At 40.4% G+C, this 144,179-nt stretch overlaps 2 protein-coding genes across 3 annotated transcripts; both read right to left on the minus strand.

Annotated features, from left to right (window-relative positions):
* Positions 1–19,521: 19,521 nt before the first annotated feature.
* On the minus strand, positions 19,522–73,540 carry LOC124267718 (serine/threonine-protein phosphatase 6 regulatory ankyrin repeat subunit B-like). 2 transcript variants are annotated; one of them, XM_046702703.1, is made up of 7 exons: positions 73,480–73,540; positions 72,726–73,118; positions 71,635–71,979; positions 23,100–23,132; positions 21,623–21,679; positions 21,240–21,299; positions 19,522–20,694 (listed from the first exon to the last, which is right to left on the minus strand). In XM_046702703.1, the coding sequence occupies exons 1-7, from the start codon at positions 73,517–73,519 to the stop codon at positions 19,676–19,678; spliced, it is 1,947 nt and encodes a 648-aa protein (XP_046558659.1). In that variant the 5' UTR covers positions 73,520–73,540; the 3' UTR covers positions 19,522–19,675. The 2 variants fall into 2 exon arrangements, with proteins under 2 accessions (XP_046558659.1, XP_046558660.1); XM_046702704.1 differs by lacking the exon at positions 21,240–21,299.
* Positions 73,541–76,943: 3,403 nt separating this feature from the next.
* On the minus strand, positions 76,944–84,088 carry LOC124267720 (ankyrin repeat domain-containing protein 50-like). The gene is made up of 8 exons (XM_046702705.1): positions 83,962–84,088; positions 82,627–82,690; positions 81,928–82,210; positions 81,452–81,472; positions 81,132–81,279; positions 80,024–80,052; positions 79,559–79,597; positions 76,944–78,933 (listed from the first exon to the last, which is right to left on the minus strand). Exons 3-8 carry the CDS (start codon positions 82,196–82,198, stop codon positions 77,624–77,626), a joined length of 1,818 nt encoding a protein of 605 aa, XP_046558661.1. The 5' UTR covers positions 82,199–82,210; positions 82,627–82,690; positions 83,962–84,088; the 3' UTR covers positions 76,944–77,623.
* Positions 84,089–144,179: the final 60,091 nt, after the last annotated feature.

Consider the following 144,179-nt stretch of genomic DNA (forward strand, 5'->3'; position numbering starts at 1 on the left):
TCTTGACAGTGTCGTACAAGGCAGTATTTACATAGGGTATGCAGTATGTACATGCAGTACAAGGAACACGTAAACGAAGTTCCATAGATAATCACGCAAAGTAAATCAGTTCAATATTCAGATTAATCAGTTCAATATTAATCACAATACAATATCCCAAGAGATTATACAAACACTGAGTATGTTACAGAATAAAATGCATTTATGATCACAAACAGCTATTCCAATTATAAAATATATTCCAACTATGAAACTAAAATCACATTTACATTTCTATTTAACTGTCATCAAACAAGCATTGTAACCAGGGCACATGTAACTTCCCCCAATAATTGTCCTACTTGAAACGCTGTCTACGAAGGGAGATACAGGATTGCCGTAATTTCTACAATTTCCTCGGATTTCCCAAGGAAAGATGACGTCACGCATTCCCACAATTCTACTGTATTAACTTGAATCAAAGGTTGTTGTATGTTCAGTATCGGCTGAATGAGAGACGTTGACGAGTAGCGAGGAAGGTCGAAGCTGCAGTTTTATTGATTGGTTAAAGTACAAGAATTATTCCAATATAAACTGTCACTTGGTTGCTTTTATCTCCTACTGCTCGCACCGGCACTTATGTTGCACATCTCAATTCTGTCCCAAACGGGTTTCCATACACTGTACTGTCGTGGCGCCATTGACAAGCACAGACAATGGGGACCATAAACATTCACAACCCGTTTGTTTGACTATGTACAGCACACATAACAACATCACCTTTTACAGTAGACTATGTTGCACATATATACATATAGGTTTCTTTTCACCAGTCAATTTAATATCAGGACTCATTTTTTATTAACGGATCGTTACCATATACAAAATGTAAAAATTCCCCTTTCAACTAAGTCCTTTTGGAAAGATACACTTTTAGAATGGTCAAACTTTTATCCGTGTGTAAAAGAGAAATTGTAAATGAAAAAGAGATAGAATGCCAATCCTTATGGAATAACGACAATATTAGCATTGATAGCCATCCCTTTCTGTATCTTGAGTGATTTGCTAAACGAAGAAGGTAGACTGTTCACATATGAAGAATTTTCCAATACGTATTCAATAAAACTATTTTTTAACGTATGAATCGGTGAAAAGAGCCATTATAACATATGCTGGGACACTGTGTATAAAGAAATTTAAAAACAAATTATGAGAACCAATCTATCCTTTTAATGTTTCAAAAATTGACACCATAATTGAGAATAAAAAACTATACGCCTCCCTCTTGAATTCCAAATTTGTTCGGTTGCCAACCTTTATAAAATGGGAAAGAGTTCTTCAGAGTGATCTTACTGAAAATGACTGGAAAATATTTAACATTATTGCAATAAATGCTCGCGAAGTTTATATTTGAAATGGTTGCATTATAGAATTATTCACAATATTCTCCCAATAAGGCAATTACTTTATAAAATTGGACACACATCTTCGCCAATATGTCCATTTTGTGAAACAGAAAGAGAAACTATCGACCATATGTTATGGGAATGTGAATCTGTGTATAAATTATGGAAATATATAGAGTCATGGTTGAACTCAGTACAGGTACAACTGGAAAGAACAATAATACTATTAATGAAATTGTCTGTCACTATGATATGACAAGATATGTTTACCTGTCAATGGGAACTGAGCAATTGTTTTTTTCAATATTGGTCAACTTTACATTTATTACTTGGAACATAATCCTGCCAATTGTATATTTTCAGTCAATTGTACATTTTTATACTTGTATACATACACCATTGTATTATTATGAAACGTATCAGTGCATGTTTGCCAGTACCATTAAATATGGAAAAAAAAACAAGCAAAAAAATCCCAAATAAATATTAAACGTCAACCCGTTTGTTTGACATGTACAGCACACATAACAACATCCCTTTTTATAGTAGATATTTTTGCACATATATACATATATTGGAAGAATGATATATGGATCATGATATCAGTTCGTTGTTACGTCAGTTATTTGTAAGGAACAATGCCCGGAAAACTACCACTTCAACAGGGTACAATTATATCAAAATATCACCCTATTGAAAGGAATAACATCTCAATTTTGTCACTTCGTTGTGAGGAATAGTACGTGAAAACTGTCACTTCGTTGTGGGGAATAGTATGTGAAACCTATCACTTCGTTGTGGGGAATAGTATGTGAAACCTATCACTTCGTTGTGGGGAATAGTATGTGAAAACTATCACTTCGTTGTGGGGAATAGTATGTGAAAACTGTCACTTCGTTGTGAGGAATAGTATGTGAAAACTGTCACTTCGTTGTGGGGAATAGTATGTGAAACCTATCGCTTCGTTGTGGGGAATAGTGAGTGAAAGCTATCACTTCGTTGTGAGGAATAGTATGTGTAAACTAACACTTCTTTGTGAGGAATAGTACATAAGAACTATCACTTCATTGTGAGGAATAGTATGTGAAACCTATCACTTCGTTGTGAGAAATAATATGTGTAAACTAACACTTCGTTGTGGGGAATAGTACATGAAAACTATCACTTCGTTGTGGGGAATAGTGAGTGAAAGCTATCACTTCGTTGTGAGGAACAATATGTGTAAACTAACACTTCGTTGTGAGGAATAGTACATTAAAACTGTCGCTTCGTTGTGAGGAATACTATGTGAAAACTATCACTTCGTTGAGGGGAATAGTACATAAAAACTATAACTTCGTTGTGGGGAATAGTATATGAAAACTGTCACTTCATTGTGGGGAATAGTGAGTGAAAGCTATCACTTCGTTGTGAGGAATAATATGTGTAAACTAACACTTCTTTGTGAGGAATAGTATGTGAAAACTATCACTTCGTTGTGAGGAATAGTATGTGAAAACTATCACTTCGGTGTGAGGAATAGTACATAAAAACTATAACTTCGTTGTGAGGAATAATATGTGAAAACTATCACTTCGTTGAGGGGAATAGTACATAAAAACTATAACTTCGTTGTGGGGAATAGTATGTGAAACCTATCACTTCGTTGTGGGGAATAGTATGTGAAAACTATCACTTCGTTGTGGGGAATAGTATGTGAAAACTGTCACTTCGTTGTGAGGAATAGTAAGTGAAAACTGTCACTTCGTTGTGGGGAATAGTATGTGAAACCTATCGCTTCGTTGTGGGAAATAGTGAGTGAAAGCTATCACTTCGTTGTGAGGAATAGTATGTGTAAACTAACACTTCTTTGTGAGGAATAGTACATAAGAACTATCACTTCATTGTGAGGAATAGTATGTGAAACCTATCACTTCGTTGTGAGAAATAATATGTGAAAACTGTCACTTCGTTGTGGGGAATAGTATGTGAAACCTATCGCTCCGTTGTGGGGAATAGTGAGTGAAAGCTATCACTTCGTTGTGAGGAATAGTATGTGTAAACTAACACTTCTTTGTGAGGAAAAGTACATAAGAACTATCACTTCATTGTGAGGAATAGTATGTGAAACCTATCACTTCGTTGTGAGAAATAATATGTGTAAACTAACACTTCGTTGTGGGGAATAGTACATGAAAACTATCACTTCGTTGTGGGGAATAGTGAGTGAAAGCTATCACTTCGTTGTGAGGAACAATATGTGTAAACTAACACTTCGTTGTGAGGAATAGTACATTAAAACTGTCGCTTCGTTGTGAGGAATACTATGTGAAAACTATCACTTCGTTGAGGGGAATAGTACATAAAAACTATAACTTCGTTGTGGGGAATAGTATATGAAAACTGTCACTTCATTGTGGGGAATAGTGAGTGAAAGCTATCACTTCGTTGTGAGGAATAATATGTGTAAACTAACACTTCTTTGTGAGGAATAGTATGTGAAAACTATCACTTCGTTGTGAGGAATAGTATGTGAAAACTATCACTTCGGTGTGAGGAATAGTACATAAAAACTATAACTTCGTTGTGAGGAATAATATGTGAAAACTATCACTTCGTTGAGGGAATAGTACATAAAACTATAACTTCGTTGTGGGGAATAGTATGTGAAACCTATCACTTCGTTGTGGGGAATAGTATGTGAAAACTATCACTTCGTTGTGGGGAATAGTATGTGAAAACTGTCACTTCGTTGTGAGGAATAGTAAGTGAAAACTGTCACTTCGTTGTGGGGAATAGTATGTGAAACCTATCGCTTCGTTGTGGGGAATAGTGAGTGAAAGCTATCACTTCGTTGTGAGGAATAGTATGTGTAAACTAACACTTCTTTGTGAGGAATAGTACATAAGAACTATCACTTCATTGTGAGGAATAGTATGTGAAACCTATCACTTCGTTGTGAGAAATAATATGTGTAAACTAACACTTCGTTGTGGGGAATAGTACATGAAAACTATCACTTCGTTGAGGGGAATAGTGAGTGAAAGCTATCACTTCGTTGTGAGGAACAATATGTGTAAACTAACACTTCGTTGTGAGGAATAGTACATTAAAACTGTCGCTTCGTTGTGAGGAATACTATGTGAAAACTATCACTTCGTTGAGGGGAATAGTACATAAAAACTATAACTTCGTTGTGGGGAATAGTATATGAAAACTGTCACTTCATTGTGGGGAATAGTGAGTGAAAGCTATCACTTCGTTGTGAGGAATAATATGTGTAAACTAACACTTCTTTGTGAGGAATAGTATGTGAAAACTATCACTTCGTTGTGAGGAATAGTATGTGAAAACTATCACTTCGGTGTGAGGAATAGTACATAAAAACTATAACTTCGTTGTGAGGAATAATATGTGAAAACTATCACTTCGTTGAGGGGAATAGTACATAAAAACTATAACTTCGTTGTGGGGAATAGTATGTGAAACCTATCACTTCGTTGTTGTGGGGAATAGTATGTGAAAACTATCACTTCGTTGTGGGGAATAGTATGTGAAAACTGTCACTTCGTTGTGAGGAATAGTAAGTGAAAACTGTCACTTCGTTGTGGGGAATAGTATGTGAAACCTATCGCTTCGTTGTGGGGAATAGTGAGTGAAAGCTATCACTTCGTTGTGAGGAATAGTATGTGTAAACTAACACTTCTTTGTGAGGAATAGTACATAAGAACTATCACTTCATTGTGAGGAATAGTATGTGAAACCTATCACTTCGTTGTGAGAAATAATATGTGTAAACTAACACTTCGTTGTGGGGAATAGTACATGAAAACTATCACTTCGTTGTGGGGAATAGTGAGTGAAAGCTATCACTTCGTTGTGAGGAATAATATGTGTAAACTAACACTTCTTTGTGAGGAATAGTATGTGAAAACTATCACTTCGTTGTGAGGAATAGTATGTGAAAACTATCACTTCGTTGTGAGGAATAGTACATAAAAACTATAACTTCGTTGTGAGGAATAATATGTGAAAACTATCACTTCGTTGAGGGGAATAGTACATAAAAACTATAACTTCGTTGTGGGGAACAGTATATGAAAACTATCACTTCGTTGTGAGGAATAGTATGTGAAAACTATCACTTCGTTGTAAGGAATGATATGTGTAAACTAACTCTTCGTTGTGAGGAATAGTATATGAAAACTTACACTTCGTTGTGAGGAATAGTATGTGAAAACTGTTACTTCGTTGTGAGGAATAGTATGTGAAAATTATCACTTCGTTGTGAGGAATAGTATGTGAAAACTATCACTTCGTTGTGAGGAATAGTATGTGAAAATTGTCACTTCGTTGTACGTGAAAAGTGACTGAAGAATAATATATATATATATACAAAAGCTCAACTATGGAGGTGTAGCTCATTGTATTTTTATCCGAGCATGTAGCATATCTTCAGTAGAGGAGTCTTAAGTGTGTATGGATGTTCAGGCTGATACAGCCACGTGTTTCCTGGTGTCTACTGCAGTCCTGGAGTGAAGGCATCTAATGACGAGCACAGATCGTTGTCCTACCTGGTAGAACCTTCCAGTGCTCTGTGCAATCACAGAGCGTTGTCCTATCCTGTAGTACCTTCCAGTGCTGTGTGCCATCACAGAGCGTTGTCCTACCCTGCAGTACCTTCCAGTGTTGTGTGCCATCACAGAGCGTTGTCCTAACCTGTAGTACCTTCCAGTGCTCTGTGCCATTACAGAGTGTTGTCCTACCCTGTAGTACCTTCCAGTGGTGTGTGCCATCACAGGGCGTTGTCCTACCCTGTAGTACCTTCCAGTGCTGTGTGCCATCACAGAGCGTTGTCCTACCCTGTAGTACCTTCCACTGCTCTGTGCCATCACAGAGTGTTGTCCTACCTTGTAGTACCTTCCAGTGCTGTGTGCCATCACAGAGCGTTGTCCTACCTTGTAGTACCTTCCAGTGCTCTGTGGCATCACTGAGCGTTGTCCTATCCTGTGGTACCTTCCAGTGATCTGTGCTATCAGCGAGAGTGCATCGTAGTGGGCACTAAAGTGTAGTGTAGTGTAGTGTAGTGTAGTGTAGTGTGGTGTGGTGTGGCGTGGCGTGGCGTGGCGTGGCGTGGCGTGGCGTGGCGTGGCGTGGCGTAGCGTGGCGTAGCGTAGCGTAGTGTAGTGTAGCGTAGTGTAGTGTAGTGTAGTGTAGTGTAGAGTAGTGTTAATTCCATGATGATACTAGAAGTTAACTGGGAATCAGTCCAGCAAGCCGTTTTCACTGATATCGTACTGATATTTCGAATTGAGATAATTCATTGAGTAATTACCGATATCGTAACTAATCTAAACGTATCTTGAATGAAAATATATTGATTTGAATTGGAGTAATCTGGAAATGAATTCCTGTTCCTTGTATTACATATATCAATAACTGATACAAATATATCTTTAATGTTATAAATAATATATCAAACTTTGATTTAGATATCCGTAATGACATTTTCTAATTGAATTGAAGATATCTCTGATTAAGTAACGATATTTATAATGTGTCTGTGGATATGTATGAATCATTTTAAGATATCTTGAACTGAAATTGAGATATCTTAAATATATTTCTGATATAAGTATGTACAATGTGGTGGTAATTGTTTTACTGTTATCCAAAACACATTAAGCGCTTTCACGAAATATTTTCGCGATATGTCAGCAACATTTACTATGTCAGTAAATCTATTTGGATATTAGAAATTAAGAAAAGATATGTTCAAATAATTGTGTTTCTCACATACAGTGTTGATATCGTGAAATATAATACGTATATCTTTTAAACAATTGAGGATATCAGTAATTTCAATAATCCAATTACACATTCATAATTGTATAATAGACTATTAGCAGAGATTTCTTGTGGAGGTGGAAAGGTTGTTGTCGCCTATATTTAATAAAAATAAATACGCTTGCAATGAGCCTGTAACAGAACACGATGTGAAACCAATAAGCAACACAGCAATATGATATAATTAAAAATTGTATTCGAAACTTCTCCAAGTTGACAAATTGATTCAAGTTACAGCTCAGGTAGCATGGTGACAATACCTGACAGACCGGCAGTACATATTCAAGGTCATTATCATACAAAAGCCTTGACAATACAAACAGTGATGGAGATTCTAGAAGATTATCTAGTGGAAAGGGCCTTAGTGTTGTCCAACCCTGTAGTACCTTCCAGAGCTATGGACTCTCACTAAGAGCGTATCGTAGTACCATCCATATATGTATCGTAGCGCTATCCTAGGGTGTGCATTCGTAGTGCAATGCTATCCTACAGTGTATTGTAACTGTCCTAATGTCAATCGTGGTGCTATCCTAGTGTAACTTGTCCTGCGGTGGGATCTAAAGAAAGTATACACCTTGTTTGACTGTGGCTAGAAATGAAAGGACAGGACATGTTTAGAATATGGGTGATATTAGATGTATGAGTATATTACAATGCATGACGTGCACAAGGCGACGTAGGAATGGACCCAGCATGGTTTGAAGGACGTCATCCCTGTAGGTCTGGTCGCTGTGGTTTCCACTAATAAAGAAGAGGTCCCATCCATTGCCATAATATTCTCTCTGATCTATGCTACTACAAATGCGACAGAGTTTAGTCAAATGATTTTTGTGTATTTCAGGGTATTGTTTTTCATCTAGAAATCACTTTCTCTTAACCAACTAAAGTGGCATAGAAACTATCTCACTTGCTCACAAATAACGGCAACAGGTGACTTGTGGCGCGGTCTTGAAGATTTTACGACTCCACATCAGTCCAAAGCGGCGAACCATACACGATTTATCTCCCTTGACTTATCCTATCGCATGATGTTTCAGTAACTCTCTTATATAACGCGGCACTCAGCAATATTGTAAATAATCGATTCTTGTCCAGACAATCCAGTGATTGACATCAGGAGCCTCGATCTACGCGATAGGGATAAGATGACCGATTCCGTTTGTAGGCTTTTACGACAAGCATGGTTTGCTGAAGACAAATTTTAACCCTGATCTCCACGGGTTGTTTCAGTTACGGAATAGGTGCTTTTATATGCTGCCTTTATTCTTCTTTCGTCTTAAGTAGACTGATTCTTCTGGGGTTATATTGTTGGGTTGCGGGGGTAACTGTATCAAAACGTAAACTGAAAATCTTAGAGTATTTAACAATTAAGTTAATATCATGTTATTTACTTTTGAATAAGAATCCTGCTTATTGGTAGATGTGGTGAGTAAACAAGACCGCGAGTCTCTTACCCGATGTGTGGTCAAAGGATGAAAGTGGTAGTATACACAATAGCGGTACTAGACATCAGAACAATGTCTAACACGCCTCCATAGAAGCTATAGTGTTGTTTGTCTCCTTGAGGTGTGGTCAAAGGATGAAAGTGGTAGTATACACAATAGCGGTACTAGACATCAGAACAATGTCTAACACGCCTCCATAGAAGCTATGGTGTTGTTTGTCTCCTTGAGGTGTGGTCAAAGGATGAAAGTGGTAGTATACACAATAGCGGTACTAGACATCAGGACAATGTCTAACACGCCTCCATAGAAGCTATGATGTTGTTTGTCTCCTTGAGGTGTGGTCAAAGGATGAAAGTGGACTCACTTAATTGCTGTTTCACTGTTTCTTATCATCTCACCTTGGTCGAATTCTGAGAGGAGTGTGTTCATGTTGGAAACTGTTGGAAATAGATACACTGTTTAAAATAGATGACGCTCATTGAAATCTTGGTAAAAGGAGTGAGTGAGTGAGTTTAGTTTTACGCCGCTTTTAGCAATATTCCAGCAATATCACGGCGGGGACACCAGAAATGGGCTTCACACATTGTACCCATATGGGGAATCGAACCCGGGTCTTCGGCGTGACGAGCGAACGCTTTAACCACTAGGCTACCCCACCGCCCTCTTGGTAAAAGGAGCAATGCTCGATTGTACCTCAAATGTTGTGAAATGTAAACACCAAAGGCTGGAGCTGTTGGAATATTGTTCGACATGAACTTAAAGTTGACTATTGAGAAGCTGAAATCATCCCTTTAGGAGAATTTATTGTCACTCTAATGTTTATTCATAGATCTAAACATGAAACAGTTGAGGCGGTCTCACGTGGCTCCTTCATTTCAAATCAAGGTGGGTAATTCAGTGGAAGTCAGTTGGCTATTTGATGGCTATTGAACGATATCAAATCATCGATATACCAGCTGAAGCTTAAGTTAAACTTCTAGACCAGGTTACCATGTTTGATTTTGCCAACTCATGCAGACATTCTGATTCCTATGCATAAAGGAACAGATCCACAAGGAGGGGACACAATTAGTGCCCACGGTTATGCCTACTTCTTGTCGAAATGGGTTAGAATTCCACATATTGTATTCTCGGCAAAGTTCAAATGACATCTCTTTTAGTAGGATTTAATGAAGCTGGAAAAAATATTCTATCCATGTACATTATATTATTCAGAAAGATACCTTTGGAAATAAAGGGTAAACCTCCTATAAGAATTACTTAAGAAAGTGTGTTTAACAAGTATTAATCTCTCCTCTTCTTAGTTGTATCAAAGAGGTGTAGTTCTTTAAAACATATTATGCCCCCCCCCCTAATGTAAACAAACAGTTTGTTGTCTGTTTCATATTTAATTATTAACTTATGACACTTAATTAAACAGAGATATACATCCGTATATCATCAATATTTACACTCAGTGAAATATAATGTCACCTGATTATGAGAAGGTAAAAACACGACAAACGACAAAATGTTTAAAAATGTTTGAGGACATTGTATTTCTCCTAAACAAATATTCTCACCTTGACACTGAAGTTTAAATAATGCGACGACGAGAACGCCACACGCCACGTCAGTGTCAGTAACGACATGTCCTCCATCACTGTATACATCAACGTTAACACTACATTGGTGTTGTATCAATAGCGCTCAATAAATAACGTTAAACAAGAAGAATACATGTATTGACTTACCAAAACTTGTTAATATTTTGTAAAATAATCCTTCTGGATTATGACACTTCGGATTCTTTTAGGGACTGATTGGTATAAACTTCGAATATAGACTTGTGGGAGAGTGGTCCAGATCCGCTGTACCGCAGCTATCAAATCATCGCTGGAGTTGATGTTTTCATAGGCTTCCTGGAGTTTAATTTTAACACATCTCCACATATTTTCTATGATGTTAATGACTAGGGATTGTGCAGGCCAGTCCATTCATGGGATATTATTATTGGTTTCTCCCGAGACCGGTGTACAGGCGCATTGTCGTCCTGAAATATCCAGGGGTTGTCCGCAAATTTCATGGCTACAACAGGCCACAAATTGGTATCAAGTACATCATTGTACTTTGCAGAGTTGGTATTTCATTCACCTGGCACTAGTACACCTATACCATTGTAGCTAACACATCCCTAAAACATTCCACTTGCCGTGACAGGAGGTTTCAGTACATTCAGACATTCCACTCGCCGTGACAGGAGGTTTCAATACATTCAGACATTCCACTCGCCGTGACAGGAGGTTTCAGTACATTCAGACATTCCACTCGCCGTGACAGGAGGTTTCAGTACATTCAGACATTCCACTCGCCGTGACAGGAGGTTTCAGTACATACAGACATTCCACTTGCCGTGACAGGAGGTTTCAGTTCATTCAGACATTCCACTCGCCGTGACAGGAGGTTTCAGTACATTCAGACAGTCCACTCACCGTGACAGGAGGTTTCAGTACATACAGACATTCTACTCGCCGTGACAGGAGGTTTCAGTTCATTCAGACATTCCACTTGCCGTGACAGGAGGTTTCAGTACATACAGACATTCCACTCGCCGTGACAGGAGGTTTCAGTTCATTCAGACATTCCACTCGCCGTGACAGGAGGTTTCAGTACATACAGACATTCCACTTGCCGTGACAGGAGGTTTCAGTACATTCAGACAGTCCACTCGCCGTGACAGGAGGTTTCAGTACATTCAGACATTCCACTCGCCGTGACAGGAGGTTTCAGTACATTCAGACATTCCACTCGCCGTGACAGGAGGTTTCAGTACATTCAGACATTCCACTCGCCGTGACAGGCGGTTTCAGTTCATTCAGACATTCCACTCGCCGTGACAGGAGGTTTCAGTTCATTCAGACATTCCACTCGCCGTGACAGGAGGTTTCAGTACATTCAGACAGTCCACTCGCCGTGACAGGAGGTTTCAGTACATTCAGACAGTCCACTCGCCGTGACAGGAGGTTTCAGTTCATTCAGACATTCCACTCGCCGTGACAGGCGGTTTCAGTACATTCAGACATTCCACTCGCCGTGACAGGAGGTTTCAGTACATTCAGACATTCCACTCGCCGTGACAGGAGGTTTCAGTATATTCAGACATTCCACTCGCTGTGACAGGAGGTTTGAGTACATTCAGACATTCCACTCGCCGTGACAGGAGGTTTCAGTACATGCAGACATTCCACTATCCGTGACGGGAAGTTTCAGTACATTCAGACATTCCACTTGCCGTGACAGGAGGTTTCAGTACATTGAGACATTCCACTCGCCGTGACAGGAGGTTTCAGTACATCCGGTCTCCACTTTTATTTTTTCCTAACACAACCTGAGTTTCATCAGTAAACAACACTTTCTTCCACCTAACACGCTTCTGACGGTGATACCCTGTCTTATCGTTCGGTTTTCTATGCCATCCCGATGTAAATGTCGCTGAATTGTCTTGCTAGAAACTTGAAAATGATGTTGAGAAATAAATTGTTGGTTATGTCAGTAAGGAAACGTCGCCTGTTTTGGCGAACACGGAAAAGTCGCCTATCCCCACTCAAACCAATCACACGAGGCCGACAACTTCGATGTCTGTTTTCTGTGCTTTCACCGTCACCAAACTTCTTCAAAATTCTCCCAAAAGTAGATATGTGAACTGGTAACAATTACTGTTCAAACCTATTTGATGCAATTCAATAATCAATTCTTTTTGCTTTTCTGTCAGCTCCTTCGTATTTCGAGCCATGTCGTCTACTAGGCACGCGACAGATGTAAACACAAGCAATGACGTCATAAACGGTGTCACATGAAAAAGCAGACTCTACAATATGATCATACCAAATTTCAATAGCAAATTTCGGTTTTCGAAAGAGATACTTTTGTTTGCAGTAAATGCTTCCGGGAGATATAGAGCAAACAAGCTTGTTGCAATACCTTTAGCACGGCACTGTACATTGTTCACATCTCACACCGATGACATAACACACTTGATACATCATCTATACTGTGTGACAAAGGCAAAACAACATGTTCATCAGCTGTTTATCACATTGTCTACACAATCAGACTTATTGGCCTCGTTGGCATATGTTCATGTTTGACCTCTTAATACTAAGACAGCTTTGTTTGCGCCAATTAAGACGACATTTAGCGTTATGTGTGCTAACGGTGCTGTCAGGCCTCGATTTGGGGAAGTAGCTGTGGGGAGCGAGCCTTGAAACAAGATAGGTGAGAACTGTGAGTTCCTTGGGTTTATTCAAGCAAGTCTCTCTTACATGACATTCAAAATATATCAATTCATACATAATAAAGACATACAATAATAGAAATAATAATCAATGTCATCCTAATACAGTTTATGTCTAAGTCAGGTGATACAAGCAATGTGTGGTACGACAGAGTATATACGGTAGCAGAATCATAATACAAATATCACAACATTTCCTAGAGTAACTACGGTACTGATAAATAAATAAGATAATCTCACTGATAAATTAACCATCAACAAATCAACAACTGCAGTGGACAAGTTCGGAGTGGAGCGCCTAACAATTTAATTACGGCATGTAGTGCCAAGTTTGTTTAACACTATTATGGTATGTTGCGCTTAATGCATTAACTACGGTAAGGATTTACGACTCGTGTAAGTAAATTTCAGTCGTCAGATACATGCATTGAGCAAATACGGTAAACGGCGTGAAGTGTTCAGATTGGACATTTACCATTTAACTCCGGGTGGCATTCTGGCTGTAATGTTAGCATTTATTTACTCAATACAATAATTTTTTTGAGTGACTACGCAAATTAGTTTCGACGGTGATGTTGCTATTGGCAACGTGCACTTTCGCTATATAACCTAGAATAGGGACGATGCGGCAATGCTACACTTAAACAAAACATGTCGGAATGTACATTGTTGTGCTTTATAAAACGAGACAATAACTGTAAATGACTTAGTAATAATGTACTAAGACGGCGCTACGCGGATTTCTTAAAATTACGGAGCTAAACAGGAATGGAATGAAGGCGTGTTTGAATGTATATTTTCGGGTAATATGAAGAGAAGACAATACCATTTTGTAATGATTACGGTAATGTGATTTACGTATATAGTGTTCCGTACGGTATACTACTGCACGGGGGACGGAACGTTTAATATCATTAGTCAAATACTTATTCATGTTGGTGAAATATCACAATACAAATGTTGGCTGTTGTAACCTATTCTGTGAGCGCGAATCTCAGGTAAATCTACTCGAATATTAATTGATCCGCGGACTATCGTAGCATACGGAATAACTCACCCATATATAAATTCATATTGCTGGAAATAATTTTATAAACTCTCGGAACTGATTTTGTGACTAAGCTACTAGAGTCTATGCTACTGAACGAGAATCTAACCTGCAGATCTAACACGAAAAATGAATAAAACTAAGCAAAGACGGGGGATTAACACACGTGTCGAGACATAGAACAGAAATATTCAATGTACATGAAAAGACATAAAACGTAAGGAGCCCACGACGCAATGCGCATAGACATCACTGGCTAGTGTCTAAGAATTAATCGGCTATCTGGAACTAACATTTACGATGGTAAGGATTTCGAAAAGTGCTTCAATATGGTAGGAATGTTTCAAACTAAACTCTAACATTTTCTAGACGATAATCCAAAGAAATAACAAGTTAGACATAAACAAAAATAAAGTTTAAATGTTTCTTATCTTTAAACAAGAAAGGGGAGAGCTGTGAGTTCCTTGGGTTTATGTAAGCAAGTGTGCCTGAGATGGTAGAACCCAAGATTAACTCCCATGCTCTACTCGTTTATCATTATCGAATATCTCTAAAGTTGCATTGTCTACCCTATGCTGACATAGTTTACTACAGGAGTAGGTGGTAAGAATATACATGTAATTACCTAACAAGACTTTATTTTCTTATGTGGTGTAGCCACGGTCAACTGGAGCCAGCTGGTAACAATATATCTGTGAGCGCTTGACCATGGCATTACGACAGGAAAAAGGGAATGGTGAGATAATAATCTTGTTCAACAAAAGTTGACTTTTGATTACGTCTTAGTTGGTGGTAAAACATTCAGCTGCCGGGATGGGAATACTTATCTGCACTTGACCAAGGGATTATGATTATGATTATGATTATGTACCATTGCTGATTATGAAAAAAAACATACACAAAATTATTAAGTGTACCATTGCAAATCAAAAGTGCAATATTTTGTACTTGGGTTCACCTCCCTCGAAACGAAGCACCCGGGATACCGAACCCAGTCAGAGCGGGTGGGTGTGCACTCAAATGTAACGAAGGCCTTTCATTGGCTGGTTCATTTGCCGTTGCCCTCACGGCTCAAATCTGTGTGGGTATATAGAGATGTTGGGTTTTGTAAATACATGCTCATTTTTTGTGTATAACAAGTCATGTGTACAAGTATCACATCTGCCTGGGGTTATAGATAAAACTGCACCACAGCTGAACGGCACCAAATTTGTTTGGCGAAAACGGCACCATATTGGTGAAAACGGCTACTGATTTCTGGGCTAAAACGGCACCATATATAAAACAAAGTATGACGTTGACTTATGTTTTATTTCATATCATTATATTATAAAGCAAGATTATATCAACATATGAGTCGTTCTCAAAATCCGTGCATATTTATGTCAGATGTTTGTATCCGACAAACTTAAGCCTTAAACTTATCCCAGTATCTTCTACACTTTACAGTAACACAATTAGGCAAAATATAGTTTTATATTTACTTAACACCACCCAATTTTACTCAATGTTCATGTGTCACAACTCCAGTGGCTGATGTCACAGATGTGGTATTTGAATTTGATTTCAGTTGAGTAAATGTACTTAAAACATCAAAGGTTGCGATGTTTTCACGCTAAATTGGGATGCCCTTTCCAATCACTGTCGGCACAGTAGATGTATTTACTATCTAAACATTCTGCAATCCGATTATCAGCTATGGGATGCCCATTTGCAATCACTGTCGGCACAGTAGATATATTTGGTTTAAACACATTTTTATTTCGTCAAAGAAACCTGGATAGGCGAACAAGCGTAGTTGCTTATATAGACGCAACTCCAGTACATTGTTCCAATAGCTGGATACATAATTGAAATAATTTGACAACCAAAAAAAAATACTGTGACAAAATAACAGATATATGACTGAATAATAAAATGGTGTTGGTTATGCCCAGCAACGAAATGAGCAGCCGCAGAAAATAAAGTTATATAAAACTTGCCATACATTGAATATATACGTAGAGTTGATAATTACTGGAAGCGGTTACTTTTAGAAATGCGCCGTTACTGTCTAAAGTAGTTTTCACATCGTATCCTTGAACATATAAATACATCCTTGTTCTTAAATTTTGATAGTTCCGACATAATAGTAGATGTATTTACTATCTGCAATCCCGATTATCTTTCAACAAACTAGTTTTCCCCATAAGATTTTAGTTGGTGCCGTTTTCGACATAAGATTTGTAGCCGTATTCGTCAAGTCGAGGTTCCGTTATGTCCAGTTGGTGCCGTTTTCTCCAGGTGCCGTTTTGCTGTGGTCGGGTGACGTTTTAGCCTGAGCCCTCTGCCTGTCTGTGTACATAATACCAGAGCTACAGATAACTTTTTGGGTCATTGAGTTATATACTCGCTTGTGTTCATCTCAATTGGGTATCCTAATTTTCCTTTGAGTAACCAAATACATTGTACTCATCTCACTCAAACTCAATTGGGTATTTTGCCATTTTCCAATAATTTAAAAATATAATAAAGTTTAAATTTGAGTGTTTTTTATTTATATTTGATCTGTAATATGACAAGCGATAAGAAAAACTGCAAGTTGTCAAGTTCATACATAACCTGAAATAGAACCTCTCAGTACACTTCAGTTACAGTATCTATCCACCGGTACGCATATTAAGATTTGACATTTTTGTGTGTACGCGTGTAAGATCACATTTATTGAGTATTTACAAAAAATTCAAGCGTACTTGTACGCAATAGACTTAATAGGAATTGAGTTTTCACATAAATATTTGCGTAATTTACGCAGATATGCAGCTTATCTGTACCTCTGTAATACATAATGTGACAGAGACCGAACTCGGGTGCACGAGCCATAAGTCAATGCGTTTTGTTTATGGCGTATAGCCTGATAGGTGTTAAGCTCTAATTGCATGTGGTCAGTAATCGAAGTTGCATACTGTCATTAGCAGACACATAGGTGTCAATAAAACAGACATTGAGTTTTGTCTGTGACAGAGGCATATCTATATCACAGTTAGACATTCTGTTATTGCAAAATAATGACATTGATTTTAAGTATCGAACTGAGAAAGTGTCTCGGTAAGAAGAACGTGTTGTGAAATAGACAAATGAAATTATATAAACAGCTGAATCGGTAATCTACTGTCATAACATATAAAAAGCTCGCGCCTGTGAAATATCAACAAAACATTAGTAAAATAGCTCACACCACCAAAGGGCAAAGCCTTCATCGAGTATTCACCGCCAGCGAAGTTTTTCCGTGGAAATGTCGAACGCCTCAATGGTTGACACATAGCTGAGTAGATCTAGAGCCTACCAAGGTTCTTTTATGTAACGAGTAGATTTTATACTATTTGTTTTGATTAGACTACTCCTGTTCACGGCCTTATCATTCGGACATCCCGCTTCCAAGCTGCGCGAACCTATTCACTGCGCATGCGCAATGAGCGCAGTCCAGCACAGCTGTTGAAAGAACTTTTCACCTGAAGCTGGGGTGAAATTAGCGAATCGTTTAAACTTCGATTTCGCGGGGTTTTGTTTCATCGCGTTATGTTTCAACTTTATAAGTTGAATTTGCATTTTTGATGATTTTGTATCTGAAAGTCTATACCGACACATGTCATCATGTCTCAACTGCCTAGAGCGATGCTCATATCAGTCACTGGATTGTCTGGTCCAGCCCGCCATCATATACCCGGAATATTGCTGAGTGCGGCGTTAAACAATAAACAAGCAAAACAACGCCCCTCAAACACAATTCTCCCACAAAGTTTCAGACCTTATCAAAATGTGCGTCAGAGAAAGAAAATATCTAGGGTTAGTTTATTTATGTACAGTGAAACCGCCTAAGTAAAGACCGCTTAACTAAACAGACCTGATAAGTAAACACTTTTCTTTGGTCCCGGCAAATGTCTTAATTAATTATCACTATTAGAGTCTGGTTAACTATATGACCGAAAAACTAAAGGTCACATGCAACCAAAAAATCAAACATAATTAAAACACAATTATCACTTCTTCATGACATATAATATGCATTGCTGATTATGAAAAAACAAATAAACAAAATTATAAGCGTATAATCGCAAATCAAAAGTGCAATATTTTGTACTTGGGTTTACCTCCCTCGAAACGCAGCAGCCGGGATACCGAACCCAGTCAGAGCGGGTGGGTGTGCACTCAAGTGTAACGGCTGGTTCATTAGCAGATGCCGCCTTCACGGCTCATTGTGTGTGTATATATAGAAAGTTGGGTTTTGTAAATACATGCTCATTTTTTGTGTATAACATTTTGCAATTAACATACATCATAACATGTCATGTGTTCAAGTATCACACCTGCCTGTTTGTGTAATTACATAATGTGACAGACACCGAACTCGGGCCATAAATCAATGCGTTTTGTTTATGGTGTATAGCCTGATTGGTGTTAAGTTCAAATTGCATGTGGTCAGTGATCACAGTTGTGTATTGAATATTGTCATTAGCAGACAGGCAGGCAGACACACATGGTGTCAATAAAACAAGACATTGAGTTTTGTCTGTGACAGGGACATATCTATATCACAGTTAGAAATTGTGTCAACTCTAAATAATGACATTGCTTTTAAGTATCGAACTGAGAAAGTGACTCGGTAAGCCTTCAACGAGTATTCACCAGACAGCCCGCTTCCAAGTTTTCGCGAACCTATTTCACTGCGCACGTGCTATGAGCGCAGCCCAGCTGTTGAAACCCGTATTCCCCAGAAAAGTCTAGGAGAAATTAGTGAAACGTTTGAACTCCGATTTCGCGAGTTTGTTTTCATCGCGTTATTTTTCAACTTTATAAGTTGAATTTGCATTTTTGACGCTTTATTTCGGTAAGTCAATACCGAAAGGTATCAGAATCTGCAAAGTTGTGTTTTACGTTGCATGTGACCTTTAAGTCGAAAAAAAACCGAAGAAAACTATTTTCATATAACCGACTGAAACGTTAATCCATGAAGATTGAGTGTGTGAGTGAGCTTAGTTTTAGCCGCTTTGATCAACATTCCAGCAATATCACTGTGGGGGACACCAGAAATGGGCTTCATTGTACCCGTGTGGGAATCGAGCCCGGGTCTTTGGCGTCATTTAACCACTAGGATACCCTACCGCCCCCTTGAACACTGAACAATGAACAGCGGATGACTGTGTTGTTACAGTAACCCTGTGATCTAGCCAGCAGTGTGCGGCAGTGTAACACTTGGCACAGAAAACAGCTGGTCACGACCACAACACCGTGACGTCATCAACAATGTGACGTCACTGTACATTTGGCGCGACGCCAGCTGGCGAACCTCTGCCCAGTCTGAGGTCACAGAGTGCAGCGAGATGTAAACAAACAGTTTGTTGTTGTCTGCCTCACGATTACTGATAAAATTATGACACATAATTAAAACAGAACTACTTTACGAGATGCGGGGTTCATGTACCGACGACATATCATCAATATTTACAGTCAACAATATCCTTACCTGATTCTGTAAAGTTCCATAAACAACAAAATGTCTGAAAATGTTCTCAACAAGTTTTATTTCTCGTCAAACACAACAAATATTCTCACCTTCATACTGAATCATAAACAACGCGACGACGTGAACGGCATGCACAACGTCAGTGTCAGTAACGACATGTCCTCCATCACTGTCTACATCAACACTACATTCACTTCACTGTGTACCACGTGACACCAGGAGATCCGACAGTTGACGATGTCCCACGCCTCTCGCCACGTCGGCCGCTGTCTGCCCGTTGTTGTTCCTGACGTTGACGTCCACCCCGTCCCGAGACAGGACAAACTCCACTGTCTTCCTGTCTCCTCCCGCACAGGCGAAGTGAAGGGTGTTGTCACCGACATCGTCCACCAGTGACACATCAGCACCTCGACTCACAAGGAGCTCCACCATATCCCTGTGTCTCCACCGTGCTGCCCACATCACCGGTGTCCAGCTCCCCCCTCCTCTACTGTTGATGTCCACCCGGTCCAGAGACAGGACAAACTCCACTGTCTTCCTGTCTCCTCTCCAACAGGCCCAGTGAAGGGTGTTGTTACCGTCATCGTCCACCAGTGACACATCAGCACCTCGACTCACAAGGAGCTCCACCATATCCCTGTGTCTCCACCGTGCTGCCCACATCACCGGTGTCCAGCTCCCCCCTCCTCTACTGTTGATGTCCACCCGGTCCAGAGACAGGACAAACTCCACTGTCTTCCTGTCTCCTCTCCAACAGGCCCAGTGAAGGGTGTTGTTACCGTCATCGTCCACCAGTGACACATCAGCACCTCGACTCACAAGGAGCTCCACCACATCCCCGTGTCCCCGCCGTGCTGCCACCATCACCGGTGTGCTGCTCCTCCCTCCTCTACTGTTGACGTCCACCCCGTCCAGAGACAGCACAAACTCCACTGTCTTCCTGTCTCCTCCCAGACAGGCGCAGTGAAGGATGTTCTCACCGCCATCGTCCACCAGTGACACATCAGCACCTCGACTCACAAGGAGCTCCACCACATCCCCGTGTCCCCGCCATGCTGCCTCCATCACCGGTGTCCTCCCGACCCCACCTCTACAGTTGACGTCAGCCCGACCTGTGTCCAGGATCCGCTTCACCTCCGCCAGGTTCCCCTCCCTGCAGGCGTCACGGAGGTCGGCGTCTGCCCGGGCGTCTCTCCGTGCGGGAGTCGGTGTCGCTGTAACACAAAGTAAACTCTGTACACAGGTCGGACATCTTCATCTTACAGCTACATTGTTCACATCTTACACTGATGATACAAAACACTCGATACATCATCTACACATGCAGTATGGCTGACAGCAACATGGCGGGTGTACAGGGAATCACAAGAACTGACAGCAACATGGCGGGTGTACAGGGAATCACAAGAACTGACAGCAACATGGCGGGTGTACAGGGAATCACAAGAACTGACAGCAACATGGCGGGTGTACAGGGAATCACAAGAACTGACAGCAACATGGCGGGTGTAGAGGGAATCACAAGAACTGACAACAACATGGCGGATGTACAGGGAATCACAAGAACTGACAGCAACATGGCGGGTGTACAGGGAATCACAAGAACTGACAGCAACATGGCGGGTGTACAGTGAATCACAAGAACTGGTATTGGTTATTTACATGAATAGAATGTTATCTAACAGTTCTAACACAGTTTTTTGTGTGTGTGTGGAGAGTGGTCTGACCACTACAACACACGTGACATGTCTCCACCCACCTCGTGTGGCAGGTCTGGAGGGGGTTCCATACTTCCGTGTGTCCCTCTCTCTGATCGTGGCTGTGGAGACAAACAGAAGGGTTAAATAAACACCTGATTCATTACATTACATTACATTACATTCTCAGAGTTGTTATCTTGTTTACATTTATCACCGAAGATGTCACACTACAGATATATAAGATAAACATCAATAAGCTGAATGCATGGAGTTAATTTCTATAAAGGGATAGCTTTTACAAGCCACACAACTTTCCGGCAGATCACACCGGGATTGTTTTTAGAAAGGACAAAGCTCTCTGGCAGATCTGATAACCTGATACCATGTATACACAGTGCGACGTGCGACTTTCACATCTGGTACACAATATCCTCCCACCTACCGGGTACATCAGACTTCGGTGTAGGTCCAGGTCTCCGTGCTTCCATCTGGCTCCAGGCTGCAACACACAATATGTCATGTAGAACACTTCAACACAGAATATATGCCATGTAGAACACTTCAACACAGAATATGTCATGTAGAACACTTCAACACAGAATAGGTCATGTAGAACACTTCAACACAGAATATATGCCATGTAGAACACTTCAACACAGAATATATGCCATGTAGAACACTTCAACACAGAATATATGTCATGTAGAAAACTTCAATACAGAATATGTCATGTAGAACATTTCAACACAGAATATATGCCATGTAGAACACTTCAACACAGAATATATGTCATGTAGAAAACTTCAATACAGAATATGTCATGTAGAACACTTCAACACAGGTTCGGCATCTGACTTGGAAATAACTACAACAATACCGGGAGAAATAACTACAACAATACACGTTTGACGTAGAGTGGTATTATTGTGCATAGTAGTATTGTTGAGTATGGTGGTATTATTGTGTATGGTGGTATTGTTGTGTATGGTGGTATTATTGTGTATGGTGGTATTGTTGTGTTTGGTGGCATTATTGTGTATGGTGGTATTGTAGTGTATGGTGGTATTATTGTGTATGATGGTATAGTTGGGTATGGTGGTATTAGATGGTCATGAGGGATGGTTCTTAATTCTTAATTATTGTGTATGGTGGTATTACTGTGTATGGTGGTATTATTGTGTATGGTGGTATTGTTGTGTATGGTGGTATTATTGTGTATGGTGGTATTGTTGTGTATGGTGGTATTGTTGTGTATAGTGGTATTATTGTGTAAGGTGGTACAGTTGTGTATGGTGGTATTGTTGTGTAAGGTAATATAGTTGTGTATGGTGGTATTGTTGTGTATGGTGGTATTATTGTGTAAGGTGATACAGTTGTGTATGGTGGTATTATTGCGTAAGGTGGTATAGTTGTGTATAGTGGCATTATTGTGTATGGTGGTATTGTTGTGTATAGTGGTATTATTGTGTAAGGTGGTACAGTTGTGTATGGTGGTATTTTTGTGTAAGGTGGTACAGTTGTGTATGGTGGTATTGTTGTGTATAGTGGTATTTTTGTGTAAGGTGGTATAGTTGTGTATGGTGGCATTATTGTGTAAGGTGGTATAGTTGGGTATGGTGGTATTATTGTGTAAGGTGGTATAGTTGGGTATGGTGGTATTATTGTGTATGGTGGTATTAGATGGTCATGAGGGATGGTTCTTAATTCTTTGTGCCTCAAGGCTGCAACATTTTTGTTGTTTCATAACCTGTGATTCTCATCGATTCAGATTGTTAAGTTAAAAACATATTGTAAGGGTATTTGTTAAGAAAGACCTATAAAAAGAAAATATGTATGTTCCGGAGTCATTTCTTTCTAACAAATTCTCCTGAAATGACATCATACATCAACTTATATACATGTATTATGTTGTACGCTACCTTGGCTATCTGCCTTCTTCCCCGTGACAGGACCTGGAAATAAAACAAAACAAACATCCAATCAGCTGTCAATTATGTTTATTATGTGTATGACATATCGTTCCCATCTCCTGTCAATCTCCCCTGACAACGACGCTTACATCTGGGAGTGAGTGGGTTCGATTCTGGTAGAATGGTGTTGGTGAACTCAGAGGTTTAGTACTTATGTACTTGTCAGAATATTGTCGTTTTGTTTTACATACAGCGGGTAAATGAACATGGTTCACGTGCATTTTCCAGGACGTTCATTGACTGTTTGTTAGGAACAGTGTTATTATTTACAAATAGAGCGACGAAGATCCAACTGACTCGACTATGGTTTCATGTGACTTAACCTGAATATCAAAAAAATTCATACACACAAAAACAGGGACAACCATGTAGGAAAATTACTCGGGACTTGGATTTATTCTATGACATACCTCGAGACCACATTTCAAACAAGTGGTTGTTGAAAAACATTCAGCAAAACCATTTTAATACTAAACAGAAGATTACTCTAAAATTATCCTAATTTTTAGCCTTCTCAATTTGGCCGATAAAAGTTGAACGCCAAGTTGAAATTTGCCTTTATCGTAAATATTATAATAGTATATGTTCACAAACACAAACAAAACCCTGGACATCAATATTGAGTAGTAACCTCATCTGTGACATACACACAGACCAGTTATATACGGACTCGTGACGTAATTTCCATAGACTTACATGTTATTTTAGTGTAGCATAAATAATTTTCATGAAGTGAGTTTAGGATAGATCTTTGTAAAATGTGACAGGCAAATTTGAAATTATCTCTGCTCTGCGCACATAATTTATCAACTTACGTATGGTTCCACAATGCACAATCCCATAGGCCGCCATGTTAAAGGAGTTAACGGCATTAATATGTTGATTAAATTGTTGTCATTCGATAAATAAGCAACGGAAAATTAAACCGAAATTATGTGATTGTAAGTAAGACGATTCCTCACAAATGTGCAAAAGCTAACTTGGATCTTATGAAAATTATATTCATGAAAATTAATTATGCTACACTAAATTAACATGTAAGTGTAAAGGAATTACATCAAGTCGCTGAATATAACTGCCACGGATCTGTACCTCGAGACCACATTGCAAACATGTGGTTGTTTTCGTTGTCGTAATTTATGGACTTGTCAGTTGATACATATCTGGCCGATAAACAACACCAAGATGAAATTTGCTGTTATCGTAAATATTACAAGATTCAGTGTTTGCTACATTGAGCTGTGGTGGTGTGAACTTCCATATGTCTACATTTGCATGAATCAAGGTTTTAAAACTGTAAATATCATTGGCTTGCCAACCAGACCAGCTAATACATCTATTTACAAGTTGTATGTCGTGTCCTGTAAATCAGATATTGCTACGTTCAACAAAGTAACGACATTCACTCTCGGCTGCTACAACAGTTACCAGTCAGTGTACAAAACATGCACACGTTAATTATTTTTGCCCTGTTTGTACAATGTAAATGCAGCATTCTAAGCATATTTTATTTCTGAAGTTTATGAACAGAGCACCTTGTAGGAAGGTAATGGTGGCGGCTGTACACTGGTGTCAGTAGTTTCTCAGATCATGAAATCTTTTGTATGGTCTTCACAGTAGCATTATTATAGAACCAAGTCAGATGACAATGTCACATCATAGGTGTACATTGATCATCATAGATCTGCATGTCCATGTGATTCCTATCAGGAAGATCTTGTAACTTCTGTACATTAAGTTATGGAGAGTATCTAGGATACGGAGAACGGAAACTACATCTAGAGGCTGTCGTTATTGTTCACCCAGGCACACAACGATAGCATACTTGTACACATACAAGTACATACATAACGTCTACATACAAATATAGGAACGACATACATTTGCCACGAACTATCTCCTCGACACAAACTTTCTACAGTATTTTGTACTGTACACATTAACCCACCATGCACAAAGACTGAAAGAGCTTTGTATCTATTCACATTTTAACAAAGCAAGTACCTGCTGCCTAATCCCTACAGTAGTCGTTGTCCATCGTGCTCTGTTCACAACCTTATCTACTGGTTCTAACAATACAAAATATAGAGATAAACAAACTTACCCCGCTACCGTCCTCACACAACACACGCATCTCACTGTCAACCTGGAAATGTCCTGACTAGCGACACTGGTCGCGCTAAGCTGCGAGTTATGACGTCATTGTGACGTGTCATGTGAGGAGCAACACCGAGTTTGGCGCTGGATTGCTTGTGGTATGTTCAACCGGGCAACCCGCCACACTAATAAAGAGACACCCCCACCCCTTCCCCATCCAGCCACGCCTCCCTATTTCATGCACGGTGGGGTGAAACCTGCCCGACTTACAACAACAGTCAACATTAACTATGGTCCGTCATCATGTACTACACGGTGGGGTGAAACCTACCCGACTTACAACAACAGTCAACATTAACTATGGTCCGTCATCATGTACTACACGGTGGGGTGAAACCTGCCCGACATACAACAATAGTCAACATTAACTATGGTCCGTCATCATGTACTACACGGTAGGGTGAAACCTGCCCGACTTACAACAACAGTCAACATTAACTATGGTCCGTCATCATGTACTACACGGTGGGGTGAAACCTGCCCGACTTACAACAACAGTCAACATTAACTATGGTCCGTCATCATGTACTACACGGTGGGGTGAAACCTGCCCGACATACAACAATAGTCAACATTAACTATGGTCCGTCATCATGTACTACACGGTAGGGTGAAACCTGCCCGACTTACAACAACAGTCAACATTAACTATGGTCCGTCATCATGTACTACACGGTGGGGTGAAACCTGCCCGACTTACAACAACAGTCAACATTAACTATGGTCCGTCATCATGTACTACACGGTGGGGTGAAACCTGCCCGACTTACAACAACAGTCAACATTAACTATGGTCCGTCATCATGTACTACACGGTGGGGTGAAACCTGCCCGACATACAACAATAGTCAACATTAACTATGGTCCGTCATCATGTACTACACGGTAGGGTGAAACCTGCCCGACTTACAACAACAGTCAACATTAACTATGGTCCGTCATCATGTACTACACGGTGGGGTGAAACCTGCCCGACTTACAACAACAGTCAACATTAACTATGGTCCGTCATCATGTACTACACGGTGGGGTGAAACCTACCCGACTTACAACAACAGTCAACATTAACTATGGTCCGTCATCATGTACTACACGGTGGGGTGAAACCTACCCGACTTACAACAACAGTCAACATTAACTATGGTCCGTCATCATGTACTACACGGTGCTGGAGATATAAATAAGTAGCGAGATCAAAGGAACCGCCGGCCTCGATGTTCCACATTCACACGACAACAGATGCACTGTAGATAATCAGTGTATGAACTAAGGCCCGTCCGACCGCCCGAGACGTTCCAGATTTCTGCCGGACGGTCTAATTTTACAGCTAGCCAGCCCGATGGACGGGTGAAAAAATATATATTGGTAACGTGTCCACAGGCACTGTCTATTTAGTATATAAGTACTGGTTAAATCTCTTCTGGGCTGGTAAGTTTTTGAATTTACCAGCCCAGATGTCTGGCAGGGGTTTTGGCTTATTTCATACACTGCGTATATGCACTGAATTATAGTAATGCGGCTTCACGTGGTGTCTATTTAACTACTGAGGTCTCAGGGTTATTCGAGATGCCTAGATACATCTATATAACAATTATCACCAAAACTTACAGTGATTACTATTTGTAATTTTAACACAGAATCATATAACTTTGACGTCAGAACAGTTTCATCCCTGTACAATACGAGTTTTAGAAAAAATCTCTTCGATGAAAATCAGTTAAGCTGTGCCTTCAATATAATGTGGACATTATTACCTGAATCACATGGAGTGAGTGAGTGAGTTTAGTTTTACGCCGCACTCAGCAGTATCCCAGCTATATGGGAATCACATGGAGCAAAGGTTATGGTAAAACTGTTCTCTGTTATCAAAAGTCGTATTGATTTATCACCAAATGTACGTCCTCTTACATTCAACACACACTGACTCGTGGTGCTCACGATGTACAAAACCTACCAACAATCATTATGTAACAACACAGATGTATTTGATGCTCTCGATAATGCTCCTGATATCAATCACAGGATTGTCTGTTCAAGACTCCATCATTAGCGCGACGTACACATTCAAAAACATTACCTGAAGATCCTGTTTAGAACTGGTCTTAAGTAACCAATGCTTGTCGTAAGAGGCGACTAACGGGATCGGGTGGTCAGGCTTGCTGGCTTAGTTGACACATGTCATCGTATCCCAATTGGGTAGATGGATGCTCATGCTGTTGATCACTGGGTTGTATGGTCCAGACTCCAATATTTACAGACCGAAGCCACATAGCTGGAATATTGTGGCTGAGTGCGGCGTTAAACATCATCCAAACCCAAACTAATTTTGCAACACTGATTCTTTCCCCAACTGAACAGCAACACATGAGAGTTGACACATAACATTCTGAAACGTTAATGACTGGAGCCCAAATTCAAATGTGTATTCGACACCTTGTTTCTTTTAATTTGATTCCTTTGTATACACATACGTCCGTGCATAAAATAAGCACCACCCTGTAATTTTACCAATTAATTTTGCCTGAAATGAAATTGTAAAATCTTTACAAACAATAACCTTTATCATTTGATAGAGCAGGCATTTAACATTTCAAAAACGAAAACATCATTGAAATTACCATGTACTTTAATTAGGATAATTGCCTTTATTTAAAACAGGTGTTTTTCTGTCCTAAAACAAGTTACCTTATTTTGAAAAGTGAAAGTAATAATTGATTGTTGTGTGGCCTATAAATTCGTTATTTATTTTGAATGGATGAAAGTTTGTAAACTAAGATTGAGGAGAAGTTACAGTCAAACTAAAAAGTAGAATTTCAAAATGCAGTAAAAGTTGTTTTACAAACATTTTAGCTGTAAGTATCAGTATCCGACAAGGGAAGGTGTTTATTCAATACAATAAACTCAAAATCATAAAAGATGTATTCCAAAATCTTATTAATGTGACCTTTTTTAGTTTTTGCTATTAACAATCTGAATCGTTGGAAAAAGGTCTGAATCTTTGACATTCGGGTTCTTCCTGATTATGTATAATTTAAGCTTACTTGATGTGTAAATGTCATCTTGGTATATAACAGGATTCTTATTTGTAGTCAAAACTTAATTTAATTGTTATTTTGGGTAAAAATTCAGTCCCATCACATTTTCATCAACATTTTTCTATAAAGAATAGAAAAGGTTATGATATTTGTAAAACTGTCAATGGATAAAGTATGGAATCCGAGAAGGGACATTGTCGCGTTGTCGCATTGTTGCCCTCTCAAAAACAAGGTAAATGAGGCAAAATAAACCAAAACGCGACACGCGACATTTCGCTCATTTGTCGCAGTGTCGCGTTTTGAATAATACTTTTCTATACCTCCAAAGGGCGACACGCGATATAGCGACAATTTTCAAGGTCAAAATATGTCGCGTTGTCGCGTGTCGCCCTATCTAAGATGTGTAAAAAGAAGCCTAAAAATTAACTAAAAATCGCCCTTTTCAATTACCGGTGCGCATGCGTAGAAAGTCAATTAGTCTACGCATGCGCAGGAAAAGTTATACTATATTTCACACTTCAGTGGTCTTTTGTTACCTCCAATGGTTTTTACAATGAAGTAGTACGCGTAATGATAATGGGGGCTGCTTTTCTGGAACTTAATGCAAATCTTTCATTGTTGCTTTGAAAATTATTGTATATATTGTAAATGTATTTGGCCACTCAAGTGTGTTTTAGAGTTGTGTATCTTATTCACACCAGAAAACTACGATCATAGGTTCGAATCCCAGTACCATACACTTATCACTTTGGACATTTCACCGATATCAAGCTGACAGGTTGTGAAAAACCTGAAATATTGTTAAAATCCAGGCCACATCAGCAGAAACATCAAGTGATGTCCACGAATGGGTCACTATATTCCACAGTTTGGCTCCTGACAGAATTTCTTGGTACAGTCCTGTCCGACGGTGATGAATTCGTCCGACATCTGCCTCTGTTCAGCCAGCAGCGGATGGATACCAGGTAGAATGAGATGGTAATATCACTTAACCATCCAGCACCTCAAAGGCAGTTTAGGTCGGCTTTGAACATGATATTCTTCTTGGGAAAACGCCATACACATGGACTGTTATTATGATATTAAAACCGGTGAAATCGCTTGGCAGAGTTGCGTACCCTTGGAGTGCCAGAAATCAACCCTCGCTCCCTCCCTCACTCCACTCCATTCCCTGCTCAACTCACTCACTCACTCCACTCCACTCTACTCCACTCCGCTCCACTCCCCACTCCACTCCACTCACTCACTCACTCCACTCCACTCCTCTCCTCTCTACTCCGCTCCATTCCACTCCGCCCCGCTCCGCTCCACTCCCCGCTCCGCTCACTCACTCACTCCGCTCCGCTCCAAACATCGAAAATTAATCATGCTTGTGATAGTTTATAAAATCCGCAGACATGCGACAATGCGACATTTTGATGAATGTCGCGTTGTCGCATTGTCGCGCGTCGCGCTTTGTTAAAATATTGATTATAGTATGCATTATAACCACAGGAGTTCGAATCACTGTTTGGACAATAATTTGTACAAATAAAAATCTAGACTTTTGCAATCGTATATTGTTTTTGTTATGTTATGATTAACCTATCTTTCAAATTTGAACAAGATCGGTGCAAAAATGAATTTTTAAGGAAATTCTACCGCTACACTCATTACATAAAATACTCAAAGGGTGACATTGGCGATGCTCCAAACCTTATCGAAAACCGGACAGCCCGGCTGTTTTAACGTGCGGTTCAATCAAAATTTACGTTTTTCACAAAACATTGTTTTGAGCTTGTAGGTTAATCTTTTACCCTTCTGCTCATTGTATTCAATTTATCTACCTGCTTTTGATATTTGAACACTGACCCTCGCATTAGCACTACCCTCTGCTTTGAACAAACGTCTGGCCTCTCTTCGGTAAACATCGACAATTTCCGTAAATCTTTCCGTGTACGAAAACGTTATTTATGCAGGTTCGAGACACGAAAAGCGTTATAATAACAAAGACCCCATTTTCAACACCGACATGTGCGTTGATATTTCGTGTCAGCTCGCTATTGTGTCAAAATTGTACACATAAAACATGGATCTGAACGACCACATTGATTGAATATAGTTAGCATCTTTATTTTAACATAGTTGATGACGTATTATTCGATGATTTGGTCCCATTTTCTCCTGTTGTATGCTGGAAATAAACTGAACACCCAGTAATAGTAACTAGAAAATTGTTGTTTACCACATAATGTAATCAATAATAAATAGATCTAATACATGTGTAAGACATAACTGATTAATTCAACCATTTCTTTTTGACAATGTGCATGCTTTCAAAAAGTGAATAATAATAATAAAGAAGAATATATTTATTATTGTTACTCATTTTGCATATATCATTTCAAAATAACATAAATTTCTATTCTTCCATTTTGCATGAGGTTGATCATGGTGATGGAATAGACATAATGATCTTCAGTGATCATGGCATTACAATATCTGCGTGATGCCTGTTATATAAAATCACATGACTATGATAAAAATAAAACTGAATGTACCCCATTACCCATCCCACTCCAGATACAGCTGCAATTTTTTTATGTAATCGGAAAACGGACACATTATGGAATATAAATAGAAGGAATCACATAAACTGTTGATAGAACAACACCATGATAGTTGTAGGTTGTTAAATAATCATGGTTTAAACAGGAGAATAAATATCTTCACATTTCCCACATCTTGTGTTAACCATACATATTCAAATCCAAGTCTAAACAGAATATCTTTAATATGAGTACCCCATGTGGTACAGCCAGAGTCATCCATTAGGTAGCATTGGCAGTCTGCGTTCATACAAATACAGTAGCCTGCACCAATACTGCCCTTGTGGTGTTGACATGTTGGAGAGGGGCTGTGCCACATTTATCCCAAACCATACCATTGTTTTCAGAAACCATTTGTACATTTTATACTGAACATCTTCAATAGTTCAATGATAATGAGGTACCATATACCTCTGCACCATAACACACCATGGTAACAATCATAGCATCAAATATAGTTGCAAGCAACGATAGGGGCTCCTTTAGTTCTATCTAGACTATTGTGTATGTCACTTAACTCATGAAAGTAGTAATAGTTTGAGTCAATATGAATCATATCACTGCCAGTCGAATGCTCTTCGACTGGAAGTACTGGAAGGTCTTTGAGTTTCGATAAATTCATCACAAAACCTTTTTTCTTAGATAAGAAAATATCACTTTGGTATCATGAATCTCAAAACAGAAGAACCCTTTGTTCAAACAGATAATTAATTAACTCTAACAATCATGAAGAAGATATGTACCAAACGGTGATACTATTCATACGCACCGAAGAACAGAAACTGATCAGCTAACGTCTTAGATACATAAAGCTAACTTTCATTGTGTTCTCTAGAGAACCGATGAAGATAGCAACTAAAATGTAGAAAGTATAATTTCACTTGTCCCTCTGTTGTCTTTGGAGATACATTACTGCAATTGGTAGTTATAATCGACACTAATACACTTGTACACGCACATTTTGGTCGAAATCGGACGGTTGGTTTCAGAGTTACTGGTGTTTAAATTGTATTTGAGGGTTAGAAATCGCCCCAAACGCAACCAGAACACGTTTTTGACACGGGAGCGAATCGTTGAAATTCAGCCGGGGTCGCGGGGGCCATGCTCCTTTTAAGAAGTTCTTGAGAAGAAATAGTTCCCTCTTTAAAAGGCGGTATCCCTGTTGTCCTTAAGTCGACGGTCAAAACAATTAGTGTTCTGGAATCACCAAGACTTCGTCTATCATCCTGGCACTTTTTGTGCAGAATTTGCACAATGGTTACTGGAGATCGGTTAAACAAAAATAACTGCAAAACGGTACATTTTAGCGACTTGAACCGCCCAGGCACAATTGTAGGCATTTTGATTGCGCATCTTCTCAAGAACTTTGGCACTTATTAGATCTGTAGTTTGCCACATACTTGCTTTTGAAATTGAAATTTTAAAATTATTTTAAGTTATCTGCCTTTGCTATTGGGTCTAGAGCATTGAGATTTTAATGGGGAATATCTACACCTCGATGGACATCTAGGTGACCTTTCTCAAGCGATTCTGTCCACTGGTGCTCTTTGTAGGGCTGGTACAAAATACGGCGGAATAATAAATAGTAATAATAATAAAAAAACCCATTAACGATTACACTAGGCCTCCTGCTTTGCAGCCGGGGGTTTCCTGCCTAGAGGCAAGGAGCCCTAACTATCTTAAATAAATCTGGACATGGTATATTTCCAACTTTCTTTTAATATCTGTACAATGTCATAATAGCCTTTTCAATCTCTACACCAAGAGTAGTTAGTGCTTTAGTCCAAATAAGTCTAGGTGTTAACACAATACCCAGATTTCTATAAAAAGACACAATTTCTAGTTACAAACCATACAATTTCAATTAAAAAAAAATATCAATAGTGAACTGGCTAACAAATTCAGAGCACTGTCATTCTCCAAAATTCAAAGTAAAATCACTGATTATGTGTTGAACTATGTTTGTATGCACAGCCCTAAAGTATAATAAAGTAATGCAAAAAGAGTCCATCGCAGCATTTAATCAAACGTGTTAACTGCTGAATAATTGCTGATATCAAATTATATGATTATTAACATGTATCAGATCTATTCTAATATCACCAGGGTTATCATGCTCAAAATGATCAATATACATGTATAGCAAATGTATACACTGATACTGGCTTCAAGTCATAAAAACTAAAGTACTTAGGTCAAGTTTCATTGGTAAAAATCACAAATAGCCGAATGTACATCTGTCTTAAAAGTTAATCTACAAATATATGTACTTTTAAGGTAATGTAAGTATTTTTATGGTAGTGTATTAGCATACTGATCACACTGTGTAGTTTCATATATTCATTTTAGCAAAATAGTGTGTAAAATTCATTGTATTCAGCAGTATAATTGTGTGTGTTTTTTATGTACAGATCATTTGATTTCCCATGTATATTTTAATCATAAACATTTCTGAATAATATTGGTGAAATCTTTTCATGTTGTTTTGCAAACCGATTCAGACAACATTCTTCGAAAAAAAGTGTGTACATGGATGGATCTGTTTAATTTTATTACAAATTATATGTACCAAAGTAACTCAAGATAAGGAATATATACTCTCCCAAAAAAAGAACCGCATATAGGGATTTCAACTGTATTTTTATGCTTGTTTTGAAACATCTTGTAGGCTTTATGAGTCAATGAAATATAGCGAAATTACACACCGGGAAGGCAGACTTATCCGTCTTTGGAACCTCGACGAAAGTCAGTTTGAGTGTCACATTGAGACGTGAGGTGGCGCTGAAGTCAATACCTCGTGTGACCACCGTGGGCATCTAGAACTGCACGGCGTCGCCTCGGCATCGAACGAATAAGTCTCAGAATCACATGTTGCCCAATCGCAGAACACTCTGCCTGTAGTGCCTGTGCGAGTTGCTGAAGTGTCTGGGGCTGACGGTTACGGCGTCGCACCCGTCTGTCCAGGGCATCCCACAGATGTTCGATCGGGTTTAAGTCCGGTGATCTTGAGGGCCAGGAGAGCACATTGATGTTGTGGTTCTGGAGGCAGTCTCTAGTGTGACGTGCTGTGTGGGGCCTGGCATTGTCCTGTTGAAACAACTCCCTCTGGTGATCAATGTTTAGAAGGAGGTGTGGGCGTAGGATTTTGTCACAGTACCGTTGAGCTGTCAGGTTGCCCTGGATCATCATCAAATCACTTCTCCTACGGCAGGTGATCGCTCCCCACATAATATCACTTCCCCGGCGGAATCTGTCCACCTGGGGAACGCAAGCGTCGGCGAAACGTTCACGTCGACGTCTGCACACCCGCATTCTTCCGTCCCGTCGTTCCAATAGAAATCGTGATTCATCACTGAACCAGATTCTACTCCAATTCGGTAGGTTCCAGGCCTGAACGTTGGTGCACCACTGAACTCGATGTCGACGATGTTGTTGGCGAATCACAGGGCCAAAATAAGGTCTTCTGGCACGTAAACCAGCCTGTCTCAACCTGTTCCTGACGGTCTGTGCAGAAAGCCTCCTCAATCCGGGTATTTGTCGAGCGGTACTGGTCGCCGTAGCTGTTCGATGACGCAGGGGATGTACCCGGATGTAGCAATCCTGCGCCGCAGTGGTCGCTCGAGGTCGCCCACTGCGAGGGGCATCTGCTACCGCATTCTGCAGGCGATATCTCTCCCAGAGCCGAGAAATGGTGCTTTGGTGAACATTCATGCGTCGGGCAACTGCTCGTTGAGACTGGCCAGCTTCGAGCAAACCAATGGCGATATGACGGTTGGCTTCACAGACAGCGATCAACCTTTTATACCCATCATTGAGACTATCGCAATTGCATGTGAATTGTATATCCTGTGACACTACACGCCGAAATTGACATCATGCTGTTAAATACGGGTATTTTACGGATGGTGCGTTTTGTTGTGATGTTTCAAAACATAAACACCATAGGACTCATAAACACAGCAAAACCTTTTGTAAAATGAATCACGTTTTAATTCATTGCTACATGAAATTGCTATTTTCATGATGCGTTTCTATTTTGGGAGAGTATATTTTTCTGTATTATGTTACTGAGAACCGACAACTGTACAAGCACACGCGCAGTTAAAAAATAATGGTTTGAACTTTATCAATTTTTTCCTCATAATACATTAGAAAAGAATGAGATAAAAAATGACTTTTTCAGTGTCGAAACGTTAGGGCAACAGACCCTGGGAACCAGGCTGAGCCGTTTTCTGTTTCCGAGTCATTAAAAAATCCACGTAAACTGTCGATGTTTATCGAAGAGAGGCCAAACAGTGATTCGAACCGCTGTGGTTATAGTACATACTATAGTCAATATTGTAACAAAGCGCGATGCGCGACAATGCGACAACGCGACATTTCATCAAAATGTCGCGTTGTCGCATTGTCGCGTGTCGCGTTTTAGTAAATGTTTAGGCTGTTTTTACACATCTTACATAGAGCGACAATGCGTTTTAGTCAATACGTTATAGTACATACCATACTCAATATTTTAACAAAGCGCGACGCGCGACAATGCGACATTTCATCAAAATGTCGCGTTGTCGCATTGTCGCGTGTCGCGTATTAGTCAAATACGTTTTAATACATACTATACTCAATAATTTAACAAAGCGCGACACGCGACAACGCGACATTTTGATGAAATGACGCGTTATCGCATTGTCGCGTGTCGCGTTTTAGTATATTTTTAGGCTGTTTTTACACATCTTATATAGAGCGACAATCCGTTTTAGTCAATGCGTTATAATACATACAATACTCAATATTTTAACAAAGCACGACCCGCGACAATGCGACATTTCATCAAAATGTCGCGTTGTCGCATTGTCACGTTTTAATCAAATAAGTTTTAATACATACTATACTCAATATTTTAACAAAGCGCGACAATGCGACAACGCGACATTTTGATGAAATGACGCGTTATCGCATTGTCGCGTGTCGCGTTTTATAAGTTACCGCGGAATTTCAAAACTATTACAAGGATGATTATGTTTAGATGTTTTTAAAGGGCTAAGATACCCAGGGATCGAACTCAGAGTAATAATATATGTGGCCGTGAAGTGTGTAGGTTAAGATTTCTTGGTTAATGGAATGAATGTATTGAAACTGACCATTTTGCTGAAAATTATTATGACTGAGTAGGTGTATGTTTGAAACCATACAAGTACATGTGTATCGCTGGGTATAGTATCGTATGAGAAAATTATCGATATATTGTGAATCATGACATGTGCAGGATTAATAATACAGGATTCAAATAGAATTGAAAAACAGACATCACAACACATTATTGTAATGAAATACCTTGCTAATTTACCAAGTTACCTAAACCTTGAGTGAGTGAGTGAGTGAGTGAGTGAGGAGCGGAGTGGAGTGGAGCGGGGTGGGGTGGAGAAGAGCGGAGTGGGGCGTAGCGGAGCGGAGGGAGGGTTGGTTTCTGGCACTCCATGGGTACGCAACTCTGCCAAGCGATTTCATCGTTTCTAATATCAAAATTATAACAGTCCATTTGTATGGCGTTTTCCCAAGAAGAATATCACGTTCAAAGCCGACGTAGGCTTTGAGGTGCTGGATGGTTAAGTGATATTACCATCTCATTCTACCTGGTATCCATCCACATCTGGCTGAACAGAGGCAGATGTCGGACAAATTCATGAGCGTCGGACAGGACTGTACCAAGAAACTCTGTCAGGAGCCACACTGTGGAACATAGTGACCCATTCGAGGACTTCACCTGATGTTTCTGCCGATGTGGCCTGAATTTTAATAACAATATTTCAGTTTTTTCACAACCTGTCAGCTTGATATCGGTGAAATGTCCAAGGTGATGAGTGTGTATGGTGCTGGGATTAGAACCTATGATCATAGTTATCTAGTGTGACTAAGAGACACAACCCTGCATAGCAAATTGCCTCGCTTTGAATGACAGGGCCACCGTGTGCCGTCATTACAATGAAAAGTAGCGCTAATAATTTGTCTGGCTGCTAAAACACACTTGATTTGCTAAACAGATTTACAATATATAAAATAATAAAGCAACAATGAAAGATTTCCATTAGGTTCAAGAAAAGCAGCCCCCATTGCCATTACGAGCACTACTTCATTGTAAAAACCATTTGAGGTAACAAAAGACCAGTGAAGTCTGAAATAGAGTATAACATTTTCTGTTCGCTAATAGAAAAGGGTGACAACGCGACAATACGACAACGCGACATATATTTTGTCGCGTTGTCGCGTGTCGCGTTTTGGTTAATTTTGCTTCATTTTGCTTGTATTTGAGAGGGCGACAACGCGACAATGCGACAACGCGACAATGCCCCTTCCAGGATCCCATAATAACGCTTCTTTAACTATAGGTTGATTAAGTTGATGGCTATACCTTAAATTTTCTGTAGGATCACATTTTATTTTCAAAATAGGGTGGTGCTGAATTAATGCACGGGTGTAATGAAGGACAAAAGATGTTTCTGGGTGTTGGAAGTGCGAGGGATCATACACCTTCTCTACTCACCTACCTTGACGTTTTTTTAAAGACCTAACCAGACCAGTGCTATACGTTGACAGAGGCGGTGGGGTAGCCTAGTGATTAAAGCGTTCGCTCGTCACGCCGAAGACCCGGGTTCGATTCCCACATTGTGTGAAGCCCATTTCTGGTGTCCCTCGCCGTGATATTGCTAAAAGCGGTGTAAAACCCAACTCACTCACTCACTATGTCTTGACAGAGCTAAGTAAATAATCATGTGAATTTCCACATTGGTAGGCCTCTCAAACAAATATAATTCGTCGCAAATTTTCAATGAGTATATATTTTGATATAAATATAGACGTCAACTATTGTGCTTAACAATGACATGAATTACCTGACATGTAGCTACTAAACACAGGCACTTATGTATCTGTACTTGCCACACTGGTAGGCCTCGATATTACGATTGATGTAAAAAGGTAACCAACTTAGAATACCGGCACTTTCACACCTGTTGTATTGGATGTTGGAAAGAAAATAAACCCAAGTTGATCTTTATACCATTCAGTGTCACTTGGTTGAGAAGCAGGAACGTTGTAACACTTTTTATACACTGTATACCTTGAAACCACGACGTCAGAGCGTCACAGAGCGGTACACAAAGCCAGCTGACGGCCAGCCACCACGACGGTAACTTAGTGTGATGAGACCCTGTTTGATGATTCAACTAATGGTGGTCTCTGCCTGCCGGGAAGTATCGTTTAAAAGACAGCTATGATTCTATCGTTAGGTTGTCAGCATTACTTAACTTCTATAAAACTGACTGAGTTTAGTTTTACGCCGCTTGTAGCAATATTCCAGCAATATCACGGCGGGGACACCAGAAATGGGCTTAACACATTGTGCCCATGTGGGGAATGGAACCCGGGCCTTCGGCGTGACGAGTCAACGCTTTAACCACTAGGCTACCCCACCGCCCCACTTCTATAAAAGCAGTAGGTAAATAATGCTACCAGACAAACCAGTGATCTATATTGGGAGTAACGTCCCGTGCCCAGGACCACGCGATACACACACCGCCTCTCATTGAGTTTTACACAAATTATAAACCAGTCTAAACCTGAAACGTCACGAGGATGTATAAATGCCATGCCTATTGTTTAAATAAATTTATTCTACTCCCAACCACGTGGTAAGGTGGACCACCTTATTGTTCGTATACTAACATCTTCTAAACAACTCTCAAGCTGTTCTGTGTGCACATGATGTTTCAATAGGTTGGTGACGTGAAACCTGGTTCAACGCTGCTAATAGCGACAAGCATGTACGTAGTAGCTGGCTGTTCTAGTCCTGACTTGGGTCGGTGTTACAGTACAGCGCTAGTCCCGCAGTTTAACGTGTGTACTCCAGTCACACGACACAGACAGCTTCACAACTGTATACGTCACTCAGACGACACAGACGGCTTCACAACTGTATACCCCACCCAGACGACACAGAGAGCTTCACAACCGCATAACTCGCTCAGACGACAGAGACGGCTTCACATACCCCACCCAGACGACACAGACACCTTCACAACTACACACCCCACTCAGACGACACCGACAGCTTAACATACCCCACCCAGACGACCGCATAACTCGCTCAGACGACAGAGACGGCTTCACATACCCCACCCAGACGACACAGACGGCTTCACAACTACATACCCCTATCAGACGACACAGACACCTTCACAACTACACACCCCACTCAGACGACACCGACAGCTTCACATACCCCACCCAGACGACCGCATAACTCGCTCAAACGACAGAGACGGCTTCACATACCCCACCCAGACGACACAGACACCTTCACAACTACACACCCCACTCAGACGACACCGACAGCTTAACATACCCCACCCAGACGACCGCATAACTCGCTCAGACGACAGAAACGGCTTCACACACCCCACCCAGACGACACAGACGGCTTCACAACTACATACCCCTATCAGACAACTTCACACCCAACTAACCCGAAAAAGACAGCTTCATAACTGCACATCGAACTAACACGATACAGACGGCATCACAACTACACACCCAGCTCAGATGACACTGGCGGCTTGACAACTGCACATCCCGTTCACACGACACAGACGGCTTCATAACTGCATAACTAACTCACATCACACAGACAGCTTCACAACTACACACCCAACTCACACGACACAGACGACTTCACAACTGCTCATCTAACTCACACGACATAGACAGCTTCACAACTGCATACCCAACTCAGACGACACAGACGGCTTCACACCCAACTACACCCCCAACTCACATGACACAGACGGCTTCACAACTGTATTCCCAATTCAGACGACACAGACGGCTTCACAACTACACCCCCAACTCACATGACACAGACGGCTTCACAACTGTATACCCCACTCAGACGACACAGATGGCTTCACAACTACATACCCAACTCACATGACACAGACGGCTTCACAACTGTATTCCCAATTCAGACGACACAGATGGCTTCACAACTGCACACCCAACTTATGTCGTACTTATATCGTTTATGGCATTATTTGACTGAAAACTATACATCGTCATTTTGGCATGATAAGGAACGTAGCTTAGAAATTGTATTGCCTAATGTGTGTTTTTAATAAGGATAGGGCCATGGACGGTGACAGATTAAAATACACACACCCATGTTTGTATTTGTGCGTTTATTTACAGAACGGTTCTCACGTTGAGCGTTGTCTACGACCATCTTGCGGGTTTGCTGTGGAAATGTTACGCTCGCTTTCCTACAATTTATGGTACTCCAATTTGAATAACTACAAGTTTCAAAACAATGCATTTCTATAAAACTAATCCACTTTAATCTTAAATACTGTGGTTACATTTCACTTCACTCGGAATTTTTCATCCTTACGTTTCTGGGATCCTATTGTTAAAAACAGATAAAATCTGTTTAAAGCAGATATTTTCTAGCGTATTAGCAATGCTTATCACTGATGGAATTAAACAGAAATAGAGTTGTCGTTCTTGTTTGAAGTAGTTCTCATGTTCATACGCCGATATGAAATCTTTCCTGAGGGGCACGGTGTTCGGCTTGTCACGGAGTAACACGAGTTGGTCACGAATGGAAGTGGTCCTCTCTTATTCTAGCTATGAATATATTGAATATGGTCGAGATAGGGTTGCCTTGTATCCGTTATTGTAGATTACAATGCTAGGAAACAGGTTGTAGGTCTTGTTAGGGATGCTGCTGTGTATATTTGTTGTATTATTGCGAAACAGAAACCTTGTGGTGAGCGTCATTGACGGATTGCCTTTCACAGGAACACGGACTCTCATAGCTGTTTGTTGAACATCCTCGTACGGGAAGAGTGTTGATGGTAGTCATGTAGAAAGAGGATGGTTGCGTTGCTCTTTTATTATGATATATCTGCGCAAGAGACATTCGTGACCAACTCGTGTTATTCCGGGACAAGCCGAATTGCGACTCGTGCCCCTCTGGAAGGAGTTCATATTGGCGTAGGAACATTAGAACTACTTCAAACAGGAACGATAACTCTATTCCTGTTTCATTCCAGTGATAATTATTATCACCGAAGTACAACTAAAAGAAAGAGAAAAACATATTTGTTATAGGCATATTCTGACGTAATTATTACCAGATGTTCACCTTATATTTCCAATTATATTTCTGAAAAAGGTTTGATAATCACAAATGGGATTTGTTTTATTGAATATCAGATAAAATGTATAAAAAAAACGCTACATTAAATTCCAAAGCAGAAACTCAAAAATGACTTTTATGATATAAAATGATATTAAAATACTGTAAAGGTTATGGTTCAGAAGTTTTTCTACAGAGATCAAGGTTATTACTTCCCTAGGCTTACCATTATCTGATCAAGGCCAGTCAAGATTAAGCGGCCCCTACACTTTGTCCATCTGGCTTCATAACAATTAGCTATTATCACAACAACTATTGGTAATGTCATCATACTGTACATCAACCTCGTTAACTGTATAATCTCAAATAGCATCCATGTATATATTCTCCTTGTCCATAATGTTGTGTATCACTAGCTTGATAACGGTGTTAGCATCTATACTGACACGTTGCATCAGTTGCAACATAGAAGTTGTCCACACATACAAGTATCGTGCATGTTCCACTTTACCTGTGGCATCCTGAAACTCCTTGTCACCAACATCTGTCATTGTGTGTGTTGTTGTAACTGAAACAGGAAGGTTTGAAGCTATAGGATTTACAGATTTACTAGAGCCATTTAAGTAAGAATTTATCATGAACTAGACACAACTTCCGATATTCTATTGATTGAAGTGAAAAATGTCTTCTGCGTTCCAATCGTTCAAGATTTATAGCTGTGGATGTATTTAATGAGATAACAAATTGGAAGGTCTTTGCCATCCCATCTACCTATTACATTTCCACAGTTAATAGACGCTTGGAAGCTTCATATAGTTTTTCTGTGTGCTATGCCTCGTGCTGCTGCCCTATCTGCTTCTGCAAACTCACAGCTACAGAATTGAGTGAGAGGGTGAGTTTGGTTTTACACCGCGTTTAGTAATATTCCAGCATTATCACGCCCAGGGACAGCAGGACCCAGCTACAAGACGGGGCTTGTCATGTAATGTGTTACAGTTACGTACATATCTTCTTGATTAATTGTTCCTGGTGACAGTTTGTACTCACAGAATCCACTGCTTTCTGAGGGCTGAGGAGATCCTGGCCTCGTACTCCACATTGACAGCCGAAAGTCTGAAGCAAACCGAGGAACATGTGAGAATCAATGCATAATAGCAATCAAACAGCATTTATCTGCTAACCTCGTTAACTATACTTTATTTCATGACTAACTGTATTTCTGGCTAACTTCCATTAACTCATAACTTCAGAACACGCCACACCATGGAATTAGTCACTTGCACTAGTTTGAACCTTTACGATTGGTTAGAGTTTCAAAAATATTTAATCTTTCAAACACACGGTGTACAACATGTACCTGCCAGTTGTGCTTGTTCCTTCTCCCTCATCTGCTGTAATTGTAGCGTCAAGGTTGCCACTTGTTCTGTCAGGTCCTTTACCACATTGTCATGTTCCTACAAAACACGGACACGCTTCATTAATTATATATTTTGTGTATGTTAACGTAATGTTTCGTTAATATTCATCAGATATACGGAGCAATCAATTATGCGGGTTTTCTGCGTCAGAAAGGTTCACAGATATCTATTGCTTGCTAGCATGATGCCATAAACAAGATGAGTGACAGGCGTGTTGATTACAGATACCTGTTTGTCCACATATCTCTGATTCTGGTCGCCATGTTCAGGCAGTGAAGGTGGATCTGAAATAAAGTTCTTAGTTAACAGTTTGTTTGAACTTTTTACCCTTTTATAGATGTTTAAAGGTCACATGCAACCAAAAAGTCAAACATAATTAAAACACAATTATCACTTATTCATGACAAATAATATACATTACTGATTATGAAAAAAACATATAGACGAAATTATAAGCATACAATCGCAAATCAAAAGTGCAATATTTTGTACTTGGGTTTACTTCCCTCGAAACGAAGCAGCCGCGATACCGAACCCAGTCAGAGCGGGTGGGTGTGTACTTAAGTGTAACGGCTGGTTCATTTGCAGATGCCCCCACGGCTCATTGTGTGTGTATATTTAGAGATGTTGGGTTTTGTAAATACATGCTCATTTTTTTGTGTATAACATTTTGCAATCAACAGACATCATAACATGTCATGTGTACAAGTATCACACCTGCCTGCCTGTGTAATTACATAATGTGACAGAGACCGAACTCGGGCCAAAAATCAATGCGTTTTGTTTAGGGTGTATAGCCTGATAAGTGTTAAGTTCAAATTGCATGTGGTCAGTGATCGAAGTTGTGTATTGAATATTGTCATTAGCAGACAGGCAGGTAGACACATAGGTGTCAATAAAACAGACATTGAGTTTTGTCTATGACAACGACATATCCATATCACAGTTAGAAATTCTGTCAACGCTAAATAATGACATTGCTTTTAAGTATCGAACTGAAAAAGTGACTCGGTAAGAAGAACGAAGTAGACACATCTACTGTAATAACATATAAAAAGCTCGCGCCTGTGAAATATCAGCAAAACATTAGAAAAATAGCTCACATCAAAGCCTTCACTGAGTATTCCCCGGACAACCCGCTTCCAAGCTGCGCGAACTTATTTCACTGCGCATGTACTATTAGCGTAGCCCAGCTGGGGGAAAATTAGTGAATCGTTTGAACTCCGATTTCGCGCGGTTTTTTTCATCCCGTTATTTTTCAACTTTATAAGTTGAATTTGCATTTTTGATGATTTGTATCTGAAAGTCTATACCGAAAGGTATCAGAATCTGCAAAGTTGTGTTTTACGTTGCATGTGACCTTTAACTATTCGTTAAAAGCACATACAATGAGCATTACAGTGGACCTAAAGTCGGATCGATTCCGTTTTTAACGTCACCTGTACTGATGATGAAAGAGGCCTGCAAAATATATTTAAGAAAAGGCAGGTAAATTGTGTCCACAAGATACCCATGTTTGCCAATAGCACAGGTATTATGAGACTTGAAGCCGGAAGGTGTACACGCAATATGACAAGAGCTTCTCTGTGGAGATGGAGAATCCTCCGTTTTCCAGGACTTACAGGACATGACCAGGGCCATAACCATGGCTAATAAAAATGAGGCAAGCCATTGTGACGTTTTGTATTCAGTAGTTATTATTCTATAATTATGTTTTACAGATTACGATAAAAATGCAGAAGAGAGGGTTCAGTTGATCATGGCACAGTCAGGCTGGTAAGGCCTCAGCTCAGGGCCCTTGCCCCACCAAGACCATTCCGGAGAATATGAAGGCTCCGCGAACAATGGGGAGCCTGACGACAGTGTACTTCTGATGCAAGCGAGACGTTTCCGCATATTTTAGCATGCTTTTCCTGACTCTTGCCAATATCGTTGCTGTCTAAAAGGACAGAAAATTCAATGATATGAATAAATTCAGTGGCTTTATCAAAAAAGGACAAGATCAGGTTTGTTGGCTGGAATTCTTCTGAGGATGTATTTGGGACTACTCTAAAGAAGTTTCAAAGCATGAGTTTCCATGACGCCCTGGACATGGTCATACCATGGATGGACCTCGGATTCAAAGCCACATACAGTCCGTTTGAGTCAGAAACGGACCGATGAATTGCAAATTTTATCATTGTACAAAATTGCCACAGAAATATAAATAGTACACATGTTTATCATTTACAAGTACCCAACAGCTTTCTTATATTTGAAAATTTTGCGGACTCCACCAAAAACGTTGTTTAAGACACTATCATCATTGAAAACGCAAAAGTTGTTATCTGTCGCGGCGGGGTGAAACCGCAGAAACGGAACAGCCACTATCTCGTTGTGCACGGGATACACATGCCTGATGAAAAAATGAAGTTGAATGCTGATGTGAAACAGCTGATGATTAAAGTGTACGATTTTTCCGTGCTGAAGCCGAAAGGGGCAAACCATTTTATGCCATTTATAAATTCCATAAGCTGGCAGCAAACGCTTTAGGAGTATCAGCAAGGGTACTGACAAATGTTCTGGAACACAAACATTGTGAGGGTGATGTGAAGTAGGTAGGGGTCATGTCAAAATCACACAAATTAAAACATTTGGACAACTTTCAGAAGAACCTTGTAAGGCAGTCTATCAACAAGCTCTGAAAATAAATACATGTCGCTAAATTTTTTATAAAAGCATTTGAAGCAAGAACACAACCTCAGAGTATCAAAGTACATACTCTTGCGACTCTTATGCTCTTTCGGGTATCGTTATAAGAAAATTTCGAGGGAGAATAGGTCAGTACTCTGTGAACGCCCTGATATTGTTCGCTTGAAAAATTATTTTCTCAGGGTTATAAAGAAAAAGCGCGAGGAAGGGTTCGAGCCAGTGTACTTGGACGAGACCTGGGTCAATGCCTCTCACACTGCCAGCAGTCAGTAGAAAGCTGCCTCTAGGGAAAGGAGAGAGACTAATCATTCTCCATGCTGGTTGTTCCCGCAAAGGCTTTCTCCCAGGCTGCGACTTGGTATTCAGGGCAAAGTCCACAGATAACAGAGACTACCATTCCGAGATGAATGGTGCGGTTTTCCTTGATTGGGTTAAAAAGTTGGTACCAGCTCTACCAGAGAAGTCTTTAATCGTAATGGACAATGCCCCATACCACAGTGCGCAGGACCCCGACAGTAAAGCCCCGACATCGAACAGTTGAAAAGGTGAAATGATATCATGGCTCGACAAATTTGAGATTTCATATTTCTAAATAGGGTTTAATGATTACAAATCGAAATTGTTTTATTGAATATGTAAATAAAATTTATAAAAGCTACAAAAATCGCCAGACAGAGACTAAAACTTTACATTTTTTCTCAAACTGAACAATCATGTAACCTAGTAGTATACACAACGGGGCTAAGGGACCAGGTCCCCTCAAGGGCTCAATTTTAAATTGAGTCCTTGAAGAGTCCCTAATGCAGTAGCCCCATTGCGTATACTACTACTGGGTTGCATGCAAAATTTGATGAAAATCGGTCGAACAGTTTCTGAAATATTTGACCTTTAAGTGAGCATGGGGTCGGTCGGAAAAAAGGCTCGGTGTACTGGTGGCTGGCTGGCTGGCTACATTAAGCAGCAAAATAGGCATGCAAGACTGATACAAAATCATGATGAGAAACTATCATCACACGCTGGGTGATGTGTAAGGGACTGTGTCATGAGGTACGATCATCAACTCCTCTCGGACAAATGCTCTCGGTGGTCATGAACTCGCGTCCGGGATCAAATTGCAAAATGGTAGGCCAGCAGCAGCACGTCCGTTTTCAAGTACAGGTCGTGGTAATCACCCAAATTCTTGCTGCCCAGTTTGTCCCACACGTTGAGGGCATGCTCGTTATTGTCCTGTAAGATAGTCTAGTCGGACAAGTTGCTGTAAAAGCGGTATATGGCAGGCAATCGCGTCTCGTCGAACTTGGACCAGTCATCAATGTACTCGTAGTGGTAAACGCCCTTCCTCCGCAGCAGAGTTCGAGTCTGAGCGTTGGTGTAACGATTGGTGATGTTGAAGTCGTTCAGGTCGTTGGTGTTCACCAAACAGGAGGAACTGAACGCTGTCGATAAATCTCAGACCATCTAAGGAGAACAAGATGTATTTTTCCATGTTGTTGGGACGCACGTTATTTTGCCGTCGACTTTTGAGATGGCCTGCATGATCAAGTGGGAATCGTGATTTTGATAGGGTTGGGATCGATTCTAAGCTTCAGGTTGCAGGCGTTGTGAGCGGCACCTCTGTACTTGCCGGTGACGTGGTAGTGATCTCTCACGACATCCCCGTTCAGGGTTCGTCACACACGTGGTAATTCTTAGCCTTCTTGTGAGTTCGCAAGTCGTCCTTCGTCATGTGAATGGAGACGACGGTGTACAACTCTTTCCTGATTTTTCTCTCTTCATGTTGTAAAACCGTGAGAACTGTTTCGATCACGTCGGGACCTCGGTAGACCACGGGAGCGTTCGCTCGTCCATCGCATCAAACGACCACTTAACCGAACCCGCAGGTTTCTTCTCTTGCGTATTGTGCGTGAAACTTTTTTAAGGGGACGACAGAGCGACGATGTCGACGTTTTTGATGAGGCTTCGAAGTTGGCGTAGATGACATAAGGCACGGACATTTGATGCTTGTGGTTGACGAATTTCAAGACGTTGTCGTTTTCATTGGGCATGTTGATTCGGACGGCCGTGTGTCCCACGCCTCGGCAATCCTCCCGGTGCAATTCCAGCAGGTCGGCTCACGTGAAGCCATGCACGCACCTCTCGCAGAAGTGTTTCTTTTCCTTATGCTACGATTAATCGTACAACAGTACGACCAGAAACGACCCTCCTTTGAATGGCACGTATTTTGCTATGTCCAGGTAGACTGTGTCGATCGTGTCCACGACCCAGCCCGAGCCCATGTGCGTGAAGCATTCCAGGGATTCTCGTATTTTTGCAAACGGGGTGTTGATGGATGCATCGAGGGATTCGGGTTGAGTTGCGACTTCTTACTTGACTCTGAAGTATTGCTGGATGTGATCGATGGTGCCGTCCGTCTGCTGTTTATCCAGCAACATTCTCACCGTGAGTTGAAATTTGAGGCTTCCCAGATTGATCAGGGGTTTGATGTCGTCGACGTCCATGTTTTTGTACATGTCCATCCTCCAGCCTCTCAGATACTTACCTACGTCAGCACGAATTCCAGTTCCAATGGTTTGTGTTCCTCCAGCAGTTCGAGTAGCTTGGTTTTCCTCGCGCGTGTATAACCTCTGAGCCCATGCTCTCTGCTAGGAGCTTGAGTTGTTTTACCGTGGGTTGAGGAGGTTCATCGACGATGCCAAGCAATTTCAACAGCTGAGATTTCCTCAAACGGAGTATCCGATATACCCCGCGTTTTTTGGCAATCCTATTCGGTTCTTGAACGGTAATCATCGTTGCTATATAAATTTGTGAAAAACTTTTTCTAAATGAAAAAATAATTATATTCAGATGCGAAATCAAATCTCTAATAGGATTTTCATCGAGTCAAAATCTATAGTAGTTTGTTGGTGTGCAAAGTACGTCTTGCTGTTAAGTGTTAGAAACCCCGTTAATAGTTACACTTTCATCATGCACGTTAGGTTATATTCTCAGCAGTCGGTTCCATTCGTTGAGATAGTCTCTTTTCACCAAGTAGATGAGATGGCCTCGTACCACGTCCGCTCCGTGGGCTTTGCAACGATGATAATGGCATTTCACGCCCACACCGCACATTTCGCACATGTAATTCACGAAACCCTTTCGTATGGACATCATGTGTATGCTGCAATATATTTGGTGGTGCATTTCCTGCAGCAGGTTTTGTTTTGTTCTAGCAGCACGTACTTGCAGTTATAAGGTGCATGCCTTCCCATCTTTATGCACAAAAATACGTTTTAGTCTAATTGTTTGGCGATCAACACGGTTGCCGCTAGACCCAGCACCATGAAAATCAGTTCCCGGTCTTTCTGTTCCTGGGAAGGTGTGTAAAACTGCGAGAGGGTGGGTTCATCGCCGAGAGGTTCGAGTCGTTTGCTGGTGAGCAGGTTGTATTCTCGCATGGCATCGTCGACATTCTTGAACGTTTAAACGGCGTGGTTTTCGTGCAAGAGTTTGTCGTCGATGAACTGTATTCCCTGCACGCGTTTTTGGGTGTACTCGGCTTCTCCAAGGCCAAATTGTGACGTTTACGTTCCGCTTCCACTTCGGCCGCGTTCGACGTTTGTAATTTGGAGAAAAGATAATTGCTGCTAGAAAATGCGAGGGCATTGACTAATGCACCACCTACCATCATGGCGAGCCATTTCTTTTTTAAAATATTATAATATTACTTCAAAATTGTTTCCGGTAGAATTCCTTGTTTCACAAGAATGACCAAGTCCATGACGAGCATGCCCATGTCCTGCAAGTTGAATTCGAGTTTAATCGTAGGCTGTTTGAGAACCATTTTCGTTAAGTGAGCTTAACCTATGGTTAGTCCGGTAACCACGGCAGTGTGATATGCATCGCTGACGAATGTTTTTCTTTCGGACGACATCGTGTGTATATAAAAATATATGTATATTTTTTTTAATAACTTAACATGCAAATTTATTTCGAATTGCGTTGTCTGCTGTTGCGGTGGTGGTTGTTGCTTGTTATTATATAGTAGCATAACGACGATGACCACACTTAATCCCGTTGCTGCCACAGCGGCAACAATCCACAGACTATTACTATTTTTGTGGTGTTTGGCTAAACCACCTGTTCTACGGGCGGCGCCTTTTTTAGGATTCTTGTTGGCCTTGGTGGTGGTTACTAGTCATATCGGTGTCATCGTCATTGCTTCCTCCTCAGTTGGCGTTGTCATTTCCTCCGGGTGCCCATCTATGTTGTATATTATTATCATTATTATTTTCTTCATCTTTAAATTGACAATGCTTTGCCGTGATGATCGCCGCAGTCACCGGAGCTAAAAAAATGCCGTATCTGTGGTAAAGCACGCAGCTCACAGCACTCAAAACGTGGTTGATGAACAGATCTTTCTCGAGATCTTCCGACAGGTAAAGTCGACGTACCAGTGGAATGGGAAGGAAGTATGACGCTACGCTGGCGTAGATCCGCGTTATGGCAGACCCTATGGTTTTCGTCATTACGTATCTCGCGTACAGCTTGTCAGTTTGTTCTGCTGGCATTTTGTGAATTTTACCATGAGTGTGGTTGCCTCCACCCAAATATTGTTTGGCTTTGCTGCAGACTGCGAGCACCACCAGTCTCTCTCGCTTGTTGTTGTTATTATTATTATCATCATTATCCAACGTTTGTTTGAGCAGTTCGTCGCACTCCATCTTATAATGTAACAAGCGATTTTATGTCTAATAAAATCAAATCTGATGCACACGAAACACAGCAAGATGAAAGTTAAGTTGCACACTATCATTTCGAACTTTGGGTTTTGCTTGAGTTATGCTTGAATTTGCTAGAGTTTTGCTTAAAAAGAGAGCAGACTTTATACACCGGGGGGTTAGTCAGTTTTCAACAGGAGTTTAGCGTGTTTCGTTTCAGTGAGCTGTTTCTTCAATCGTTCTCGGTCTTCTTTGGTCGGGATCACATCGTTTCCTCGCAAGCAGTCCTCGAATGAATCCCTGTCATTGCAGTGAAACATGGCGACCCATGTTTGAGCCCGAGTTGAATTTCTGAGTCAAATCCCAAACGCTCTGGTTCGTGTGTCGGCCAGAGAAGGGCAGGTACGACAGCACGTCTCGTTTTTTAACTATGTCCTTGTTGGCACTGCAGTCGTCCAGGATGAACAGCGTCAATTCTCCTTTCAGTTTGTCGTGGTAAGTGCGCAACCAGTCCTGCAGACGAGTTCCAGGATCGATTTTGTGCACGTCCGGGCCCGTCATCACCCACAGTTTCTCCGTGTACGTCTTGTTCACCCGTAAAGTCGAGCAGATGATGACGATGCTGTCAAACACGTCGCGATAGTATCCTTCCAGTATGTCCAGCACGAATGTTGTCTTGCCGCACCCTGCCTGACCAGTGGGGATCGCGAGGTAAATAAAAAAATGGCTTCACAAATCTTGAGTTGCTCGTCCATAATCACGTACAAATATAAATTTAACTTGCCGGCCAGATTTTTAGCTTTTTTGTGTGATTTGGATGGTGATCCCCTTGCTACCATTGTTGATGCGATCTCAGCTGCCATGTAGCCTGTTGTCACTGGATCGCATGTCCAGCCACAGCGCGTAATACCTTTACAGGTACTTATGGAGTGTCACGCAGGTGAAACCCAGGTCTTTGACGACGTCGTTGACTTCAAACGAGTGTCGCTTGATGGCTGGTACTTTTTTTATCTTGTCCCACTGCTGGTAAGCTCGCATGCCTTGACTGAACAGCTGGTTGGGCTCGCCCTCGATGGTCACTTCCACTTTCGTGATCTCGGGATTCCAAGTGAGTTCGCTGTCTCCTCGAAACGGCTTGTATTCCGCCACGAGAATGATCAAGATGCGTTTCATTGATCTAGCCAGCACGTTCAAGTTGATGTTCCACAACGTGTCGCTCTTGTCCTTGACGATCGTCTGGTGTCGCTGAATGCAGTCGTACAGGACGGACGATTTTTCCGAGTACTGGGTACGAATCTACCAGGCCAGTTCCGTGTTTGTCACCATGTCGAACTCCAGTGAGATGTTGTCGACAACATAATTGGTCTCAGTGCCATCAGGCGTTAAGATAACTTTGCCGTAGTCGGTATGAAAAAAAGATTCCTGTACGTCTTGGCGGCGGCTTTTTCTCCTTATTTATTTGGACGAGCTGGCCTGGCACGTAAACTTTTCCAACACGTAGGTTGTTATTCCCATTAATTCCTTGATACGCCATGTAATCACGTTCTTCCGAAGTTCTCCAGAGGTCCATGTAACAGTAAAACACGTCACTGTCGTTGATGCTCAGCACCTCGTTCCCGTTGATTTTGATGGTAGTTTTCTTGACGATGGCATGACCCATGTTGTTCACGATCGTGTGTTTGTCATTCACAGACTCCAACATAATGTGAAATGCCAGTTGAGTCGTGCTGGGGACGATGACGTCATTCGCGCCTAGGTTGGGGAATCGAACCAGCTGTGTTTAGCTTTGATGGATCATTCTCAGATTGTTGGTGATGGTCACCGACTGATGCACGGCTTTGACGAGCGTCTCTCTCGATGCGACATTGTTCATATTGAAACTATGTATATTATACGTTTAATAGAAAAAATGGCAGACGATATTCCCATAGGCAATTTAGACGTACACCAGCTGAATGACGACAATGATGCAGCAGCCATGGACACCTCGTTCATGGGGGACACTGTGGGCAACGAGCTTTTAAGCAGGCCATGGACGAATATTACGAAAAAAATTATGTCAAACCATTAGGTCGCGACTATCCGAAGTTCAAACTCGTGAACAACATGGGTAAACTGAATGAAATCGACAAGCACATCCCTCACGAGAAAAGAAAACTTAGGATCGTGGACAACGACGAAGCTATGAAAACACCATTGAGCAAAGATTGCGAGACCTGGAAGACAAGAGACAGACCAGATTGGAAGCCGCTTCCTGCAACAGGGAAGCCCTCTGATTACAAATCAAAGACACCACGTTGGCCGACACGATCCGAATTCTGTTCCGGGAACAAGTAACAACCATTGCCAGCATTCTCACGGCTTTGGGCTTCATCATATCGACCCTGGTCGTATCGCTGACGGGCGGTGGTGCTACACAACCATACTGAGAAGACCATCATCAGGCGATGACGTCAGAGACTGGATAAAAAAACCCATTTGAAATCTCTTGGCGAAGCCCTTGCCAAACTGGCTGGCAAAGCTGCCGAAGCATCTTGGGCAGCATCGTTTCCTGTTTGTAAGGCTTCTTGTCGAAAACGGTCACATGGCTCGGTCAAAACCTGTTGCCTTTTGTCGTCGCGGCTAACGAATCTTTAACCAAATGAGGCACAGTCCAACCGCGATCCCGCCGACCACCAGTGCCGCTGATTATTTGCCTGCACATGTAGGGGAAGCTGCTGCAGCTGTTGGCGTGGTGGTGCTACTTCTACTTCCAGTGTCATTGCCCTGATGCCCGTTTCATACCGCGACATGACTCGACTCGCACTATTGACACCCGGGTTCAAACCCAACTATTGATCAGCGGTCGCGATGACGATTTCATTGTTGTAGCCCACCACTCTGTTCACCGTCAGTCGGGTGTCGCTCGAAGCCTTGTACAGTCTCGCGCCGAACACATAGTCGACTTTCAACTGGGCATATTCTAGTGCGTTTTGATAGCGTTCGATGGCAATCGGTAGATCAACTGGTCTAGCAATGGCATCCTTGATGTTAGCCATGAACTGTTTCTGCGGGTCGTAAGCCGTCCCTTCACGACCAGCATGGGTTGGTGACCATGCTTGAACGCATTTGCTTCTGAGCGCCCAGCACGGCCCAAACGTACGTTCAAATCGAATCGTTCAATCTGATGACACCGGCATGAGTAAATCCTTTCGAAGTGTCCAGCATGAACATTTTCCAATTGTCCGCAGGGCCTTGCTCAAAACTCCAAACGTGGTAATCCTTGCTGTCATCGAAAGCCATGTAACCATCGTTCCACTCGTTTGTCTTGACATAATGATACGACTTGTAACCCCAATCTTTCACCAGCTGTTTGCTGGCTTTCACAAAAGACATGTTGTGAACGATGGGAATGCCCAAACCATGGTTCAGACCCGGCAAACGCCAACTGACAGTCTTCGGACCTTTTGTACGCACGTCGATCATATGGATTGTTTATGGGCATTCCACCCCTTGTCATGCGGAATCAGGGTGCTGATTTCTTTCAGGATATGTCTGATCTGGTAGTACATGTGAAACGAAAATAAAGACCGACTCAGCTCATCACGATGAGTGTTGTTCAACGTCACACCGCACCCGGTGGTTGCGCACCACACAGCGAAATTGAATTGATTCTGCCAGAACTGAATCGGGTTGTGGAACCAAGCATGTACCGTCTTACACGTCGATGAACCGAACTATGAAATGTAAACCATCCTTTACATCGACCATAATACTCGGTTGCGTGAGATAGGCAGCACATATATTATCACTGTTAGAAGAAAACACTCCGGTTTTTTCATGTTTGAAATGTTATATATTTTAGTAAACATATCTACTTCTTCAATATGTATGTGACGCTTCTGGGAATCACGAGCGGTGAGTCCGTTCAACTGCTGCACACGATCGATAACACGTCTGGTCAGCTCGAAGTCGTGCTCTACGATATCACCTACTACCCATGATGGACCAACATCAACGTCAAAAACAACAGTCGTTTGTCAATAACACCGAAACCAAATAACGGATGGCTACTACAGCCTGTGCTCACTCAACGAAGAAATCTTCAAACCCGTGGGAGCTGAACTGAAAATGAAAGACTCAAACGGCAATGTCATGTTAGCCAACAACGGAAAAAACGCTAGGGCTTACGTCGAATGACATACCCTCGAAAACCACCGTGACAGGCACAAAATTACCCGATCTTGTTCCGTATCGCAAACCTTTTATTCATCTCGATCAGCTAAGCACAACCGACAACATTCAAGGCGAATGACCTGCCACACTGCTGAGAGCTGTGATGGTGAAAACGGAAAAGTACAATGACGGAAGAACCGAATCGTTTTCGTTGTGGCATTACAAGAAAGTAATCAGAGGCAACGTCACGGAATTGAAAATATCATTTTTAGACGTTAAACACGATCCCGTAAGCATAGGATATCTCAGCGCGACACTGCACATACGACAATGACGGAGTCTCATGGTCCAGGAACACAAGTTAGAAAATGCGCCAACATAGCGATCTCCGACCTTGGGGACAAGCGTGGATTCGAAGAACCCGGAGTCGATGGAAGACTGTATGCCTTGCAACTGAAAAACAGCATTTACAAACGCTTCGAACTGCTGCCATCTACTGCCTCTGGTGGTAGGAACAACGACTTATGTGGTTTCGTCGATACCGAAGGATCGGTCAACAACACGCAATACGACCTGATATGCAATGACGAGGATGAATAAACAATAACCCCAGCCTTCCACGGCAGGCTGTTCCACCTGGACGACGTTGAGACTACGTCCGTCTCCTAAAACATGCAGTATACTCTCATCTCCAAAGACGACAACAAATGGGTATTAGTGCCATCCCAAATCGACTGCAATCTCAACATCACATTCGACTCTCCCCATGTTTTCACGAACAACAAAGATCACTACCTGACGAAAGTTGTGAACGATGGAATGCTTCTCGTGGCTTACGTCCTTACGCAAAGACTCAGCATTATCATCAGCACGTTGAGGTAAAGAGTAGCCCACATGCTGTCGAGCAAACTCGGGATGCAAAACGTGGGTATTGCAGATGGTGTCGGAATTCGACAGCGTGGTAGACGTCCTGGAAAATCTGCCAGCAAAATCCACACTGTACATCCAAGTCTACCTCGACGAACCGCCGTCGGCGCGTGACGTCGTCGAATTCGTGAAAGGGGCCAAACTCCTCTGGGCCAAACAACAACAATACCAAGTTTGCTGCGTTAATGCCTACACCAGTCTGCATGGTGTCACCGTGACCATGGAAAACACGATATCACTCACCAAAATTTTCCTACTTGACAACATACATCTCATGGGTTTAAAGTGCACGTCCTACGAATTATCCAATAACGAATTGAAAACCATTTCGTAATTTTGTATAAAACAACCGATGAACAACCATCATCCCAACGTAACGCTAGCCGATCTCGGGGACACGAGGGGATTCGAACTGTGAGGAAAACACCTTGTACGTCCTGCACTTAAAAGACAACGTATACGAGCGGGTGTCACTAGCAGACTTCAAAGAGCCAGACTGGTTGATCAACCTCACCCCACATATCTTTTAAACACAGTGGTTATGTCTCCAAAATTACGAACAACGGGATCCTTCTCATGTCTTTCACTCCAGAGTTTGATTACAAGTTTTACGAATACTGGGTCACACGGGCAACGTGTTAGCTTCAAACGACATGGCTTCATATTTACAGTTTGATGTACCCAATTACCAATGGAATGTTTCGATTCAAATTTGACTATCAAATCACACACCACGCTTGTAGTAGATGTTTATCTTGCTGACGCTCCCTGTAGGTCAGAACAAACACTTTGCACTAGGTTGATAATACGCTGATTCACCAGACACGGTGTCTTATCGTCATAAGACAATCGACACCCTTAATAAGCCTCGAGTGCTTGTTATAGAAAAAAGATCAATTCATATCTCGAATATTCACGTGTACAATAATCTAAACCTTATCAGCCTCAAATACATCGGTCGGATATTAACAGAAAACAAATTAAATATTATTTTATAAAAAAATATATATACACACACAGAGAGGATGGGACTGTACCCAGTCGTGGATGAAGTAGCAAAAACACTGGAAACCGTATATGCGAGATCAAACAGCAACTAGAACGTGAATTACAGTAGGCATTACAGAAAAAATATCACAGCGACGTCAAGTCCGTGGACGGTGTTGACAGCGCTCTTTTGTCAGTCAGCTTGGGATTAGGCGTAGCAGGTATTGGGTTATTATCCACTATCTTGGTGCTAGGCTTGGAAATAACAATCGGAGTGGAAGGATTGATGGGATTGACCCTTAAGTTCGTATCTCCCAGACTCGCAACGTAAAGCATTGGAACACGATGAAATTAAAATTCTAGCCGAAGTGAAGATATACACAATAGAAGATCATATTTCCACCGCGTTCACCGACTTGGTGCTATCCCTATCTGCATCCAGCAACTGGCACTTATTCTTCTTTGGATTTATCTCTTGCAGATTCACACCTCCTGAATGAATTTGATTGGTCTGTTCATAATGACCTTTGTGGAAGTGACCACTTCCCAACTATTCTTTCAGAAATAACTCCATCTGATTCTCCTTCACTTTTCGAAGGCTAACTGGTCTTCGTTTCAAACTAACTGTAAATCGAAACTGCGACCTGATTGTTTCAGTGATATAACTGATCCCATTCAAACCTTTTCTGATGTTTTAAATGAAATAGCTGATGAGTGTATACCCAAGTCCTCTACGACTCCACATGTACGAAAACCATGGTTTAATACAGATTGTAGACAAGCCAGAAAAGCGAGGAAAAAGGCAGAGCGTTATTTCCGCCATCATCCAACTGTCCATAACTTAAATATATTTAAAATACTCAATGCAAAGGCGTGTCGTACCTTTAAACAAAACAAACGACAATCTTGGAGAAATAATGTCTCCAAAATTAATTCGCGCACGCCAATGTCTAAGGTTTGGAACATGGTTCAAAGAATAAAAGGCAAAGGCTCAAAATCAGCTGTACACCATCTTAAAGATGGTGATAAGTTGATAACTGATAAATCTGACATTGCAAATAAAATTGGCGAAACCCTTGCCAAAAATTCATTATTGGCAAATTATGTCCCTGAGTTTCAGAGATATCAGAAACAACAGGAAAAGACAAAACTTAATTTCGAATCAAATAACGGTGAAGATTATAATGAAGTGTTTTCATTACATGAGCTACATACTGCTCTTGAGCAAGCTCATGACACTGCAGCGGGTGATGACAATATACATTACCAGCTACTGAAACACTTACCGGAACCATGTCTGATGACACTTTTAGATATCTTTGACAAAACATGGACGTATGGAGAATTTCCTCCTTCATGGCGTAATGCCATTGTAGTCCCAATACCAAAACCTGGCAAGGATCATACAGATCCGTCTAATTACAGACCGATCTCTCTAACTAGCTGTGTTTGTAAAACCATGGAACGTATGGTGAATAATAGATTAACTTGGTATCTTGAAACCAATAACCTTATAACCAATATTCAATGTCGTTTCAGGAAAAATCGTAGTACCATTGATCATTTGGTACGCTTGGAATCCTTTGTTAAGAATGCTATAGTAAGTAAACAACATGCTGTATCAATTTTCTTTGATCTTGAGAAAGCTTATGATACGACCTGGAAGCATGGCATTTTGAGGGATTTACATGATTTTGATTTGCGAGGCCGTTTGCCTCTTTTTATACCACGGTTTTTGAAAGACAGACAATTTCAAGTCCGAGTGGGTTCAACCCTGTCTGATCATTACAATCAGGATCAGGGTGTCCCTCAAGGCAGTATTTTGTCTGTCACTTTATTTAGTATCAAGATCAACAGTTTATCCAAGGTTTTAAACGATTCCATCGATGGATCACTTTTTGTGGATGATTTCAATATTTCTTGTCGTGGTAAAAATATGCATACTATTGAACGGCAATTGCAGTTGTGTTTAAATAAAATAAAGAAATGGTTTCCAAGTCCAAAACTAATTGTCTACACTTTTGTAGAAAATATAAGTCGCATAAAGATCCAGAACTATCTTTAAATGGCACTCCCATCAAAGTTGTTAAGGAGGCCAAATTCTTGGGTCTAATTTTCGACTCCCATTTAACTTTTTTGCCACATATTAAATCACTTAAGGACAAATGCCTGAAGGCACTCGATTTGTTGAAAGTTGTTTCCAACTCAAAGTGGGGAAGGGATCAAGCTACCCTCCTCCACCTATATCGATCATTGGTCCGCTCGAAACTTGATTATGGCTCCATCGTATATGGTGGAGCCTGCAAAAGCAACCTAAAACTACTTGATTCTGTCCACCACCAAGGCCTAAGACTTTGTCTTGGGTCCTTTAGAACCTCTCCTATTGATAGTCTATATGTTGAAGCAGATGAGCCCTCTCTAACACAACGTCGTATCAAATTATCTTTACAATACATAACTAAACTATATTCTAGCGAGTCTAATCCTGCATTTAACTGTGTCTTTAATTCCCTCTACGAGGATTTATACAACAAAAAAACGTCTCTTGTTCCGCCTCTTGGGCACAGAATTAAGCCCTTCATTTCTGCTGCCGGAAAATATAGCTGAGCTGGAAAATATAGCTCCTTCCCGTCTTCTTTCTTCTCCGCCTTGGCAATTGGTTAGGCCACAAGTTGATCTAACATTAACTACATTTAAAAAATCAGAAACAAACGAATTACAGTATAAACAAGAATTTAGTCAATTAAGAAATAAATATAATACATACAAATCCGTATTTACAGATGGGTCCAAGGATGGTGGCGCGGTGGCATGTGCCACTGTCATTGGATCCCGAACAATATCTTCTAGAATACTGGATAACAGCTCTATATTTGCAGTAGAAGCAAACGCCATCTTAACAGCTCTTAAATATATTAATAAACACCGTAAATATGAACAATATATCATCTTTTCAGATTCTCTTTCGTGTCTTCAGGCTATTAAAAATCTTTCTTGCAAACATCCACTTTTATTAGAAATTATTGAATTGTACAATGAACTTGCTACTGGCCAATGCGACATCGTCTTTTGTTGGTTACCCAACCACGTTGGCATTTCTGGGAATACAATGGCCGATCTTGCTGCTAAGGCAGCACTCAATAAATCTGTTACACCACTTCTAATTCCATACTCTGATGACAAAGCCAGCATTAGAACATACATCCGCCATCTAATGCAGAAGAAGTGGGACACCCAAGTAGGTATTAATAAATTACATGCAATAAAACCCTACATTGGTTACACTTACTTGGGTTGTCAGTCCAGATTTGAAGAGGTAATTATTCGGCGATGTCGCATTGGCCATACTAGATATACTCATGAATATTTATTGAAAGGCGAAGATCTTCCGTTTTGTATCCCTTGTGATGAAAGAATCACGGTCAAGCATGTCTTGCTTGACTGCATTGAATATTCCATCACAAGGGATATCTATTTCAAATCCAAAACTCTGAAGGATCTTTTTAATGTCAGTTCTCATTTAATTATTGCATTTTTAAAAAAATTAGATTTGTTGAGTGATTTGTAAATAGATATATATTTTATTCTTGGTAGTTTAGATTAGCAACTGAGATTGTTAGTGGCTGTACTCTCAAAGGGGGTTGAAGTATTGTAAAATTATTGTCCTCCTGAGAGGGTACGTAAGTCCCAAAACATTTAGTCAATCTAAGTGTACCTGCTTTTTAATCGTAGAATAAGTGTGTTTTTAATTTATGGCTAGATTTCTCTTCTGTCGCCAATGGCTGAAGGAATGGTGTAAATCCAACTAGAGTCCATGCAGGTAGCAAAAGTAATGTAAGTCCCCATGGTTCCTAGTATGGTGATCTACCTTCAGTTGTTGGCGATCTATAGCCCGTTTTTATATTGTATTGTCTTCGTAAATAAAATAGTTTTACATGTTCATGCTAGTTTTAGACTCCATCTGTGATACTCTAGTTATTTTACAGTCCTTCGCTGACTGATTCTTTAGCAACTTTAATTTATTATTTATATAAAACACTTCTCGTCACGATATGGCTGCAATATTGCCGATGTGACGTTAAATACTAACTCACTTACTCACTCACTCACCGACTTGGTGCTATCAGAAATCGCAAAATATCACAGAATGAAACAAGAGATTCGGACCAAATCTCGTAAAAACGCCGTCATTTGCAAAGACGAAAAAAATATTAACACAACAAGGGAAGAAACAGGCCTGACAAGCCTTCATTACAACAACCAAACAAAATCATAGAAGCAGATTCACAATAAACTGTTTCGCGGACATCAACGTAATGTAGCCAGCCATCTCATCGAGCTGTAGGTAAATAGCCGAGCCGAGATATACACACACTGCAACTCGCCCACAGCGCTCGTTCAATGCTACCGAGACGGCAGCGAGAGATGCAGTATGATTTAGTTGAAATCAACATAACGTTGCCAGCCAGCCAGCCAGCCTGTCGGCTGTACAAGCCGAGCCGAGCCACACACTGCGACTCGCCCACAGCGCTCGCTCGGTGATACCGAGATGACGACCCGGGAGGAAACTGCCGATAGATGCGTTTAATTCACTTTCAGACATCTGTAGCCTTGCTAGTCAGACGGCCGTGCATCATCATCATAGCCGAGCCGAGAGACACCCCCGAGACCCCCGAGTGGGTAGCGAGGTGATGACGTCCGAGACCTGCGTTTCATTCTGCTAAAAATACCTCTCGCCTCGATAATATATAACAAGTACGACAATACGTTGGATTGTTAGCCTTTCGCCAGACCGCCCCCATGCTCATTAAAAAGTGATTATTTCCTAAACTATTTGACCGACTTTCGTGAAATTTTGCATGCATCTCGACAGATGGTTACACTATAGCAACACGGCATTGGGAACACTCTCGATGACTTCATAAGATTAATTAAGACTTACTTACGACAAAAAGTTTTGTCTTTTCCCGACCGACCCAATGCTCACTTAAAAGTCAATATTTCAGAAACTATGTGACCGATTTTCATCAATTTTTTGCATGCAACTCAGTAGTAGTATACACAAGGGGGCTATGGGATTAGGGACTCCCAAGGGCTCAATTTGAAATTGAGCCCTTGAGGGGACCTGGTCCTGTAGCCCCATTGTGTATACTACCAACCTTGCTGTTATTCTCCAAGTGGAATTTTAAATGAATTGACTGAAAAATATATGAATGACCAAACAGTGGTATACACGATGGTGGTGCGGCCACAATACCGCCAGTAGCATTTTTTTCCGCCAAATAATGCCCCACCGATGGTCGAAAACTAGGGAAACCTAGTCACCCATATTTGTTTATGTATTTATGTTAATTTTTTCATTGGAGGTAACACCATGTTGTGAGGTACGACGAGTAATTCCTCCCGCACGAATCCACTGCTCTGTGAGCTTTTTTCTCCTCTTCGCTGATGTCCATGGCCTTCCAGGACCTGGTTCGAATCTCTTGTTTCATCCTGTGATATTTGACGAGTTCGGACAGCACTAGCCTAAACTCTTCCTCGGTTATCTCACTATCGGATAGGGCTGTGGAGATATGATTCAACTTTGCCTCAGCCAGAACTCAAATCTTGTTGTGTTTTAATGCGTCCCTCTGCAATCGGTGCGAAATGAATTTAAAATTCGCTCCCGCCAACCCCGAAACCCCGATGCTATTTCTATACCTAGCACAATGGGTGCGGCCATTATGGTGAGCAATAAGCCGCCGCCCGCGACATCTAAACCCATGCTGACTGCTACGAGCACGGTGTCCATGCCGTCCCAATCCTAGTCACCTAATCGCCAGCACACAAAGTCAGCCGCCTAACCTATTCAGCTACCGTGACTTTGTGTGCTGGCGATTAGGTGCCTGACTCTGAGGGTGTGAGTTCGAATCCCGGATGGGGCTCAACTCAAAAAAGTACTAGAATTGGTACTTTACTAAGAAAGTGTAATCCCAAATATAACATATGTTACATTTGACCACTTTCTAAATGGCATTGTGTAATCATAGCTTTCGGTCTTGGAAACCGTTCCAATTAACACCTATCAGAGGGGTACACAAAGCCCACAGTCTAGACTACCAGTTGTCCGACTTCCATTTTTGTGGAAGTCGCGGTAGCTGAATAGGTTAGGCAGCTGACTTTGTGTACTGGCGATTAGGTGACTGACTCTGAGGGTGTGAGTTCGAATCCCGGATGGGGCTCAACTAAAAAAAGTACTAGAATTTGTACTTTACTAAGAAAGTGTAATCCCAAATATAACATATGTAACATGGAACAATACATCTCGTTCTTGACCCGGATGCTTTCGCCATAACAAATCGATACACTGACGTGTTGACTCGACCTCCGCTGCTGAGGAAGGCGTCTACCCATGCGAATACATGGACGATTAGGCGAGAGTCACGGAAACGAAATTGCCTCCGATCGAATCGTTTTACAGTCACTTAACGGAATCGAAAAAAAATGATCACGATTACGAACACGCCGTCGAAGTGTGGGACAAACTCGGCTGTGAGAACTGTACTTGAAAACTGACGTGCTGCTGCTCGCCGACGTGTTCGAGATATTCAGAAAAACGTGCTCAAAACAATACGGCTGAGGCCCAGCGTGGTATTATTCCAGCCAGGTCTCTCTTGGGATGCGTTGTTGAAAAAGACTGGTGTCCATCTGAAACTGTTGACGGATTATGATATGCACCTGTTTATTGAGAAAGGCCTGCGTGGTGGATTTTTTATGGCTGCTAAGCGACACGCTAAAGCCAACAACAAATACGTGGAAGGCCATGACACGAAAAAACCAGGGCCCCTATTCTCGAAAGGATCCTAGCCCTAGGATATCCTAACTTTGATCCTAGGGTCTAGGATAGGTGTCCTACCTTGTTCTCGAAAAGTATCATAGCGTTAGGATATCCTAACTTAGGACAAATACTAGGATAGGTTCTGACTTGTCCTAAGTCTATCTTAGCGGAAGCCATAGTGGTGTGGTTCTTGTTTGTTCCATTTTTGACGTTGTCAAACCAAATAACTTGCCTAAATTACATTTGAATTTACAACAGCACAAAGTTTTGATGTGCTACGAAGGTGTTTTTGAGTTTATATTATCAATTTATCGGTAATGAATAGACACACTTGTTGTGAAGCACATATTCTTTAGATCTACAAAAGATTTGTTCAATTATTACCTATTCCTGGCCTTTTTAATCACAACATTACTCTTTCCAGTGGCATTGCCGTGAAATGTAAATGTCAAGGCCAACTTGATAAGAGAAGTAACTCCTGTTTATTTCCTAGGTGAATTTTTCAGTTTGTGAGATGATGCAAATGATGAGTTTGACAGATCTTTAATGTCCTTATTGCTTTTTGGCAGACTTTCAAACTCTGAAGTAAAAAAAGTTATCGCCTTGTCAAAAAATGAATTTTCAAAAACTTCAAAACTACTATATAGTGTGATGAAAATATCAAATGCTGAATCTCCTCATATTATGAGTTTTTTATGTAATGAATGATGGGTATTATTTAGGGGAATCCCAAACTTAATGAGGGCTTTTCTATCTCACCTACTGAAGAGCTCGCTATCCTAGCTAGGATAGGTAGCACAAGTTGGGACAGGGATAGGATTGTTTGGAGAATGGGTCTTATCCTAACTCCTGTCTTAACTACTTAGGATCTGTCTTAGCTGGGACACTTTCGAGAATAGGGGTCCAGCCTCACTTATACACTATCTCGACGCTAAGAATCTGTACGGCTGGGCTATGAGTCAAGCTTTACGCACTGGGGATTCGAATGGGTTTCCCCCGACGTTGACGTCAATAGTATAACGTCGGACTCGAACAAAGGCTACATACTCGAAGACGACGTGGAATATCCAAGAGAATTACACGAGTCGCACAACAGTTATCTGCTTGCTCCAGAACGATTAATGGTTGACAAAGACTGGATGTCTGAATATCAACGAGAGTTGATAATAAACTGGCAGACGTGGAAAAACTCGTACCAAACTTTATGGATAAAACCAAATGCATCAGTCACTATCGTAACCTGCAGCTGTACCTCTTGCTAGCATGAAGCTGAAGAAAATACACAGATCTAGAGTTCTTAAGTTTGGCCAAAGTCCTTGGATAGAAGCTTACATAAGACTGAACACAGATTTGAGAAAATGGGCCACCAGCGTTTTCGAAAAGAATCTATTCAAGCTCATGAACAACTCGGTATTTGGTAAAACGATGGAGAACATTCTCGACTTATTCAAACACTTGATGTACGACTACTACTACAACGAACTCAAGAAACAGTACGGCGATAGATGCGAGGTGTTGTACACTGACACCGATTCATTACTGATGCAAATTTGTACCGAGGATGTGTACAAGGACATAGCGGAAAAAATAGACGTGTACGATACAAGCGACCACCCCAAAGACCACGCCCTGCACAGCCGAGTGAACACAAAGATGCTGAGGAAAATGAAAGATGAGTGTGCCGAGACCCCGATTGCAGAGTATGTCGGATTGCGGCCTAAGATGTATTCCATCAAGAAAACCGACAGCGGGGAAATCAGAAAGGCCAAGGGCGTGAAGAAATACGTCGTGGAAAAAACAAATAAAACACAAACAATTCAAAGAGGCCCTGTTCGTTAGACGAACCTTCAAACACAAAGGAAAACTCTGAGAAGTGACAAGATATATGGTTTGAGAATGAACTAAGCATTGTTGTCGCCGATGGCTGCGAAAGATGGATAGTCGAAGATGGCATCACTACTTGTGCATACGGGCACAGTTGTATTAACTCATTAAGCCCGAGAGTCCCATCACTACTCAACACCTGGAAGCCCTCGCTGATTGCCCACTCTCTGTGCCGAGACTAATTAGTGCTAGTCACCTGATTTCCCAGGCAGGTTTCGGGGATCACAGGAAACTGTCTAGTCGTACCAACAAGTCCTGATTGTTTAATTGTGTCGTAAAGATATATGTTGAAAGAAATCAGGTGTGAATACATGTCGTGTATTGCAAGCTTTATGTAATTTTATTGCAAGTTTCTCTTGTAGACCTTATGTCGGCTTGTACATTTATATTTTGTCACAATATGCATACACATGTATTCTTTGTATGTAACAGATGAGACACACGTTAACAAATTCTCTCTCTTATATCATTGTGTGAGGTTTAAATTTACAAAACATCTATGACAATGACATACTGTAAAGAAGAATTTACTTTCATACTTTATAATCTTCGACGAAAATAGCGGTTTTGCCGATACATTTCTAGTGTTTACGAATTATTTTAATGAGAGTACTAAACGCTAGTCTGTGACTAGCACAAAGCACATTCATAGCATTTCACTGTCTTTCATACAGATTTAATGCAGAAAACATACGTGACCTTACAAACATACATATACAAAATGTATACTACATATTCCTTGCATAGACATAAAACAAAGAGTCACATGATAGGGCGTCATCAAATTTCACGAATAGAACGTTCGGTATCTCAACTGTTCAATGTACTGGCTGGTCATATGTTATCTGCGACCAATCGTATCATGAGATACCTGTCACAGAGGAAAAGACAGGTGATGGGGCGTGGGCGAAATTTCTGAAGAGCACGTTTGGTCATCAGCCGCTTGGATAGAGATTGGTTATTGGCTATATCCTTGACCAGTCGATATGCTGGGTTTCGGCTTTATCAACTCAAGCTATCATGTAACAGTTTGTGTATTGTAAACATACACACTGGTAACGATGTATGACATATACACGACATACAAGACAAATATGAGTAGATAGTCACTTTGGCGAGTTTATTTGTCCTCATTTTAGTGTTTTTCGCTAAGTAAAACCAGGGAGACTCTATAAAGTTGTAGAGTATCCCTGGTAAAACAAAGCAATTGAAATCAAACCACTGAGTAGAGATAGTATTTATTTTCATATACATTTTATGCACACAACTAGTACATAAAACATAATGGTTTGCTGTACATTTAATTATAATCTTCACCTTGATACGAATGACTATCCAAACTAGAGTAAACGCATTACAGAATTCACGAGGTGACACTATACTGAATTATTATAGTGTATAAACTTGCAGTTGACACCCCCACCCCCAATATTTATGAAGGTGGGCGTGCCTATATCTTTACTGAATGCAAACGAGGTTCATAAGATTACAGATGTGCATGCATGTATAAACATCACAGAGAGGGGCGTGACTCCATAAAGCAAGATGTCCATTAATCTATTCGAGCTTGGATGTATGATTACTTGTGTTTATACATTATGTTTCAGTATATGAAACATGACAACGTAATGATGCCTAAAAAGTAAATTCAAACTATTCTATTGTGTTTGAATTCTTTGTATGTCCTTGAAATTTCGTATATTGTTTCCTATTTATTAGGTAGTTGAAGGAAATATAATTTTTAGCAACCTCCAAACCATTACATCTAATTCAACCAAGGTGCATACGAAGTATTTTAGTTTCCATTCCCAAGGAAGAGTACCAGGCACTTACCTCTGTAAAAGCATCATAATCCCCTTTCTCGCCGACATGCGTTCATTTGCTAAACGCTGTACAAGCCTATGATAGTGATTAGCAATTGTTATCAAAACACTTTAAATACTTCTTCTGGTTGATACTAAAGGTGGGATCTCTCGTAAGAAAAGCTAACATTTGAAATAATAGGTACAGTGCGATTTTTAAAAGTACAACACACATGTGCGTCTCTCGCTGAATAATTGATGCTTTCTGTTGACGACTGTATGTGGCTCTCGCTGTGAGAAACTGCTAATTACCGCTGTGAGGAGCTGATTAATTTGCCCCATATATGCGTCTCTCGGCCTTACTGAGTTAAAGGAGAAATATGAATATAACGAAATAATGGATAAGATTTACTACAGCCCACGGGGATACTGGAAAGGCGAGGGTGCCCTCTGCAAGCTTGCTGAAGCCGCGAAGGTCTCCGAAGACGATGCTAAGGCGTAGTTGAAGAATCTGTGGCAATCTACCTGCCATGACAGGGTGGGACGCAAAACATAACGTATGCCCTGACCATCGTGGATGTCGCCAGTCGATACAAAGAGGCAGAGCTAGACTAACAACTAGTCTCTGAAATGAACATATTTTACTGAAAAAGTTCATAGTAAAAAAAAAAATAATAATGAAAAGGAGCCCTGAGAGCTGAGAAAATCTAGACTTGCCACATTTTCTAGACTTGTGTGGGCTTTCTTGGATATATTTGCTTCAGGGTCTGTACGAGAGACTAAGGCAGAGCCGTTGACGGCGAAAGATCGCCAAGGCGCTGAAGCGTATCTCCAAACGAAGCCCATGGACGTGGTCTGCCGAATTTCAAGTCGACCGGGGCACGAGTTAATTGGATCTGTGTCACAGCTGCTAGCCAAGCATGAGGTCGAGGTCAGGCGCAGTACCGTGGGGGGCCCATCGCAGTCAATCTGTTATGGAGAGGTTTAACTGAACGTTAGCCAAGAGTTTGTTCGGACACCAGTACGCTTGTGAAATGATAACACCCAATAAACGATCAATGGAATGGGTGTCACGTTTGCCTTGAGTTGTGTCAGCAATCAATAACTAAGTAACTAGATTAATCGATAAAAAAAACATCTGATGCAGTTAAAATGAAATCAGTGACTGCCGAATCATCAGCACCGCGCAGGGGTAAAAAGTAGAAACTTTCGGGCCAGGTCAGTGTGAGGTATTTATACCAGCCCGGCGACCGCGAGGGTGATAGTCGACAACGCGCCACTGACCATGTGTGGTCTATCAAAACGTACAGTATCGGTCTACTGGATATCAAAGAAGGCCAACCCCATTTGTGTTATCTAAAGGACGGACGAAGTAGGGAATTCGTGCGGCAGGAATTACTCGTCGTACCTCACGACACGGTTTTACCTCCGATGAAAATATTAACATAAATACAGAAACAAAAATGGGCTACATCGAACGATGGTCGATGCCGGTATCCCGAGTTTTCGACCATCAGTGGGGCATTATTTGGTAAAAAAAGAATGCCAAAGACGGTATTGCAGCCATACCACCATCGTGTATACTACTCCAAAACATTGTCAGACTAAAATATTCACAGGAATGTGAAATATGTGCCCAATGTTAAAGATTAAAGTTAACTAGTTACATGCAGACTTAGATCTAATATTATTGTTTTGAAACTAGCGATTTTAATTACATTTCCTAAAACTGTTGGAAGCGCACGTACAATCTCCACATCAAGTTCGTCAGAAATACGCTCAACTGGATCCATGAGAGCCGTTATGCCAACAAAAGCACGTTCGTGTATTTGAATCTCTCAGCGTCAATCGCATGAAATCTTATTAAAAACTTTACATTATACAGCACAATTCTGTTAGCTACGTTAAATATTTTTATGATTTTTGTAACAATAACATAATGTCATAAACGATTTATGTAGTCGGGATTATTGACGATGGAAAAATTCAAACCACCCGTTCTCGGATTTTTCAGAAGTAAATATTTACTCATGCCAATAATGGTTGTCACCCCCTTCATTTTTATTAATTGGAGAGGGTGTGTGGGGTGTGTGTGTGAGGTGTGTGGGTGGGGTTGGGTTGGGTTGGGGAGTGGGGTGACAACCATTGTTGGAATGAGTATATGTCTTGTCGCCCAGTAGTGAAAGTCACCAATGGCCTCCACACCCCGGGAACCAGGCTGGATCGTCAGAAAAAAACTAAACTGGACCCATGAGAGCCGTTATATAAACAAACGCAAGTCTGTGTATTTGAATCTCTCACCGTTCATAGCATTATTCTAATTACAAACTTCACATTAGGCAACACAATGCTGTAGGCGATGTTCTTTGTACCTGTCAATATGATGATACATATTTTTCATGATTTTTAAAACAATGACATAATGCCACAAACGATTTAAGTACAGTGGTGTATTATTTTTTCAAAGTTCCGCAATCATTACTTGCGTTCTGCTTGGTTTATCGTATTTTCACACATAACATTCACCGAGAGGGGGACGGGTCACATGTGTCTGCTGCTTGAGATGTTTTGATTTTGTACTTTGATCGTAAATAAGTATAGTTCAAGAATGAAATTTTACTGTTTTGGAGTACTTTTCAATATGATCCTTCTCTGAATCTACTCTGAATGCTTCCAAACCTCCCGATTGGCCTAATAACCTTCGCATCCTCTAGTTAGGTGACCTCCTAGATACCTTCAGATCTTTACGTAAAGAAGTATCGCGAGGGTATAGAATATGTGATTGTAATCCTTACATCCACAAGAAAAACATGATGATTTGAGGAGGTGAACCCCACACGAGAGCAGACTTGACATTATGACAATCAGAGAAATTCTGACTAGACAAAGGTATATCACTAACATCCTAGACAGGGTTGTAGTACCACATCTCGATGACCATCCTCTTAAACACAAGGCCAGTCTTCATTAACGACAATACTAGGAGGAGAGTCAGGGATGTTCTTACAGCTACACCAGATAATGACATTGTGCTGGGATATTGATACTTATGTGATTTCCTGAGGATTGTGTGACAGAATATTGAAAATGATAACACTCTTGAACGTCATTCGACGTTAGTATCAGCACTACTAAATGAGGCAATTTTTTGTTATGTTTGCGTCTTTGAAAAAATACAGTTTGCTATTCTTTTTCTATATTTCACTTACATTTTCTGCGAATATAGATACACGGACGAATATGGAAACAGGATTGCTTGTTTGTAAAGGTGCATCGTCGGTGTTTCGGATATTTAGGCTTTCCAACCTTTTTTGTAATATTGAATATGTTGAAACAGTTTAAAGGTGATATCCACAGATTTACTTATTTTTTTTGCTTTACCATCACGAGATGGGTGCTTTTGTGTTGACATACTTGTTTAAAGAATTTGGATTTCGATGTTTCTCTGAAATAGTTTGCCCTTAATTGTCACGCATTTACTTGCCTCTCCGTCCTCGTCATAGTTTTGTGTTAATAGTTGTTATTATCGAATCTGGACCACACAATCCAGTGATCAACAGCCTGGTCATCTGTCTATGCAATTGGAAAACAATGATATCTGTCAACCAAGTCAGCGAGCCTAGCCACCAGATCCCGTTGGTCAGCTCTTACGGGTTGAATTGCATTATAAATGGGCAGTACATGGTAGTTAAAATTGGCGAATACCGTAATGGCGATATCTAACCTGACGCATCCACCCATTGCATGCAGCAAGCTCCTTTGTGAAAAACCACACTATCAAGACCCATACTGCTAGTACACCGTTCCCATCAATGGAACCTCATAATATAGTGTATGATTAAAAATAAAAACTCTAGAGAAATTGTACAAGTCCCGATGTTGACTCTTGCTGTTAGATTTGGATGCTGTTTGGTGCCGTCAGGTCTATACAATAAACTATACAATGAAACTAATTTCAAATCACTAAAAGAAACAAAAGATCGTATCAAACTGATGACTGTTTATGAAATGAACAACCGCATGGCACCAGAATAACTGAGTTTAAACCTGGCAGAGTTGCCGACATAAGTAATTACAATCGTAGAAATCGCACCTACCAACAATTAACTGTAGAGCCCAATAGTATGCACATTAATTTCTTCGAGGTACAATGATCTTATGGAATCCCCTGCCAGAAGAAGTTATAACGTTAATTCAGTAAATGAATACAAAACTTTAATATACTTTGACTTTGATGAAGAACACTATTTTATGTTTTGTAGTAAATACTCAGATGAAAGACATACCTTATTTTATTCCCTTTCCACTCAAATTAATGTAGCCTCCTGTTTACAAATAATGAACCAAATAGAATAGATATAATCTGCTACCAAATAGACAACTTCAAACAAATCTAGAAGATCTCTATATTGTCCTTTGTCATTATACACATTTGTATCTTTATATGTATTTTTACTCTGACTTATTATATATCGTTTATTATAGAACATTGTCGCTGTTTCTACATGGAATGTTTGCGCAATAAACATGTATCTTGCATCTTAAACTCAGGAACTAGATTCTGACAAGTTATCCACTGTTACCTCAGTCTCGGCTGCAGCGATCTATATGCTGATACACTTTAAGACACACTTCCGAAACATCAAACTGTTCATGTGATCAGTACGTCGAAGACGCCCTACATAATCACGTCACATGTCGGAAATATCAAGATATTAGGAAACGTAGGTCTTTTACACCACAAGAAGAACTTAAATGCAAAATAGTTCAATGAACACACTTATATCTTTTCTTACTGCTGAACGTACAAGAACTTCAGTCTGCAAATCTGTTTCACAATGGCACCACTAACTCACAAGTCTTACTTTGTTGACGTATGTTAAGACATTCTTTAAGTTAGATCAGTCCTTTTATTGTTCATTGTTACCGGAGCGGTAGGGATATAACCATTTTGCTTGTTTACCAATTCGTGTTTCTTTGTGGAAAGATAACACGTGTTAACCAACAGGTGTTTTTCTCTCTCAGCGGAGTTTTTTTTCGAAAATCTGTCTGTTTTATTACTCAGACGGACTATTTAAAGACAGATTCCCTGTCATATCTGCAAACGACGGACAGCTTGTTAAATCAATTAGCACCATACCTATGAAGTCTTGCAGCTGGACGTCCATCTGGATGTCCTTCACTGTAGAATCTATCGCTTGGAGACACTCCAGGATCATGGCTCTCACTTCCTCGTGTTTACTGATCATCTCCTGGGCGTCTTGTGTAGTTTCGTGATGAACGAAGAACTTCACAGATCCGGTCCGAATAGATTTCAAATAAGCCCTGTATTTTGCTCCAATAGCGTCCTGCAATTCTGAAAAATGTCTCTTTGACGTTTCACCGTCAGACACCTTAAACCCGGCATCAGTTTTACACAGCCATGTTGTTTCCGACGTATATCTCGTAGCATAGTCCGGCGTCGACTCGAACAGACACGTGCCCCCTTAAATGGAGGAAAGTGTTTTGATAGATTTCAGCTTTGTATTGTTTTATTTTTGACAACTTCCACACACTTCTGAATAATCTCATATGCTAACCAGAGAATGAACGTTCTACGAATATTGATGTATGTATCTCCTTGTCGGTAATGTTGTCATAGAACCTTTAAAGTACTTGTATGTTATACAGGTAACATTGAATATATTTGACATTACTTTCTCAGTGAAGTACAAATTCCAGTTCTTTGGGGGTTTGGGTCACAGCACTTGTTACATCGGACAACTTTCTGAATGGTTTTCCATATTGATAACACCGGCCCATTGCTCAATGTCCATTGAAAACCACTACGTAAGTTACTCATAACGTTCAACTATATCACGGAGTATAGCCTTAACCAGGCATCGCATGGATGATACTCCCCAGACTCTGCAAATTCTTATGGGGTTGTTCGTCCAAAATACAATGTCTTTTGCAATGCTGCTTAACAGGCGCTGAGAGGGGACCTGAGGTATTTATGTGTAAATGCACAGAGTGATATTATTCCCATTCCATGCCCTCTGCAGAACACATCGTGTTGTCATGTCATAACACATCATATTATGGGCTCGAGCACAGCTGTCGGAGAATTGCATTGACCATATGATGAAACAGTGAAAGTGGTAATCCATTTCATATTACGCGGGAGTATAATAAATACTACAATGCACTATTTACACTGTTTGCGTTAGAAGATATATTTTAAAGTGTTACCTCCGTTCTGCTGCTCGGCTGGTTCATTCACTCCCTTCAGCATAACCCTCACGTTGATATTATCCGCCGGTATTTTCACACATCGCAGAAATGTCACGACAGTGTCTTTCACATCAATCAGTTTACACATCATTCCAAACGCGTTTTCCCTTGTGTCATGTCTGAGTACCAGAATGACCTTCGGTTCAGGGCTACGTAAACTCGCCGTCTTCACCGTTGGAGGATTGTCAAAATGATGCACTAAATCGCAGAAGTGTTTGTGCACTTCTCGTGAATGTACAATTTCCCATTTCCCTGATATAGGCATACATGTCCACTCTGTAGTGTACAGCCAAGTCAGTTCTTCGTTGTTAGTGACATCAACCGTGAAGACGTCATCTTCATCATAATACACTGTAATAATATAAAAAATATACAGTAAGCACGTCAATATTAAATATTCATATGGTGAGAGTAGGCCGACTAATGGTACACTTAAATTCAGGTTTCGATTTTTTACCCGAAAGTGTGTCAGACTGCATTCATTTTTTTCTGTTTCCTTATGATGGAAATACATGATAATCGTTACAAATGATGATGTTCATGCAGTGCCCTTCTACATAAATCAATTTGCCGAAATCATGTGTCACGCAGACAGTTAAGAAATCTTTTCTTCATTTGACTGACCGCCGTGATGATGCTGGAATATTGCTAAAAGCGAAGTAAAACCAAATTGTAACCTTGATGATGTGAGAGTGAGAGCATAAAAGCTTACCTTTAGGTATGATATGGGTGGGCGTATCTGTGGTAGACATCCTTCAGGAAATGAAGACAAACTGAAAAAAGAATCCATTTGTAGCTTTTATAACACTCCTGAATGTAGGATTTACAAATTACAAACGGAACAGTATCAGGAGATTCACGCTGCCTTCCTAACTATATACGCTCCCAGCAAAATATAGGCTTAAATTTCATGTAAAATTAGTCAGCAATAGTGTTTTTAAGTTTGTATGACATCAGAAGTTCACAGACATGTCGTGGCTGTTTTTCACATGGAGCGTGCATTGCGTATACATCTTTTCCTACGATGTATGTGTGTCATTTAATGTGCTATTTATACTGCTTACAACAAGAGGACAGATATGGTATTGGAAAATATACAAAATACAAAATATACAAGTTAAAGAACTGGCACAACTCCTTATTTTAACACATTTACGAACTATATGTCAGTTAAAGTTTTCTGTTACAAAACTGGCACATGTAATAACAAAATTGCAGAAATATGAACAGCTTACCTTGGATGTACATGCAACACCACCTCCACCTGCCAGCTCGACAACACAAGGTCTGTACCGTGTCAGTAAAGCAGTCCAATTGGTTGTTGGTGTTGTTGTGTAGCGGGCTAAGGCACGACTACACTGAATAACAATATGTTTGGACTAGCCAATGAAACCACATAGTTCATTTATTAATGCAGGATATGTGACTGGTAAACGCGTCCCCGAACGATCATTGGGCTACCATACAAGTATCTTCATAACCTCGCCTTTCTAATGTCACTGACTAAGTGTAGAGGCTTTGAATAGTTTACTGAGAACCACCATGTGTATAGGATTAACACAGGGGCTTACAGGTTCTAGGGTTGATTTCTTGTGTAATTGTAAACTGTAACAAATTTAATTTCAAGAGGATCTTTTCTGTGGCAAAATAAAAATTGACAGTTTGGTAATGATGAACTGGGCCCGGTTGTTCAAAGCACAGTTATCTTAACGTACCGTTAAACACTAACGGCCGTTAAATAGCTAACGAAAAGTTAGTTAACAGAACGTTAAAATTTGGTTGCTGGAAGGTCTTTTTAACAGGCCGTTAACTAATGGTATGAGTAGAGGTTAACAGCCTGTTAAAGACCTTACCATTACCGACAATCCCTTGCACACTGTCCCATGATTCCCTGTCAAAATGGCATCGCTATCAAAAGCACCTCTCACAATCCGTTTTCCTTTTCAACATATGACACAGTTTTCAATCATGTACAGTGAAGTGATAAATCTGCTTTACTTGCCACACTTTCAACAGGTAAACATTGAAAGTAAGTTTTACTGTTAAAGACTGGCCAAAAACCTCAAGGTGACTAAAGTACTGTCGGAAATGCTAGAAAAATGCTTTTTGAATTATATTTTAAAATTCAGAGGTATTACAGTTAAATTACACTTAAATAACAAATATCTCTTTAAGAAACATCCACCTACTGTAGACCGAGGGAATAAATGTTGTGACATGCCCTAAAATGTGTTTCTACTGATGAAAATACCAAAAACCTAGAAAAATAACGGTTAGTGGGACGTTATTTGATACAAACATTAACTGCCTGTGTTACGTCATCAGTATGCACGGTATCGACAGGTGATATTGACACCTGAGCACACGCTCGGGGTAGGGGTCATCTCAATAGATGTTTTCTGCAAAATGTTGAATATGTGTACGTATAGTATACGTATTGGTTATGTAAGAGATCATTTGTGTATGTGTGTATGTGTGTTTGTTTTGAAATAAACATACGAATTACTGTACATTGGAAAGAATCCTATCACTTGTGTTATCTTATCGATTGGTTGTAGAAATGTGCAACGTTTCAATAAATGTTTTGCATGTCAACAGTATATTTCATTGCAAAAATATGGATGTACTTCGGTCATTTTCATCTAGTTGTGGACATTGGCCAAATATTTAACAAAGTCACTGGTGTAGCTTCTTTAGAATATATATATTCTTCTTCTCATAAAGTTTGTAGGCCGCCCGTCTAAGTACTCCCTTGTCAAAGTTGTCAAGGGTGGTTTTACGTCCCGGTTTTGCTTTTGAGACGGTCCCTGTCTTGTCTGATTTGCTTATAATATTGTAAACTTGTAAATAGAATAAACCTTTTCTAAGCTAATGAAAGGTTTACCTCTGTCTTTTTCAGCACAAAAAACTTATAAACCTTTGCAACAATTGACTGCAAATAGTTGGCCATAGTGGACGCTGTGATAGGAGATGTGCATGCATGACGGGAAACTTATTTATCAAGACATAACATTTATATGAATATTTCTTCAATAAAGAAACGGTAATTAAATAAAGTAACACAAACATTCAACATTTATTTGTTAAAGAAAGACGTTGATTCATATTTTTACACCACCTGTATTATGAGCATAAATGTAAAGACTATTTCAGATTTATGTTGTTGAACTCTGAAAAGATCGTAAGTTCTTGTTTTGGTGCCATATTCTCTCCTGTAAATGCATGGGAATGTTAAATCGATTGAAATAAAAATTAGGTACACTATAGACGAGTTGATATATTGACAACATAGTACATGTCACCTTTATCAAAGTATTAAGGCTAAAAAGCTTATTTCTAGCATTTCCGACAGTACTTTAGCACCTGCATCTCTACAGTGAGAGCATGGAACCACAGATATTATGTAGTCAATGGAATCTCTCCGAAATCGGTATCTCTGGTGTAATTCCACTTCATTAAACTCAACAGAAAAATTTCTGAATTCCTTAGGTTTTCTTTGTGGTCAAATATACATGAATGCTGCATTACGCTGGACAATAAACGCCATGTTGTCACCATGCAGCTAGGTCTAGAACTAATGCTAATGGTAACGTTAGTGAGCTAATGTACCCCCTCCCCTTACGTTAAGTTAACGTGGGCTTAATGGGCAGTTAAAGGTTAACGGAGCTTTGAGCAACAGGCTTTCGCTCTCTTATCGTTAACGGTCCGTTAAAGACTGGTTAACGGTCCGTTAAAACTTAACAGGCTTTTGAACAACGGGGCCCTTGTAGGTTGTTTTCACTGGACAAGTTAACTGGACATATAATCGTTAATTTTAAACGTTTTAATCAAACTTTGCGATATTAATATAGATACCGCATTAATGATGCCCTGTTATTTGGAAAAGTGAAATGATTCATTAAGGGAGACCCCAAATATAGTCTCCGTTCCCCATTGTTTATCGCTTTGTCTTATTTTATGAGTCAATTTCGACTTGATGTGGGGAAGTAAGGACACATAGTGGTTACAGGGGTCACCCGCAACGCGGAAGGCCCGAGTTCTATTCACCATATGGCTATTATATGTGAAGTCCATTTTTGGCGTGCCTCGCCTTAATATTGCTGTTATCGTGCCACAAGCGGCGTGAAACCCATTTCACTCACTCACTCTATCGAATTGATACAATAAGTTAATACAGAAATCTGAACCAGAGAATTTAATGTATAAACACAACACAAACAAAGTAACATAACATAATTTTCATTTCCTATAAACAAATTGTCTACAGGTTTACAAGTTAAAACAAATTATTGTTCGTGTCACCACATTGACAGTACGCAATGGATCGGCAGTACATATTCAAAGCCAGTTTTAGAACTTCAAGAGTCTGTCGCATGCTGCATAACACTATGACGGATTGATCGATGCTGACCTATAAGCTTCAAGATTAATTTTGACGCTTAGTCTAACTAGCACACATCTGCCCGCTGCAGAACCTCAGCAGACACAATGTAATACTGTTGCAACGGTGTTTTACCACAAATATATCTGCCACAGAATGATCTTGAAGGTCTTGACTCCTTTATTTCAATGAGTAAAGTAGTAAATAATGGACAGGCGCGGACATTCTGCTGTACTAAGCAAAGACAAAATATATACATTTGGCAAAGTAGTTTAAATGAAGCTTCAAATATATCTTTAACTTTTTATCTGTTAGAAAATGTCAAATAGACGATTACCTCTGTTTGATGAATCAAGCTGAAACTACGCAATTCATGTAAAAACGTAGCTACTATTTACAACTAAACAGATCCATGGAACTATTGAACGTTGTAGTTACAACTGGTGAATGGCTGTAACAATGTCCAGTTTCACCGTCAGACCATAACGTTTTGAACATGTTCCATCATCTGTAAGTGTCCGCCCATGGCGATCAGTTGAAGTATTCCAAATCCTCGGCTGTCAACTAGTTTCAAGTCAGCTTCACTGTTGACGAGTAAGTCAAACACTTCCCTGTGTCCACATGCTGCTGCCACCATTGCTGGGGTCCTCTGATACTGTCCTCTACTATTGATGTCAACAAGTTCCTTTGACAGGATATCTTCAACAATGTCTATATTTCCTCCAATACAGGCCATGTGAAGTACGGTGTTTCCGTCTTCGTCTAACTGGGACGTGTCACATCCCCTATTCACAAGTAAATCAAATGTGTCTCTTTGTCCATTCTTTGCTGCAAACATTACAGGTGTCATCTGGTTTTGTCCAAAACTGTCAATATGAATACGACCCTGTGTCAGAATACACTTTACTATGTCCACATGGCCCAGAGCACAACTTGTATGAAGAATGTTGTTTCCACCGCGACAGGCCTTGTGTATGTGACACTGTTTAGGCACAAGCAGCTGAAATACGTCTCTGTGGCCACACTCAACAGCAAGCATCACTGGAGTCTTCCCCATACTGTCTTCTCCGTCCACAAAAACTATGTTTTTCTTGAGGATAAAATCAACAATTGCAACATTATTTCCTACACAGGCATAGTGAAGGATACTCCTACCATTTCTATCCACTGTGGGCAAGAGACATCCCTGTTCGGCGAGAAGTTCAAACACTTGCATATGTCCAGAGTTTGCTGCAAGCATCACCGGAGTCATACCGTTGCACCCTCTGCTGTTATTATCAACGCTGACGTTGGTGAGGATATATTTCACGATCTCCACATGTCCTCCAATACATGCGATGTGAAGGATGTTGTTTCCATCTGAATCAACAGCTGAAAGATCACTTCCGTTCTTCACAAGTAAGTCAAACACTTTCCGATGTCCAAACCTTGCTGCCGCCATCACTGCTGTCCTGTTACAGTGTCCTGTAGTGTTAACGTCAACTGTTTTCTTTGAGAGGATTGATCTGACTATCTTCAAATGTCCTTCAACAGAAGCCACGTGAAGGATAGTGTTACCGTCATCATTTGTAAGTGACAGGTCACACCCTTGTCTCACAAGGAAGTCAACTAGTTCTCGGCGTCCCCCCTCAGCTGCTATCATGACTGGTGTCCAGCCACACTTCCCTCTGCTGTTTATGTTTACCGGATCTTCAGATATCATTTGTCTGACTTCGGCAAGGGTCCCTCTTCTGCACGCATCATGCAAAGCGGTGTCGTCTCGGCTACTGTTCGTCAATTTAGAGCCTGAAAAATGTTCACTTAGTTAGTTAGAAATATCAAATCTTATCATAGTAGGGATCTAACGGAATCTCTCATGCTGGTGTACTTTTGTATTTTTCAGGTTGCAATTGTGATCGGAACACCCACTGGAACAATAACGTTCTTGTGAGGTATGATCATTGATAGTTTGTACAAATATGATATTTGTAATGATTAACACAGCTTTGAAATCGGTGTGATAGTGATGATAACGATGGTAGTCTTTGTGAAATGTTACACAATGGTTTCACTACACTGTAACACTGTAATTGGAGGCGGAACCCGGGATCGTTGCTGGGTTGTGCTCTGAGTGGGGTAGTAATGAATTTGCCTTTGATTCACTGACTTATAACCATTTATGAACACCATTTAGCATGTATTTATAGCTTGTTCAAGTCACGATCTGGCAGGAATATTGCCGATGTGATTTTAAATTTAAACTCACTCCCTCACTCAGTTATGAATAAACAACGCCGTTTAGAAAGGGGTCAAATGTAACACTTCGTATTTTGAGGATTATACTTTCTCAGTGAAGTATCAGTAAGTATCTGTACCTTATTGAGAAAGTGTAATCCCAAATGTAACATTGGGATATCGCCATTTGTCATACCTTGGAGTAATTCCTGCCCAACCTCAGCATCATTTTCACCTGAAAACATCAAACGAAACAGATGAAATAAGGTCAGAATAATGCCGTTTATCAATGTTCATGTGTCTGTCAATATTCCTTGCTTGTAATACATAACGTGAAAAAGCAGCGACACGTGTGTTTTGGCCTTAGTAAGGTACAGGTTTCAGTTGTCACAATCCAACTGTAATGTTAAGGGGGTATATATGCTATACGTTATATCTGTACCGCAGCAGCCTGCTAACATATGACAAACAAACTGATGATATAAAGGCTCAATAAAATGAGACCACATTATAACCTCTCAGGGCAGTCTTGTTAGGGAGTCAGTAAGGCATTTCTACATATTTCTGCGATGATAGAATAAGGAAATCTGGCGTACAATTGCCATAATGATTGTGACAAGTATTTGAGCTTTATTGAAGGATTATGAAATATACTACTTACTCATTTTGTGTTTTTCCCTGTTTCTACACCTGAATAATAAGACAGAGCACTCTTCTATTTTCCATCGAATTATGATAACTTGGCAGAATATGAAACTTAAGACTAAAGTTAAGGTTGATTTTGTCGATGGCGATATACTGCGTGACGGTAAATCGATGAGACTAAACCAGATGACGTTAATTTATGGATCAACTCTCTGTGGTTTTATGTGTTGAGTGAGTGAGTTAATATTCAACTTCACATCGGCAATATTTCAGCCATATCGTGACGAGAACATATTTGACATTGAAATGGAATATACGTATATTATAAAAAACCTGTCGCTGAGCTAGAATATCATAGTTGCAACTATAACTAGTCTGGAAAGTTATAACTGATAGCACTATTTGGACAATACAATATAACAACAGGCTTATATGTGTGGAACAAGAATAGCAATCGACCGATCCTTTCTCCAAGACTAAGGGGGCGGTGGGGTAGCCTAATGGTTAAAGCGTTGGCTCGTCACGCTGAAGACCCGGGTTCGAATCCCCACATGGACACAATGTGTGAAGCCCATTTCTGGTGTCCCCAGCCGTGATGTTGTTGGAATATTGCTAAAAGCGGCGTAAAACCAAACTCAGTCAGTCAGTTCAAGACTAAGTCGGATGGACTTAAAAGTGAAACAAAGGGTTTACATGTGGTGTAAGTCCTCATGGTCCCTAGAGTGCAGCACTATCTGTGCATTTATCATGAATTCATAATTATTTTTAGTCACGATGTGGCTGAACTACTGCTGTTGTGACTATAAACTTTAACTCATACACTCACTCCCATGACTAATATCTAATATACCGTTCTGGTATTAGCGAACATATCGCACAAGACTGTAACCCTAGTTTCTATTCATTTGAGAAGATGCACTGCACTGAATGCTCAACGTGAACATTCTTGTCATCAACTGTGGCAAGCCGTGTTTCTGGAGGTCCTGTCGCCAACAACCAACGATAACATTCTCCTAGATAAGCTGCCTTGACCACATCTTAATGTGAAATGATATTTAGTAGGTAAGTTTAGCTGATAGTGTGTATCAAACTCAAGAAGACTTCTGATTGATGGAACAACCTACCGTCTTAAGATGATGCAGACAGTGACCACCAGGGCAAGTACCAGGGCAACAACTGGAACGATGACCGCGATAGCGACAGTTTCAGAGCTGGTTCTCGGTGGCGGTATTACCGTTGTGGTTACTGTTATAGGAACATCCTTGGTTGTACCTGCAGTAGAGGGACAAAGTGTAGACAACCTGAAGGTGTACCACACACAAGCAGCTAATATGAAGATGCATTTTTACATCATGTTCAATAAGAGTATATACATGATACTCAGAGGATTGTAATTTCTGTTTTTTGTTTCTGGTTTCCTTTTTCTAAAAATTATTTTGTTTACCTCTTAGGCCTGGAGGTGGATCTGTCATAAAAAGGGAGAAGACATTTTAAAGCAATATAACAAGATGATTGTGAACATTGCCAGTACTGGGGTTACCTAGCGCACCCCTTTGGCAGTGGTAGAAAAAACATCATCAACATTATCTGACTAAGCCCAAACTGACTTAGATATCAACCACTGTATGGTCGGATCTGCTTATTGATAAACCCGCTGATGAGCGCAAGTGTAATTGCAGCCCACTAAAGATTTTATTGTGAAGAAAGTCAACCATGTATCTTATCCACACATGTTATTTATATAATAAACATTGTAGTCAGTACATTGCACTTCACTTCTAATTATGCTTACCTTTCGGACCAGCATTTTGCGTCAAAACATTACGCAATATACCAAAAAGATTGTAAAATGTTTCACCTTTGCTATCGTTTAAGTATGTATATTGCTGTATTACATCAACAGACCAATCATCGTATTACCTTGGACGACCTCACAGAAGTCCCCGATGTGATTGTCTATACAGCCTTCACTACAGTGTCCGTTGATCTGGAAACAGACGTGTTCTTTGCAGTTCTTGCTACAACGTTGGTCACACCGATCTCCATAGAAACCCACATTGCATCCTTCATAGCAGGTCCCGTCTTCTTTGTTACAGGGCAATATGGTATTTTGAGGAATATGACAGTTTTTGAGAACAGTTTTGCTTGCAATCATGCCCAAATGTTCCTGGAATACACTCCTCATTACCATTTATAGTGAAGCCTGAAATATATAAAAATGTTATTATCATTTTCAAGTTTTGTTCTGTCATTGTGCAAATGAATCTACTGTTAAAAAATACAGGTTGCTCTTGATGTTTTGGTTGCTCGAACGATTTTCCGAGCATGTGATTTGAAGTGGAGTACGCTCTAATGTTTCATTATTATACTAGCATCTCTTTGGGAAAGTATCATGGTAACCCTTGGGTACCAAGGTTAGAGTTGTTCTCCAGCAATCACAATAGTTGTAGGAAGAGCAGAGATGATCACAGATGATAAGTTGGTCAGACTTGCTGATGTCTGTCATCAGATACATACTGCTTAGAACAAAACCTTCATGTCAGTCACTGAATTTTCTGATAAAAGTTTGTTACATACGGTCATACTGTATACAAACACAGCTGTGACAAGGACACTTACTGTATAGACACACAGCTATGCCAATCACCCACATGTTGTGCTGAACGTTTCCTTTGCTGGTCACCTGTAAATACATAAACCGTGTTCATTATTGGTCATTGTTGAAATGAATGCGACACAAGACATGATTATCCTTGTCATATGTAGGATTATTGCTTAGTAAACATGATACCAAGATTCGGGATGAATTATATTTCTGCAAACTCTGCTTGTACGACGTAGTTATGGTCGTTGGAAACATCAACTTATGAAATCGGGTTGACAGATTTGCTGACTTTCTTCATGCATGTGTGAGATGGTCATGTAAATATTTATAATTTATCAATATGTCGCATTGACATGAAGAACACTGTTTACATTTGGCTTTGGTAATTCTAAAGAACTTAAGTCCAGTTTGTACTAAAGCAATGTTAAGAGAACATGCCAGAATTAGTCACTGCTGTTCATCTCTGTCATCTCAGGACGGTTTCAGTTCAGTTGGAAGTTGGACCGACTACAGTAAATTAGAAGACTCTCAAACATCGAAACAAACATTATTCTTTTAGCACATCAACTGTTGCGTCATTATCATTTACAACTTCTATAGGGGGGTCAGTTCCATTAACTTTCTGATTGATATGGTGCTACCTAGAGACGTCTGACAACGTCACTTTCAACTCGAAATCATGGTTAGATTAATCAACCAAATAACATATAATGTTTAAACTTCTGGAATATGTTTTCATTTTGAATTGTTGAAGAAAAGGCGTTTAACAATTAAAGATGTGTGATGAATTATATGATGAATTATATGTTTTCCGAATTGAAAGGTATATAAACATTCCAATGAATTTATGTGCAATATATCATATTTATGATTATGTGCTTAACTTAGCGACCGTCACGTGAATAATCTGTTGTCGAGTTAAGATACAGTGAAACAGACAACGACTTCCAGTCTTCCGATAAATTTGAATACTCCTGACAATGAAACACGCACATTGATACAATTCAGTACTATTGACGAAAGAAATACTGCAATATGTATACGCCCGCCGTACATTGTGTAACCCTTACTCAATCCAAAGCTTATATTCATGAAATACTATTGAACAGTGGTGACACTAGAGATGTTACGTTACAGATGGTAATTGTTTCTCACAAAATATAATATTACCTACTGACATCAGCTTGAGCAAAAAAGTATTACAATTTATCAATGTAAGGCGGCTGTATAATATCTGGTCTGGAATGTGTTTGCAGTTAAATAAGACAAAATATTATCGTGAGATAAGTAAAAATATTTACGGTATCACAATGTCTGATAAGTGTAAAAAGTACCGATTAGTTGCTTACCAATATGTCAACGTTGTTTCAGGTTATTAGTGTTTCACGTCCAGTAACTCTCCGACTTGATGGCCGTCAATCGAGTTGTGCCTCTCCTTTCATTCTCCCTTCTGACATGTCTGCACACTCGATACAGATGAATGCGTGCTACTAATTTGAATGTAACCTGTCCTGCGACTGACGGGATATCGTTGCGCACAAGAACATTTCTATACTCACATATAAAACGTTTATACAATGTTTGCATATTTTGTCAGACAGTGTCGGCGTTAGTATAGCCTCTTTATCATTGGATTCATATAAGGAAATATAGGCCAGTACAACGCAGTTCTGTAACTGCCTTCATACACGCCTTCATTGTTCTCATCTTCACGTGAAATGGCGCCTTTTCGATGTGGATGTGGACTCGTGGATTGTATTGGTGTATAGGTGTGTGGATGGATGTGGACTCGTGGACTGATTCGGTGTATAGGTGTGTGGATGGATGTGGACTCGAGGATTCATCTGGTGTATAGGTGTGTGGATGGATGTGGACTTGTGGATTGTATTGGTGTATAGGTGTGTGGATGGGCGTGTGGATGGATTGTATTGACTAAGTGGTGTGCATGGATATTAGTGTATGGATTGTGTGGTGTGGTATAGGTGTGACGATGGATGTGGACTTGTGGAATATGGTGTATACGGGTGTGGATGGATATGGACTTGTTGAGTGCATTGGTGTACGGTGTATGATGGATATGGATACGTGTGGATTGGATTGGTGTGTAGGCGTGTGAATTGTTGACTGTGGATTGTATTGTGTATAGGCGTGTGGATGGATGTGGAACCGTGGATTGTATTGGTTTATATAGCGTGTGGATGGATGTGGACTTGTGGATTGTATTGGTTTATACAGGCGTGTGGATGGATGTGGACTCGTGGATTGTATTGGTGTATAGGCGTGTGGATGGATGTGGACTCGTGGATTGTATTGGTGAATATAGGCGTGTGGATGGATGTGGACTTGTGTGGATTGTATAGGCGTATGGGCGTGTGGATGGATGTGTGGATTGAATAGACATTGGTGTATAAGGCGAGTGGATGGATGTGGACTCGTGGATTGTATTGTTGTGTATAGGCGTGTGGATGGATGTGGACTCGTGGATTGTATTGGTTTGTATAGGCGTGTGGATGGATGTGGACTTGTGGATTGTATTGGTTTGTATAGGCGTGTGGATGGATGTGGACTTGTGGATTGCATTGGTTTATATAGGTATGTGGATGGATGTGGATTTGTGGATTGCATTGGTGTATAGGTGTGTGGATGGATGTGGGCTTGTGGATTGTATTGGTTTTTATAGGCGTGTGGATGGATGTGGACTCGTGGATTGTATTGGTTTATATAGGTATGTGGATGGATGTGGATTTGTGGATTGTATTGGTTTATATAGGTATGTGGATGGATGTGGATTTGTGGATTGCATTGGTTTATATAGGTATGTGGATGAATGTTGATTTGTGGATTGTATTGGTGTATAGGCGTGTGGATGGATGTTGGCACGTGGATTGTGTTGTGAATAGGTGTGTGGATGGATGTAGACTCGTGGATCGTATTGGTGTATATACGTATGGATGGATGTGGACTTGTTAATTGTACTGGTGTATAGGCGTGTGGATGGATGTGGACTCGTGGATTGTTTTGTTGTATAGTTGTGTGTATGGATGTGGATTCGTGGATTGTATTGTTTCGAATAGGCGTGTAGATGCATGTGGACTCATGGATTGTATTGTGTGTATATAGGCGTGTGGATGGATATGGATTTGTGGATTGTATTGGTGTATAGGCGTGAGGATGGATGTGGACTGGTGGATTGTATTAATGAATATGTGAGTTGATGTATGTTGACTTGTGGATTGCATTGGTGTATAGGAGTGAGGGTGGATGTGGACTTGTGGTTTGTATTCGTTTTATAAGCGAGTGGATGGATTTCAACTGGTGGATTGTATTGGTGTATAGTCGTGTGGGTGAATATGCACTTGTGGATTGTATTGGTTTATAGGTGTATAGATTGATGTGGACTTGTGGACTTGTATTGGTGTTTAGGCGTGTGGATGGATGTGGACCCGGGGAGTGTATTGGTTTATATCGGAGTGTGGATGGATGTGTACTTGTGGACTGCATTGGTTTATAGGTGTGTGGATGGATGTGGATTTGTGGATTGTATTGGTGTATAGGCGTGTGGATTGATGTACAATTGTGGATTATATTGGTGCATAGGAGTGTTAATGGATGTGGAGTCGTGGATTGTATTGGTTTATATAGGTATGTGGATGGATGTGGACTTATGGATTGAATCGGTGTTTAGGGGTGTTAATGGATATGGACTTGAGGATAGCGTTGGTCAATAGGCGTGTGGATTGATATGGACTTGATATGGATATGGACTTGTATTGATGTATAAGCGTGTGAATGGATGTAGACTTGTGGATTGTATTGGTGTTTAGGTGTGTGGATGGATGTGGACTCGTGGATTGTATTGTGAATAAGCGTGTGGATGTATGTGGAGCCGTAGATTGTATTGGTGTATATAGTCGTGTGAATAGATGTTGACCCGTGGATTGTGTTGTGAATAGGATGTATATTATTACCATGATATTTAGAATTGAAAACTTAAAATATATTTGGTAAATATTTAAGGAAAATTTGAAGTTCAGTTAAGAAGTGGCATTGTGCTTGGAAAGTGCATTGGCCAGAGTAACCAAATTCATATCGATTCATTTCCCTTGCATACAACAAATCCAAATAAGGGAGATGAGTGGAACATGTGGATTGGTCGACTCATATACCATTTCGGAATTTACTGGTAATTAAGATACTAAGAATCAGAAAAGGGGCACACGTAATGATTCGATTAAACATCTTCTGGCGTCTGCCAGTCGGAAGTTTTATTTTGTTGAAAGATTCACAAATGATTTAAGCTCACTAATAAAGTACATTTATAATGGAAAAAAACTGATGGTACCGATTAAGTCTTGGAAGAGAGGAAATGATTGTAGTTAGTGGTGCAGCTGGGATATGAGTCATTTGAAAAGGGACTAATGAAAGTAACTTATTATTCAGATGGGTTATGAGTCATTATATATGGTGTAGGACAGTATCTCAGGGGGAGGAGCCAAAATTGTTATGAGACTATTTTGTTAGTTGACTGAGAGAGAGAGGATGATTCTGGGCCCCACCGTTGACCTGAGAGGTTCTCTCTGTATATTGAGAGAAAAAGGCTCAGATGAACTAGTAACTTAAGGAGTTGTACAAGAATCCAGTAAGTTCTTCCATGAAGTTTGTGAATCTGTGTTGTGTGTAGACCAGGTAAGCTAGGCAATATCTGAGGACCTTTGTGTGAGAATTCATGCCAAAATAAATGGACTTGAACAACATACCGAAGTTATCTTTGACTATCCATCTTAGCAACATCATCCCAAGGAACCAGTGTGGATAGACAGATTGCCTAGGGAGGAAGGGTAGAACACTCCGACACCCTCAGGTAACAGAATGCACTTGTTGATTGTATTGGTTTATAGGTGTATAGATTGGTGTGTACTCCTGGATTGTATTGTGTATAAGCGTGTGGATGGATGTGGAATCTTTCATTGTATTGTGTATAAGCGTGTGGATGGATGTGGACTCGTTCATTGCATTAGTGTATAGGCACGTGGATGGATGTGGACTTGTTCATTGCATTGGTGTATAGGCACGTGGATGGATGTGGACCTGTTCATTGCATTGATGTATAGGCGTGTGGATCGATGTGTACTCCTGGATTGTATTCTGTATAAGCGTGTGGAAAGATGTGGACTCGTTCATTACATTGGTGTATAGGCACGTGGATGGATGTTATCTTGTGGATTGCATTGGTGTATAAGTGTGTGGATGGATGTAGACTTGTGGATTGCATTGGTGTATAAGTGTGTGGATGGATGTGGACTTGTGGATTATATTGGTGTATAAGTTTGTGGATAGATGTGGACTTGTAGATTGTATTGGTGTATAGGCGTGTTTATTGATGTGGACTGTCCTAGTTATGTCGTACCCCCTACTTAGTTACAAATAGATACAACAAATTAAACATATACAACCTAAACATAAAGTTGCTTACTTGTTAACCAAGTAGGCCTATACCGTATGCCTTTGGGTACTTGATGTCATATTGATGTGAAAGGCCGTTGATCTCAAAGCTATTCCTTTGCCATGTTATTTGCTGACATATACCATAATATTATTTATTTACTCAGTTATAAAAGCCAATGTTAGCCGATATGAAAGATGAAACGTTTGTAATCGTTCACATTTATGTTTGTGTGGTTCTATTAAACATCCAAAACATCTTTCAAACTGAAATCCTTTGGACACCAATCATTCTCTTTCTCTGCACCTGTACTTTGGAATTCTCTTCTATGTGCCCTTAAAAGCTCTGACACAGTCCAGACTTAAAACCCACCTTATATTATGTATAACTTCATCTATAAATACTCCAGTGTAAATATTCTGTAGCGCTTTGAGCATGACCTAGGGTGTGTAGGGGCACATTATAAATATGCATTTATTATTATTATTATTATTATAAAATCAGTTTTCGATACTATGTATTTTTCATAATACAGAATAGTACATTGAAATTTACTTAGTCTCAGTTCCATGAATGTAGATCTTGAACCAAATAAAGTGGTTCACTTGCTTCACCGTTCAGGTGCAATGCCTGTTTAATAGACCAATTACAGTTTGGTTTCCTGAGTAGAGACGTTCCCCAGTGGTCCACGTTTCTTGTAAAGAGGCGACAATGCTAAAACTATTGCTGACCAAGTAGGAGTTTGATGAGGGGTAAACCTGGTTGGATGTCTCTTTATCCTCACTTTACATTCTTAACTGTAGTCGTTTCCTGTCCGACGTTATACAAGTAAATCTACGCAAGTCTGAATGTGTAACTGCACCCAACCTCTGACCAAGACAACGAGGTGAGATGGGGCGTTCTCTGGATCCTACATATATAGTTTGTATACTGTCACCACACCAAGCACTCAGCTGTCGCAGAAATAATTATGATTCCATTGAATACTTGGTATACAATAGTGGTAGAAGAAAAGTAGAACAATATATTTTAGGTACCTTCTTCACACTTGTCTATTTTTATTTATTTCAGTAGAATGGACAAAAGCAAACACAACGAGCAAGAGGATTCAATGATGTTCAAAAATGTATTCAATGTACAAGTGTTTGTTAAACACTCAAAAACAAATATTACAAGAACTATGTCTTAAAGTTCTTGGTTGCCGAGTCATATGAATGAAAGCTAGAGTAAACAAATGGGGATTACGGGAAGTCTCCAAGAGTAATTTGAAACAATATATACAAAGGTGAGCTCTTGGGAGTCCTCAATTTAAAGAAAATATAAAATATGTATACTACTACTGAGGTGCATGCAAAATTTGAGGAATATCGGTTGAATATTTGACTTTTAATTGAGCATGGGGTCGGTCTGGAAAAATGCTCGGTGTACGGGTGGCTGGCTGGCTGGCTGGCTACATTAAGCAGAAAAATAGGCATGCAAGACTGATAAAAAAATCATGACGAGAAACTATCATCACACGGTGGGTGATGTGTAAGGTACTGTGTCGTGAGGTGCGATCATCAACTTCTCTCTGACGAATGCTCCCAGCGGTCCGTCTTTCAAGTCGTACAAGTTCGGTCCGCCAGCTTTGATGTCGACAAGGTCTATGTTGTACGTTTTAATGGAACATATCGGATCGGTGGCGCGTTTTCTGCTGTCTCTCTCGTAAGCTCCCTGCTGATACAAGTACCTCACGCTGACCCGGCTGGTAATGTTTTCTCTGTTTTATCGCGACATGCTGCTGGCGACGACCATCCGACAGATTTCATTTTGATTGTTGACGGGTCTCTTGCCCACGAGTCAGGGAACTTTAAATCCTGCGAGTATTTGTGAGAGAACAGGCGCTCAACTAGGGTGCGATTGAATCTCTCGACTATGGCTTGGCTACGGTGAGCTCCGGCCACACCTCGTCTCACTTGGACTTTGTGCTTGGCCAGCAGCTGTGCCATTGCTCCCATGAACTCACGTCCAGGATCGATTTGCAATACGGCAGGTCATGTCAAGCGACTGCATTTGTATATGCGTTCTAAGGCTTTTGCAACTTCGTTCGAATCTTTGATCATCAACGGTTCAGGTTCCTTGTAGCGACTGGTGACGTCGATGACTGTCAGGGCGTACTTGTAGGTTTTTAAGCCTCACCTTGTCGTGAGGGAGAAACAGAAGGTTGGCTTGATGGACGCGATTTGGTGTTGAAATGTCGAATTTTCTTCTAGGGATGTATCGAGGCACCGGCAGGTAGACTTGCCAGATTGCTTTATTTTAAACCAAGCTTTGGCGACGTCTTCCGAATGATAGTTTCGAATATCGGTTTGTGCTTGAGTTATGTTAGAAGTTTCCTTGAATTTTGCTAGAATTTTACTTAAAAGCTAGCAGACTTTATACACCACGGTTGGTCGGTTTTCAATGAAAGTTTGGCTTGTTTCGTTTTGGTGAGCTGTTTCTTCACTCGTTCTCGTTCTTGCTTGGTCGGGATCACGTCGGTTTCTTGCAAGCAGTCCTTGAACGTATCCCTGTCCTTGCAGTGAAACAGAGCGACCCATCGTGTCTGTTCCTGTAAATCTTTTAGCACCGAGTTGAATTTTTGCGTCAACAACCAAACGCTGTACTTCTTCGTGTGTCGGCCCGAGAAGGCCAGGTACGACAGCGTGTGTCGTTTTTTAACCATATCCTTGTTGCCACTGCAGTCGTCCAGGATGAACAGCATCGATTCTCCATTCAGTTTGTCATGGTAAGTGCGCAACCACTCCTGCAGACGAATTCCAGGATCGATTTTGTACACGTCCGGGGCCGTCATCACCCACGGTCTCTCCGTGTATGACTTGTTCACCCGTAAAGTCGGGCAGGGAATGACGATGTGGTCGAACACGTCGCGATAGTATCCTTCCAGCATGAATGCCTTGCCACACCCCGTCTGACTGCAAATGATGGCGCAGTGGGGATCGCAAGGTAAATCAATAAAAGGCTTGCACTAATCTTCCATTTCTTATATTGAGTTGTGCGTCCATAATCACGTACAAATATAACTTTATCTTACCGGCCAGACTTTGAGCTTTCTTGGTGATTTGGATGGTGATCACAATAGGTGAAACCCAGGTCTTTGACGACGTCGTTGACTTCAGGCGAGTGTCGCTTGATGGCCGGTAATTTCCCACTGCTGGTAAGCTCGCATGCCTTGGATGAATAGTTGGTTGGGCACACCCTCGACGGTCACTTCCACTTTCGTGATCTTGGGATTCCAAGTGAGTTTGCTGTCTCTTCGAAACGGCTCGTATTCTGCCAAGGGAATGATAAAGATGCCTTTCATCAATGAAGCCGGCACGTTCAGGTTGATGTTCCCCAATGTGTCGCTCTTGTCCTTGACGATCGTCCAGTGCCGCAACACGCGGTCATACAGAATTGACAGCTTTGTTTCCGAGTACTGGGTATGAATATGCTGGGCCAGATTCGTGTTCGCAACAATGTCAAACTTCAGCGAAATGCTGTCGACGCTGAGCTGGCCTCAGTGCCGTCCCGCATGAAACTTTGCACTAGTCATTGAACGTGAAGTCGTATTCACCCAGCGTGGCCAGGTAAAAGGCATGTGCCCCTCGAGCAGCTTGAAGTCGAGCGGTATGAAAAAACGATTCCCGTATGCCTTGGTGACGGCTTTTTCTCCTGCCGTTATATTGCCAAGCTGGTTATGCGTGAAACCGTGCTCCACACAGATTTCGTTTGATACGTCGTGATCCCGACTAAGTCCTTGATACGCCATGTCATCGCATTCTTCCCGAGGTTCTCCAGAGGTCCGGGTAACAGTAAAACACGTTGCTGTCGTCGATGCTCAGTGCCTCGTTGGTGCTGAATTCTTTCAGGATACGTCTGATCTGGTAGTACACGTGAAACGATAATACAGACAGACTCAGCTCATCACGATGAGTGTCGTTCAACGTCACACCGCATCCGGTGGTCACGCACTGCACAGCGAATTGAATTGATTCTGCCAGAACTGCATCGGGTTGCGGAACCAAGCGTGTACTGTTTTCACATTCGTGACCGAAAAGCCATATTTTTATACACGTCGATGAACCGAACTATGAAATGTAAATCATCCTTTGCATCGACCACAATACTCAGTTGCGTGAGATAGGTAGCACTTTTAGAATAAACACTCCCGGTTTGTTCATATTTGAATTGTTATATATTTTAGTATACATATCTACTTTTCATTATGTACATGACGCTTCTGGGAATCACGAGCGGTGAGTCCGTTCACCTGCTGCACGTGATCAATTACACGCCTGGTCAGCTTGAAGTCGCGCTCTGCAATATCACCTACTACCCGCGATGCACCAACATCAACGGCAAAAACAACAGGCTGTACTACAATAGCGCCCACAAAGAAATAACGGACGGCTACTACAGCCGGTGCTCACTCAACAAAGAAATCTTCAAACCAGTTGGGGACGAACTCAAAATGAACGACTCGAACGGCAAGGTCATGTTAGCCAACAAAAAAACCAAACGACTTGACACTCAATCGGGTGGTGGCTAACACGTTCGTGTTGACGTAGAACGAAATACCACCGGAAACCACCGTGACAGGCTCGAAATTACCCGATCTCATTCATGTGCATTCATCTCGATAAGCTGAGCACGACTGAAAACATACAAGCCGAACGACCTTCCACACTGCTGAGAGCTGTGCCGGTGAAAACGGTAAAGTACAACGACGGCAGAACCGAATCGTTTTTGTTGCGGCATTACAAGAAATTAATCCGAGGCAACATCACGGAATTGAAAATATAGGCTTTTGACGTGAAACATGATCCCATAATTATAGGATATCTCAACGCGAAGCTGCACATACGACAATGATGGAGTCTCAAGGTCCAGGAACAGGCATTAAGAAATGCGCCAAAATAGCGATCCCTGACCTCGGGGACAGGCGCGGATTCGACAGCAAACTGTACGCCTTGCAACTGAAAAAACAGCATTTACAAACGTGTCGAACTGTTGCCATCTACTGTTCCACCTTGACGACGTCGAGACCACGACCATCTCCAGAAACACGCAGTACACTCTGATCTTCAACGACAACAACAAATGGGTATTAGTGCCATCCCAAATCGACTTGATTCTCAACATCACGCTCGACTCTCCCCACGTTTTCACGGACAACAAAGATCACTACCTGATGAAAGTCAAAAACAACAGAACCCTTCTTGTAGCTTACTTCCCTACGCAAAAACGCAGCGTGATCATCAGCATGTTAAGGCAAAGAGTAGCCCACATGCTGTCGAGCAAGCCCACATGCTGTCGATTGCAGATGGTGTCGGAATTCGACAGCGTGGTAGACGTCCTGGAAAATCTGCTAGCAAAATCCATGCTGTACATCCAAGTCTACCTACCGCCGTCAGCGTGTGACATCATCGAAATCGTGAAAGGGATCAAACTCCACTGGGCCAAACAACAACAATACCAAGTTTGCTCCGTTTGCGTGCGGGTGAATGTTAACGCCTACACCAGTCTGCAGGGAGTCACTGTGACCATGGAAGACACGATATTGCTCACCAGAATTTTCCTAATCGAAAACATACATCTCATGGGTTTAAAGCGCACGTCCGAGGAATTATCCGATAACCAATTAAAAACCATTTCATAATCATCCAACGTAACGCTAGCCGATCTCTTGGACATAACCGAGGAAAACACCTTGTACGTCCTGTACTTAAAAGACAACGTATATACGAGCGGATGTCACTAGCAGACTTCAAACAGACAGACTGGTTGATCAACATGACCCTCACCTCACCCCACATATCTTTTAAAAACAATGGTTACGTCTCCAAAATTATGAACAACGAGATCCTTCTCACGTGTTTCACTCCAGAGTTTGATGTACATGTTTTACGAATACCAGGTCACACGGGCAACATGTTAGCTTCAAACGACGTGACTTCATATTTCCGGTTTGATGTACCTGATTACCAATTGGATTTTTTCGATTCAAATTTGACTATCAAAACACACACCACGCTCGTAATAGATGTCTATCTTGCTGACGCTCGTGGGAGGTCAGAACGAACACTTTTGACTGGGTTGATAATACGCTGGTTTGACAGACACGATAACCAGCGGTGACACCCTTAATAAGCCTCAATGGAGTGCATGTTATAGAAAAGGAGTCCGATTCATGTCTCGAATATTTACGTGTACAAGAATCTAAACCTTATCAGCCTCAAATACATCGATCGGACATTAACGGAAAAAACAATTAAATATTATTTTATAAAACAATAGATATACACACACACAGGATAGGACTGTACCCAGTCGTGGATGAAGTAACAAAAACACAGACGGGTTTCGTTTGCGACAGATATGTCAGATCAAACAACAACTAGAACGTGAACGCTATACGCCGTCGGCATTACAGAATAAATATCACAGGGACGTCAATTCCGTGGACGGCGTTGACAGCGCTCTTGTTTCAGTCAGCATGGGATTAGTCGTAGCAGGTATCGGATTATTATCCACCCTCGTGGCCGCACCCATGGTACTCGGCATTGAAATAACAGCCGGAGTGGTAGGGTTAATGGGATTGACCCTTAAGTTCATATCTTCCAGACTGCAACGTAAAGCATTGAAACACGATGAAATGAAAATTCTAGCAGACGATCATATTTCCACCGCTCTTACCAACTCTAAAATCTCCGAGGAAGAGTTTCGTTTGGTGCTATCAGAAATCGCAAAATATCACAGAATGAAGCAAGAGACTCGGACCAAGTCTCGTAAAAACGCCGTCATCAGCGAAGACGAGAGAATAAAATTCATAAAACAAGGGAAGCATCAGGCCCGACAAGCCTTCCTTAAGAAAACCAAACAAATCATAGGAGATTCACAATAAATTGTTTAGCGGACATCAACATAACGTAGCCAGCCGACCAGCCAGCCAGCTCAGCGAGCTGTAGGTGAATAGCCGAGCAGTACACCCACTTTTTAATTGTTAACATCAGAGCACAAACTGTTCAAGAAACCACGTTCAGTCAGCGTTCATGCATAAGCGCTGGTGTGACATGTCAGGCCAGCGCTCATGCATGTAGGAATGCCATCTAGAGACCACTCCAGCGTTCATACATGAACGCTCATAAATGAACGCTGATGTGACATACATGGGCTAACTATGTCAGTCCAGCGTTCACGTATGAACGCTGGAGGAGTATACACAATAGCGGAATGGGATTAGGGACTTCCAAAGGCTATAATTTTCCCGAGCCTTTTTTTCAGACTGACACCATGCTCACTAAAAAAGTTATTATTTACTAAACTATTTGACCGACTTTCATCAAAGTTTGCATGCACCTCAGTAGTAGTATACACAATGGGGCTACGGGATTAGGGACATCCCAAGAGCTCAATTGCTTTTAAATAATTGAGCTTTTGGGAGGGACCTGGTCGCGTAGCCCCATTATGTATACTACTAGTCTGGTTATTTCACTCAGATATAACACGGTGTTTGCTATGTTACTAAATTTAGAGAAAAACTATAACTGGTCCCATCTCGTCTTCCTTGACTTCATTGTAGATGTGTTCCGACTGTCGGAACCTCAAAGATGAGTTGCCCCGTCTGTTTTTATCACACTGTGGACGCATGGCCGCCAACTTGGGTCTTTCTTCTCTGAAACATATGAATGGGACAATCTCAGTCCAACAACATACACTAACACTTTCGTAATATTATTTAAACACGACCTTGCAAACATATAAACAAAAAATAAGAAACAATAAAAGGTTTCTTCTCTAATCCAGGAAATTGGTAGAACTTTAAACACCCCTAAAATGTGCTTTTAAATTAAATTAAATTAAATTAAATTTAAATAAATCTTGAACTTCACACAAACTTTGAAGTTCAGTGCGGTATTATGCAGTAGAAACAACATTCGAGCTCCGTTATCTCGAACCTTGAGGGATCACGTTGTAAAAAATCCGGACTTAATATACAGTTAACGAGGCATCAACGTCCTAGTAGATATCACTATTACATATCATTGTAATTATATACAAAGACATGTAGAACACCTGTTACGATGGCAAAATATAATGATCGATACTGCTGGCAAATCTTTATAACAATTGTGGCAGATTGGATTCAAAGATACGTACATAATTTGTTGAAGCATTGGTTTAAATCCGACAATACTTTCACGGTGATGTCAACTGTATGAGGGCAGTTACTAAATGTAATTGTGCTTCTCAAAACTAATGATGTGGAAAATGCCAACTTCGAGATAGATGTAGTTCTTCAATTAAATCTAAGTTGGGACCATGTCAAATTTTCGAGAAAGCACTACGTATTTTCTGTCTCGAATACGAGATCAGCAGTCCCATTGGTATGTCCTTCGGGGCCGGAGCGTACAATCCAGATATGGGATTTGCGATAACAGGTTATACTTGATATTCAGAAGTATTTCAGATAGCGGATTGGCTAACAAAATAATAAATAAATTCTTCAGGTACCATGCCTCGATTTCGTATGATGAAAATGATATATGTTAAACATAATCTAGATCAATTGCATGTAAGGGTAAGATTGTGCTTGCCGTTGGCAGGGGAAATACACTGGATACACATGATATGCAAACCTGTTTAGTATGACTCTTTTGCAGTGAAAATATCCCACTGTCACAATGATTCCAAAGACCAAAAGCACCAACGCAGTTGACGTTCCAATTGTAGCACCATTCTGTTCTAAAAAGAAAGAGGATTAAAACAAAATAAATGTCAACAATGAGACATTATTACACGCCATTCCCTGAAAACCTAAAACGCAACATAATGCCGAACATTATATAAAAATGATCAGTGAAAACGGTATTGCCACAAGGTGTTGACAGACGCCGCTCCCAGTATTCGCGCGACGAAGATATGTACGGAAACAAGTCGATGAAGTGATCGAGGGACCAAGAATCAAGTGATGCAATTGCGCGTTTACTGAGTTAAAAAATGTTACTTTTGAATTTACACTTGTTTCTAAGAAATTGAAGAGATTCTGCGGCTTATAAGTGTGAAAAAACCGTTTTAGAATTACTTTCGTTTAGCAAGACAGTGGGGGGTAGTTTTAATGTATCGGTAAAAAAACACTTTCTTGTTAAGTGGTATCTAAAACAGTCCATGAGCAGAAACAATGACCCAGTACACGGAAATATAAGACATCAGTGCGAGAGATTAAGTAGTCAAGATACACTGGGTGACATTCATTTTGGCGCAACAAGCAAAATAGAGGAGGAATTTACTGAAATTAGTGAAACAAGATACCCGGTGCTCGCGAAAACAGAAAAGACGCAACCCCGTCAGTAACAATTGCCATGGACAATGCGAAAAATAAATATATTGGTTTTAAGAAAAGTAACGCAAAACGGAAACTGTGCTTGGCATAATGTGAGGTTAATGTTGTGTTAGTGAAAATATCTATATGAACATAACCATTCTTTGACCAATGCCTTATCATAACAAAACCATAGACAAAGTCAAGCAGATGACGGTATGGTTGAAACATTAAAAACAGCATCGGCATTATTCCAGACATTTAGCGATTCCGTAAACAAAATTTCATCATAAATAAAAGTTATATTTCAAAAAAAATTTGTCATGCAAATTTTCAAAGAGAAACATAATAGTTACATTAACTTTCTAAAACACAGACATAAAGCCACCAGGAACGAAATGTGTGATTGAAACGGGTCCATGAGCTGTGGCTTACCGTCGTCTCCACAGTAACAAGGGAAGCACCTAACTCAAGGAACATGACTCATGAACTCATGAATCTGTTTCTATGCTCATGTGCTACAGACCCGTGAAGATCCGGGTTAGAATTGATCTTCAGTAACCCAAGTTTTTCCCCTCCATGCTTGTAAGAGGCGACTAAAGGGATCGGGTGGTCAGGCACGCTGACTTGGTTGACATGTGATATCGTATTCCAATAGCGTAGATCCATGGTTATGCCGTTGATCACTGGACAGTGTGGACTAGACCCGGTTATTTACAGACTGCCGCCATATAGTTAGAACATTGTTGAGTGCGGCGTAAAACTAAACTCACTCACTCAGGTGCTACATAGTAGGATGCCAATCATAAGCTTGGAGGAAAAAACAGCATTGCGTAACCTTTCCTTAAATGAGTGAGTGTTGTTTAACGCCGCTTTAATCAATGTTTCTGAAATATCACGGCGAATTACATTAGAAATGGGCTTCACATATTGCACCCATATAGGGAATCAAACAAAGGTCTTTGACGTGACGAGCGAAAGCTCGGATACCACATTGTTTCTACATCTCCTTAAATATCTTTTGCTCTTAACAATACAAAGGAATTGTTTTTATCAATTATTTTTGCACAGAAGGGTTTGCATACAAATGACGACTTATGAAGTCATGTACATTAATCCCGGAGTAGATATGTCTAACTCTTTTCTTAATTCATCATAGTAAACATTTACCTTTAGTGCATTTCCCAGTTCTGGCCTGACAGGCACCTCCCGGACAGTTTGTACAGGACTGTTTACAGAAGTGTCCATACTGTCCCCGGATACACCCACTGACACAAGACCCGCTCTCTGGGTGACATGTGTGATTGTAACAGGTCTTAGAACAAGGCGTGCAGTCTTCTCCAAAGTAACCAGGTAAACATCCTTCAACACAAGCACCTGTTTCATTACAACCCAAACAGTTTGAGTTACACTTGACCTGAGTGGAACGGTGTGGACCAGACCAGCCATCTACACAACCGTTGATACACTCTCCATTGTATCTTTGACATTCAGAAATGCACGAGTTGGAGCTGTTACTTGTCAAAGTGTTATTGTTTACTGGGTAAACTAGACAGTTTTTGCTGCATCTTTTGGAACACGTACTTCCATACAATCCAGGTGCGCATGTTTGTACACAATCAGTTGTTGAACAATGTTCACATGAGTATTCACAGTCCAGGCCATGATAAGGATCATGACACACATCACATCTGCCTGTTATCCTGTTACATTGTCGACATCTGGGTGAACAATTCTTGCAGTTGGACCCATAGTATTGGTCATGACATCCGGAGATACAAGATGATGTGAGAGGGCAGAACTTTTCATCACATGCTTGAGGACATTTTGTACAGTTTCCCTTCGGACTCGTGCAGGGAATATTGCACTTTGAGCCTTGGTAACCAAGTACACAACCGTCAGAGCATCTATAGGTGCCAATCTTCGTTCGACTACATTTACTGTGTTTGCAGTTCTTGCTGCAAGTCAAGCTGCATTTGAGGCCGAAATACCCAGTAAAGCACTCAGTACTGCAGTATGTTGTTGTACTTGAGCAGTTCAAACATTGTTGGCCCTCCAAGCAATGTTCCGCTGTAAAACATAAAAAATAAATACCATTTAATATCTGGTACTAACATAGAATAAAGAAACAATATACATTCACCTTTCAGTTTTTAGTAACGCTTTAAACCAACATCTTCTCGAAATGATATGCAGGTATTTTGTATAATTTACAAACATAACAGTAATTACAGTAACTGAATCTTAAAATTCCTCTTTCAAAATGTTAATTTCAGTAGCAAGTACAATAAACAGTGGACAGACGAAGAGGGCAGTACAGTTCCTGCCAGACAACAATGGCATGATGACTATTCAGTAAACAAGAAATGAAAACACAAACGAGTAGACATATGAAACATAAAGGTTGATAATAGGTCCTTAGTATCCGAACAACGAAAATACTTCCTCTAACCGTAGAGTGGAACAAAGTATAACGTCGGTTTGAATTTCGATGCGTTAGAAAATCGTGATTTGATTGGTAGACGCTTGGTGTCAGAAAACACTTGAGAACAGTTGCCAAACTCACGAAAGTCTGCTTTCTTGCTCATTAACAAGGACTGGGGCAATCGTTACGTAACTTCACAAGCCAATAGCATCTATCGTTGCTACAACAATGAAAGGTGTTCACTGGAAACACACTGTGTAATACACTTTATGTTATTAATGTTTAATTAAAGCCAACTATAAAATACCTTGTGTCGACAACAACGTCAGTACAACGCTTAGCAGGCCGTGAACGTCCATCGCTGTCCTGAAATTAATATAAAAACAGAGATTATGTTATTCTAACCTCATTGTGAGTTAAAATAACAATAAATTGTGAGTGACATAACTATGTGATTGATTCCTGTTGTTCAAATATTCAACTGACCTTTCCTCGGAGATACGCCTTTGCTGTCTGATCAGCAGCGAGAAGAACTGACTAACGAAACAAGTTTCTGATGTATTTATCAGCATTGAACTGTCACTCTGAACGATGGTCGCTGAGGTTTCAATTTCCTTTGGGCACGATCGAAACATACAGTCCGTGTGTGAATCATGAATTGAATATGCAAAGTTGGTGTAATGATGATGTTGGTAACACGGACATGTTTTAAATAGTTTCCACACTCCGTATTGCACTGTATAATGCAATTGCTAGATATCTGACCTGATCATTGCCAAAATGTAATTTAATTGAAAATGTTTTTAAATAATTTGCGTACTGTAATTATATGATGGCTATGTATAGCCCACGCGGCTGTATGCAGGGTTTCAGATTCCTTTCGTTCAGTGGGCATGACGGAAACCTCTGGTTGGTAGTTCGAATGATTATTTGTCAAATTTCTCTACCATACTTGTAATAATGAGTTTTACTGAAGCAAAAAAACTGCATGAATTCGGATTTTCCTTCCACATCTAACTGTCGTCTATTACTCGAATACCAGTTATAGCTAAAATGGATAGAATTATCATTAAAACGCCCGCATGTTATCAGAAATGAGCGGGCCACTGTAAGTTGATAATGTCCTAATTGTGCTTGACGACGGGCCATTATCGAGGCCGTTGTTAGGTGACGTCATAAGGAACACAGCTCTTGATGTTCAATCACCTACGCCTCGTTTGGTTCAAGATTGACGATATTTCAGACTCACATTCGTCACATGTACCTGTGCCATTATGCACTTTCTTGCCGGTGCCAACCTTAACAATTTTACAATGAATTACAACATGCGGCAATGAAAACATCGACTGGAACTGGAGCGTTGAAAAAACTGGAGGTTTGTAGTATGGGCAATGGTCACCATCGAATGTCGTCACTCTGTAGTGACGTCATCTGTTTTGTTATATGACGTTTCCATATTTTGTAGAAAGCGTGTCAGTGACCTCTGTCGTTTGTTGTGTTAGCAGTAAATGCTCCAAAACCGATACCGTTGTTTTTATTTAATTAATGTATCCATTTTAGCTATAATAACGGTAACTCTATTTTTCAGGGCATTATCATTTGCAGAAGCCCTCGGTCTTTTCAACTGTGCTCCCCTCCTTTGTTGGGCAGTTAATAACTCTCATTGTCTATTGGTGTTTCCTTTACTTCTGTCCAAGCCACCTGCCATCCAAAGTCAGGCTGTCAAGCATGAACCGTTAGTAGTTATTACCACTGACAATGCCTCAAATAACATAACCATTGTATTACACTAATTGTTTGATCAAAGAGGTTGGTATACGTGACATATCAAACAATGCCACATATGAGGTCAGTATGTTAACTGAGGAAGAAATCTGCCAACACAATTCAAAGGTGCTATTGACACTAAAACATGAAGATATGGCCATTCCTTCTTTGTACTGGGTATTAAATCTACATGTGATTTATCAACTTTGAAAACCTCTATTCCATATGACAAACGCAAGGACATACATCATTCCTTGATCCATGGGCCATTTATAAATAAACATGGTTAACACAGATACATCTAAATGTCTATCTTCAGAGGTTCAGGACAATTTGTTAAAACTCAAAGCAAATATGTGAAAACAATATGTAAAACGCTAGACTTTATCATTGATAACATCTTAGTATAAATTGGGGTAAAACATTTCGACAAGAAGTAGGTATCCCCAGAATCACCATTTGTGATCCACCATTTGGGATATGTTTCTTTATGCATATGAATCAAAATTTCTGCTTGGGTTGTCAAAATCATAACACGGCAATTGGGCCAAGAAGTTTAACTTGAGCTTCAGGTATATTGTTCAATAACCATCATATCCCTTCCACTGATTTACCAACCTGAACGTGAAACCGTCTCAGCTGTTTCACATGCATAAAGATTCAGAGTGACATAAATCTCTCCTCAAGGCTGTATGACAAAAGGGATGATTTAAACTTTCCAATGGTGAACTTCCCTTTCATGTGGAACAATATTCCAACAGCTCCAGCACTTGGTTTTTACATTTCACAACTTTTGAGGTCGAACATGATCTTTTTACCAAGACTCATAGTGATTCATTCATAAACACATGTTCTGTCATCGTATCGCACGGTGACAGTCACTGGTCCAGACTCGATTGTTTATTAACAACATCGTACAGCTGTAATACTCATGCTGTAACCACAAATCGACTCAGCTTTTAGCAGAGGTATCTGACGGAAGTTGAAAGGGTTTTGTTGCTTCTATTTACAGTCTTTACAATCTTAATTAGTTCATCATCTGTAAACATACAATGGCTGAACCATGATTATGTTTGGGAAATCATCCCATTTCATATCTGCATTTCGAAGAATATATGTTTTGGTTCCAATGTTGGTTTGGCGGAGCGAGTGGATCCTCTAATTAAACATTGAGCTGTGGTTTATTGTGTGTCCAAATGTCAGAAATCATGTACATTCGTGAATAAGTACAATTTGAAATGAGCCAGTCTTTTGTCTTCATGATATGGAGAGAAAGGGTTGTTGGACATTTACTAAGGCACACGTTATTTACAGTAGTAAATACCAACTTAACACTGACGTCGCCAGTAGTCGCTAGAGTCCTGTGATTCATCTTAAAGCTAAGTGAATGAAGTGAATGAATGAATTCAATTTTATGTCACACTCGGCAATATTCCAGCTATATGGCGGCGGTCTGTAAATAATCGAGGCTGGACCAGACAATCCAGTGATCAACAGCATGAGCATCGATCTACGCAATTGGGATACGATGGCATTTGTCAACCAAGTCCTGACCACCCGATCCCTCTTACGACAAGCATGGGTTAATGAAGATCAATTCTAAGCCGAATCTTCACGGGTCCTTAAGTGTCTGAAGGCACTGGATTTATTAAAAGTCGTGTTCAATTCCAAGTGGGGAGGGGATCAGTCTACCCTCCTTCACTTATACAAGTCACTCATTCGCTCGAAACAAGATTATGGCTCCATCATATATAGTGGAGCATGTACAAGTAATTTGAAAATATAAGATCCAATACTGAGACTCTGTATAGGAGATTTAAGGACCTCTCCAAGTGACAGCCTGTATGTGGATGCTGATGAACCTTCTCTCAAATTGCGCCGTATCAAATTATATCTACTGTATATTACTAAATTACGTTCGAATCCATCAAACCCCGCTTTTGAGTCAGTTTTTAACCCACAGTATGAGGCACTATTTCAGTAAAATACTAAACTAGTCGCTCACTCGGCATAATCAGACTACACATTTCAGCTGCCAATCTTGCACCATTTCAGATGTTACCTACTCCGGACCTTGGCAGTTAATCAGGCCAAACGTGGACCTAACTATTACTAAATTTTAAAAAATCAGACACAAATCAATTGGTTCATAAGCAGGAATATCAGCAATTGAGAATAAAATATGATTCTCATAGTTCTGTTTTCATGGATGGATCCAAAACAATATCTTTAAGAATACCTGATAATTGATAATGGCTCAATTTTCACTGCTGAAGCTAAGGCTATTCTGACAGCCTCGGAGCATATTGAACATAAATCAGATAGTAAACAATTTATTATCTTTTCTGGTTCATTCTCATACTTTCAGGCACGGAAAAAAATGTATCTTATAGTCATCCACTTGTTCTTGATATGTTAGAGTCATATCGACATAGTTGGCTATGCAAAAGCTGATGCTGCAGCTAAAGCAGCTCTTGCAAAGCCCGTTTTTCAACCCTTGATACCATACTCAGATTGTAAACCTTATATCAGAGAGTATATTAAACATTTAGTGCAAATAAAGTGGAACGCCCAAGTAGGTATAAACAAATTTCATGAAATTAAACAGGCCTTAGAATATACCTACTTAGGATGTCAATCCAGACATGATGAAGTTTTACCCTTGAATATTTATAATTTTGTTGAAAGGAGAGGATCCTTTATTCTGTATCCCTTGTGATGAGCGAATCACAGTCAAGCACTATCTGCTTCACTGTGTAGAATGTTCTCTCGAAAACGGGTACTCATTACCAAGTTTCAAACTTACAAGATCTTTTTAGCAACGTAAATTCTCATTTTATTCCAAGTTTTTAAAATAAGATTGTACAATAGCTTTTGAATGAATGTATTGTAATTATGGTTGATGCAACTGATAACTAATATTATTATCGCAGGTTATTCAATGGGGTTGAAGTATTATAAAAAAGATGATATCATGTTAGTTGAATTGGTATTGTAGTACTTTGCAGATAACCAGTATTTTATGCTCACATATTTTGACATGTTTTCATTTATGGCTAGCTTTTCCTACAACTGCCAGCTATCAAAGTTATGACGTAAATCATGCTGGGGTCATGCAGGAAGCCAACGTACTGTAAGTGACCATGATCATAGTAAAGTTGTCAAGCTTTGGTGACTGGTGGTCGATAGCTTGTATTTTAATGGCATTACATGTGTAACATTGATCTTTGTGTTGAATAAAGTTTTTTTATCATTTGAAATGGTTAGTCTTTATGCTCAAATTGTGATAACTTGCCAATGTTTCACTGTCCTTTGTGACAGATATTTTGTATAGTTAAGCCAAATGTTTCTGGTCACTATATGGCCGAAAAATAGCCGATGTAAGGTTAAGTTTTAACTTACTCACTCACTCCTTTGATTCATAGGCAGAGGACATCTGCACTGCTGATGAGTAACCAATGGGAGACTGGTTATTGAGTATGTTTCCTCATTTCCACTTAAGAATAATTCTGGAGAAACTGATCTCCTGGTGATACAGTTCTTTGTTTTCAATCAATTCAAAGAATTGACCGCCAGTCACCATCCATAATCTCCTCGATGTCATCACGGGCAATCTTGAGTGTGTTGATGATGACATAAATCGTTCCATGGAATCCATGGAGTGGAAAAAAGAACATCAGAAGACGACTCGTGCCTTCTTCGCGGGACTCAATGAAGCCATGAGACTGTAAATGTATTGACAGACATATTTGCACTGAGACATGTACAATTTAACTTGGTTGCCCTTGTACCTTCCATCATACATTTACCGTAATCAGTTCAATCAAAAGTAGAAAACAAAGTACAGTCATTATTCAATCTGTCTTTATTTAGAAAGCAGCATTCTGATAATACTCAATAGCAGTAGCAGTCAGATGTAGCATACATCTTGATACGAAGTTAACACGTTGATTTCAGAAGTGGATAGTCACTTCGTTTCCCCTTGGAACAAACTACATGTACTGGTATGTACAAATTAAACTGAAGTCTCAATATTATTGTAAGTGAATCTTGAAACAAGGAATATTTCAGGTATATACAGACAAACAGACAAAGACATGTCTATGGTTATGGTATTACAAAAGCTAACTCTATCGAAAAGGTGCTAGTCCCATGGTTCAGAGTTTGCGGAATTGATGAGTTTTGTATCTCTCAAACATTCTCACATGCTCATGTTTGATGGTGGCTAATAAATGATACAAATGCGAAAAGGTTATACCTTAGTGATGTAGTTGCGTTGGACCTTACGTGTTCAATGCATTCCATGGTATTTGCTTTGGTCAAGTTTGAATTTGAACATTTTTGCTTTTGGTCGGCAGATTATTCATTTTACAAATCCTACCTGAAAATAGTGAGTAAGTTAAGATTTAAAGTTACATCGGCAATATTTCAGCCATATCGTGACTAAAACTAGCTCTAAATTCATAATACATACACACAGATTGAGTTAAAACTAGATAGCATATATCTTTAAAAGTAAAAATTATTTTTGGACAATACAATACAATGTAAAAATGGGCTATAGATCGTCAACAACTGAAGGTAGATCACCATACTAGGGACCATGGCTACCTGAAAATAAGCGGAATCGAACAGAACAAATGTAGGACATATTTTTTGAGCAACAGAAACCTCACTATTTGACAAATGTGCATACAAATCTATAACTAAGAAAATATGAAATGCTTAAACTATTATCTCCAGGCCTCAAAGTCAGTTTGGGAAAGCGCTTGGCTATAGTCAAAATAACAAAAAATGAATTCAGTAAGAAATATTTACATCTAGGATGACATCACAAAGACAATATACACATGAAGAAAATTGCTTCAGATGGCAATGTGAAACTAACACAACACGGTAAATGTTACACAGATAGTAAAGGGTGTCTACCTTCTTTACTCCAAATCCGTCCACTATTGAACCAAGCTCATCTGGCTTATCTCACAGAAAGGGCAAAGTGGGAATGATTAAGTGGTGGGAGATATAGTTACAGCGGGTCATGCTTACCATTTCCGTGAACACCTTCGTGTCGTCAATGATTTTGAGTGATCTGTTCACACAATTTTCACCATTAATTTGCTTTTTTACAAAAAGAAAAAGTCTGTTTTCTGTTTGATTTTTTGCTGATATCCTATTGGTAATGAACTTCTTGCATTGAAGAAATATAACTTGCTGAAGTCATTCAAAGCAAACTGGACATTTGTGAGGTCATGAAGAAAGGTACGACATGATGTACTTTCAAGTTTTGTGTTGGTGTGTTCTATTGCCAAACTCTAGGTTCTATCTTCAGTTGGTGAAATATATCTGACAACGGTTTCTGTATCATCGAAAACAATGTCCCTCACTATGACTGGGAAGCACTTGTGTTAAGTGCCCCAGAAATGTTGTTCGTCAAAAGTGCAGGATCACTATTGTTGATTTTGGCGTCAAGTGGCCCAGAAAAAGAATCCGCCAAAACAGGTCTTCGTTCCCGACCATGCGACTGAAACACTTCCTCGTAATCTTCTTCCACTGCCGGTCCTTGATGCTGTGGTTGCTGTTGTGATACTCCATCGCAATCTTCTGCCTCTGCCCGCCCTTGTTGCTGATATTGCGGGTGAGACACTTCATCGTAATCTTCTATTTCCCAGTATCGATGTATTGCGTAGTACTCTGATGTTTCCAATGGCCTGGGCCTCTCTGTATGTGTCGGCTCATCTCCTTGATTGTCCCTGTAATTGTGCACATGAGTTCTAATATCAAAGTCCCGCTTCCGTCTACATCTACACGGTATCTATGATATAGTGAGCCTGTGTTACATTGATTCTGTTGGTGTGTGAAAATACGTTCATGTTTCGCTTTCATCTGTTGCTCAGTTATTCCAGAAGTGATAACTTCAACCTGAATCAGATTGGCAGATACTTTCAACATATTTAAACGTAAATTGTTTGGAAATTGATCATATTGATAGACTTGATGGACTGACACAGTTATTTGTACTGGGTGTACATAAGAATGATAATAACCTAAAAGCAACTTTCAACGATTAATCACGTGACAAATAGTGTTCAGTATAGATAACACCTTTTTGCAAAAGCAAAATAGAGATAAAAACACCAGCCTTTCTGTTGAGGATCTTTTGTGGCAACGGCGGAAAAGAAAGACACCAACTATCGCACCGATCAGAAGTATACACGATGTGAACAGTCCGGTTGATACCACAGTCATGGTGCTCCAAGTGGTCTCTGAAACATATGGATTACAGTATACATGTAATAGCAGGTAGTGAAGTCGACATCGTTACAATACTTGGTCTACTGCCGAATAAGGTATAAAATTTATCCATGAAAAAAAACGCGTCAATATCACCGAGTCATATTTCTGATGGTATGGAACTAAAAAGGTCACTATGTGGTCACACTATACAAAAAGAAAAGGCGACAAAACCATTTTTAAAGATGCAAGAAATCTTGGCTAATCAAAGTAAAGTAAGATGTGCAATTCTGACTCATGAAGAGCTTGAGTTCATTACAAATAACAACATGAAGATTCTGAACGACTGTTACGTATCTAGCGGTTTTTGTTATCAAATGCGAGTTTTTCGAAGACATTGCCCTTAAATCAACTGTCTTTGACCGCTCTTTTGAAACACAGATTACGTGTAGAATGGTATCACAATAAGAATTCCTGTCCGACTATGATTATGGGAACCTCTGCCGTGAAACATTCATTGTAGCTGTGATGTCTGCTGTCCACCATTATGAAACAATCACATTGTTTTGATTATTCATATCACATTATATTTCCCTTCATGTGTTTTCATCAGTACAGTTTGCACACAAATAACGTCTTATGAGTTGATATGTCTAACTCTTCCTTAATTGATCCTAGTAAACATTTACCTTCATCACATATCCCAGTGCTAGCATCACAGGAACCATCCTTACAGTTTGTACAGGAGAGTTTACAGAATTGTCCATACTGTCCCCGGATACACCCACTGACACAAGACCCGCTCTCTGGGTGACATGTGTGATTGTAACAGGTCTTAGAACAAGGCTTGCAGTCTTCTCCAAAGTAACCAGGTGAACATCCTTCAACACAAGCACCTGTTTCATTACAACCCAAACAGATTGAGTTACATTTGACCTGAGTGGAACAGTCTGGAAAAGACCAGCCATCTACACAACCGTTCATACACTCTCCATTGTATCTTCGACATTCAGAAATGCACGAGTTGGAGCTGTTACTTGTCAAAGTGGTATTGCTTGCAGGGTAAACTAGACAGTTTTTGCTGCATCTTTTGGAACATGTCCGTCCATACAACCCAGGTGCGCATGTCTGTACACAATCAGTTGTTGAACAATGTTTACATGAGTATTCACAGTCCAGGCCATGATAAGGATCATGACACACATCACATCTGCCTGTTATCCTGTTACATTGTCGACATCTGGGTGAACAATTCTTGCAGTTGGACCCATAGTATTGGTCATGACATCCGGAGACACAAGATGATGTGAGACGGCAGAACTTTTCATCACATGTTTGAGGACATTTTGTACAGTTTCCCTTCGGACTTGTGCAGGGAATATTGCACTTTGAGCCTTGGTAACCAGGTACACAACCGTCAGAGCATCTATAGGTGCCAATCTTCGTTTGACTACATTTACTGTGTTTGCAGTTCTTGCTGCAAGTCAAGCTGCATTTGAGGCCGAAATACCCAGTAAAGCACTCTGTACTGCAGTATGTTGTTGTATTTGAGCAGTTCAAACATTGTTGGTCCTCCAAGCAATGTTCCGCTGTAAAACATAAAAACAAATACCATTTAATATCTGGTACTAACATAGAATAAAGAAACAATATACATTCACCTTTCAGTTTTTAGTAACGCTTTAAACCAACATCTTCTCGAAATGATATACAGTTATTATGTACAATTTAAAAACATAACCGTAATTACATTAACTGAATCTTAAAATTCCTCATTCAAAATGTTAATTTCAGCAGTAAGTACAATAAACAGTGGACAGACAAAGAGGGCAGTACAGTTCCAGACAACAATGGGATGATGACTATTCAGTAAACAAGAAATACAAACACTAATGAGAAGACATATGAAACATGAAGGTTGATAATAGGTCCTCAGTATCCGAACAACGAAAATACTTCCTCTAACCGTAGAGTGAAACAAATTATAACGTCGGTTTGAATTTCGATGCGTTAGAAAATCATGATTTGATTGGCAGACGCTCGGTGTCAGAAAACGCTTGAGAACAGTTGCCAGACTCACGAAAGTCAGCTTTCTTTCACATTAACAAGGACTGGGGCAAACGTTACGTAACTTCACAAGCCAATAGCATGTATTGTTGCTACAACAATGAAAGTTGTTCAGTGGAAACACACTGTGCAATACACTTTATGATATTAATGTTTAATTAAAGTCAACCATTAAATACCTTGCGTCGACAACAACGTGAGAACAACGCTTAGCATGACGTGAACGTCCATCGCTGTCCTGAAATTAATATCAAAACAGGGATTATGTTATTCTAAACTGTGAGTTAAAATAAAAATAAACTGCGAGTGACATAAGTATGTGGGTGATTGGTGTTGTTCAAATATTAAACTTACCTTTCAACGGAGATATGTCTTTCCTGTCTGATCAGCAGTGAGATGAACTGACTAACGAAACTCGTTTCTGATGTATTTATCAGCATTGAGCTGTCACTCTGAATGATTGTCGCTGTTTCAATGAGGTTTCAACATCCTGTGGGCACGATCGAAACATACAGTCCGTGTGTGAATTATGAATTTTTTATGCAAAGTTGGTGTAATGATGATGTTGGTATCACGGACATGTTTTCTCAGTGAATCTTAAACAGTTTCCACATTCCGTTTTGTACTGTGTAATGCAATCGTTAGGTATCTGACCTATCTTATCATTGCCAAAAGTTCTTTCACTGAAAGTGATTTTGTATGGAATAATTATTTCATGGCCCCGTCCTCTGAACCGCCAGGTTCGTTTCGTTCAGTGGGCAAGCCAAAAATCTCTGGTGGGTAATTCGAAAGAAGGTTCGCCATGATTATTTGTCAACTTATGTCTTCACCATACCTAGAATGATGTGTTTTGTGGTTGGTCTGCAGGACTTCGGGATTCCCTCCCCAATCGAAATAAAGGGAATAACCTAACAGTAAACAAACATATAACTTTGGGAAATGTCTCCCATAGTCTGTTGTTGTTTTCCTGTAGTGTATAATCTTACCGTATCTTTACTCTCTGTGAACATTGTAGGCGTTAGTGGATGATTCAGGGAAAGTATTATTAGGTACTCGCCTGTTTGATAACCTATCTGCAACATTTCTATCCCCAACAGAATTGTTTTGTGTGGGCTTTTTGTGAGGAGTGTAGACGATGTTTCCTTGTGTGTTTTTTTCTGAGAGATCTCACTTAGTAATCGGAACTCATGTGGCCATTGAGACAATGCGCCATGAGATACTGTTGAAGTTACCATGCTGGATACACCACAGAATGGTAGAGATACGTGAGCAAGTTGAACTATCTATAGCGAAGCTGTAGCCTTGCTAGATTGTAGTTTTAACCTGCCAGTTCAACGTGGAGGTTAAGTACATTGAACTGATTTTTGGGAGTTATATCCAGTGTTGAGATGAGCAAGCTACATACTTCCAGTTGTGAATGTTGCGGGGTTTACATTTATAATATTAATATCCCAGATGCTTCGGAACTATAATCACCTCAATCAACCCAAATGTCTGAGAAAATAACAGTGTATACATTTTAAGCTTCTATAGAAGATTAGATTAAAGGATCTCCAGATTTTGGCACCAAAAGTGACATGTGACAACTTGCGGCTCCTTAGACACTTCAAGAGGTAATATGATAGAACCTAGCATCACTTGGGGAAATACATTGTAGCCTCGCTCTCTCCCCTGCAGATCCTATGTAGGCGCCGGCCGGTCTGCCTTGGACTGGTCCGTTGCATGTTATTATATTCCGTCTGTGTTGATAGATGCTCATCGTGTCAATCACTCCATTGTCGGATCAACAGTTGGAATGATGTTGAATATATTGTTAAACCACAACCGACCATACTGTAGCATGATATATTGATAACCAAACGCAACACCACCTTGTCTAAAATTTACAGATTCAAAATATGCTTTAATATAATTCTACCTTGTTTTGCCTGAATTTCCATTTTGTTAATCATATATTTGTCTCTATTCTTTCAACTAACTACAACTGGAGAATTGTTATTTAAATTTTGACGGTGTAATTCTGAGATACAGCAATGTAACCTGAATAATTAAACAGCTCGGGTAAACATTGTAGGCCCATTGAGGCGACTAGTGGATCCGATGGTCAAACCTTGAGACCTGGTCAGTGGCGTGCTCAAATATAAACACACTCGGTTACTTCGGTTATCGACGGCATTAGGTGGATCATTGCCAATCCCGGTGTAATATGTCACTGAGATGATTCACATCAAACGGATGCATCGCGTGACGGGCGCCTAATTATCCTGATTTAGAGGATATTTGTGTGCATATTCTCCATCCACAATAACAGTATTGTATATAGCAGGTGTAATAGCACAAATTCAGTGATGTTCACACACCAGCAACAGTGATCAGTCCTCCCAGACAGGTGTAGACGGGATATCTCCAGTGTTACGTTTGTTAGCCACCTTATACGGAGTAACTCGCTGTGCTCATCATTAACATAGTATTGACATCTCTAGAATATTTAGGGGGTAAGAGCATGCCTCCATCAAGGAGACCAGAGGTGGTGTGATGATCATAATGCAACCCAAGATATCCGGTCTAGGCCTTGTTTAATTTTACTGAGGGAATATTAATAACACCAACTTTACTGCCCTTTACACCGACAGAGAATATGTAATTCTGTACTTCCACTCTATTGTGTGTTGCTATTGAGATAACTTTGAAATAATGATTGTGTATTGATTTGCAAACCATCTTAATGTTAAAATACTCCTTTCAGTTCTTGGTAGTTTCTATATTGTTTGTTCTGTGTTTCTGAAATCTCATACCTGTTAGGATTAACTTATTGTTTCAGCTTGGAAACCGACACGTAAATACAACACCTGCCCTATATATGGTCTTACAAATATTCCAGAATGTTCTAAACTAACGGGCAAAAGAAACGATACCAAGTCGAAATCACTGATATTGCAATACGACAAACCACCATCGTTGAAAAGGACAGTGAATGTTAATGACAGGTGTATGGGGAACATGCAGTCAGTCATTTCATTGGAGTAGCAACAATAACAAGTCCATTGAGTCAGTGTATAAATGAAGGAATGAAGTGTCCAGCATTCGATCACAGATGTAAACAAAACAACCCACGTGGTCAGTATCTGATATGTCCACCATGGGCATCAACGCAAGATCTGACTCTACGACGTGCTGAGAACGTCAGACGCCGTATACCTTGGGAAGGGACCCATTCGCCATTCCTCTTGAAGGGCTTGGACAAGCTGACGTCGGTTTCCAGGAACAACGGCTCTAACACGAATCTGACGATCCAAATGGTCTCACAAGTGTTCAGTTGGTGACATGTCAGGTGATCTGGGCCTAGATTTTCTATGCTCTCTTAGCGCTAAGATAGTCGTAAGTTAGCGTTAATGTATGGCACTTACGACTATATTAGCGTAATATTCTCTGTAGAAAACCCATGACTATACGTGCTGTATGAGAACGCGGGCTGCCCTGCTGGAACATGATCCGGTTACGGCGTTGACGTAGGAATGGTAGCACAACCGGACGCATAATTTGATCAATGCATCGTTGAGCAGTGAGACTACCACCAACCACCACCAGATCTGTCTTCATTTCGTCACATATGCCGCCCCAACCCATGAAACCTGCGCCACTACATGTTCCACTTCCTGTACACAACAAAGTTTCACACGTTCTCCAGGGCGTCTGTAGACACAAGCCCTGCCATCATTCCTGAACAGCTGGAACCTGCTTTCGTCTGAGAACATCACTCTCTGCCACTGTCTGTTTTGCCACTGGCGAACCGTGCATGCCCATCGAAGACGTTGCCGTCGATGTTGAGGCGTCAGCCGTACACCACGGTAGGGTCTGTAGACTACTGTATTGTCTGAGTCGTCGCGCTGTTGTTGGTCGACTGATAAAATGTCCAAGCCCAGTCGCTGCTGATGACGTCACAGGTAGGAAACGGTTTCTCAGGTGCAGGATACGTAAGTAGCGGTCTTCGTTGGGGGCGGTGACGCGAGGTCTTCCACTTCTGGGCCTGTCTACTGTCCGTGCTGTTTGCCTGTAGCGGGTCACCAGCCTCGTAGTTGGTAGACGTGTACAGCCTGCGATAATCGGGCATGGTCGCTGAAGTTGACTTGAAGGTCTGATGTGGAGGATGGTTTGTGTGCACTCTTATACCCCAAAGATGTTGCAGTGATACGTTTCGCCCTTACACAACATTGTTTCGTGACAAGTGTTAGAGAAGCGTTGTGGCGATTGTTTTAAGGCATAACTACCTACAAAACTTGAGTTCGAGTCCAAATTATCAAATTCAGTTTTGGTATTGTTTCTTTGGCCCGTAAGTTTACATTGTGCCAAATATATCACAACTGTCCCAGAAGATTCCTAAACACCCTACATTATATTCTCCTGTTTGCGAACAGGTAGATTAACCAACATAAGGCTTACTACTCAAAGATATATCGAGTTTGAGGTTTGAGTAATTTGGCATTGACACACACATATGGCCCTAATTCCATGACGTATTAACTTTAGTCTATACAGAAGTGTGATGTCGAGTGTATGGACGCCACATTAACGTTGAATCAACATCTGGGGTTAGCATTACCGCGTTTCTTTTTCCTCATTCTGCTTTCAGCGTTACTGGGTCCTCGTCTTGCGATTGTAATGATTCATCGACGTCCAGTTCAAACTATTTGATATATACAACATGACGTCCCGACTCTGATTTGATCTGTGTGTGGACGCGATCATTAGTTAAGTCAAAAGGTTTAGTTTGCTCATGCCTGTACTGTTCTACCTAACCGATCTATAATGTTACCCAGCATCATCCTTTGGGCATATTCGTTGTTAACATGCGCCTCAATCTGTATCATCGTGAATTACTTCCTTATCTCATACGTGACTGTTCATGTCCAGGGAAACACGAAGGGTGCCAGGACTTTACATACACCGAAAGCGACAAATCCGAATGCGTCTCCATGAATGTTTAATAATTTGTAGGGAACATGAATTTCTAACATCAAGAACCTTAACATGAACAACATTTGAAATGGACATCGATACACTAACACTAACACGATGGACACTAACACGAAAACATTAGAAGCGCTAGATTAGAATATGAGTAGTCAGCTTAGATCGCAAATACATGTTGTATATAGAAAAGAAACAAGTCAGACCGAATTGCCCTCATATGGCTTGTATATAAACTGGCCAAAAAGAAACGCAAAATGAATAAATACTCAAAAATAACGTATATTCTTGGTCAAAATCCAAAATCTTTGATTCATAAAGGAGACTTACTGTTGTTAGTCAATACTGCCTTTAGCAATGAGTTTGAAATTTCGTTCAGTTTTTTTTAAAACAGGTGAACATTCACAATTTATCAAAACGCAGTCACTTGCTTACCATGTCTCCCGAACACACTAATGTACAGCACATGAAACATACGCGTATTAGCAATAAAAAGGCAAGGTTTTTGTTTGATTGTATCTTGCTACTGAAGTTAGAGAAAGATCTGAAAAGATGCCCCGATTCAGCGAAGCAGATAGGAACAATGCTGTCGGTCGTTTGGAAGCTGGTGAATCATTTTTAGCGGTAGCCAGAGTGTTCAATGTGGCGCCAAGCACCATAACGAGACTTGGGAAGCGATATTAGCACCAAGGAACCACACGTGATCGACCCAGATCCGGCAGACCAAGAGCGACCACCAGGCGGCAGGACCGGTACATTAGGTTACGTCATCTACGATTCGAACCACAACTGCGTCCTCTACAGCATCCAACATACCGGGCCTGCGTAGGATATCGGCCCAGACAGTGAGGAACAGATTGCGAGAAGCAGGACATCGGGCTTGACGTTCTGTTCGTAGGGTCAACAACACAGAGTATAGCCGCAACTGCGTTGGAGAAGAGTGTGGTTCAGTGACGAATCCCGTTTCCTACTCTATCGTTCAGATGGAAGAACTCGAGTTTACAGACGTCAGGGACAACGTTTTGCGCCATGCTGTATTCAAGAAGTTGACAGATTCCCCAACGTGTCATTCAGACCATTCTTGGGTCCATGGGAAGGAGATGCCAGACTGTTCTTGATGCCAATGGTGGGCATGCGCGATACTGACCACGTTGATGACCTTGACCTTTGAATGTGACATTTCCACCCTGTTGTAATGACCTCGACCTCTGTATTCTCCATGCTGCACATTTCCTTCTTTGTAGCATTATTTATTAACATATTAAATGTTCCTAAACAATTGAACCAAAATCTTGTTTTGCGTTTCTTTTTCGGGGGAGTATATATTGGTACATCCAGAATTTTAGAAATTTTCCAATCCAGAAACTATAGGACTTCAATGTCTGCGAACATGAAAAAGGGATAACTCACCACGGTGAATTACTGTTTGTTTGTTTGGTTTATTGTTTTACGCCGCACTCAGCAATATTCCAGCTGTATGGCGGTGGTCTGTAAATAATCGATTCAGGACCAGACAATCCAGTGATCAACATCAAGAGCACCGATCTACGCAACTGGGAACCGAAGACATGTGCCAGCCTAGTCAGCGAGTCTGACCACCCGATTCCGTTAGTCGCCTATTCAAATCTGATAACTATTTACACATCTAGTGTTATAATTATAACGTTTACAAAATGTGACATGAAACATAAACTAACTACACTGCAGTACACTGCACCAGCTGAAGGAAGAAAACTGTTCAATACCGCTATGTATAAACAACTTCTAACGTTTATATAATGCATTTCATTGATATTCATGCAGCTTGTATTTTCTCTTTCCGGAATCGGATTTCTATTCTGCAAGATTTGTTTACGGACATATGGTCGATATCTGAATTGAAACTGAATTGTCGTATTGAAAGGTGGTACTTGGACTCTTACAACATTGACTTTGTAACAAAGAGGGTTAAATACATGTAGAACCATTTTTGCCTTAATAGCAACAACTGTGTTGCACTGTGACACAACTTTAAACAGTACACGGTGAATCCACGGAATAAAATGTTTAATCGGTTTCGCACCGATGTGGTCTCAGGGCATTTAGAATCAGCCGAGTTATGTATGCAGTAGTAAAAATAAACCCTTTTCACGTTTATTATACACGAACTGCTTTCAACATGGACATACTATATACGATATTGAGGGTGGTGAATATATGCCGAAGTGATGATATGGATCCAGCTCGGGTCCATGAGCGTAGTTAAAGTACTGTAAGTCATCATGGTCCCTAGTATCGTGGTCTACCTATAGTTGTGATCTACAGCCAGGCTGTGTATTGTATTCTCACTCACTCACTCACTCCAGCAAAGTACACAAACCATCATATGTAACTTATAAAGTTCAGTAGTGGGATATACGAGTTTTACAAATTCCTGTTATCCTTCACCCTTGTTGACAAGCTGAGCAAACATTGATATTGTACTTGACACGAAAAACACAAACAACTAGAAAAAATATACTCTCCACAAAAAGAGCTCATAGGTGTATTTTCACCAGTTTAAACAGCCAACTGGAGATAGCACATGCGTTTCTGAATCAGTTGCAGCCAAATGTCACAGCATGGTGGATCAAATGCCTGTTAACATGTAAAACTTATATTAGCTTTGCATAATCTCGGCATGGACGGAAAAAGACTTTGAATTCGACAATGTGGAATTTCGAATTCGACCAATTCCTCTTTTGATGCCTGAGACTCTGGGGCGACGGTTGACGTTCACGTACGTGTCGACCGAGGTCATCCCACACATGCTTGATTTGGAAGGCCATCGAATCTCTGTAATGTTCTCATTCTGATGATACTGAATAGTGGAATGTGCTGTGTGAGGCCTGGCATTATCTTGCTGGAACAACTCCCTCTGACCGTCAGTAACCGGAACCATGTGAATCCTTAAGATTTCGTCTCTGTACCGAATAGCAGTTACATTGCCCTGGAGGCTCACAAAGTTAGATGTCAGCGTGTAGGATATGGCCACCCACATCATGACACTCTCACCATCATATCGTTTAACTTGGGCGACACAATTCTGGGGAAAACGTTCATTTCGACGTCGACTGGCAATGTCTTGAAATGGATGCCTCAGAAGTGCACGTGCAAACCACGTTTTCTCCATTTCTGACATTCTCATCCAAATTGACCCTTTCGTACGTGAACGCGCATTAATTTTTCCGAAAATGCGTTTTTGTGCTGTGCATTCGTTCCATATATACAAACGACCATAGTATGGCGAAATTATAACAGTCAAACACTCATGTTACAACATTTCACCATATTTGAAATTTCACATCTCAATATAACCTAGGCATTTCATTTTAGGAGTGTATATGAAAACATTCTTAACCGGAGAAGGAAGAAAAACTATACTAGATATTTTAGGCTAGTGTTTCTCTTTCCCGAGATATTAATTACATATTCCTGTTAGGAGCGATATTTACATTTCGTGACCATCAAGTGTAAATGATTTACATTTCTCCATAAACTGATGCATGGTGTCGGAATTCGTATAACACGTAAAACCAAACTCACTCAGTCAGTCAGTCATGTTAATACCTCACCTCCATAATAATGTGTTGAACTATGACGCTACTGTCAACAGAACGTCAGTCAGTCACATGGTGTGTGTAATGGTGGTGTCGAGGTTAAGAACAACAAGTCCCAGGACACACCCAGTGCCATTTGATTCAAGAGAGATGCAGTATTTTGAATAATCCCGTTTCGTCTTGATACCTGGCCCGCTATACATCTGTGGGCAAGGCGCTAAATACTATTTTTGGGTGGCAGGTCTCTACAACATTTCGAATAAGGAATTGTAGGCAAATACACTGGTATAAAATATTTGTTGTCACATGCATAAACCGCAGTTAGTTGCAGAATATACAGGTTATACAAACTGCAGTTTTCATTTGCTTGTTGTTTAAGTGACCAGTCCTTTCACCTTGTGATTGTAGTGATGACATACTGTTCGTATGTAATTATCTTGACAGGGTTCACTAATGTACAGTGTTTTTTACACTGGAAGTTTGATCGCCTCTAGTCAGTGTTTATACGACTGGTGCAATTGTCCAGAACGCAATATGCTGTATAAAAGTGTATTCAATATTAATAAACATGTTTACGTGTTGTTGTCAAGCTGCGATGATAGGAGAAATCTGTCATGTCGTGGGAATGAAATGACATCAGTTCCATACTGAATGTGAAAACACCACCATGTATTTGTCATTAAGATCAATAGGGCACACAAGATCCACTGCTAACTTAACCCGCACCTTTCACACAAATGTAAGTGTTGTCTCCTGAGAAACACTTTACGATCTTTACGTTATATCTTGCTTTACACTACACATACAACATTTGAAGTGACATGCCTAAGCTATATTGTTCTGAGGTAGGGTTGTACATGGTGCAGGTGTGCTTAGACTTGTACTATATGCTGCTATATCGTCGCAGTCCTTTCAAAACCTCTGTCTTATAAAGTTTTGAGATTATCGATTTTCATTTTTCTATGGGTATTGTAGGGGGTCCTATTCATTGAAAAACCCATCACACTTACAGTATGGTCTCTAAAGACGTCTCACACAACGGGGCACATAATATGTTAAATTTTTCTATCAACATATTTCTGCATACAGAAAACTAGCTGTTGCCTCTTATCGCACTTGCATTTCACGGAGACCAGCAATTTGGGGATAAATCCATGTCATGAAAAGTCTATCTGCTAAAGCCTTTCTTACTCTCTGCCAAGCTCTAGTTGCAAATTGGATCACTGTTACTGTTATTTTATTGCTATAATTACTGCATATGAATTCGTACAGCCACCCACAGCACATGTGTTTGTGCTTTGTTGGTTTCACAGCTATGGGCTGTTACCTACTGATTCCCTGTTAACGTTTCTACATGGGAATCAACACGTGAAAATGTGAACACACAAACAGTGAGTGAGTGAATATTGCCTTAAAGTGAAGCAGCAGCTTTGCGGCGAGTTACGGCTAAATGTATAAGCATATGTGATGAAACAGTTGAACAATGTGTAAATATATCACACGTGAGGTATCTATTCATAATACAATGTCGCCTGGGGGAACTATGGAAACATAGAACGTCCTTCCTGCTACAGAACATTACATTTTGTTACTGAAGTGGGAGACCGATGGGTGGTTGACAACTTAATATGTGATGAAAGACCACCCATTCCTCTGGATTACGACCACAGTAACTACATTATTTCATATTTTCTACGAAAATTCACAAACATCCACATAACATTTTAGGACTTTGGATGAGGACGTTCCAGGATCCCCCAAATGGTTATGCTTTCACTTCGTTGAGACTTAGAACGATATGTAACATCATGCATATTTCAAACTGTGGCGAATTGAACACGTTGTATTCATCCTTTCAGGACGAACTTTACCATAGGTGTTGCGTTGACATTTGATTTGAATATTAAAGCTTTGATTTTGAATGATATGTAAATGTACTTTCAAATGTCGAATCATTTTCATTTCCACGAAACAAGGACAGGCTTTCGACAGTAGTACATTTACATATCCTTCGATATCAAAGCTTTAATATTTAAATCAAAAGTCAAGTCAAGCTTAACTACTTTGTCGCTTATATTTATGAGTTAGTGAATGAGTTTAGTTTTACGCCGCAATCAGCAATATTTCAGCTATATCGAATATTGCTAAAAGAGGCGTAAAAAATAATTCACTCGTTTTATGACCCCATTACAATACATGCTTAATTAAATCGTGCTATTGAAGTGTGTCAGAGAGCACCTGGCCTCTTATTATGTGTCCTTGACAGGTTGTTATTATCATCATCATTATTTCATAGCCACGTGTTCAAACCATTTCATTCATTCCAAAAGCTTATGCTTTGATAATGGTAATAAGTGCATTTGTTATGCGCGATCTTCCATCCGTTTACGTGATACACATTATTACCCCGAATAGCCCAAGCTGCCTGTGAGGCGCTTGAAGGATAATATTCATATGACTTACACCACCGGGTACCCAGTTTCTGCTGGGCGAACAGAGGCTTTCTCTTCATCAGGGTGTGCAGCATCTTTCAAACTGTATGAATGTTGCCATATGTATTGCGCGGACGGTAATTCTAAATTCATTTTCATTTCCCCAAAATAAGGACACACTTTTAACTTTTGAAAGTACATTTGCATTTGGTTTAAAATTAAAGCTTTTATGTCAAAATCAAATGTCAAGTAATAGTTATTTACTTGAACTAGTTTTCAGCAATTATTCTTCGTGGGCCAAGTATAATTTCATGGCAGCGACGCAATGTATATTACAATTCATTAATTTGTAGAATAATGTGTAGAACCCACTGACTTTAGTCATATAGATAGCTGGCATTTGAAACCGGAGAGATCAGTATATATTATACTCTATGTAATGGCGTGCATAGAACATCGAGCAACTGTCAGTCCATGTCGCCGGTTGACCGAGGTACATTTCCTCACATGGTAGTTATCAGCTTAACTGCCTTCACAAGGAGAAAGTGTATGCGTCACATAAGGACATACATGACTATTACAAACTGCTACATGCATACGGGCTTCGTTGCAGTCACAATTCCCGTCACCGCTGATCGGAATTTAATGATGATTTATTGGTCTTCTACAATAAAGACCGATGTCTTGTCCAAAAATACTTTGCTTAGTTCTTATTGCATACTTAAACACAGTCTTTATAGGTGTTCATGCAGTTGTGATCTGTGTAAACATGTTCTTTACTAAACAAACTGGCATCAGTAAAAGTATTATGTTAGTCGTTTACCATGTTTGAAGCTAGGTTTAGCTCAACGGTAATACATTCTCCCCTTTGTAATTGTTTTGACTATTGGTAACAATTAAATTGACTTCTCTTCTCCCTTTTGAAATTGCTTCAATGCAGAACTGTTAACCATTGCAGTGGCAGTGATATTATTAACCCAAATACCTCATTTGCTTGAACCGTTTTCATGTATAACGCGTATGTATGTATTCAACATCAAACAAAAGGTAAGAATACCTGACACTGCAAGGGCGTGAGAAGCTGGCTCAATGGCGTGTAGTGTAACAGTGTCCCTCCATTTCTCTGTATTGTTGCCGATGTGACGTTTAATATTCACTCACTCACTCTCTCTACAGTATACTGTGTAACCCACCAGTGACATACCTACACAATATATGCACGTATTACTCCAACATGGAGTTGTTAACAGTCAGTTTTAAATGATTGCGACCATCTACTGAGACATTTTCACCTCAGCCGTCAAATGACACCTATGTTGTTGTATGGACTTTCCGAATACTCTGTAGTGATATATATCCATTAAATCCAATATAAAGAATATCATTGTACCACAGAAAAACACACAGGGACTTTTGAAACTCTTGACTTAACCTATGTTCAAAAGAATTATTGGGTGGAAAGGCGTATGTCTCATGCTATCAAGGTTAGTAATTACCAATGATTTCAGCGCCGTCCATCTTCGCGCCCTACGTTAGGCCGATTCTGACACATGTAAACCGTAATGGATGTCTACGCTGGGCACAGCTGCACCTGCAGGTGGCTTACCATGATACAGGTATTGACGCCATAGAATGGTCATCGAGACCACCCGACCTCAGTCCCTTCCAACACGTACGGGATACGGAATGCTCTTGGAAGAAGTCTTCTAGCCTTGAGCTGGGTGCCATGTTGGTACAACAATAGCGTAGTTTCCCTAATGCTGTGTTCTAGGGTCTAGGCAGTGAAGGAGACAATTCACCTTGCTCTGGTGAATACGAGAGGGTGGCTTACGCGGTACTGAACAAGCTCCAGTACAGATGGCTGGTCCCTGTGAAATAAACATGTGATTCCATCGTGCTACTGTTAACTGTGGATGGTGCACCAAGCACATCTTAAAACCTAATCCTGTTTTGCATTGAACCAAGTGGTAGATACTACCAGGCACAGTTTCGATAGTTCCAACTTTTGACGTACTAGAGACAAACCGTATGTTAATGAGATAACTCCTGATTTCGGAATACTAAATCAATCTCAAAACTGCTGTAAGAGTATTTTCCATATTTCCAAAGATGAATAAATCAAAAATAGATTCATGTATGGATATGTGAGACTTCATCACCATTTTCGGCACATCAAAATGTAGTTCAGGACAGACGAGGGTGGCTTTAAGTTGATAATTTTCTTGACACATACTGACGAACCAGGTCAGACATAAACTTTCTTCCATCACGTGTGGAGAAGGAAGAACACAGACACGTGCGTTTCACAACTGCCTTGCCTTTTCCATAAAATGTATGCAGTTACAAAACATTTCATGTTCATTTTCATTTTCCTGAAAGAGTTCGACTCGGTTCTAACTCAGGTTTGACATTCCAGAATAGATTTACATTTGATTATAAATCAGCAAAGTTGAAACTAGAAATCAGTTTCATCTCTCGTAGTGTTGACTCATTTAAAGTTGGGTTCAAATGTTGATGTCACTACAGAGACGTGTGTGCTTTATTAACATGTGGAACTTTGTTTATGACTTTGACCCTATTCACGACATGGTGGATATTTTGTACTCAGACCCTGTTTCAATACCATCGTGTGATGTGGACATTGTCCATTCAGTGATGTGCACTGACATTCTATAGCCCATGGTGCGTTCTCTGTGCACTATGCAGTGTGCACTCGTCAGTGTCTATTGCCCTTGGTAGTAGGGACCTGATGTACTGCGCTGTGCATAGATTAGTATGTAGTTTCTCGCCCCACCATGGCAGACATGACTAATACAAACTGCTCTCTCTCTCTCTCTCTCTCTCTCTCTCTCTCTCTCTCTCTCTCTCTCTCTCTCTCTCTCTCTCTCTCTCTCTCTCTCTCTCTCTCTCTCTCTCTCTCTTTCTCGATCGAGGAAACCTGCTTGCATAACATTTTGGACAGGAATCGAATGATGATTTATTGATCGTTTACGAACCAGCCTGTCATTTGGTGGTCCAAGACGTTGCTAGAAACATAACTTATTTGATTCACAAACTATAGCAAACCAACCTTGCTGGTGGCAATCTTTAATTCTTTGCACAAACTTGCTAAGAAATATAGAACAATTACCAACTTCCTGAGAGACCCAAACAAATTCAAAACCATAAGAGAAAAGAAATATTTGATTTTAGTCTGTGAAGCCCATGTAACACAATTACAGTCATCTAAATATTTACAAAGAAGATAGCTTTGCTTAGGATATCTATGATTAGGCATTGATAGCAACTTTAACCAGTACTGAATACTTCTTTTATGACAAGCAACAAATAAGCCATATCTACCACATTCACCAAGTCCAGCAACATTAGAAACACAACTACCTACACAAATTACATATTTACAAAACTTAATATGAAAACGCTCGATGCATTCAATTTGAATGACCCCAAACTTCACTAGAATAGAATATTGGCTTAATCTGAGCATCAAATATCTTGAATAAAACTAGAGAGGAAATATTCTGAAACTTGCATTGTAATTGTTTAACGGAAACTAAGGCTTTTGATGCTTTTTGAACAATAACTTCAATACCCTTTGACCAACATAAACGTTAACCCAAGATAATTATAACAGGTTGATGTCTTAATAATTTTATTGCCAAACATCCACTTTGCAGAAAACCTTAACTTGCCACCATTTTTAAAAACTAAAATTTCAGTCTTATCTAAATTGACATCTAAACCCCATTTGATACCAAAGTGTTCCAATTCATCTATCTTTCTCTTTAGACCAAGTACAGTATCATCAACACAAATCACCAGCATAAAATAAAGATAAAATATCAAGAAACTCTTGACCAACAAATATACCTCGAACATTCGATTCCTGTAACATAGTTTCCAGCTAAACAACAAAGAGAGAGAACAGCAAAGGACTTACAATACACTTGTCTTTTACGCCACTTAAAGTATCAAAGTAATAAGATATGGAGCTATTTGAAATTCAACAGCAGATTTAACCTTAGAGTACATGTCCAATAATACTTTATATATTTTACCATAGATACCTTTATTTAAGACTGAGAACCACAATTACTTACGATTAATAGGATCAAATGCCTTTCTGAAATGAACAAATAAACAATAATAATGACCATTAGTTCAAGAGAAATACTTTTGAGCCAGACACTGTAAAATGAAAATATTATCAATAGTGCCATTTCCAGCACGGAACCCAGCCTGAGTCTCAGGAATCTTGTCATACTGATGACAAAAACTTGTCAACTTCTTGTTTAATATAGACGTAAATAACTTCCCCATGACATCACTAAGCGTTATGCCTCTGTCGTCTTGCCTTTCTTGTGTAGTGGTACAACCAGTCCTTTAGCCCATTCTATAGTCAGTGAGTGAGTGAGTTTAGTTGTACGCTGCACCCAGCAATATTCCAGCTATATGGCGGCGGTTTGTAAATAATCGAGTCTGGACCACACAATCCAGTGATCAACAGTATGAACATCGATCTACGCAATTGGGATACGATGACATGTGTCAACAAAGCCAGCGATCGTGAGGACCCGATCCCGTCAGTCGCCTTTTACGACAAGCATGGGTCACTGAAGACCAATTTCTAACCCGAAACTTCACGGGTGCCCATTCTATAAGGAAAATGCCACTGTTCAGAATATTCTTAAACAACACATGCACCAATTGAAACAGTTCAGTTTTGCAACATTTTATCATTTCTGGGGTTAGGCGTTTAACGTATCCAGACGATAACCTGGCTCCAGACGATTGGAATTAGACGATAACAAATTCACCATGGTTTCCTCGTAATCTTCCTTTTTGGTGCGACAAAGTCGATATGAGTTTCGTAGACTTTGAAATATAGTCCCAAAATGCAGTTGATCGAAAACAAACTAAGTCAGTATATTTCAGCTGTTTTCCGGGTTCTACATTCTTCGTCACACCAGGTGGCGTTGTGGGGCTTGTTTGGTGACACGTTTCCAAAACATAGCATGTTCTATCTGTCTGCACACGATGTTATCCTTGCTATTAACCTATCTACCGCATCATTGATATCTTCATTGACGTCATTAGTAAAGTTCTCAAGTCCATAGGATGCAAGGGCTGTATTTAAGTGTTCAGCAAAGTATGGTTTCTTTCCATCTATATATTTAGATAGGTTGCACACTGTCACTCCCCCCATTTCGTCTGTGGGGAGTAGGTGGTATCTACAAGGTAAGCACAATGGGTAGATAGTCAGATACACAACGAGTTTCCACAATGAAGTCGTGATCCATGTCAACTATATCAGTTGAACACAGCAATAGTCCACCCTACCGGAACCATTGTAAGAGAAACAAGTCATGTCAGCCCGAGGGTCAGATCTACTTCGCCCATTCATCATGTATGTTGTGAGCGCAACACAAATCTATCAGATCTCGTTCATACGAATTTACAATATTGTCGACATTATTCCTGGGATGGTGAAAGTTGTCAGCATTATATTCCATATCTTCCAAACTAGGTATATGTTGGTTATCATCGTGAATGATGAAATCTCTTAGGTCTCCCGTCCTTGAATTAAAGTCCGCCATCAAAATGAAACGAATATATAAAACGTCTATATCTGATATACATGATAATAAACATTGCTCTAAATAGTCAATTCCTTTTAGCGGTCTTGGATCACATTTGATTGAGGAGCTAGCCAGGTTGACATAAACGCATCCGAACAGAATGTGATGAGATGTTCCACATAAAGATTCATGAAATAAAAGAAATTGCAATCAATGAAACTATTTCAGACCTTCTTTATATGTTCACTTACGGTTTGTTTAACACACAAAGCTACACCACCTCTGTTGTTAAATTTCATCTGATTGATATATACAACATGATTTCTAAATGTTGATGTGACATTTTTAAGAGTGGCATTATTCATAGCTGACAATATCACCATCTTGTAGCTTATGTATGCGTCCATGCACATTCCAAGATGTAAACCTTAACCACGAATCAGAGCTGTGGTGATTTGGTAACTGTTAGGCCGGGCGTGTGTGTTGTCGATTTCACGTGCATGCGTTTCCGTCTCAATGCCTACATTTCTCGCCCGTTTTACCGTGATGACAAGATCTGACGTCACATCTTAAGTATAAACATTGTCCTCAATATATAATTTATTGACACGCAATTCTGCCTTTAAATCATTTTCCCCTGGCCTTGATCATAAACGGGATCAATTTATCCCGTTTTTTGGCGGACAAGTTGTGAGAAATCTTCAGTAATAAACACATCGCTGTTTGACACTTTTAACACTTTAGATGCTTTTAATATAGAGTCTTTCTGACTATAATAGCCTTTCCTTCCATGATACGATATGCTCTCTGGATGTTAATGTCAGTAAGTTTAAGATCATCAGTTAATATTTCATTCACAATTTTCACAATCTGTCCACGATTCGGATTTGGGAACACCATGAAATATTAGATTGGATCTTCCGCTCTGGTTCTCAAGATAATCTAATATTTCATCCATTGATTCGATTATCCCTTTAAGTTCCGTGTTTTCTTCTTCCAACGCCAAACAACGCTGATTTGTTTCATTAAATTGATCAGACACGTTTTTTCAAGGTGTCTTCAATGACAGTTAATTTATCCACAACGTTATCATTTGAACGTTGATCTGTGTCAAATGTGCGAGGTATCAGACGGACTTCGTCAATCAACGATTGCAACACTTTGTGACTTGCCTGAGGTGTTAATTTTGCTTGTTTGTCTTTTGCTCCGGTTGATGAGGATCGCAACGCCGTCATTGGTGTCTGGTCCCGGGTAGGACTCCACCCCGCCGATCAAGACTAACATCAGGATCAGGTTGATGACGACAAAGCGCATGTGTATCCCACCTGACGCGTATAAACGGGGTATCAAGTACAGTCAGAACTGACACACTGACACTCGTGTCTGCGTAATTAAATGACAAATGACATAAAGCCAAATCTGCAGTCACTACAAACTGAATGGATTAATACAGGAGTGACAAATTATATCACAGTAAACAGATAACTACATATAACAAGAGGGGTATGCAAGTGCAATATATAATATGCACTAGTATATTTATTTTAACTTTCACAAGGATTTAGCATGCTTGTTAAATAACTTGCATTGTCAATCGACCCGCCATTAACCTGCAAAACATGTTGTTGAAATACAAGCTTGGAAATTATTTGACATACAAACACAAGCATGAATTCTACGCATAATTTTCTTAATTTGGAAACTAGAAGGCCCCTTGTTAGACAACATGCCTCCGCCTTGCACAGCAATCTCTCTTCACTATTACACTTTAAAGTACTACTGTGTATTTGTACTTCCATGTACGTTCCCTAAACCGTACGCAGATAACCCTTGTGTCAGACCTAACATAACCACCAAGGTTCATTCAGATCTATTAATAACTCTTTTTAAGATATTATTCATATTCCCCATGTACTTAACACTGCGATTATTTTCAAAGTACCTCTGTGTACATGTACTTTAACAAACACTCTTCAAAAAAGGAACGCAAAATATATTTGAAAATAATGATCGAAAGTTTGTATGCATCTGTCAGATTAAGCATGTTTTGAGGGTTGAATATTGTTGTTGGTATGGTTGAGAAGAACATGCGTGAGCGAATGCAACCATAAACGATTTTGAATGGTTTTATCTACCATGATTGTCATGATGAGCTTGACTATCATGGAACACAACCAAAAGCCGCAATTACTGCTTTTCACGTGCAAAACATGAGTACAACCTATAACCATAAAGGACCTAAATGCATCTCGCAAATTCGTCCAAGACTCTTGCAAATACGGGATGAGAAAATGGGACGACTAAACGCTGCCGACCGAAATATTGCCATTGGACGATTGCAAGCTGGCGAATCCAAGAGTGTCGTGGCAAGGACCTTCAGCATTCATCCCAGCACAATTACTTGTTTGTTGAATCGTTTTGTGCCTTCCAATCAACAAATGACCGTCCAAGATCAGGAAGACAGCGAGTCACCACACCAACCCTCGATCGCTACATCCGGGTAACCCACCTACGTGACTGCCATCCTTAAGCCCGGGACACATCACAAGAACGGTTTGGAGCCCGGAGAATGTCCCACCAGACATTCGGGAATCGTTTCCGAGAGGCAGGTACCAGACGTCCAAATGTTGCCCCCTCTCTGACACGATTACATCAACGTCCGCTAGTCAGGTGGTGTCACACGGTGCAGCCATGGAACCTTGAGAGCACATATGGTGAAGTGATGAATCGCGGTATGCCCTCAAGCGAAGCGACGGACGACAAAACTGTCTACGGACCACGCAATGAACGTTCTGCACCCAACTGCAACAGGCAAATGGACAGATTTGTTGGAGATGGTGTCATGGTGTTGGGAACCATCTCATGCACCTGCAGATCGGAACTGGTGGTCGTCCAAAGCAACCTAACAGCCCCTCGATATATCGACCAGATGTTCCCTGTCCTCACGTGCACCGCCTTGTCGACCACCAGAGAGATCTGTTCCAACAGCACAATGCCAGACCTCACACAACACGTTCTACAGTGATTACCTGACAAATAACAACATCAGTGTCATCCCCTGGTCCTCCAGATCCCCGGATCTGAAACCAATTGATTATCTGTGGGATCAGATCGATAAACGTATACACCAACGTCGTAATCCGCGATTGCCCGTTTAACAATTGTTCGTCTTGCTGCGGGAGGAATGGAGAAGGATTCCACAACGAAGCATCCAACAACTGATTCGATCTGTGTCAAACAAGGTTTCGTGCAGTTCTAGTAGTAAGACGTGGTCATACAAGGTAGTAACGTCAACGTCACCTCGTGGACAGCAGTAATGGCTATGATGACTATCATTCTTGCGAAATGTGCATGAGTTACCAGTGTATTGCCCTACATAATTCCAATGCTGTACCATTTAGTTTCGTTGATTTACATATAAGTGAATCAGACCAAAATTTTCAATGGTATTTTGCTTGTGCGTTTCCTTTTTTTAAAGAGTGTACGTTCTTCAACATCTAATAAGTTTGCCCTGGGGACATACCCCAAGAGATCCAGTAAGTTTCATTGAATCCATCTAAACTGACCGGCAAAAGAAAGTATACAAGGTTTTCAAGAGGTCATTATCATCGACCCAGACTATCTAGACACACAAACATAATACAGTGGTGTTAACAACATCTCTACGCAACCTGAACTAAAAATCTACATCATACTACAGAAACACGTGGCGTCAGATATGCGCAAGTTCTGGAAACCAGTTTTCAGTCACATAGAGGATAAGCAGGTACTGAGTTACACACAATACATGTTCACTACCATCATTTTAGTATCCTGTATGTCCACCCCTTGCATCAATACAGGCACGCAGCCTCATTCTAGCCGAAGACGTCGGACAAGGTCACGTGGCCTGTGGTAGGTTAGGGCGTTTGCACATGCGTCTGTCTAGTGCATCCACATGTGCTCGATCGGGAACATGTCTGGAGAACGTGCTGGCCACTGCAGAACGTTCACGTTGTTCCTCTCGTCGCTGCCAACGACGAACAACTCGGGCCCATCGCAATCTGTGACGTCTGTGTTCAGGGGTCAACTCCTTTGAAGGGTCTGTAGGCTCAGATGCCGGCTGTCCGAAGACGTCTAGCCACCGTGTCTCGACTGACACAGTGATCAAGGAATTCGACGCTGATGTCGTTACCGTCAGGAAACGGTTTCTCAGGTGTAACGTCCTCAAATGCCGGTCTTCAGCTGGTGTTGTTACTCGCGGCCTCCCACTTCTTGGTCTGTCCTGTGTCTGGCCCGTCTGCATGTAACGTTGCAGCAGTTTAGAGACGGCTACACGGGTGCAGCCGAAGGTTCTTGCAACGTTGGCGTGTGTCGACCCCATCTGGAGCATACCTATGGCCCTCTCACGTTCAACGGCTGATAGTCGTGGCATATCTGTGGTGATCTTTTTCAACCCGCATGTGTAACCTGTCCGCAAACTAACCTTTATACCCTTAGTGCATGTGGAACTCTGACAGAGGCCCAAAATCATGGTTTATACAATTGATCACTTCAACGTTTTATTCACGACGTACACGTGAATTTCACTGCAGGTATCAAATTGCTACGTTGGGGCGACATGTATCAGTGTATAATTTACCTACATAAGTATTCTTTAAATATTGAGAAAGGGTAACTTTTGGTATACTTTCTTTTGCCGGGCAGTTTAGTAAATATTTTAGTAAAGTTGCTAACACATAAATACACACACATAAACAGGTTTGGCAGAGGCAATTATGATCATAGTAATTATTTTGCATACATATATTATTGAGATTCATGATATAACATGGTAGTTGTAAATCACCCATCACAAGGTACATTTTGATATACTACATGCCTAGGATGTCATAGGTTTATAAAAGTATGTTTTTCTCACATTAGTGTTGCAGCTCGATTATGGGTACCTATGTTAAGTTACCCCAGAATGACACTTACATTTATCAGAAATATGGAACCATGTTTTTTTTCTGAATCCATATGTAATACTGATTACAATTAATTAATTGCTGCCAAAGGTCGCCTTACAAAGTACTGACTTTGACGCCATCTTGAGAACTCAAGTAAACAGAAAGGCTGCTGTTGTGTTGGTGAACGTTTGGATTTTCACCTTTTTACCATTGAAATAACATCGAAATAATGGCTGTTAAATTAACGCAATAAATTATTCTAGACTGACTTATGTATATGCAATGTCCCTACTACGATTCCTCAGAACTGCACGTGCATATTGCGAACCACTTTTTCTCGAAGACATGCAAGTGACCCGTTCGAACGTAAACGTGCATTTAAGTTTCCGGAGTAAACAAGCCAGCATTCTAATGGCTGTCAAACAGTCAAAACAGTCGAACACTAATTTTGAAAAATATTTGAAATTTTACATATCAATATCACTACGCATTTCTTTTTAGGGAGAGTATATACAACATTCTTAGCACGAGTACGAGGAAACGTTAACCCGTTAGATGTTTTATGTTTCTGTTTCTCTTTCCCGAAATATTGATAACATGAACCGATATTAACATTTCGTTACCTTCAAGTGTTCAAGATTTACATTTCTTTACAAACTGATGTATTGGTTTCGGAATTCGTATAACACGGACAGTTTCACACGCGCTCAAAGTACAACGTTATATCAGTATTTGATGAAATTTCATCAAAGTATTCTCTGTCCTGTTGACCCTCATTCTGATGTTAATACCTCACCACCATGATACTTAAGCTGAACTATGACACTGTGAAGTGTAGAACTGTAGTCAATGTTGTAGTATGTGTCATGTCGACCTTGACAACAACAAAGTCCAAAACAGACCCAGTCTCTTGATACCGGACTGTTATACATCTCTGGGCATGGAGCTGAATACTATTGAGTGTGGTGACATATCTGCTCATGTAGAGTCGTGTTAAAGGTCCCCACAATATTCCCAATAACCTATTGTAGACCAAACACAGGCGAGAGTATTTCTGCATGCAGAATACGCAGTTCAGTTTCAGAACGTACGGGTTTTACAAACTACTGTTCCATTGTGAACGAGTATTCTCTATTCAGTGCGTGTGTTTGTGACTGGTGCAGTTGTCAATATGCTGTTTACAAGCGTATTCAATAATCACAAGTATGTTTACATGTCGTTGTCAAGGTGTGATGTTAAGCGCTTACCTAGACTATTTATGGAAACCTGTCATGTGTTGGGAATGAAATGACATCAGTTCCATACTGAATGTGAAAACACAACAATTTATTTGTCAATAATATCCACAGGGCACTCAGAGGATCCAATGTTAACTTACAATTTTCGCACTAATGTACTCCTCAAGAGGTGTCTCCCAAGAAACACTCAACGATCTACAGAACATGTGCAAACAGCATTTGAAGTGAAGAAAGCTATGTTGTTATGAGGCAGATCTATACGTTGTGTAACTATGCTTCTCCTATTATACATTGTATACCTCGACTATTTATAGAGATCTGTTTTGTCTGGGGAATGAACTGACATCAGTTCTATACTGAATGTGAAAACACAACCATTTATTTGCCATTAACATCAACAGGGCACACAGAGGATCCAATTCTAACTTAACCCACACCTTTCACACCTATACACCCCTTAAGGGGTGTCTCCCGAGAAACGCTTAACGATCTACACAACACGTGCAAACATTTGAAGAGACGTGCATAAGCTATTTTGTTCTGAGGCAGATCTATACGTTGTGTAACTATGCCTCACCTGTTGTACATTGTATACCTGTCGAGTAAAAGAGGTAAAGTGGTGAGCTATATTAGACTTGAACTATATTTAGACACCTAGAATGTACTAGAAATCGCAGATGCACAGAATATTTTAGATTTTGCTAGCAACACATTACTGTGATAGCAAGCTAACTATTGCCTCTTGTCGCACATTACATCTCACGGAAACCAGCAATTTGTGGGATCACTCTGTACTCTGAAAACATTTGCTAAATCCTTTCTTACTCTATACCCATCCCAGGTTGCAATTTGGATTACTGTTGCTGAGAGGTAAATATTACCATCATTGTCTTTGTTGCTATAATCAATGCCCTTGTCTTGTTTTAGTTTCAACTAGAGTGAGTGCATGAATATTGCCTCAAGAAGCAGTACCAGTATTATAGGTAGTTACAGCTAAATGATAAGCACATGTGATGAAACAGTTTAAAATGTATAAGTGTATCAAACGTGTGGTCTTTATTATTCATGTTGTCGTCTGGTGGAACTGTGGAAACAAAGTGTCCTTTCTGCTAAACATATTACAATTTGTCACTGAAGTGAGAGATGGGCGCGAGATAACTTGATAGGTGAAGAAAGACCACCCTTTCCGCTGGATTACGACCAGGGTAACTGTGCATGATGTGCTACGAAGACTCACAAACATCTATGTTACATTTCAGGAACTTGGATGATGACGGTTCAGAATCCAAACATGGAGGAGTGATACATGGATTCAGTGACCGTTGTAATCACATCTAATTGCGGCGCACAAGGTGTGACCTGAATATATAACTCGCCAGATTCATGTACGTTATGAATGCATGGTTCATGATGAAAACACATTACCTCGTCATCTAGCAATACATGCGAAACAAACTATCACATTTTGGGTCTTGGAGTGTCAGGTTATTGTTCTTATAATTATTATTTTATAGCCTTGCAATGTGTTTTGTTTCGAACCATTTAATTCCGGAAAAAAGTTTTATACTTTCTTTTGGTTGAGGTTTAGAACATATAAAATGTAAAATGTAAGATTATGCATGTTTAAATGGCGGATTGTGAAACGAGTTGTATTCACCCTGCAGTATGACCTTCACCAGATGTGTCGCGTTGTTGGCGGCTGTAAATTCATTTTCATTTTCACGAAACAAGGACACGATTTCCCTATTTGAAAGTACATTTACATATGTTTCGATACCAAATGACAAGTAACATTCAACTCCTTGTACTACTTTGTCGCTTATATTTATGACCGGGGACGGTGGGACTGACTAATGGATAAGGCGTTCTCTCGTCACGCTTCAGACCCATGTTCGATTCCCCACATGGGTGCAATGGGTGAAACCCAATTCTGGTGTCATATTGCAGAAATGCTGCTAAAGGGGGGCGTAAAAAAACATTTGTTCACTTTATGGCTCCATTACAATATATGGTTAACTAACTCGTTCTATTAAAGTGTGGGTCATGGGGCACCGGACATGTTACCCTGTCACTAAGAATCCTTGACAGGTTATTATCATTATCATTATTATTTTATAGCCATGCGTTGTGTTTTGTTTCGGGCCATATCATTCATTCCAAAAGCCTATGCTTTCTCATCATTAAGGTTTGCAACATCTTCTCAACTTTTCAGTGTGAATGTTACCATATGTATTTTGGGCGGATAGTGATTCATGTTAATTTCCACGAAATAAGGACACACTTTTTACATTTGAAAGTTCATTTACATTTGGTTTAAAATTTAAGCTTCTATTTCAAAGTAAGATGTCAGGTAACGGTTAACTACTCGAACCAGTTTTCATTAATCAGTCTTCGTCGGGGGCAAGGATAATTACATGGCAGCGACATAATGTGTATTACAGTTTATTAATTTGTAGAATAGCGTGTAGACCCCATTGACTTTAGTCATATTGGTGGCCGGCATGTGAACCGATTGATCTCAGCATATACTCTATGTAGTGGCGTGCATAATGCAGTGTGCAGTGTGCAGTTGTCAGACCATGTCGCCTATTAAGCCAGGTACATTTCTTTATATGGTTGTTATCAGCTTAATTGCCTCACATGGAGAAACTTCATGCGTCACACATGACATAAATGACTTTTGCAAACTGCTAAATGCGTGCGTGCTTGGTTACAGTCACGATTCTCGTTAGCGGCGATTGTAATTTAATGATAATTTATTGGTATCATACAAGAAAGGCACACGTCTTGTCAAAAGAAACTTGTTTTTGCATGCTTAAACACAGTCTTGTAGGTGCAGTTGTGTAGACGTGTTCTGTGCTAAAAAAGCTGGCAGCAATCAAGCTTTTATGTTAGTTGTTTACCATCTTTGAATCTACGTTTATCTCAACTGTAATACATTATCCCCTTTGAAATTGTTTGGCTATTGGTTACAATAAAATTGACTTCTGCTCTCCCTTTTGAAATGTTCAATGCAGAGTTTTTTCACCATTGAATTGGCAGTGACAGTATGAGCTCAATATCCCATGTGCGTGGGTCGTTTTCATCTATAACGCCTTTGTAGGTGCACGTCAAACTAAATATATACCTGACACTGCAGGGCGTGAGAAGCATCTGACTCGATGGTGTGGAGTGTAACAGTGTCCCTCCATATCACCACACGGTACACTGTGTGACCTACCAGTGTCGTCCACACACAATATATGCACGTATTACTCCAACTTGGAGCTGTTATAGGCACGTTGATAGATGTGCATATTTAACATTCAGTTTCAATTGATTACGGCCATCTATTGAAACATTTTCACCTCAGCCGTCAAATGACACCCATGTCGTTGTTTAGACTTTACGAATGTTCTGTATTAATATACATATCTATCAAATCTCATATAAAGACTGTCATCGTACATGAAAATACATTTCGACTTTTGAAACTCTTGTCATGAGCTATGTTCAAAAGATTCATTGGATGAAAAGGCGTGTGTGTCTCAAGCTATCAGGATTAGTAATTACAAATGATTCACTGTAACATTTCAAGTCTTGTAGAACTTTACAGCGAGTTCGGGGACTGGAAATGGGTCTTCACTTATCTGTACCGACACTAAGTTACCTTACAGTCAGTTCATTGCCATCCCCAACACAACCGGCACATATTATCTAAACGTCATTCCTAGAGATTATGTTTGGTAAAGATCAATCGAAATCCACTTGGAAATGGATGGCCATTACTGCCCTGCGAGTGTTCATATAGTTATATACGGAACCCCAAAAAGAAACTTCACACTGGGAGAGATGAATTATGCTGAAAATGGGAACTACTAGGTTGTCAATATGCAGCACGTCAATTTGTGAAAACGCGACACTGCACATGTGCACAATTTCATGAGCCTAACCACCAGTAAGTGTGCAGAATTGCAGGTGATAAGACAAAACACGTTAACAATATCATTTACAGACAAACCATTTCTTGCCATGCCTTACAAATGTTGAACGTGAACGTGCAACTCCTATGCTTCAGGCTGGTAGGTTTACAGTGGGTGTTGCAAGTGCACATGGGATGTAGTAGACGGACATGTCGTAATCTGAGGTGACGTAGGCATCAAACGGATACGACATCTGATCGCACCCGGTCAGGACTACCAAGTGTGACGTCACATGAAGAGGATAATGACATTCGGCTACGTCATTTGTGTGATTGTTTTACGACCACGACATCAACCAGTAATGCACTGTGTAGGGGTAGTGTAACTGCCTAGACCATACGAAACCGTTTGAGCCCTCTCCATCTTCGTACCTGACGTAATTATGTTGGGCAGAGCCTGACACAATACCGTAATGAACGTCTACTCTGGACAGTACAACACACTTGATATGGATGTGGAACTTCTTTATTATTGCACGTCCATATAAAGTGTGTTGTATTGCCCTAACAATTCTAAATGCCTATCGCACATATGTTCACGGGTGTTAGGCAGTCAATGAGACAACTCACCTTGCTCTGGTGAGTACGAGAGGATGGCTTGCGCGGTACTGAACAAGCTCCAGTACAGATGTCTGACCCTGTGAAATAAACATGTGACTCCATCATACTACTGTAGTCTGTGGTCGGTGGACCAAGCACATCTTAATGCCTAATCCTGTTTTACTGTACGCTCATTATGCCCATAAACCATATTTATCAAGTAGCAGCACACTTCCAAAATGGATTTGTTCGGAACATGCAGTAACTCGTGTGAAGTTTCTTTTTTTTCGTTTAGTATACATTGAACCACGTGGTAGATACTACCAGGCACAATTCCGATAGTTCCAACTTTTGACATCCCAAAGATAAACCGTATCTTAAAGGGTCACTGATCCAGAGCGATTATTGTTTCCAGCCAACAGTGTAATTACGAAACCTAGCTGCAAACTGGTCAGCCCCTGCTCCCTCGACCGTAACGGACACGGGGACAGGGCCACTGTCCATCCTGGCAGAATTTCTTCAACCTAATCAGTGGGACATTAGGAAGGGTGGATGCCCATCAGATGCCGTTATTTGAAAATATCCCGGTAGTTCCTGTCTGATTGTAATGAAGTATCCCAGCAGTGTAGGCTTTTTCAGATTTTCAAATGTTTGGATGGTATAGTGACTGATCCTATGTGATCCTATTTCTGTGTTTTTTACCTCAATATTTAATCATGTAAAAATATGATGTCTGTTACGTATGCTATGATATCAAAAAGACACATTTGATATATTTGAATCCATAAACTAAACAGCATGTTATATTTGGGATTACACTTTCTTTTATTTTACTAAGGTACATTGGTATATACACTTTTTACTAAGTACACAGCAAATGCTTATATCTATTTCTAATGTAACAATGAAGTTATCCTCAAAACAGTGTCTGTCCATAAGGTATTTTTTCAGGCAATCAAACTTGCATGCAACGCAGCGATTACTACTCTCTTGCTGTAACCCTTGTTTGGTGGTAAACCTACACATGTTATTTGTCATCATTCACTTGATGGTCAGTTAGTGAATATATAACAGGTACGATTAGTGATAACACCACTCAGATTACCCGACAAAGGTTCCCATTTGTCATTTCTGGTGTCTGGAGTAAATACTTATCATTATAATTGAGGTCTGATGTGGCAAATGTATGCACATGGAAGTGCAGTAAGAGGAATTATCAGCTGAGTTACAAAACAGACATCGATCAAAGGATTAACCGATAACACGCTGATTGATTAATTGCTTTTATCCTGCACAGCGGATTTGTCGAAAGGTAGTGTTTATGTATGTAGATTTATTAATCAATACTGAATACACCCTGTCGTAAAGCCTCTTTGTAAAAACAACGTCCTTCCTTCAAAGGAATAACCACCAATACATTGATTGATTGCTCATTACTGGCTAACTAAATTACTTTTTTAAAGAATGACGGACATCATGCAATTAGTTGCCAGGTGTGCTATCTTGGGTGACCAATGAGACTATACACCAATGTGAAAAACCTGAAACGATAGATCATTTTTTCGCATATTAGACTGTTGAAAGACACATGACATGGAACAGGATACTTTGTCAGCTGCAGATGAATGGCATCTCATTCCTTTATGTGGATATTGATGGATACACTCCCCGAACAAGGTAATAGCCTGATGTTGTTGTTATAACTTCTGTTTTATTTCTAATATGTGCATTTTGTTTTTATTTATTTGTTATGACATTCAACAGAATCATTTTTTTTGCCATGAAGTGTAATGAAACAGACAATATACACTAAGTCGCACTCAGGGCGTGTGTGTGAAATATGATACACGTTGGCAATCTATAAAATGTCTCAATATTACAATCAAGTTATAAATTCACTAAGTATAAGCAGATCGTGTGTATTTTATTAAGTTTCAAAATGCATACAAATATGATAATACACTAATTAGGATTATAAGACAAAATATAAAGACGTACATTGACTTCTTTATTCCAGTCCTAACATTGTTTACCACTGGCAGGTGGTTAAAGTTAAAATGTTTTCATTTGTTATCAAAGTAATGCCATTTAATACAACATTCAGATTGACTAGTAGTGACCCCAAGCTCACTACTCTCCCCAAGACTTCCCATGTACTTAGTTAGCCTTACTTTCAAAACAATTCTATTGTGTCAGGCTTCTCGCCTAATTCAAGGTCAAACTATTTCTTAAATCAAATTCTTCATCCATTTACGTTAACATTACTATAGAATCAAACTTTTACATCAAAATCCGCATTTTTATCAAAGTGAATATTTTTTTATAAGTAGCCAAATTATTCATCAAAGTCTACATAATTTTACAACAAAATCAACATAAGACTTTCGATTAAAAAAGATTTCATCTTTGTTGACCAGTCTATACTTATACTATCTATTGGGCATAAGGTTGGCGCAGCAGAGGTAACGAACCAGTCATGAATTCTGGGATATCATCCGGGCACCACTGGAGAAAAACATTAACAAGTAACAACCAGTCCACGGAAATTGCTCTGGATCAGCGGCCCTTTAATTAGATAACTCCTGATTTCGGAATGCTAAATAAATCTCAATACTGCTGTAAGAGGAGTTTCCTAATTTCAAACATTAATAAAGAAAAAAAAAAAAGATAGCTGTATGAATATGTGAGGCTTCATCGCCATTTTCGGCGGCACATCTAAACGTACATGTAGCTTAAAACAGTGATGGGGGCTTTCAGTTGATAATATTGATGAACCAAGTCAGGCCCAATCTTTCTTCCATCACGTGTGGGGAATGAAGAACATAGACCCATGAGTTAAATTTTTGCCTTGCTTTTGCCATAAAATGTATTCAGTTACGAAGCATTTAATGTTCATTTTCATTTTCCTGAAATATTTCGACTCGGTCCTGACTCGGGTTCGACATTCCAGAATAGATTTCCATTTGATTATAAAAATTAGCAAAGTTGAAACGAAAAACCTTTTCATCTCTCATAGTGTTGACTCATTTAAAGTGGGTTCAAATGTAAATGTCACGACAGGGACGTGTGTGCTTTATTAACATGTTCAGCTTTGTTTGTGACTTTTGACCTTATTCACGACATGGTGGATACTTTGTACTCAGATATGTCACTACAGTCAGCCGGCAGACCCTGCTTCAATACCGTTGTGATGTGGACATTGTCCGCTTAGTGATGTGCACTGACGTTCTCTAGCATTATGCAGTGTGCACTCGTCAGTTCATATTGCCCTTGGTAGTAGGGGCCTCATGTACTGCGCTGTGCATGTTATGTAGCGGCCCGTCCCACCACGACAGACATGACTAATACAAACTACTCTCTCGAGGAAATCTGCTTTCATAACATTATCGACTGGAATTTAATGATGATTTATTGATCGTTTACGAACCAGACTGTCCTTTGGTGTTCGCAAACTTTTTTAATGTTGACCACGGCGCAGTGTTGAAATATTCGGGAACGTTCATTCTTGTATTGTCCTCTGTGTTGAACTGGTTTCTATAAAGAATTAGTACGATTGGGTAACTTTGATCCGCCAGGGTGTTACAACAAGTTTAAAGAGACCTCCTGTATAGATATAGTATTCTCTGCATCTGTTTATATCCTGTCGTAAATGTCTGTAGAGGGAATGTTGAGAATACAGTGGCAAGAAATCGTAACAAACACTCGTGTTCTAAGATTTCAGTATGGCGGAGCTGTTATGAGTGCACATTAAGGACACAAAAGACATGTGCAAGTCTTGAACTGTCCTGACATTTGCTTTCACCAACATTTTATGTTATAGAAATGAATGGCGTCTGGTTCTGTCTATTCAATTTGCATCGTAACCAATGGGTAAAAGAAACATACAGTTGACTCTCTGTCCATTGTGCCACAAGTTACAATCATTTCCCATAAAGCTGTATATTTGAGGGGCGGTGGGGTGGTCCAGGGGTTCAAGCGTTCGCTCGTCACGCGAAGGCCCGGGTTCGATTCCCCACATAGGTACAATGGGTAAAGCTTATTTCTGGTCTCCCCTGCCTTGATATTGGTGGAACAATGCAATCACGCACCGTACACCAGAGGTATTCCCACACACTATATGCACGTATTACTCGAACATGGAGTTGCTGAAACAAATGTATACAAATATATGCTCATGATATAGTCAAAACTGTACGACTGAATCTCGTGTAAGCAGAGATTCCTTATGGATGTGGAAAGGGTTTTGTCTTTCTATATTTATATGCGGGTGATAGGTACACACATTTAACATACAGTGTTAATGTATGCTGATTACAACCATCTACTGAGAGATTTTCACCTCAGCCGTCAAGTGATACCAATGTTGTTGTTCAAACTTTACGCATGTTCATTTGTAGTATATAAATCTAACATAGAGAATTCAAATCTAACATACAGAACATCTGTGTCCCTCAGAAAACTGCATTCGGACTTTTGACATTTTTGTGTTCACCTATGTTCAAAAGATTCATTGGTAGAAAAGTCGTGTGTGCCCCATCCTATCAAGATTATTATTTTTGCATTTGCATGTATTTCCGCACTTTAATAATTAACAAGTACTGTAGAAATTGTTTGCACCACGATTTAAGGCAATGGAAATTAGTCTTCTCTAACCTTTGCTGATATCATTTTACTTTCAATCATCAGAGTCAGTTCATCATCAACCCCTGCACATAAACCGTCATGTATCATCTAAAGCTGATTTCCTAGAGATTCTGTTTGGTAGAGTTCATTCAAAATCCACTCGTATATGAATGGCTATGGCTGCCCGGTGATTGTTCAGACAGATATCCATTGAGCCACATGGTAGATACTACCTGGCACAAATATCGATATTTCCAGCTTTTAACCCACCGGAAATAAACCGTGTGTTAATTAAATAACTCCTAATATCGGATTACTAAATCAAACTTACTACTACTGAAGGAGTAGTTCTAAAATATCATATGATCACGATTTTATTAAGCAATTAAAAAATGCATGTATATCCGGGGTCGAATTGGTCTTTAGTGACCCATGTCGTAAGAGGCGACTGACGGGAGCGGAGGGTCAGACTCGCGAACTTGTTGACACATATCATCGTATCCCAACTGTATAGATGCTCATGCTGTTGATCAGTAGATTGTCAGGTCTAGGCTCGAATAGTTACAGACTGCCAGCACATAGCTGGGATATTGCTGAGTGCGGCGTTAAACAACAAACCAACCATAATATGTATTCAGTTACAAATCATTTCCTGTACATTTTTAATTTCATGAAATAGAGACCCAGGTTTGACATTCCAGAATATATTAACATTTCATTATAAATTAGCAAAGCTGAAACTAGAACAGCGTCATCTCTCATAGTATTGCATTTAATTTCCATTGAATTGTTTGAAGTGGGTTCAAATGTAAGTGTCACGACAAGGACATGTGTGTTGTATCAATATGTTGAACGACAAGGTGAACTTTGTATACAAACATAATACTAGTCAGTCATCGTGTGATGTGGACATTCTCCATTAAGTGATGTGGTCTCATATTTTAAAGCTTATAACATAATGCAGTTTCGCTCGTCAGGCTACATTGCCCTTGATAGTAGGGGCCTACTGTAGTGCTGTACTACCCGCCCCACCAAAGCAGTAATGACTAATATAATTGCTCTCGAGAAAAAAATGCGGCATGCATGATATTGTCGACAGGTGATTTACTGATGATGTATTAATCGTTTACGAACCAGCCTGTCCATTGGTGATCACAAACTTTGTGACAATCTTTCACCACAGTCTTTCAATGTTGATGACGGCGAAGTGTTGAATATTCAGGAACGTTCTATGTTTAAACATGTGCATGTGTTCGAGTAACGCTGGTCTCGTCCTCTCTCTTAAACTGTTTTCTATACAAGATTTAGGACAACTGCGTTACATTGATCCGTAAGCTAGGGTGCAACAACAAATTGAAAGGCCCCTGTATAGATATCTCATTCTATGGATCTGTTTATAGCTTGTCATAAATGAATGTAGTTAGTGTTATGATAATGTTGAGAATACACAGTCATGAAATCCTAACAAAGACCCATGTTGGAAGATCTCAGTATAGTTGGGTTGTGAGTGCACGTGTAAATTTGTAGAGAATATTCTTTTCATCCACGATACCTTCTCTTCAGTTTGAACACAATGGAGATGTGCGCGTCTAGATCTGTTGTATTATCTGATACCACCATAGAAATGAATGGTGTTTGGTTCCCGCTGGTGACATCGTTTTGCAGAGAAACGAAAATCTCTAGATGAGGTCACATTAGAACCAAGAGGCCATGAGAAACACCTGCACGGTTCGGGATCTATTTGGGTGCCATGACGTCTCTCTATACATCTGTATGGTGGGGTGGGGTTGACACTGACCCATTGTGCACACGTCTCTCTATACTTCTGTATGGTGGGGTGGGGCTGACACTGACCCATGGTGCACACGTCTCTCTATACATCTGTATGGTGGGGTCGGGCTAACACTGACCCATGGTGCACACGTCTCTGTATACATCTGTATGGTGGGGTGGGGCTAACACTGACCCATGGTGCACACGTCTCTCTATACATCTGTATGGTGGGGTGGGGCTGACACTGACCCATGGTGCAACACGTCTCTATACATCTGTATGGTGGGGTCGGGCTAACACTGACCCATGGTGCACACGTCTCTATACATCTGTATGGTGGGGTCGGGCTAACACTGACCCATGACACACACGTCTCTATACATCTGTATGGTGGGTGGGGCTAACACTGACCCATGGTACACACGTCGTCTCTCTATACATCTGTATGGTGGGGTCGGGCTGACACTGACCCATGGTGCACACGTCTCTCTATACATCTGTACGGTGGGGTCGGGCTAACACTGACCCATGGTACACACGTCTCTCTATACATCTGTATGGTGGGGTCGGGCTGACACTGACCCATGGTACACACGTCTCTCTATACATCTGTATGGTGGGGTCGGGCTAACACTGACCCATGGTACACACGTCTCTCTATACATCTG

This window comes from Haliotis rubra, unplaced genomic scaffold, assembly GCF_003918875.1.
Source record: "Haliotis rubra isolate DU_JTF1 unplaced genomic scaffold, ASM391887v1 Scf1331, whole genome shotgun sequence".
Lineage (NCBI taxonomy): Eukaryota > Metazoa > Mollusca > Gastropoda > Lepetellida > Haliotidae > Haliotis > Haliotis rubra.

What these genes read in the sequence shown, in the direction of transcription:
- LOC124267718 (XM_046702703.1), bottom strand. Translation starts at nt 73,519, where the DNA reads ATGTCTACCACAGATACGCCCACCCATATCATACCTAAAG. An exon ending in CACCCATATCATACCTAAAG is followed by an intron (nt 73,119 to 73,479) that starts GTAAGCTTTTAT and finishes ATATTATTACAG; the next exon opens with TGTATTATGATGAAGATGAC. An exon ending in GAAGAAGGCAGATAGCCAAG is followed by an intron (nt 21,680 to 23,099) that starts GTAGCGTACAAC and finishes TGTGTGTTGCAG; the next exon opens with CCTGGAGCCAGATGGAAGCA.
- LOC124267720 (XM_046702705.1), bottom strand. Translation starts at nt 82,198, where the DNA reads ATGGTAATGAGGAGTGTATTCCAGGAACATTTGGGCATGATTGCAAGC. An exon ending in CTTCTGTGAGGTCGTCCAAG is followed by an intron (nt 81,473 to 81,927) that starts GTAATACGATGA and finishes TTTTTATGACAG; the next exon opens with ATCCACCTCCAGGCCTAAGA. An exon ending in TCCACCTCCAGGCCTAAGAG is followed by an intron (nt 81,280 to 81,451) that starts GTAAACAAAATA and finishes CCTCTACTGCAG; the next exon opens with GTACAACCAAGGATGTTCCT.